Source organism: Phyllobates terribilis, unplaced genomic scaffold (assembly GCF_046119375.1).
Source record: "Phyllobates terribilis strain yellow unplaced genomic scaffold, ASM4611937v1 Scaffold_3__8_contigs__length_932513732, whole genome shotgun sequence".
NCBI lineage: Eukaryota > Metazoa > Chordata > Amphibia > Anura > Dendrobatidae > Phyllobates > Phyllobates terribilis.
This window is the reverse complement of record NW_027362763.1, coordinates 538,556,690-538,700,868: the sequence shown is the minus strand read 5'-3', so window position 1 is coordinate 538,700,868 and position 144,179 is coordinate 538,556,690.

Below are 144,179 nucleotides of genomic sequence, written 5' to 3'. Positions count from 1 at the left end.
TTCAGAGTGTCATTTATTATTCAACCCCTCAAACCACAAGAATTCTGTTTGGTCCCCCAAAAGTATTAAGAAGTAGTTCAGGCACCAAGAATAATGAGCTTCACATGTGTGGATTAAAGATCTCTTTTGCCAGCCTTTTCTGACTATTTAAGACCCTCCCCAAACTTGTGAACAGCACTCAGACATGGTCAACATGGGAAAGACAAAGGAGCATTCCAAGGCCATCAGAGACAAGATCGTGGAGGGTCACAAGGCTGGCAAGGGGTACAAAACCCTTTCCAAGGAGTTGGGCCTACCTGTCTCCACTGTTGGGAGCATCATCCGTAAGTGGAAGGCTTATGGAACTACTGTTAGCCTTCCACGGCCAGGACAGCCTTTGAAAGTGTCCTCCCGTGCCGAGGCCAGGCTTGTCCGAAGAGTCAAGGCTAACCCAAGGACAACAAGGAAGGAGCTCCGGGAAGATCTCATGGCAGTGGGGACATTGGTTTCAGTCAATACCATAAGTAACGTACTCCACCGCAATGGTCTCCGTTCCAGACGAGCCCGTAAGGTACCTTTACTTTCAAAGCGTCATGTCAAGGCTCGTCTACAGTTTGCTCATGATCACTTGGAGGACTCTGAGACAGACTGGTTCAAGGTTCTATGGTCTGATGAGACCAAGATCGAGATCTTTGGTGCCAACCACACACGTGACGTTTGGAGACTGGATGGCACTGCATACGACCCCAAGAATACCATCCCTACAGTAAAGCATGGTGGTGGCAGCATCATGCTGTGGGGCTGTTTCTCTGCCAAGGGGCCTGGCCATCTGGTCCGCATCCATGGGAAGATGGATAGCACAGCCTACCTGGAGATTTTGGCCAAGAACCTCCGCTCCTCCATCAAGGATCTTAAGATGGGTCGTAATTTCATCTTCCAACAAGACAACGACCCAAAGCACACAGCCAAGAAAACCAAGGCCTGGTTCAAGAGGGAAAAAGTCAAGGTGTTGGAGTGGCCTAGTTAGTCTCCTGACCTTAACCCAATTGAAAACTTGTGGAAGGAGCTCAAGAATAAAGTCCACATGAGACACCCAAACAACCTAGATAACTTGGAGAAGATCTGCATGGAGGAGTGGGCCAAGATAACTCCACAGACCTGTGCTGGCCTGATCAGGTCTTATAAAAGACGATTATTAGCTGTAATTGCAAACAAGGGTTATTCCACAAAATATTAAACATAGGGGTTGTATAATAATTGACCCACACTTTTATGTTTAAAATTTAATAAAATTCAACTGAGCAACATAACTTTTTGGTTTGTAAGATTTATGCTTCTGTTCATAAAACCTACTCTCGTTTGCAGTTTGAAGGCTCTAACTTATTTGCATCTTATCAAACCAGCTAAATCTGCAGGGGGTTGAATACTACTTGTAGGCACTGTATAAGCGTTTGATAAGTGTTTCAACTTTTATTGACAAATACATCAAGTTTACGCAGATGCAATATTTACACAGTTGTCCCTTATTTTTCAAGATTTATGCAATTTTTCCTGGCATTCAGGATATCAGCTTCTAGGTCAAAAACTAACTCATGGTAGCCTATTCTTCCTAATTAGAGCTTGAAGTTCATCACAATTTCTACGTTTTTGTGTTTCCAACCACTGTTTGAGGATCAACCACAGGTTTTCAATGGGAATGAGATCTGTGGAATTTCCTCACCATGTACCCAAAGTGTCAATGTTTTATTTATCGAGTCACTTAGTTATCACTTTTACTTCTTGACATGGTGCTCCATCATGCTGGAAAAAGCATTGTTCATCACCTAATTACTCCTGGATCATTGGGAGGAGAAGTTGAATTGCCATTCTTTATTCATGGCAGTGTTCTTAGGCAGAATTGTGAGTGAGCCCACTCTCTTGGATGAAAAGCAGCCCAACACATGAATGGCATCAAGAAGTTTTACTGTTGTCATGAAATAGAACTAATGGAATTAAAAGCTTTTGGAGGTGTCAAGAAGGGCAGCAAAATAGCCACGTCTATTAAAAAACCATCAAGGCTGACAGACTGACATTCTGCAGGAAGTACAAGGATTGGACTGTAGAGGACACGGGGTAAAGTTACTTTCTCTGATGAAGCCCCCTTCAGACTGTTTGGGACATTTGGAAGAATGGTTTTCCAGAGAAGAAAAGGGGAGCTCTACCGTGAGTCCTGTGTTATACCAACAGTTGAACATCCTGAGACCATTCATGTGTGGGATGGCTTCTCATCCAAGGGAGTTAGCTCACTCACAATTTTGCCCTAAGAACACTGCCATGAACATCGAATGGTATGTAAACATCTTTTCCCAACCAGCCAGGAGAAATTTGGTTATTAACAATTTTAACAATTTTTTTCCGGCATGATGGAGCACCATGTCACAAGTGATAAGCATCTCAGTGAACAAAATAATACATTTTTTGGTTCATGGCCAGGAATCTCCTCAGATCTCAATCACAATTACAACTTATGATCAAACCTTCTTAACAAGCGGGCGGAGAAACAAAAACACAGAAATCATGGTAAACTCCAAATACATCAGTCAGGATTTTGCCCAGTAGCTGATATACAGCTGCCAGTGTGGATGGAAGAAGTCTTGAAAAATAACAGTCAGCACTGTAAATATTGAGTCTTTTTATAAACTTGATGTATTTGTCAATAAAAGTTGAAACACTTATGAAATGCTTATAATTGTATTTCAGTATCCATAGAAACATCTGACTAAAAGATCTAAAAACAATCAAGCAGCAAGCTTTGTGACAACCAAAATAAACTCCTTTACCCCCGAGGGTGGTTCGCACGTTAATGACCAGGTACATTTTTACAAAAAATAGGGGCATATGATGAGAACATTGTTCTTCCTCTGTATAAAGCGCTGGTAAGGCCGCACTTAGAATATTGTGCACAGTTCTGGGCTCCGGTGCTCACGAAAGACATATTGGAGCTAGAGAGGGTACAAAGGAGGGCGACTAAGGTAATAAAGGGAATGGAGGGACTAAAATACCCAGAGAGGTTGTCAAAATTAGGCCTATTTACGTTGGAAAAGAGAAGGCTTAGGGGAGACCTCATAAACATGTATAAATACATCAGGGGGCAGTACAGAGATCTCTCCCATGACCTGTTTATACCAAGGATGGTGACAAAGACGAGGGGGCACACTATGCGTCTGGAGGAAAGGAGGTTCCTGCACCAGCATAGAAGGGGATTCTTTACGGTCAGAGCTGTGAGACTTTGGAACTCTCTGGGAGAGGAAGTGGTGATGTCCAACTCACTTAATGAGTTCAAGAGAGGCCTGGACGCATTTCTTGAGAACAATAAAATTACATCTTATGCTTAGTGATAGTTAATTAATCCAGGGATTTAATCTGACTGCCAGATTGGAGTCGGGAAGTGAATTTTTCCTCAATGATGTAAATTGGCCTATACCGCATGGGTTTTTTGCCTTCCCCTGGATCAACGCTGCGGAATAGCTGCAGTGCACAAGAAATAGGCTGAACTGGATGGACGCTTGTCTTTTTTCGGCCTTATAAACTATGTAACTATGTAATTCTGACCACTGTCATTTCATGAGGTAAGAACTCTGGAATTTTATTAGGAACACTAAACACACTCCAGTTAAAACATACTTAAAAACATGTAACAAATACCCGTGAAGGTATGTAATATATCAAAATATAAGTGTAATACATATAATAATATAGAGGCAATACAGATTATTCCCCAAAATCTGCCCACAAATATATTAATCTGATGAGCATCTGCAATTACAAATGCTACCTTATAGAACAACTGTATCAAAATATATGCAGTTGCATTAGAAAAATAAAAAGGTAAGATTACTCCCATTCAAACGGTGCATGTGTGGGCACATTGCTGTCTAAGCGCAGTATATATATTCAAATAGAAGGTACACAGCAAATACTATACCTACCACAAAGAAGGTGCACCAACAGGGAGACAGGCAGATAGTGGGAAAACAATACAGAGCCAGAGCCCCGCGCGTTATGCCACTGAATGGCTTCCTCAGGGATATAATGTTAGTGTCCACTAGGGGAACAATATATATAGAATGAGCCCACCTGTTGGCTAATAGGAAATTGGACAGAGGGAAAATCTGTACTGGAATGAGACAAGGATAAGTAGAAGCTTCATGCTCAATGGATCAAATATAACGATCCAGAGAAAGCAGTAAGTCCATATCATCCTCCCGCAGCTATGTGGATTGATCAAAGAAAAAAAAGTGATATAAAATAAAAAAATAAAAAATAAAAATTGAGAAAAAAAAATTATATAAGAAAGAGGGGGCGTGACGCAGCAGGCGGCGTGCGTGTCAAGCTGAGCCGCATCGCGCAGAGTAACCGCCCCACCGGAAGATACCAGCGGGGCCGCCCACAGCCGGAAATGCATGTTGCCATGACACGCAGTCAGAGAAGCGGCAATCATAGATGGAGGCCGCCCACATTCGGTATGCCAGTCACAATAACGTGAAAAGTAGTAACGGGCCGGGAACGACCGCCCACAACAGATATGCATAACACGCAACACCGGGAGCGACAAGGCATAAATCCAACAATAGATTAGGGCAAAATCAGAGATACCCAAGATAAGAAAGAAGGGGAAGGGGTGAAGGGGGGGAAGGGGAAAAGACATAGTCGCATCCTACAATAGACCATTGATATGGGAATAAGCTATACGTGTAATAGAATGTTCTGCAGAATAGTAATAATAATAGGTGCAGGTAAGTATACGCAATATTAGACTATAAATATGAAACATACGCGACAGCCGTATGAAAACCCAATAAGATGTAAATACATAAAGCCACAATTACTCAAAACAAAACCGCAGCAATATGGTATCAATGACGGGATGTGACATTCTTGCCCCCCTCCCCACCATTCGAAAAAATTCTTTGTGGTTCGGAAGTCAGCCAGACATCTACACCAAGAGAAACAATCAGAACTAATTGAAGATATTCCCATATACCAAACACAATGTACACCCACATAACCCTATCTTTTATAGAAACCAGTGAATAACAGATCCTCATTGATACCTCTGGGGGATACACAATTTAATTTATATATCCACCTAGATTCTAGACATAATAATGCTAATGACATGTCACCACCACGGATATTTGAGGGTATATAGTCCAAACAATAAATCAATGTCCCACGGGTCTTACAATGATGATGCTCGAAATAATGCATTGCCACGGTTGAAATTTGTTTTTGTGCCTTCAGATGTATATCCGCCAGAGCAATATTCAAAAGGTGTTGTTGGATTCTTTTACGAACCTCCTGTGGTGTCTGGCCAATGTATACCAAGGGGCATGGGCAGACCAGTGCATAGATAACGTTTTTGGTCCGACAGTTGATATAGTTTCTCAAAATAAATTCCTTCTGGTCCACTGGGTTCACAAAGACATACGTGGAAGGCATAAATGAACAAATAGAACAGTTTCCACATGCATGTGAGCCTTTGAGGGAAGTACCTCTATTTAACTTCGTTGTAGGTCGAATAAAATGGCTCCTTGTCAAATCGTCCTAAAGGTTTCTTGCCCTCCTTGCAGTCAAAAGTGGTTTTGCAGGTATGACATGTTGCAATTTTGGTTCAGTCAGCAAAATAGTCCAGTTCTTATGGAGTATGGCATGCAAATCCCTCCACTGATTGTTGTAATTAGTAATCAAACGGATTGAAGTATCCGCTTTTCTAGGTTTAGGTCATAACAAGTCCAACATTTCAAGATGTCTGACCCAGTTCAGTGCTGTATTAATCGTTTTTCCAGGGTAACCCCTGGCTTTCAGCCGAGAGGTTAATTCACAAGCCTGTAATGCAAAATCGACAGTGTTACTACAATTGCGTTTAGTTCTCAGTAATTGGTTGTAAGGGATACCTCTTTTGAGATGTAGTGGGTGGAAACTGCTATAATGTAGCAAGGAGTTTGTCGAGGTGGTCTTACGGTACAAATTAGACCGTATACTATTGTTTTCTAAGGTAAGATGCACATCAAGAAACTTCACTGAATGGGTTGAGATCTGATTATTGTACGTATTTTGATTTAGGAAGGAATTGAATTCCACACATAGATCCTCAGGGCCAGTCCACAACAAAAAAATGTCGTCGATGTACCTGAACCACTTGAAGTCATGCCCCTGGAAACAAGCCGACGGGTACACCTGCTCCCCCTCCCACCAACCAAGGAAAAGGTTGGTATAAGAGGGGGCACAGCGCGCACACATCGCAGTCCTGGAGACCTGCTACATAACAAAATAGTTATGTTTCAAAATAAAAGACATCAGTTCAATTGAAAGGCACTGTGTGCAGGGTCTCTGAACCCTGCAAAAAGGAGGCAATTGCTTGTAGAGACAATTGGTGCGGGATACTGGTATAGAGGGACTCCACATCCATGGACACTAGGAGGGTATCCTCCGGGACATGGAGCTCCTCCAACATATCAAGGAGGTGCATTGTGTTACGAACATATGATTTGAGTCCGAGGACGTGAGGCTGCAAATAGAAATCTACATATTCGCACGGCCTTTCACTAAGGCCACCAATGCCCGCAACAATGGGTCTGCCAGGGGGAGCTGACAATGACTTATGGACCTTCAGAAGAAGGTAAAATTTTGGGATAACTGTTTTCCTGGTGGTTAAAAAATCCCGTTCAGCCTTGTCAATAACTCCCTGTCTAAATGTCTCTTCCAAGAGAGAATCCAATTTATTTTTGAACAACTCAGAGGGATCTGAAGGGAGAGCCATATAATAGTTCCTATTACCCAACTGCCGTTTTGCCTCTGCAAGGTATAACTCAACTGGCCATAGTACTATATTACCCCCTTTATCTGCCTCCTTTATGACAAACAGGGTGTTCTGTTTTAGAGAGTTAATAGCATGTTTTTGAGCCAGAGATAAATTGCTATCATCATTGCCTCTAAGTTTAAGATTTTCTATGCATATACAACTGATCTGAAAAAGGTTTGAATGGTGGATACTACTCCTAGAGAAGGTGTTACCTTAGAAGGGAGGTGGGAATTAAACTTTCTCCTACCTAAAGGCTCCTCGCTTTCTTTCAAAAGGTCCATAAGATCACGGAGTCCTCTGACCCTCCACACAGTGCATTTTTGCTTGAACTGATGTCTTTTATTTTGAAACACAACTATTTTGTCTTCGATCGTACCTACCACAGGCAGGTCTCCAGGACTGCGATGGGTGCACGCTGTGCCCCCTCTTATGCCAACCTTCTCCTTGGTTGGTGGGAGGGGGAGCGCGTGTACCCGTCGGCTTGTTTCCGGGGGCATGTCTTCAAGTGGTTCAGGTACATCAACGACATTTTTTGTTGCGGACTGGCCCTGAGGATCTACAGTACAGACCAAAAGTTTGGACACACCTTCTCATTTAAAGATTTTTCTGTATTTTCATGACTATGAAAATTGTACATTCACACTGAAGGCATCAAAACTATGAATTAACACATGTGGAATTATATACTTAACTAAAAAGTGTGAAACAACTGAAAATATGTCTTATATTCTAGGTTCTTCAAAGTAGCCGCCTTTTGCTTTGATGACTGCTTTGCACACTCTTGGCATTCTCTTAATTCATAGTTTTGATGCCTTCAGTGTGAATGTACAATTTTCATAGTCATGAAAATACAGAAAAATCTTTAAATGAGAAGGTGTGTCCAAACTTTTGGTCTGTACTGTATGTGTGGAATTCATTTCCTTCCTAAATCAAAATACATACAATATACACCTTACCTATCAGATCTCAACCCGTTCAGTGAACTTTCTTGATGTGCATCTTACCTTAGAAAACAATAGTATACGGTCTAATTTGTACCGTAAGACCACCTCGACAAACTCCTTGCTACATTATAGCAGTTTCCACCCACTGCACCTCAAAAGAGGATCCCTTACAGTCAGTTACTGAGAACTAAACGCAATTGTAGTAACACTGTCGATTTTGCATTTCAGGCTTGTGAATTAACCTCTCGGCTGAAGGCCAGGGGTTACCCTGGAAAAACGATTAATACAGCACTGAACAGGGTTAGACATCTTGAGAGGTCGGACTTGTTATGACCTAAACCTAGAAAAGCGGATACTTCATTCCGTTTGATTACTAATTACAACAATCAGTGGAGGGATTTGCATGCCATACTCCATAAGAACTGGACTATTTTGCTGACTGAACCAAAACTGCAACATGTCATACCTGCAAAACCACTTTTGACTGCAAGGAGGGCAAGAAACCTTAAGGACGATTTGGCAAGGAGCCATTTTATTCGACCTACAGCGAAGTTGAATAGAGGTACTTCCCTCAAAGGCTCACATGCATGTGGAAACTGTTCTATTTGCTTGTTTATGCCTTCCACGTATGTCTTTGTGAACCCAGTGGACCAGAAGGAATTCATTTTGAGAAACTATATCAACTGTCGGACCAAAAACGTTATCTATGCACTGGTCTGCCCATGCCCCTTGGTATACATTGGCCAGACATCACAGGAGGTTCGTAAAAGAATCCAACTACACCTTTCGAATATTGCTCTGGCGGACATACATCTGTAGGCACAAAAACAAATTTCAACCGTGGCAATGCATTATTTGGGGTATCATCATTGTAAGACCCGTGGGACATTGATTTATTGTGTTTTGGTATGGCTGTCGCGTATGTTTCATATTTATAGTCTAATATTCCGTATGCTTACCTGCACCTATTATTATTACTATTCTGCAGAACATTCTATTACATGTATCACTTATTCCTATATCAATGGTCTATTGTAGGATGCAGCAATGTCTTTTCCCCTTTCCCCCCTTCACACCTTCCCCTTCTTTCTTATCTTGGGTATCTCTGATTTTGCCCTAATCTATTGTTGGATTTATGCCTTGCTGCTCCCGGTGTTGTGTGTTACGCATATCTGTTGTGGGCGGTCGTTCCCGGACCCTGTTACTACTTTTCACATTATTGTGACTGGCATACCAAATGTGGGCGGCCTCCATCAACGATTGCCGTTTCTCTGACTGCGTGTCATGGCAACATGCATTTCCGGATGTGGGCGGCCCCGTTGGTATATTCCGGTGGGGCTGTTACTCTGCGCGATGCGACTCAGCTTGACACGCACGCCGCCTGCTGCGTCACGCCCCCTCTTTCTTATATAATTATCAATTTTTTTTTTCTCAATTTTTTTTTACATTTTTTTATTTTATATAATTTTTTTATTCATTTATTTTTTCTTTGATCAATCCACATAGCTGCGGGAGGATGATATGGACTTACTGCTTTCTCTGGATCATTATATTTGATCCATTGAGCATGAGGCTTCTACTTATCCTTGTCTCATTCCAGTACAGATTTTCCCTCTGTCTAATTTCCTATTAACCAACAGGTGGGCTCATTCTATATATATTGTTCCCCTAGTGGACACTAATATTATACCCCTGAGGAAGCCATTCAGTGGTGTAACGCGTGGGGCTCTGGCTCTGTATTGTTTTCCCACTATCTGCCTGTCTCCCTGTTGATGCACCTTCTTTGTGGTAGGTATAGTATTTGCTGTATACCTTCTATTTGAATATATATACTGCGCTTAGACAGCAATGTGCCCACACATGCACCGTTTGAATGGGAGTAATCTTACCTTCTTATTTTTCCAATGCAACTGCATATATTTTGATACAGTTGTTCTATAAGGTAGCATTTGTAATTGCAGATACTCATCTGATTAATTTATTTGTGGGCAGATTTTGGGGAATAATCTGTATTGCCTTTATATTATTATATGTATTACACTTATATTTTGATATATTACATACCTTCACAGGTATTTGTTACATGTTTTTAAGTATGTTTTAACTGGAGTGTGTGTTAGTGTTCCTAATAAAATTTCTTTATAATTTTTCAATCCTTGCGGTTTGATTTGTATTGCTTATCAAGAATACTTGGTGCCTAGCATATGTACCCCTTGTTCTCTTCTAAGTTTCCAGTCTCTCTTTGGGAGGTTGCTGGCACAGTATTCCTTTATTAAATATGTGGTGCTAGAATTATTTTTTTCTGTTATCTGTAATTACTCTGGAACGCTTCAACCGATCCCCCTGATTCTGAGACTGTTTTTTCGTGACATATTGTACTTCATGATAGTGGTAACATTTCTTCGCTATCACTTGCGTTTATTTGTGAAAAAAAATTTCAGAATTTTCAAACTTTGAATTTTCATGTCCATAAATCAGAGAGATATGTCACACAAAATAGTTAATAAATAACATTTCCCACATGTCTACTTTATATCAGCACAATTTTGGAACCAACATTTTTTTGTTGTTATGGAACTATAAGAGTTAAAAGTTGACCAGCGATTTCTCATTTTTACAACAAATTTTACAAAACCATTTTTTTAGGGACCACATCACATTTGAGGTGCCTTTGAGGGGTCTATATGACAGAAAATACCCAAAAGTGACACCATTCTAAATACTGCACCCCTCAAGGTGCTCAAAACCACATTCAAGAAGCTTATTAACCCTTAACGTGCTTCACAGCAATTAATTGAATGTGAAAGGAAAAAATTAACATTTAACTTTTTTTCACTAAAATTTTTCTTTAGACCCCAATTTTTTTTATTTTCACAAGGGTACCAGGAGAAATTGGACCCCAAAAGTTGTTGTGCAATTTCTCCTAAGTACGCTGATACCTCATATGGGCTCAGAAGGGAAGGAGCGCCATTTGACGTTTTCAATGCAAAACTCGCTGGAATTGACAGCGGACCCCATGTCACATTTGGAGAGCCCCTGATGTGCCTAAACAGTGGAAACCTCCCACAAGAGAAATTGGACCACAAAAGTTGTTGTGCAATTTCTCCTGAGTATGCTGATTCCTCATATGTGGGGGAAAGCCATTGTTTGGACGCATGTCAGGGCTCGGAAGGGAAGGAGTGATGCTTTGGAATGCAGACTTTGATGGAATTGTCTGTGGGTGTCATGTCAAGTTTTTAGAGCCCCTGATGTGCCTAAACAATGGAAATGCCGAACAAGTGACCCATTTTTGGAAACTAGACCCCCAATGAATTTATCTAGATGTGTGGTGAGCACTTTGAACCTCCAAGTGCTTCATAAAAAATTATAACGTTGACTTGTGGAAATAAAGAAAACAAACATTTTTTCCACAAAAATGTTAAAAAAAATATTTTCACAAGGGTAACAGGAGAAAGTGGACCTCAAAATCTGTTGTCCAATTTCTCCTGAACACGCTGATACCCCATGTGTTGGAGAAAACTACTGTTTGGGCGCATGTCAGGGCTCGGAAGGGAAGGAGTGACGCTTTGGAATGCAGACTTTGATGGAATTGTCTGTGGGCGTCATCACGTTCTCAGAGCCCCTGATGTGCCTAAACAGTGGAAATGCCCAACAAGTGCCCCCTTTTTGGAACTGATACCTGATTTTTGAATTGTATAATGTAGTGTCATACGTCAGTTGTGTAGGACAACCTGACGAACACGACACAACTGACGTATCACAACCTGACTAACACTACATCAGTTGTGTAGTGTTCGTTAGGTTGTCATACGTCAGAAATTAATTTAGTAGTCCATGGAAATATGGTACCTTTTGAAGTATTCTTTCATGCACAGTGTAACGGGTCTGGGAGGCGGAACCTCTGAGCAACTTATACAAGGGGGCAGTCCTTGTAAGGAAACGGGTGGCGACCAGGGAAGACAGGCAGGCAGTCACAGCAGGTGACCGGGACAGTCTCTGGGCAAACGGGCAGGAGGTCACGGCAAGTGACCGGGACAGTCTCTGGGTAAACGGGCAGGAGGTCACAGCAAGTGACCGGGACAGTCTCTGGGTAAACGGGCAGGAGGTCACGGCAAGTGACCGGGGCAGTCTCTGGGTAAACAGGCAGGAGGTCACAGCAAGTTACCGGGGCAGTCTCTGGGAAACGGGCAGGAGGTCACGGCAAGTGACCGGGGCAGTCTCTGGGTAAACGGGCAGGTACGACCTGTGACGGCTGAGCCTCCAGGTAGGCTAGCAGGCAGATGGCAGATGAGTGCTCCCAGGTGAGCAGGCGAGAGTCTCAGGATAAGCAGGTGGTCACAGCATGTGACGGCGGAGCCTCCAGGTAGGCTAACAGGCAGGTAGCAGATGAGCGCTCCCAGGTGAGCGGGCAAGAGTCTCTGGACTGGCAGGTGGTCACGGCACGTGACGACGGAGCCTCCAGGTAGGCTAACAGGCAGGTAGCAGATGAGCGCTCTCAGGTGAGCAGGCAAGAGTCTCTGGACTGGCAGGTGGTCACAGCACGTGACGGCGGAGCCTCCAGGTAGGCTAACAGGCAGGTAGCAGATGAGCGCTCCCAGGTGAGCAGGCAAGAGTCTCTGGACTGGCAGGTGGTCACAGCACGTGACGGCGGAGCCTCCAGGTAGGCTAGCAGACAGGTAGCAGGTGAGCGCTCCCAGGTGAGCGGGTAAGCTGGTCCATAGACAGACTGACAGGTGTCAGAAGGCAGACCGTCGTACCTCAGGCTAGCAAGCAGGAAAGCAGATGACAGGCAGGAATCAGGCAGCAAACTGGCAGGCAACTGGCAGGCAACTGGCAGGTAACAGGCAGGTAACAGGCAACGGGACCTGAGGGCTGAAGCAGAGTAGTGAACAGTGCAACAACATTGCTCGGGCACCTCCATTTTGGAGGAGGTGCCTTATATATGGAGGGATCCTCCGGCCATTGGCCGGGGACTCCTTAGGGCGACGCGCGCGGCCCCTTTAAGAGAGGGGGAGCGTGCACGCGCGCGCCCTAAGCACAGTGACCGGGGGAGAGCGGGCGCTGCAAGCAGAGCGGGAGGAAGCCGCCGGGCACGGAGCAGAGAGGTGAGGGGAACAGCGTCCCTGCCTAGCAGGAGGCAGGGACGCCGACGCTACACACAGGCCTGGTTTGTCGGGGCAGGTGTCACATTAATAAATGGAGTCTTTGAGTATTCCCTTTTTATAACACACTCGGCACTTCTTTTGTGACTTACCTTTTTTTCCGCTGTGAGGGATCTGCCCCGGGAAATGCCTTGTACAATTTGAGGTCCTTCAGTTCAGGAAGTAATGGGGCCCGCTCCGTCACCACTGCCAAATATCATGGCCTTGATCACTACCTCCTGGAACTGAAGGTACGACATAGAAGTCTGGCCTGCACATTGTGACAGAAGGAAAGCGTTGTGCATTACCATCTGTACGATGTGCACGGCCAGCTTCTTATACCATACCTTTGCCTTTCTCAAAGCACTGTACGGCTGGAGGACTTGATCAGAGAGATCAACTCCCCCCATGTACTTGTTGTACCCCACTACACAGTCTGGTTTGACGACCTGTGTAGTGGAACCTCGTACAGTGCTGATGGTGCTGCCATCACCATGTATGGTGGTCAAGAGAAGGACATCCCTCTTGTCCTTGTACTTGACCACCAACAGTTGGTCACTACATTGGGCTCTGCTCTCACCCCTTCTGAGCAGCTGCCTAATTAGCGTCTTTGGGAGGCCTCTCTGATTTTTGCTGACAGTACCGCAGGCTGTGATACCTCGTGCAGAGAGGGACTTGAGAGGGACATTGGTGTAAAAGTTATCCACGTACAGGTGATAACCTTTATCCAGCAGTGGGTGCACCAAATCCCACACAATTTTCCCACTCACTCCCAGAAGAGGGGGGCATTCAGGGGGTTCAATCCGGGAGTCCTTCCCTTTGTAAACTCTAAACTTGTGAGTGTACCCTGAGGTACTCTCACAAAGTTTATACAGCTTGATCCCGCACCTGGCCCTCTTACTGGGCAGGTACTGCCGGAATCCAAGCCGCCCCTTAAAAGCGATTAAGGATTCATCCACACAGAAGTCCCTTGGGGGCACGTACACTTCAGCAAACTTGTTGTTGAAGTGCTCGATGACCAGCCGAACTTTGAAAAGACGATCAAAGTTCGGGTCATCACGTGCATGACACCTTGCATTATCGTTGTAATGCAAGAACTTGTGGATGGCCAAAAAACGTCTCCAGGTCATGACCATTTGGAACACTGGAGTGTTATACAAAACATCAACACTCCAGTATTGCCGAACTTCTGGCTTCTTCAGGATCCCCATATGAAGGACCCAAAACGTCATCATTTCTTCTGCGTCTACAGGAGACCAGTTAGAAAATGATGAAGAGGGGTTTTGTTCCAAATATTGATGAGCATATAAATTAGTTTGGCCCACCATCAGGTTTATAAAATCCTCAGAGAAAAAAACTTTGAAAAAGTCTATTTCTGTGAGGCCGGTGGTGTCAAACTTGATTCCTGATAACGCCACAAAATCAGGAATCAGTGGCTCATCATTTTCGGGGAGAGGGGGCGAGGTCGATATGGGGTCAGTAGTGAGGGGAGCTGGTTCATCTTCTCTTCTGGGGCGACTGCATGGCGGTCCAGCAGCACCTGAGGAGGAAGAGGAGGACGGCCAGGAATCAGAAAAATAAAGAAATGTTGGATCCTCGCCCTCGCTGTCAGTGGAGGAAGAAAGAAAAGCGTATGCCTCCTCCACTGAATAGCGAGTTTGGGATGAGCGGGACATTTTTTTTCTTATGTATGTGGTGCGTGTGTATCAATACTTTATTTAGAGTGTGTGTGTCAGTGTGTTTGGTGTGAACTTTTTTTTTCTGAAAAAAAAAAGAGAAAAAAAGGTACTACCGTAGGTGGTGCAAACAGCGAACACAAGTGCGGATCGGTGAGCTATGTCACCAATCAACTCTCAGCAGCTGCTGGGTGTGCGCGTGGATGTGGTGCAAAGGAGGGGGGAATGTAAAACAGAGAGCGCGAGTGCGGATCAGCGCTCAGCCACTGCAGAAAGCACGGGAAAAAAATGGACAAATGTAGAGCAATCAAGTACTGATCAAGTAATGATCGCCACTTGGTGGGAGAAAGAGGGATGGGAAGGGGAGAAGGAGGAGAGGAGAGAGAGGGGGATTGGGGTGGATGAGGAGGGATCAAAAAATCCTACTTACAGTTGTTGTCTGAAAGATGTCGTCTTTCAGATGTCTTCTGTAAGATGTCTTCTGGAGCAGGAGCGGTGATTGTGATGTCACAGGCTTCTGTGGCACCGCAAGGCCCAGCATGGCACACAATCGGACAACGCGACCACCCTCTTGACAAGACAAAAGGTTAGTTGAAAAAAAAAGGGTAAAGTAGCGAGTGCTGATTGGTGATTTGCGTCACCGATCAACTCTCAGCAGCTGCTGGATGCACGCACGGCACGAAGACGGTGCAAAGTGAGGTGGCGGGGGAGAATTGACAGGGACAAAAAAAAGTCATGAAAAGCAGCGAGCACGGAGGTTGATCAGTGACGTAGTCACTGGTCAGCGCTCGGTCACTGCAGGACGCACGAAAAAAAAACTGGGGGGAGGGAGATTGGGGTGGGAAGGGGGGTAAAAGGAGGGGGGGAGGGGGATTGGGGTGGATGAGGGGAGAACAGAGATGGACTTACCAAAGTCTTCTCTGTTCTTCTTTCAGCAGCAGGATCAGCAGCAGGTTCTGGAGGAAGCTCTGGAGCAGGAACCGCAGCAGCAGGACACGGAGCAGGAGACCCAGGAGACCGCAGCAGGATGCCGAAGCAGTAGCAGCAGTGACTGGAGCAGGTGAGAAGAAGGTCTTGTGGTCCACAGAAGATTCTGTGGCACTACAAGATCCAGCACAGTGCAGATCAGTGTGACCGTTCTGTAGAAATCCTCACCAAGTGTGAGGATCTGCAGGGCGGTCACAGTGGGGTTATAGGCTGGTGACAGCCAGGTCACAGGCTGGTCACCACCTGGTCACCTCTTGGTCAGGTACTCTGATTGGTGCGATTGATGATGACATCGATCGCACCAATCAGAGATGACTGGGGCCTGGGCACGCACCACAGGGGGTCAAAGGGTGGTGACAGGCAGATCACAAGCCGGTCACCGCCCTGTGACTGCCCTGTCACCTGTGTTCAGGTACACTGACTGGAGCGATCGACGTCATCATCGATCGCGCCAATCAGAGCTGGCTGGGGGCTCTGCTCACATCACAGGGGGTCATGGGTCGGTGACAGGCAGGTAACAAGCCGGTCACCGCCCCGTGACCGCCCTGTTACCGCGCGGTAGAGCTATGATCGGTGTGATCGATGTGATCGGCGATTGCACCGATCATAGCGGGTTGGGGTCAGGGCTGGGGTCTCCTAGCAACAGCCTAGGATCGGTGCTCTTAGGATCACCGACCCTAGGCTGCACATCACTGTTTCCAGCAATCTAATTGCCGGAAACAGTGAGAAATGCTGTGATTGGTTGTTCAGAACCCTGAGGTAAGATGGCGCCGGAGATTTAATGAGATCACCATGACCGAAGTCGCGGTGCCGCATTAAAGATAGGGCGTACTAATGCGTATCAGCCCCAAAAGGCCCAGGGCGCAGATACGTATTAGTACGCCCTGGGCCAGAAAGCGGTTAATGTCAGTCTCAAAACTTTTGGCCACGACTGTAAGACCACAGAAGATCTGCACTTACAGTAGTTCTACAAGATGTATGGAACAACCTCTCTGGCAAGTTCCTTAAAAACTGTATGGAAGTTTATCTAGAAGAGTTGATGCTGTTTTGAAGTTAAAAGGTGGTAACATCAAATATTGATTTCATTTAGATTTCTATTTTGTTCATTCACTTTGCATATTATTAATTGAGTAAAAAAAAGTATTAGCACTTCTTTTTTTTAAGCTTTCTTTACGGTATTTTATCCAAACCTGCTTTTGCACAGTACTTCAGGAAGAATTAGAGGTACACTACTGGTTAAGGGGATTTGTACACAAAAAAATCTACTTAGCCATCTCTATTGTCTCACACACTGTAAAGTAATGTACATCACAGCCTAAAAAGCATCCTTTCCCATCTATCCAATAAATAAGCACATACGGCATCCCTCACTATCAGGCTCTAGGCTTACTGCCTAGCCCCTCAGCATACACATTGTTTATACCAGCTATATATTATGTCTCCCACAGGCTGCCAAAGCCTGTCATCCCCATACTGGAAGCACTAAGTGTATAAGTCCCACATTTGACTGCGTTGATGGAGTGGAAGCATGCTCTTTATCTCTCCACTCCAGCCACCAGACCTTATGATCAGATTTCTCTCTTTTTGTCATCTGATCACACTCACTGGTTGCGTTAAATGTAGTTGTCTTAAAAATTCTATTAATTGTAAAATTTTGTAAAGTTTTTAATATTAGGAAAAGAGGTTTTCTTTTTCTCCTACCATTTTCTAATTTCAGGGCTGTGTTAAAGGGAATCTGTCCGTAGGACCAACCTAGCTAAGCCACATACATGCAGTGTATAAGGACACGCAGGATTTTAAAATGTAAATATATCAAAACCTTTATATCTCCTGTCTGTTGCTGCAGTCATGTGAAATTCAAGTGTTAATTCATATGCAAATGAGATTTTAAGTGTTCTGGGCATAACAGAGCAGGTAGGGAGTCACTGCCTCCTGATGTTGTTTTCTTGGCCAGCCCGACGAAAGTGTTTTCTGAATAATCACAGTAGGTTTGGAAGTTGATTTTGAGTCCACCTTCAACCCGAAAAGGTCCAACTAGCTCATCTTTAATAAACCATCCCATAGCAGTACCCCACCTGCACTTTGCTGGAGTATGAGTGTAAGTGAAGATCTGTGCCCGGTATTGATCCAGCCTATGACCAGTTCATCTGGATTGTAAAGAGTCACTCTCATCTCATCAGTGCATATATCTTTGGAAGATCTGTCTTCAGAAATTTCTTGGCCCAGTCTTCATGTTTCAACTTATGTGTCTTGTTCAGTGGTGGTCGGGTTTCAGCCTTCCTTACCTTGGCCATGTCTCTGAGCACTGAACACCTTGTGCTTCTGGCCTCTCCAAGGACTCCAGGGAGGTTGCAGTTATGGAATATGACAGCACTGGATGATAATGGGTTCCTGATCGCTTCAAGTTTGATTGTTCTCAAATCTTTGGCAGTTACTGTGCATTTTTTTTCTCAACACATTCTTTTCGACCCTGTTAACTATTTGCAACAAAACTTTTGATGGTTCTGTGATCACGCCCCAATATATTATAACAACTTTTTAGAGTAATTTAAATCTATTTTTTGGCCCATTTTGCCTGAAGAAAGCAAGCTGTCTAATAATTATTTAAGTTGATATGCTTAGGCCACACACTGCCTCATTATACAAATACTAATCACCTGATATGCTTCAATCCAAGGAGTTTGTAAATATGCATAAAAAATTATGATACGGTCAAAATGTGTGCTTGATTGACTTGGCCTTGTTTCGTTGAAGGTATGGTTTTTGGTCACAATGCTTCCATGAAGACCACTTCTGGACAGACTTATCTAAACTGTAGATGGGTATAGCTGGGTCCCACTACTTGCAGCCAGTTCTAAATTGAAGGCACTTTTGGACATCTTCTGATTTAAAGCTGAAGTAAGCATGATGTGGCTTTCATCTTCTGAACTGTTTCCTTGTCCGATGACTGCTTCTTTGGTCCTTAAAATTGCCCATTTCTTGTAGTCCTCAATTCTGAGAAATACAGGCAGATAATTATCCATCATGGAATACCATCAGGGAGTTGTTTGATTAACTCAAAATTTATTCTGCATCAGGAAAACCCACCCCCAACATACAGCCATTGTCATAAAGAACTATCTTCATAGTAAAGAACAACAATGAGTCCTGGAAGTGATGATATGGCCTCTGATCTCAACATCATTGAGTGTGTCTGTGATTACAGTGGGGAGAATAAGTATTTGATACACTGCCAATTTTGCAAGTTTTCCCACCTACAAAGAATGGAGAGGTCTGTAATTTTTATCATAGGTACACTTCAACTGTGAGAGACAGAATCTTAAAAAAAATCTAGAAAATCACATTGTATGATTTTTGCATAATTAATTTGCATTTTATTTGCATGAAATAAGTATTTAATACAATAGAAAAACAGAATTTAATATTTGGTACAGAAACCTTTGTTTTCAATTACAGAGGTCAGACATTTCCTGTAGTTCTTGACCAAGTTTGCACACACTGCAGCAGGGATTTTGGCCCACTCCTCCATACAGATCTTCTCCAGATCGTTCAGGTTTCGGAGCTGTCGCTGGGCAACATTGAGTTTCAGCTCTCTTCAAAGATTTTCTACTGGGTTCAGATCTTTAGACTGGCTAGGCCACTCCAGGACTTTGAAATGCTTCTTACGCAGCCACTCCTTAGTTTCCCTGGCTGTGTGTTTTGAGTCATTGTCCTCCTGAAAGACCGAGTCATTACCCACCTTCAATGCTCTTACTGAGGGAGAGAGGTTGTTGGCCAAAATCTCGCGATACATGACCCCATCCATCCTCCCTTCAATATGTTGCAGTCGTCTTGTCCCCTTTGCAGAAAAGCACCCTCAAAGAATTATGTTTCCCACACCATGCTTCACGGTTGGGAAAGTGTTGTTGGGGTTGTACTCATCCTTCTTCTTTCTCCAAACATCCAAACACGGCTAATGGAGTTGATAGTTTACCAAAAAGTTCTATTTTGCTCTCATTCGACCACATGACCTTCTCCTATGCCTTCTCTGGGTCATCCAGATGGTCATTGGCAAACTTCAAATGGGCCTGGACATGTGTTGGCGTGAGCAGGGGGACCTTGCGTGCCCTGCATAATTTTAATCCATGATGGCGTAGTGTGTTGCTAATGGTAATGTTTGAGTCTGTGCTCCTAGCTCTCTTCAGATCATTGATCAGGTCCTCCCATGAAGTTCTGATCTGATTCCTGACCTTTCTCAGAATTATCCTTAATCCACAAGGTGAGATGTTGCATGGAGCCCCAGACCGAGGAAGATTGACAGTCATCTTGTGTTTCTTCCATTTTCTAATAATTGTGCCCACAGTTGTTGCTTTCTCACCAAGCTGCTTGCCTGCTGTCCTACAGCCCATCTCAGCCTTGTACAGGTCTGCAATTTTGACTCTGGTGTCCTTAGACAGTTCTTTTGTCTTGGCCATGGTGGAGAGGTTGGAGTGTGATTGCTTGAGTGTGTGGACAGGTGTCTTTTATACAGGTAACAAGTTCAAACAGGTGAGCTTCTTAAAGAAAAACTAACAGATCTGTGAGAACCAGAATTCCTGCTGTTTGGTAGATGATCAAATACTCATTTCATGCAATAAAATGCAATTTAATTATTTAAAAATCATACAATGTGATTTTCTGGTTTTTATTTTTAGATTTTGTCTCTCACAGTTGAAGATTACCTACGATAAAAATTACAGACTTCTCCATTCTTTGTAGGTGGGAAAACTTACAAAATCAGCAGTGTATCAAATACTTATTTTCCGCACTGTACATAAAGAGAGAAGAATTTGCACAAGTCTGCGTTTAAAGAAAATCTTTGCTTAGCTCTAAAAGATGTTTGGAACAACCTCTCTACCAAGTTACTTCAACAATTGTGAGCACATGTATCTAGAACAGGGATTTCAAACTCAAACTCACAGAGGGCCAAAATGAAAAACGTGGACAAAGTCACGGGTGAACCAGTATACAGTATAATGGACCCCACATAGTCCTCCATACAGAATAATGGCCCCACATAGCTTTCCATACAATATAATGGGCCCCACATAGTCCTCAGTACAATATAATGGGCTCCACATAATCCTCCTTATAGTATTATGGGCCCCACACTGCCTTCTATACAGTATAATGGGTCCCGCAAAGTCCTCCATACAGAATAATGGCCCCACATAGGGGTGGTGGTTCTGGTGCCATGGGCTAAATATAATCATTAATGATGAGAGAACGTGCTCGCCACTGCTCGGTACTCACCCGAGCATCACTGTGCTCTACAAGCTCGGCGCTCGGCAATTATTTCTGGGTTGCTCAGGTGGGATCTCTGATCCCCTCCCTGCATGTTTGGCGCTCTTTAGAGAGCCAATGAACATGCAGGGATTGCCTGCCAGCACTGTAATGCCGTAGCCATGTTGGTTGTGGCATTACAGTGATTGGCTGGTCGCACAGCGTCACCAGCTCTATATAAGAACTGGCGCCGCTATGCTCATCACAGTCTACCCCGGAACCAGGTAGAGTAGGGAAAGGTGCTGCTGAGTCAGCGAGAGATTTGCTTGTTTATAGTTGGTATAGGTATTCCACAACATATATATATATCCATCTGAACAAACAGTCCTTCTGAGGACTAATCCAGCAACATATATTCAGTGGTGATAGCAGGAGTTAGGCAGGTAAGCAGGGTATGTGGCAAACTGCAGTGCATATAGTGCAAGAGGGTCCATTGAACGTCCTGTTAGTATAGGTATTCCACAACATATATATATATATCCATATGAACTAACAGTCCTTCTGAGGACTAATCCAGCTGCATATAATCAGTGCTAGGCAGGAATTAGGCAGGCGGTGTATGTGGCAGACTGCAGTGCATATAGTGTAAGAGGGTCCATTGAACGTCCTGTCTGCTGCTGTAATAATAACAGATATTTGTAGACATAGCCCCAGATATCAGGGGCCAGGGGAAATTTTTTTTATCTTAATCCTGGTTATTTGCTTAAAAGGCAATCCAGAGTACACCATTTTTCTGCTCCATTTGCTTGTTAGCACTGCAGAATACAGCCAGATCTGTTCCATATTTCAGAGATAAAAATCCAGAAATTTAAACTGAACGTGGAAAATATTGGCCCCCTTTTCCATTCCGTTGCAGTGTGTCAGTCAAATTATTCACACTAGGTCTCTGTGAAGAATAGTATCGGTAAATTTCAGGCCTGCTATTTAAAATTGTGGTTCTCAGTCAGACATATCAGTTAGAGCAGTGTTCCAAAATCAGCCATTTCTGCCTTCCATTTCGTTGCAGTGTTTTGGTCAAGCTATTCACACTAGGTCTCTGTGCAGAATAATATTAGTAAATTACAGGCCTGCTATGTAAAACTGTGCTTCTCTGTCAGACATATCACCTATAACAGTGTTCCAAAATCAGCCTTTTCTGCCTTCCATTTCGTTGCAGTGTGTTGGTCAAGCTATTCACACTAGGTCTTTGTGTAGAATAATATTAGTAAATTACAGGCCTGCTATTTAAAACTGTACTTCTCTGTCAGACATATCACCTATAACAGTGTTCCAAAATCAGCCATTTCTGCCTTCCATTTCGTTGCAGTTTGTTGGTCAAGCTATTCACACTAGGTCTCTGTGTAGAATAATATAAGTAAATGACAGGCCTGCTATTTAAAACCGTTGTTCTCTGTCAGACGTATCACATATATCTGCGTTCCAAAATCAGCCATTTCTCGTGAACGTGGAAAATATTGTCCTCCATTAAAAATGGGCAAGGTGCGTGGCAAGGGACGGGGAAGTGGACGTGATGGTGATGGTGCAGGCAGAGGCTGAGGACAAGCTGAAATTGTGCCACAACAAACATCCACATCTTGTTGCTCGACCTTCCTGTCCCAATTACTAGAGGACCGCAGTACACCACTATTGAACCCAGAGCAGTGTCAAAAGGTTGTTGGTTGGATAGCAGATAATGCTTCCAGTCGCTTTGCCACCACCACCACCCTGTCTTCCACATGGTCAAGTCTCAGTAGCTGTGAGTCTTGACCGCATATTCCTCACCCTAATCCTCCTCCCTCTCACTATGCCGAGTGCCAGGAGACAACTGATCCAACACCTGGACACTCAGAAGAGCTGTTCATGTTTCCATTTGTAGATTCGGGCCTCTCGTCCGGCCAGCTTCAAGCGAGTCAAGAGGAGAACACGTGTAGCGATGCCCAAATATTGGAACAGCCACGGTCACATGAAGGCAACGGGGGGAAAGTGCAATTACTGTCGCAAGAGGTGGATGATGATGATTAGACACAATTGGCAGAAAGTCAGTAGGAGAACCAGGGTGCGGAAGTGGAAGATGGTGTGGTGGATGATATAGTAACTGACTCAACCTGGCAGGGAGACATACAGAGCAAGGACAGCAGCACACAGGGGGAGGGAGGCATAGCACCACAACAGGAAGGAAGAAGCAGTGTGGTGGCCGAAAACACAAGGCGGGAAAGTGTTCCTCGTAACGCCAGCACGACGAAAGTTGCCAGTACAAATGTAAGGCCTTCCCGAGTCTGGTTGTTTTTTAAAGATTCTGCAGATAACCTCAAAAAGACCATTTGCACCACCTGCCAGGCTAGCATCAACAGGGGTAGCAAGACTAGCAGCCTGACCACCACCAGCATGATCAGGCACATGGCAGCAAAGCACCCGACTAAGTGGGCCGAACCTCAGGGTCCAGAAACAGTGTCTGCGGGTGACACCACTGCTTCTTCCGCTGTTGTGCATGCACGCCAATCCCCTGTCCATGGTGCATGCCAAGATGCCTCCCGCCCTGCACGTGTCATTGCACACTCTCAACTAGCACCATCAGCAAGCATATCCACGTCCTTGTCCCAGTGCAGCGTTCAATTGTCCCTACCCCAATTCTTCAAACGCAAGCACAAATACGCAGCCAAAGCCCCAGAGGCCACACTACCAAATTCACACATTTCGCAAATGCTTACGCTCGAAATGTTGCCTTTTAGGCTCGTGGAGATGGAAGCTTTCCACAACCTGATGGCAGCGGCTGTCATTTGGTACTCGGTCCCCCGCCGCCACTATTTCTCCCAGTTTGCCATCCCCGCATTACATGAGCACATGTCCCACAACATTAGCCATGCCCTCAACAACACAGTTACTGGGAAAGTTCACCTAACCACGAACACATGTACAAGTGCTTGTGGGCAGGGGCGGTATATCTCGTTGACGGCACACTGAGTTAATATAGTGGAAGCCGGGACCCAATCAGACCTTGGGATGGAACACGTCCTTCCAACGCCGACGATTACGGGCCCTGGGTCAATCAGGGTTGCCCCCACATTTTACAGCTCCTGCACTTCCTCCTCCTCCTCTTCAGCCTCCATCTCCAAAATGACCATTTGCACCACCTGCCAGGCTAGCATCAACAGAGGTAGCAAAACTAGCAGCCTGACCACCACCAGCATGATCAGGCACAAGGCAGCAAAGCACCTGAATAAGTGGGCCGAACCCCAGGGTCCAGAAACAGTGTCTGCGGGAGACACCACTGCTTCTTCCGCTGTTGTGCGTGCACGTCAATCCCCTGTCCATGGTGCATGCCAAGATGCCTCCCGCCCTGCACGTGTCATTGCACACTCTCAACTAGCACCATCAGCAAGCATGTCCACGTCCTTGTCCCAGTGCAGCGTTCAATTGTCCCTACCCCAATCCTTGGAACGCAAGCGCAAATACGCAGCCAAAGCCCCACAGGCCACAATACCAAATTCACACATTTCGCAAATGCTTACGCTCGACATGTTGCCTTTTAGGCTCGTGGAGACGGAAGCTTTCCACAACCTGATGGCAGCGGCTGTCATTTGGTACTCGGTCCCCCGCCGCCACTATTTCTCTCGGTTTGCCATCCCGGCATTACATGAGCACATGTCCCACAACATTAGCCATGCCCTCAACAAAACAGTTACTGGGAAAGTTCACCTAACCACTGACACGTGTTCAAGTGCTTGTGGGCAGGGGCGGTATATCTCGCTGATGGCACACTGAGTTAATATAGTGGAAGCCAGGACCCAGTCAGACCTTGGGATGGAACACGTCCTCCCAACGCCGACGATTGCGGGCCTTGGGTCAATCAGGGTTGCCCCCACATTTTACAGCTCCTGCACTTCCTCCTCCTCCTCTTCAGCCTCCATCTCCAAAATGACCACATCAGTCACAAGCTGGAAGCACTGCAGCACTGCCTCGGGCAAGCTGCATCAGGCTGTGCTGAAGCTAATATACTTAGGTGACAAACCACACAACACTGAAGAGTTGTGGACAGCTCTGAAAGAGCAGGCATATCTGTGGCTGACACCACTGATCCTACAGCCAGGCATGGTCGTGTGTGACAATGGTTGGAACCTGGTGGCGGTTCTGAAGCGAGGTGAGCTCACACATGCCTGGCCCATGTGCTTAACCTCATGGTTCAGCGGTTTCTCAAAACCTACCCAGATCTGCCGGATCTGCTTGTCAAAGTACGCCGCGTGTGTGCCCATTTTAGAAAGTCAGCTACAGCCTCCGCTGTCCTTGACGTGCTTCAGCAGCGTTTGCAGCTTCCAGCTCACCGACTGGTGTGCAAAGTCCACACACGTTGGAACACTACATTGCAGATGTTGGGAAGGATTTATGAGCAGAAGAGGGCAGTTGTTGACTACCATCATCAACAAGGCCATAGGTATTCAGGTCAGACTCCACACATAAGACCTCAAGAGTGGACATGGATTTCAGACATCTGTACCATTCTCCAAAACTTTGAGGACTCCACCAAGATGGTGAGCGGCGATGACACCATAATTAGCGTCACTATCCCGCTTCTCTGTCTTCTGAAATGCTCTCTGCTCACAATTAAAGAGGATGCATTGCAGGTGGAGCATGATGAGATGGAGCAAGGAACCATACAGGGTGATTACACACAGCCCAGGCTCATCTCATCCCAACGTGATTTGGGTGACAATGAGGAAGAGAAGGAGGAGGAAGAACAGGGGCTAGTTTCCTGCACTAAAGATGGTACTATCTGCACAACTGTCATACCGTCTGTTCAGCGTGGATGGCCTGAGGACAGGTAGGAGGAGGAAGAGGAGGAGGATGAAGAGGAGTGCATGGTCAGTCGTCCTCTTGGTGAGGACACTGAAGTCTTGCCTCTTTGCAGTCTGGCACACATGGCTGAGTTTATGTTACGCTGCCTTTCCCGTGACCCTTGCGTTGTCCAAATTTTGGGTGACAGTCATTACTGGTTGGTGACACTTCTAGACCCACGCTACAAGGAGAACTTTCTGTCTCTTATTCCCTTGCAGGACAGGCTTAATAAAATGGTGCAGTATAAGAAAGCTCTTGTTGCGGAATTATTAAAAAAATTCCCATCTGAAAACGCTGGCGGCAGAGGTCACAGTTCTTTGGACAACCAAGGAGTACAGGCGAGAGAGGCACAAATGCAATCCAGCAGAGGCAAGGGAACACTGTCAAAGTTCTGGGACAGTTTTCTCAGACCCTCCCATCGCACAGGCCCTGAGGAGTAGGGTACTCTCCCAAGGAGGGAAAAGTTTCGGAAGATGGTGAGGGAGTACCTTGCCAACCATACCAAAGTCCTCCGTGATTCCTCTGTGTCTTATAATTATTGGGTATCCAAGCTGGACACATGGCATGAACTGGCTCTCTACGCCTCAGAGGTACTGGCCTGCCCTGCCGCTAGCGTTTTGTCAGAGCGGGTTTTTAGTGCCGCCGGTAGATTTATAATCGATAGGCGCATCTGCCTTTCAACTGAAAATGCTGACAGGCTGACTCTTATAAAAATGAACAAGGGCTGGATTGGGCCAGACTTCTTAACACCACCGAATGATAGCATAAACTCAAATACAGTGTTTTTTTTGGGGAGGTGTAACTCTATTCCCATGCACCTCTGTCTTCACACCCAGACATGGGTATGCGCTTCCTGATTTTGTCTATTTGCTCTTGTCCTCCTCCTTCTCCTCATCCTCATCCTCCACATCCTCCTCCAAAACACCATCATATCTACCATATCACCATATCTACGTTTCTTGCAAGTGGCATTGGAGTTCCCCAAAATTTTTGGCAGCCATTGCATTCACTGCATAGGCAAACAGTATGGGAGACCCACTTTCTGATAATGAGAACATTGTTTTCAGGAGGCCCTCCAACCTCTACGTCTCTTGCAAGGGGCATTGGAGTGCCTCCAAATTTTTGGCAGCCGTTGCATTCACTGCATTGGCAAACAGTATGGGAGACCCATTTCCTAATAATGGGAACATTGTTTTCAGGAGGCCCTCTGACCTCTACGTCTCTTGCAAGGGACACTAGAGTTCCTCCACATTTTTGACAGCCGTTGCATTCACTCCATAGGCAAACAGTATGGGAGACCCACTCCTTTTTAATGGGAACATGTCATAATCATTACTGTAGCCCAGCTCCATGTGTCTTTAAATTGTTAGTAGGGTTTTTCCCAAATTTTGGCAGCCGTTGGACTCACTGCATATCCTATAACTGGATAGCAGACTCTCTCCTGTCTAATGGGAACATGTCGTTACTGTGGCCCAGCTCTATGGGTCTTTAAATTGTTAGTGGGGTTTTTCCTAAATTTTGGCAGCTGTAGGAGTCACTTCATACACTATAACTATATAGCAGACCCTCTCCTTTCTAATGGGAACATGTCATACTCGTTATTGTGGCCCAGCTCTGTGTCTTTAAATTGTTAGTGGTTTTTTTTCCAAATTTTAGCAGCCCTTGCAGTCACAGCATCGGCATTACCACTATAGGAGACCCACTCCTTTATAATGGGAACATTTTTTTTACTGAGACCCTCCTCTATGTCTCTTCAAAGGGTTATTGGGGTGCGTCCAAATTTTTGGCAGCCCTTGCAGACACTGCATACGCAATAACAGTATAGGAGACCCACTCTTTAATAATGGGAACAACAAAGCATAGCCGACTGCTGGCCCTTTAAGGATAGTAAGGCTGTAAAAATAGTGTTTGTGACTTTCACAATCCCTCCTTTATAAATTAAATAGGATGTGTCTGATGATGTTTCACACACCACATGGCCAGATAAGGTTGTAAAATGTAAAAATGACATTTCCCGGTGAATGCATTTGTCACGGTTGAAAGCAATACAAAAGTGCAAAAGCGCAACAAAAACGCTACGTGTGAACATAGCCCAAGGCATGGAGGAGCATTTTTATTTTTGGTTATTTATTTTGCCTTATAAACAAGTCATTACCCTGGAAAGGATGTTCTTTAACATTTTTCCCGGGAAAATCCATTTTGGTTTCGCTTTTGTAATCACATCAATTATTGATTTGATTCAGATTTCACCTTTGTTCAATCACTTTGCATTTTCTTAATTGATAAAAATAAATGAACACTTCTATTTTTGAAACCATTCTTACTTTGCAGCATTTTTTCCATACCTATCTAAAACATTTGCACAGTACTTCATTTCCTTTAGGTTGTGAGGTGTTGCCTCCAGGTTGTTTTTCATCACAACCCACCAATGTTTAATTAGCTTGAGATTTACTGGTCAAGTCCACACCTTGATTTCTTTTTCCAGTTTATTCAGAGTTTTGGACATTTTTTGCAGCATGGCAGGGCACTTTTTCCTGCTGAAAAAGGCCACTACCTTTTGGGAATACACTTGCATTGATGAAGGGTCCTTGGTCCTTAACAATGTCAAAGTAGCTTGTTACCTTTAGTATCCATATGAATGCTAGGACAGAAGGTTTCGTGGCAGAACATTGCTCAGAGCATCACAATTGTAATACTTTATGTAGATATGTTCAATATAATAAATAATAGTTTAGGTTTAAATATATCTAAATAAAGATTTATTATCTTTTGTTTTCATTTTATGTTTTTACTAGTGTTGAGCGAGCACTAAAATGCTCGGGTGCTCGAAGCTCGGGCCGAGCTCGCCGTGATACTCGGGTGCTCGACCCGAGCAGCGAGCCCAATGTTAGTCTATGGGAGACTCGAGCATTTTTGCGGTGGCACCCCCGGCAGTCTTTTAAAAGCCTAACAAGTGCCCAAAACGATAGTGACAGTGCTCAAATGACATGGGGACAGCATGGGGATTGCCCCAGGAAGCATTTCTGACCCCCTGGTCACTGCTGTCAACAACGTGGTCAGAGGTATTAAGCCACTTTTATGGGCTCACAATAAAACGTTCAAAAACGAAAGTGAAACTTTTTTCCTGTGAAATATGTTAAGGAACATCCTTTCCAGGGAAAAGACTTGTGTATAAGTTAAAATAAATGACCAAAAACAAAAATACTCCTCCACACCTTCGGCTATGTTCACAAGTAGCATTTTTTATGCGTTTTTGCACTTTTGTATTGCTTTCAACTATGACAAATGCATTCACCGGGAAATGTCATTTTAACATTTTACAACCTTATCTGGCCATGTGATGTGTGACACATGCATAAAGTGCTGAAAAGACATGGGAACAGCATGGGGAAGACCCCTGGAAGCATCTCTGACTCCCAGGTCACTGTCTAAAAGTGTGCCCATCATAAGTGATCCTTCCCCGCATCAGAAGATGCAGACTTGCAACTATCCCCATGCAAGTTCTAGTCCCAGGGCAGTGTTCAATTGTACCTCCCCCATTCCTTGCAATGCAAGCGCAAGTATGCAGCCTGCCACCCACCCACCCCCCAGGCTGCAATACCATACTGCTTGCTTGCTTGAACTTGAAATTGGGCCTTTTAGGCATGTGGAGGCGGAATCTGGCCACCACATCATGGCTGTGTTGGCGGCCTGGAATCCATACTCAGTCCCCAGCTGCCCGGCGGCTGGGTGTCCATACTCGGTCCCCAGCCGCCCCGCGGCCGGGTGTCCACACACGGTTCCCAGCCGCCTGGGGGCAGCCGGGTGTCCATAAATGGTCCCCAGCCGCCCCTATTTCTCCTTGGAACATCCCCCCACACACTTTTCTTAGCCCGGCCTGCTTTAGGCAGCATTGGACGAGGCCACCAGAGGACCAGACTCCTCCGGTGGGCCCTGACTTCTCCATCGGTGGAGTTGAGAGTGCCAAGGTGAGGAGCATGATGATGATGACAGAAGTTAGCATCTGCTATGTTTTCTTTTAATGCAAGTGTAAATGTGCAGCCTGCCACCCACCCACCCCAGACTGCAATTCCATACTGCTAGCTTGCACTTGAAATGGGGCCTTTTAGTTTGGAGGAGGCCGAAGCTGGCCACTACCTCATGGCTGCTTCGGCAGCGAGGTAACCATACTCAGTCCCCAGCCGCCCCTATTTGTCCTGGTGTGCCTTATACATAAGATTAAGCGCGTATACCAAAACATTACCTGTGCCCTCCCCAGTGCATTTAGTGGGAAGGAGAGCCTATTCTGCTGTAGTGTGTGCATGCCAAACCCCTGTTCATGGTACATGCGAAGATGCCTCCCACCTTGCACCTGTCGTTGCAGACTTGCAACTATCCCCATTCAAGTCCTTGTCCCAGGGCAGTGTTCAATTGTACCTTTCCCATTCCTTGCAATGCAAGTGCAAGTATGCAGCCTGCCACCCACCCACCCCCAGGCTGCAATACCATACTGCTTGCTTGCTTGCACTTTCAATTGGGCCCTTTAGGCATGTGGAGGCGGAATCTGGCCACCACGCCATGGCTGTGTCGGCGGCCTGGTATCCATACTCAGTCCCCAGCCGCTTGGTGGCCGGGTGTCCCCGCCTGCTCCCCAGCCTCCAGGGGGTGGCCGGGTGTCCATACTCGGTCCCCAGCCACCCCTATTTGTCCCGGTAACCTTTCCCACACTTTTCTTAGCCTGGCCTGCTTTAGGGCAGCATTGGCCGAGCCCACCGGACTATCAGACTCCTCCGGTGGGCCCTGGCTTCTCCATCAGGGGAGTTGAGAGTGCCAAGGTGAGGAGCATGATGAGGATGATAGAAGTTAGCATCTGCTTTGTTTTGTTGTAATGCAAGCGCATGTATGTAGTAGCGGCTAGGCCTGAGGTGGTCAGCGTTTTGGCGCATATCCTACCTCCTCCGAGGATTGCTGGATGTTTTCCTGCTACTATCCAAGTTCTATGACTCCCGTTAAAACAAAGCTACAGGTGATAAATGATGGATGAGGTAGTGGCAAAGGAGAAAGAGCAGGAGGAACAGGCACCATTCACATCAATATCAGGCCAGTCAACCAGATATGTCTTGTAGGATATGTTTCTGTAACAAAAGGAGTGGTTCGGCTACACAGTTATAGGGCATACAGTGAGTGCAATGCCTACCAAAAATTTCGAGGCACTCCAATGCCCCTTGGAAATGACATGGAGGTCAGAGGGCGTTAACTAAACCTTTTTTTCCATTTATAGCAACTGGGTCTCCTGTGCACTGTTGGCCTAAGCAGTGAATGGAAGGCTTTCCAAAAATTATGAGGAACTGCAATGCCCCTTACAAGAGCCATGTGTGGCACCCCAGGGGTCTGGTCACCACAGTAATAGAGATATTACGTCGGAGAGCAAGTGGGAGGTTTCCTGGTCAGGATCCCTTAAACATGCAACATCCTCCTGCCCCAGTCCTGGGAGGGGAGAATTCTGCCCTTATAAACTGGATCTGGGGCGGGGTTCAGTGAGTCAGAGAACAGAGAACAGTCAGAGTCAGAGTGAGAGCAAGGGAAAGTAACAGCAATGAGCTCTGTAGGAGCTAGGAGCTAAAGACCAGGGGCTGGAAGCTGAGCAGAGCTCGCCCTGGCAGAAGACAATAGGAACCAGACACAGGAGTCCGAGGCTGTGAGGACTTATATATCCAGCAGCAGAAACCAGCCGGCAGGGGATTTCAGGTCCTCTAGCCATAGAAGCCCGGAGGCTCAGTCACAAGCAAGGGACCAGCACCGCCGTCGTGGAGCGGAGGCTAACAGAAGGCCCCAAGTCACCAGCCATACGGGTGAGCACTACACGGTACACTCAGGGACGTGGGCTACTTCTACCCGCTTACAGCAAGGTAGCCAGGAAGAGTGCAGACAGACTGGGAGGCCTACAACTCCACCTGGCCAGGGGAACTCCTGCTTGCTCACAGACTGACCAGGCCTCTTATGCTAGCCAGTACTCCCGGGAGGGTCTACCTTATAATCATCAGTAAAGACCCTGAACTGCACTGCAAAGACTCTGAGTCGTTCCTGCTGCGCTCGTGCACCGTCACCCCCATCATCCACACTCACTGCCCTGAGGCTATACTCCTCCCGTGGGGAGTTATCCCATTCTCTGCTGCGCACACAACACCAGCCTCAGCGGTCTGCCTCGCAGCGGTGGTACTCCCTGACCGCAATCCACGGGTGGCGTAGTCGGACAATTAACCTCAAAACCTAAGAAAGACTGCCACTGATTTGACCAGCCTGAGCCACGGGACCGGGTCACCGCCACGGAGACTACAGACCCCAGAGACCCGGCACTGGGTATCCCACACACGTGTACACACGGCCCAGGGGGCGCGTCACATGCAGTACAGCATATTACAAACATAAGTCCCATTATGGGGGAGTGGGTGCCCCATAGTATTTGATTATGCCTTGCAAGCAAAAGCTGCCAAAAATTAGGACGGAGCAACTTGCAATGCCCCTTACAAGAGCCATGCAGTACAGCATATTACAAACATAAGTCCCATTATTGGGGAGTCGGTGTCCCATAGTATTTGCTTATGCGTTGCAAGCAAAAGCTGCCAAAAATTAGGACGGAGCAACTTGCAATGCCCCTTACAAGAGCCATGCAGTACAGCATATTACAAACATAAGTCCCATTATTGGGGAGTGGGTCTCCCATAGTATTTGCTTATGCTTTCCAAGCAAAAGCCGCCAAAAATAAGGACGGAGCAACTTGCAATGCCCCTTACAAGAGCCATGCAGTACAACATATTACAAACATAAGTCCCATTATTGGGGAGTGGGTGGCCCATAGTATTTGCTTATGCTTTCCAAGCAAAAGCTGCCAAAAATTAGGACGGAGCAACTTGCAATGCCCCTTACAAGAGCCATGCAGTACAGCATATTACAAACATAAGTCCCATTATTGGGGAGTGGGTCTCCCATAGTATTTGCTTATGCTTTCCAAGCAAAAGCTGCCAAAAATTAGGATGGAGCAACTTGCAATGCCCCTTACAAGAGCCATGCAGTACAGCATATTACAAACATAAGTCCCATTATTGGGGAGTGGGTGTCCCATGCTATTTGCTTATGCTTTCCAAGCAAAAGCTGCCAAAAATTAGGACGGAGCAACTTGCAATGCCCCTTACAAGAGCCATGCAGTACAGCATATTACAAACATAAGTCCCATTATTGGGGAGTGGGTGTCCCATAGTATTTGCTTATGCCTTGCAAGCAAAAGCTGCCAAAAATTAGGACGGAGCAACTTGCAATGCCCCTTACAAGAGCCATGCAGTACAGCATATTACAAACATAAGTCCCATTATTGGGGAGTGGGTGTCCCATAGTATTTGCTTATGCTTTCCGAGCAAAAGCTGCCAAAAATTAGGACGGAGCAACTTGCAATGCCCCTTACAAGAGCCATGCAGTACAGCATATTACAAACATAAGTCCCATTATTGGGGAGTGGGTGTCCCATAGTATTTGCCTATGCCTTGCAAGCAAAAGCTGCCAAAAATAAGGACAGAGGAACTTGCAATGCTGGCACCCTGGTGGTATAGTGGTGGTGGAGGCTGAGGATAAGGAGAAGAAGATAAAACAGCCGAAACGAGGAAGCATATACCCATGTGTGGGTGTGAAGCGGTGCATGTGAATACACCTCCCGAAATAACACAGTGGATTTGACTTTATGTTACTCTGCTGTCATTTGGTGGCGATGAGAAGTCTGGCCCAATCCAGCCCTTGTTCATTTTGATAAGGGTCAGCTTGTCAGCATTGTCAGTTGACAGGCGAGTGCGCTTATCAGTTATAATTCCCCCAGCGGCACTAAAAACACGCTCCGATAACACGATAGCGGCAGGGCAGGCCAGGACCTCCAAGGCGAACAGAGCGAGTTCATTCCAAGTGTCCAGCTTGGATGCCCAATAATTAAAAGGCACAGAGGAATCACGGAGGACGCTGGTACGGTTGTCAAGGTACTCCCTCACCATCTTTTGAAACTTTCCACTCCTTGTGAGAGTACCCCGCGCCTCAGGGCCTGTAAGCTGGGCGGGTGTGAGAAAACTGTCCCAGAACATTGACAGTGTTCCCGTGCCTCTGCTGGATTGGAGTTGCATCTCTCTCGCCTGTACGCCTTGGTTGGGCAACGAACTGTGACCTCTGCCGCTAGCGTGTTCAGATGGGAATTTTTTTAAGAGTTCTGCAGCAAGGGCCTTCTGGTACTGCCCCATTTTTGTAGACCTCTCCACCTCAGGAATAAGAGAGTGAAAGTTCTCCTTATAGCGGGGGTCTACAAGTGTCAACAACCAGTAATGACTGTCACCCAACATTTTGACAACACGAGGGTCACGGTTAAGGCAGCGTAACATAAAGTCAGCCATGCATGCCAGACTGGTAACGGGCAAGATTTCCGTGTACTCACCAAGATGACGACTGACCATGCTCTCCTCCTCCTCCTCTTCCTCCTCCCCCCTGTCCTCAGGCCACCCACGCTGAACCGACGGTATGACACTTGTACAGGTACTACCGTCTACAACGCATGATAGCAGCTCCTGTTCTTCCTCCTCCTCCTCTCCCTCATTGTCCCCCAATGCACGTTGGGATGAGATGAGGCTGGGCTGTGTGTAATCGCCTGCTACGGCTTCTTGATCCATCTCATCATACTCTGGCTGCAATGCCTCCTCTTTAATTCTCTGCAGAGAGCGTTGCAAAAGACAGACAAGTGGGATGCTGACACTAATGATGGCGTCATCGCCACTCACCATCTTGGTGGCCTCCTCAAAGTTTGTCAGGATGGTACATATGTCAGACATCCAGGTCCACTCCTGAGGTCTTATGTGTGGAGTCTGACCTGAATATCGACGGCCTTGTTGCAGCTGGTACTCCACAACTGCTCTCTTCTGCTCACAAATCCTTTGCAACATGTGGAGGGTAGAGTTCCAACGTGTGGGGACATCACACACCAGTCGGTGTGCCGGAAGCTGCAAACGCTGCTGCAACACAGCAAGGGCGGCGGAAGCTGTAGCCGACTTGCGAAAATGAGCTGACAGGCGGCGTACTTTCACGAGCAGATCTGGCAACTCGGGGTACGATTTAAGAAACCGCTGAACCACAAGGTTAAGCACATGAGCCAGGCATGGTACGTGTGTGATCTCACCTCGCCTCAGAGCCGCCACCAGGTTACGGCCATTGTCACACACGACCATGCCGGGATGTAGGTTCAGCGGTCTCAGCCACAGATCTGCTTGCTCTTTCACAGCTGTCCACAACTCACAAGCAGTGTGAGGTTTATCACCTAAGCTTATGAGTTTCAGCACAGCCTGTTAACGCTTGGCGGAGGCAGTACTGCAATGCTTCCAGCTTGTAACTGATGTGGTGATATCTGAGATGGAGGCTGAACATGAGGAGGAGGAGGAGGATGCGCAGGAGCTGTACACTGTGGGGGCAACTCTGACTGACATAGGGCCCGCAATCCTCGGTGTGGTGAGGATGTGTTCCGTCCCAAGGTCCGACTGGGTCCCGGCTTCCACTATGTTTACCCAGTGTGCCGTCAGAGAGCTGTACCGTCCCTGGCCACAAGCACTTGTCCACGTGTCCGTTGTCCGGTGGACTCTCCCAGTAACTGCGTTGTTGAGGGCACGGCAGATGCTTTGGGGCACGTGCTTGTGTATTGCGGGGATGGCACATCGGGGAAAATAGCGTCGGCTGGGGACCGAGTACCGAGGGACGGCCACCGCCATAAGTTTGCGGAAGGATTCCGTCTCCACCAGCCTAAAAGGCAGCATTTCCAACGCAAGCAGTTGTGAAATGTGCGAATATAGGACTGTGGCCTGTGGGGCGTTAGCTGCGAATTTCCGCTTTCGTTCAAAGGTCTGGGATATGGACAATTGAACACTGCGGTGGGACGTGGACGTGGACGTTGATGCTGTTTCTTGAGAAACTGCCATAACAAGTGAAGACTGAGAGGAGGGGGCATCTTTGCATGCAGTATGGACAGGGGATTGCCTTGCACACACAACAGGGGGTTCTATTGCATGCACAACAGTGGAAGAAGCAGTGGTGACACCCGCTGACACTGGTCGTGGACCCTGGGTTTCGCCTCACAAAGTCGGATGCTTTGCTGCAATGTGCCTGATCATGCTGGTGGTGGTCAGGCTGGTAGTTTTGTCACCCCTGCTGATGCTGGCATGGCAGGTGGAACATATGGCCTTTTTGGGGTTATCAGCAGAGTCTTTAAAAAAATACCAGACTCTGGAAGACCTACCGCTTGTACTGGCAACATCCGTCGTGTTGGTGTTTTGGGGAACGGTTGCCCGCCTTCTGTCTGCGGCCACCACACTGCTTCTTCCTGCATGTTGGGGTACCCTGCCTCCCTCCCCCTGTGTGCTGCTGGCCTCACTCTGCATGTCCTCCTGCCACATTGGGTCAGTTACTAGATCATCCACCACCTCCTCCTCTTCCACTTGCACACCACGATTCTCCTCCTTACTTCCTGGCAATTGTGTCTCGTCATCGTCCCCCTCTTGTGACAAATTGCCAGTGTCGACTTCCTGTTGCCGTGGCTGTTCAAATATTTGGGCATCGCTACATGGGATCTCCTCTTCCACCACTTCAAGCGTATCAGGCGAGGGGCACAAATATGGAAATGGACCAGTGAACAGCTCTACAGAGTGTCCAAGTGTGGGATCACTTGCTGTCTGACGACACTCGGCATGGTGGGAGGAAGGAGCATCAGGGTGAGAAGGAGTATGTGGAAGACAAACCGGAGGTGGTTGTGCCCAGGTAACTGGAAGTATTATCTGCTATCCAATTAATAACCTGTTCACACTGATCAGTTCTCAATACTGGTGTTGTTCTGTGCTTCCCTAGTAATTCGGTCAAGAAGTGGGAGCGAGAAGATGTGGCTGTTGGTTGTGGCACATTTTCACCTTGGCCACGGCCCCGTCCTCTGCACGAACCATCACCAGAATGTCCTCTTCCACGTCCCTTGCCATGCGCCTTGCCCATTGTAAATGAAGTAAAATAGCTTACACTTGCACTATCAATGGAAAAAGGGTAATAAAGAGTAGATTAGAACCGTGGAAGAGGAAAACCACAGTTATTGTTTACTGGGGTATACCACACTTTTTTAAATAGAGATATTTGCGGCTGAACAGTGAGCGACACACTCAAACTGCTTTTTTTTTAGATACCAAAGGCCCAAAACTGGATAGTACAGCGATTTGACCTGTGGAACTGCGAAACCACACTGGGATGTCGGGCCTACACAAGACTATTTTCAACAGATATATTTTTGTGTCACAACAGTCAGGAGACACTACTGTTTTTCTTTACGAAAAAAACTACCAAAAGCTAAATAATAGAGATTTTTTACCGTGGGATGGCAAAACCACAGTTATTGTTTACTGGGGTATACCACACTTTTTTAAATAGAGATATTTGCGGCTGAACAGTGAGCGACACACTCAAACTGCTTTTTTTTTAGATACCAAAGGCCCAAAACTGGATAGTACAGCGATTTGACCCGTGGAACTGCGAAACCACACTGGGATGTTGGGCCTACACAAGACTATTTTCAACAGATATATTTTTGTGTCACAACAGTCAGGAGACACTACTGTTTTTCTTTACAGAAAAAACTGCCAAAAGCTGAATAATAGAGATTTTTTACCGTGGGATGGCAAAACCACAGTTATTGTTTACTGGGGTATACCACACTTTTTTAAATAGAGATATTTGCGGCTGAACAGTGAGCGACACACTCAAACTGCTTTTTTTTTAGATACCAAAGGCCCAAAACTGGATAGTACAGCGATTTGACCCGTGGAACTGCGAAACCACACTGGGATGTCGGGCCTACACAAGACTATTTTCAACAGATATATTTGTGTGTCACAATAGTCAGGAGACACTACTGTTTTTCTTTACGGAAAAAACTACCAAAGCTGAATAATAGAGATTTTTTACCGTGGGATGGCAAAACCACAGTTATTGTTTACTGGGGTATGCCACACTTTTTTAAATAGAGATATTTGCGGCTGAACAGTGAGCGACACACTCAAACTGCTTTTTTTTTAGATACCAAAGGCCCAAAACTGGATAGTACAGCGATTTGAGACGTGGAACTGCGAAACCACACTGGGATGTCAGGCCTACACAAGACTATTTTCAACAGATATATTTTTGTGTCACAAGAGTCAGGAGACACTACTGTTTTTCTTTACAGAAAAAACTACCAAAAGCTGAATAATAGAGAATTTTTACCGTGGGATGGCAAAACCACAGTTATTGTTTACTGGGGTATACTACACTTTTTTAAATAGAGATATTTGCGGCTGAACAGTGAGTGACACACTCAAACTGCTTTTTTTTTAGATACCAAAGGCCCAAAACTGGATAGTACAGCGATTTGACCCGTGGAACTGCGAAACCACACTGGGATGTCGGGCCTACACAAGACTATTTTCAACAGATATATTTTTGTATCACAACAGTCAGGAGACACTACTGTTTTTCTTTACGGAAAAAACTACCAAAAGCTGAATAATAGAGATTTTTTACCGTGGGATGGCAAAACCACAGTTATTGTTTACTGGGGTTTACCACACTTTTTTAAATAGAGATATTTGCGGCTGAACAGTGAGCGACACACTCAAACTGCTTTTTTTTTTTAGATACCAAAGGCCCAAAACTGGATAGTACAGTGATTTGACCCGTGGAATTGCGAAACCACACTGGGATGTCGGGCCTACACAAGACTATTTTCAACAGATATATTTTTGTGTCACAACAGTCAGGAGACACTACTGTTTTTCTTTACGGAAAAAACTACCAAAAGCTGAATAATAGAGATTTTTTACCGTGGGATGGCAAAACCACAGTTATTGTTTACTGGGGTATACCACACTTTTTTAAATAGAGATATTTGTGGCTGAACAGTGAGCGACACACTCAAACTGCTTTTTTTTTAGATACCAAAGGCCCAAAACTGTATAGTACAGCGATTTGACCAGTGGAACTGCGAAACCACACTGGGATGTCAGGCCTACACAAGACTATTTTCAACAGATATATTTTTGTGTCACAACAGTCAGGAGACACTATTTTTTTTCTTTACGGAAAAAACTACCAAAAGCTGAATAATAGAGATTTTTTACCGTGGGATGGCAAAACCAAAGTTATTGTTTACTGGGGTATACCACACTTTTTTAAATAGAGATATTTGCGGCTGAACAGTGAGCGACACACTCAAACTGCTTTTTTTTTAGATACCAAAGGCCCAAAACTGGATAGTACAGCGTTTTGACCCATGGAACTGCGAAACCACACTGGGATGTCGGGCCTACACAAGACTATTTTCAACAGATATATTTTTGTGTCACAACAGTCAGGAGACACTACTGTTTTTCTTTACGGAAAAAACTACCAAAGCTGAATAATAGAGATTTTTTACCGTGGGATGGCAAAACCACAGTTATTGTTTACTGGGGTATGCCAGACTATTTTAAATAGAGATATTTGCGGCTGAACAGTGAGCGACACACTCAAACTGCTTTTTTTCTAGATACCAAAGGCCCAAAACTGGATAGTACAGCGATTTGACCCGTGGAACTGCGAAACCACACTGGGATGTCAGGCCTACACAAGACTGTTTTCAACAGATATATTTATGTGTCACAACAGTCAGGAGACACTATTGTTTTTCTTTACGGAAAAAACTACCAAAAGCTGAATAATAGAGATTTTTTACCGTGGGATGGCAAAACCACAGTTATTGTTTACTGGGGTATACCACACTTTTTTAATTAGAGATATTTGCGGCTGAACAGTGAGCGACACACTCAAACTGCTTTTTTTTTAGATACCAAAGGCCCAAAACTGGATAGTACAGCGATTTGACCAGTGGAACTGCGAAACCACACTGGGATGTCGGGCCTACACAAGACTATTTTCAACAGATATATTTTTGTGTCACAATAGTCAGGAGACACTACTGTTTTTCTTTACGGAAAAAACTACCAAAAGCTGAATAATAGAGATTTTTTACCGTGGGATGGCAAAACCACAGTTATTGTTTACTGGGGTATACCACACTTTTTTAAATAGAGATATATGCGGCTGAACAGTGAGTGACACACTCAAACTGCTTTTTCTTTAGATACCAAAGGCCCAAAAATGGATAGTACAGCGATTTGACCCGTGGAACTGCGAAACCACACTGGGATGTCGGACCTACACAAGACTATTTTCAACAGATATATTTTGTGTCACAACAGTCAGGAGACACTACTGTTTTTCTTTACGGAAAAAACTACCAAAAGCTGAATAATAGAGATTTTTTACCGTGGGATGGCAAAACCACAGTTATTGTTTACTGGGGTATACCACACTTTTTTAAATAGAGATATTTGCGGCTGATCAGTGAGTGACACACTCAAACTGCTTTTTTTTAGGTACCAAAGGCCCAAAACTGGATAGTACAGTGATTTGACCCGTGGAACTGCGAAACCACACTGGGATGTCGGGCCTACACAAGACTATTTTCAACAGATATATTTTGTGTCACAACAGTCAGGGGACACTACTCTTTTTCTTTACGGAAAAAACTACCAAAAGCTGAATAATAGAGATTTTTTACCGTGGGATGGCAAAACCACAGTTATTGTTTACTGGGGTATACCACACTTTTTTAAATAGAGATATTTGCGGCTGAACAGTGAGTGACACACTCAAACTGCTTTTTTTTTAGATACCAAAGGCCCAAAACTGGATAGTACAGCGATTTGACCAGTGGAACTGCGAAACCACACTGGGATGTCGGGCCTACACAAGACTATTTTCAACAGATATATTTTTGTATCACAACAGTCAGGAGACACTACTGTTTTTCTTTACGGAAAAAACTACCAAAAGCTGAATAATAGAGATTTTTTACCGTGGGATGGCAAAACCACAGTTATTGTTTACTGGGGAATACCACACTTTTTTAAATAGAGATATTTGCGGCTGATCAGTGAGCGACACACTCAAACTGCTTTTTTTTTTAGATACCAAAGGCCCAAAACAGGATAGTACAGCGATTTGACCCGTGGAACTGCGAAACCACACTGGGATGTCGGGCCTACACAAGACTATTTTCAACAGATATATTTTTGTGTCACAACAGTCAGGAGACACTACTGTTTTTCTGTACAGAAAAAACTACCAAAAGCTGAATAATAGAGATTTTTTACCATGGGATGGCAAAACCACAGTTATTGTTTACTGGGGTATACCACACTTTTTTAAATAGAGATATTTGCGGCTGAACAGTGAGCGACACACTCAAACTGCTTTTTTTTTAGATACCAAAGGCCCAAAACTGGATAGTACAGCGATTTGACCCGTGGAACTGCGAAACCACACTGGGATGTCGGGCCTACACAAGACTATTTTCAACAGATATATTTGTGTGTCACAATAGTCAGGAGACACTACTGTTTTTCTTTACGGAAAAAACTACCAAAGCTGAATAATAGAGATTTTTTACCGTGGGATGGCAAAACCACAGTTATTGTTTACTGGGGTATGCCACACTTTTTTAAATAGAGATATTTGCGGCTGAACAGTGAGCGACACACTCAAACTGCTTTTTTTTTAGATACCAAAGGCCCAAAACTGGATAGTACAGCGATTTGACACGTGGAACTGCGAAACCACACTGGGATGTCAGGCCTACACAAGACTATTTTCAACAGATATATTTTTGTGTCACAAGAGTCAGGAGACACTACTGTTTTTCTTTACGGAAAAAACTACCAAAAGCTGAATAATAGAGATTTTTTACCGTGGGATGGCAAAACCACAGTTATTGTTTACTGGGGTATACTACACTTTTTTAAATAGAGATATTTGAGGCTGAACAGTGAGTGACACACTCAAACTGCTTTTTTTTTAGATACCAAAGGCCCAAAACTGGATAGTACAGCGATTTGACCCGTGGAACTGCGAAACCACACTGGGATGTCGGGCCTACACAAGACTATTTTCAACAGATATATTTTTGTATCACAACAGTCAGGAGACACTACTGTTTTTCTTTACGGAAAAAACTACCAAAAGCTGAATAATAGAGATTTTTTACCGTGGGATGGCAAAACCACAGTTATTGTTTACTGGGGTTTACCACACTTTTTTAAATAGAGATATTTGCGGCTGAACAGTGAGCGACACACTCAAACTGCTTTTTTTTTTTAGATACCAAAGGCCCAAAACTGGATAGTACAGTGATTTGACCCGTGGAATTGCGAAACCACACTGGGATGTCGGGCCTACACAAGACTATTTTCAACAGATATATTTTTGTGTCACAACAGTCAGGAGACACTACTGTTTTTCTTTACGGAAAAAACTACCAAAAGCTGAATAATAGAGATTTTTTACCGTGGGATGGCAAAACCACAGTTATTGTTTACTGGGGTATACCACACTTTTTTAAATAGAGATATTTGTGGCTGAACAGTGAGCGACACACTCAAACTGCTTTTTTTTTAGATACCAAAGGCCCAAAACTGTATAGTACAGCGATTTGACCAGTGGAACTGCGAAACCACACTGGGATGTCAGGCCTACACAAGACTATTTTCAACAGATATATTTTTGTGTCACAGCAGTCAGGAGACACTATTTTTTTTCTTTACGGAAAAAACTACCAAAAGCTGAATAATAGAGATTTTTTACCGTGGGATGGCAAAACCAAAGTTATTGTTTACTGGGGTATACCACACTTTTTTAAATAGAGATATTTGCGGCTGAACAGTGAGCGACACACTCAAACTGCTTTTTTTTTAGATACCAAAGGCCCAAAACTGGATAGTACAGCGTTTTGACCCATGGAACTGCGAAACCACACTGGGATGTCGGGCCTACACAAGACTATTTTCAACAGATATATTTTTGTGTCACAACAGTCAGGAGACACTACTGTTTTTCTTTACGGAAAAAACTACCAAAGCTGAATAATAGAGATTTTTTACCGTGGGATGGCAAAACCACAGTTATTGTTTACTGGGGTATGCCAGACTATTTTAAATAGAGATATTTGCGGCTGAACAGTGAGCGACACACTCAAACTGCTTTTTTTCTAGATACCAAAGGCCCAAAACTGGATAGTACAGCGATTTGACCCGTGGAACTGCGAAACCACACTGGGATGTCAGGCCTACACAAGACTGTTTTCAACAGATATATTTATGTGTCACAACAGTCAGGAGACACTATTGTTTTTCTTTACGGAAAAAACTACCAAAAGCTGAATAATAGAGATTTTTTACCGTGGGATGGCAAAACCACAGTTATTGTTTACTGGGGTATACCACACTTTTTTAAATAGAGATATTTGCGGCTGAACAGTGAGTGACACACTCAAACTGCTTTTTTTTTAGATACCAAAGGCCCAAAACTGGATAGTACAGCGATTTGACCCGTGGAACTGCGAAACCACACTGGGATGTCGGGCCTACACAAGACTATTTTCAACAGATATATTTTTGTATCACAACAGTCAGGAGACACTACTGTTTTTCTTTACGGAAAAAACTACCAAAAGCTGAATAATAGAGATTTTTTACCGTGGGATGGCAAAACCACAGTTATTGTTTACTGGGGAATACCACACTTTTTTAAATAGAGATATTTGCGGCTGATCAGTGAGCGACACACTCAAACTGCTTTTTTTTTTAGATACCAAAGGCCCAAAACAGGATAGTACAGCGATTTGACCCGTGGAACTGCGAAACCACACTGGGATGTCGGGCCTACACAAGACTATTTTCAACAGATATATTTTTGTGTCACAACAGTCAGGAGACACTACTGTTTTTCTGTACAGAAAAAACTACCAAAAGCTGAATAATAGAGATTTTTTACCATGGGATGGCAAAACCACAGTTATTGTTTACTGGGGTATACCACACTTTTTTAAATAGAGATATTTGCGGCTGAACAGTGAGCGACACACTCAAACTGCTTTTTTTTTAGATACCAAAGGCCCAAAACTGGATAGTACAGCGATTTGACCCGTGGAACTGCGAAACCACACTGGGATGTCGGGCCTACACAAGACTATTTTCAACAGATATATTTGTGTGTCACAATAGTCAGGAGACACTACTGTTTTTCTTTACGGAAAAAACTACCAAAGCTGAATAATAGAGATTTTTTACCGTGGGATGGCAAAACCACAGTTATTGTTTACTGGGGTATGCCACACTTTTTTAAATAGAGATATTTGCGGCTGAACAGTGAGCGACACACTCAAACTGCTTTTTTTTTAGATACCAAAGGCCCAAAACTGGATAGTACAGCGATTTGACACGTGGAACTGCGAAACCACACTGGGATGTCAGGCCTACACAAGACTATTTTCAACAGATATATTTTTGTGTCACAAGAGTCAGGAGACACTACTGTTTTTCTTTACGGAAAAAACTACCAAAAGCTGAATAATAGAGATTTTTTACCGTGGGATGGCAAAACCACAGTTATTGTTTACTGGGGTATACTACACTTTTTTAAATAGAGATATTTGCGGCTGAACAGTGAGTGACACACTCAAACTGCTTTTTTTTTAGATACCAAAGGCCCAAAACTGGATAGTACAGCGATTTGACCCGTGGAACTGCGAAACCACACTGGGATGTCGGGCCTACACAAGACTATTTTCAACAGATATATTTTTGTATCACAACAGTCAGGAGACACTACTGTTTTTCTTTACGGAAAAAACTACCAAAAGCTGAATAATAGAGATTTTTTACCGTGGGATGGCAAAACCACAGTTATTGTTTACTGGGGTTTACCACACTTTTTTAAATAGAGATATTTGCGGCTGAACAGTGAGCGACACACTCAAACTGCTTTTTTTTTTTAGATACCAAAGGCCCAAAACTGGATAGTACAGTGATTTGACCCGTGGAATTGCGAAACCACACTGGGATGTCGGGCCTACACAAGACTATTTTCAACAGATATATTTTTGTGTCACAACAGTCAGGAGACACTACTGTTTTTCTTTACGGAAAAAACTACCAAAAGCTGAATAATAGAGATTTTTTACCGTGGGATGGCAAAACCACAGTTATTGTTTACTGGGGTATACCACACTTTTTTAAATAGAGATATTTGTGGCTGAACAGTGAGCGACACACTCAAACTGCTTTTTTTTTAGATACCAAAGGCCCAAAACTGTATAGTACAGCGATTTGACCAGTGGAACTGCGAAACCACACTGGGATGTCAGACCTACACAAGACTATTTTCAACAGATATATTTTTGTGTCACAACAGTCAGGAGACACTATTTTTTTTCTTTACGGAAAAAACTACCAAAAGCTGAATAATAGAGATTTTTTACCGTGGGATGGCAAAACCAAAGTTATTGTTTACTGGGGTATACCACACTTTTTTAAATAGAGATATTTGCGGCTGAACAGTGAGCGACACACTCAAACTGCTTTTTTTTTAGATACCAAAGGCCCAAAACTGGATAGTACAGCGTTTTGACCCATGGAACTGCGAAACCACACTGGGATGTCGGGCCTACACAAGACTATTTTCAACAGATATATTTTTGTGTCACAACAGTCAGGAGACACTACTGTTTTTCTTTACGGAAAAAACTACCAAAGCTGAATAATAGAGATTTTTTACCGTGGGATGGCAAAACCACAGTTATTGTTTACTGGGGTATGCCAGACTATTTTAAATAGAGATATTTGCGGCTGAACAGTGAGCGACACACTCAAACTGCTTTTTTTCTAGATACCAAAGGCCCAAAACTGGATAGTACAGCGATTTGACCCGTGGAACTGCGAAACCACACTGGGATGTCAGGCCTACACAAGACTGTTTTCAACAGATATATTTATGTGTCACAACAGTCAGGAGACACTATTGTTTTTCTTTACGGAAAAAACTACCAAAAGCTGAATAATAGAGATTTTTTACCGTGGGATGGCAAAACCACAGTTATTGTTTACTGGGGTATACCACACTTTTTTAATTAGAGATATTTGCGGCTGAACAGTGAGCGACACACTCAAACTGCTTTTTTTTTAGATACCAAAGGCCCAAAACTGGATAGTACAGCGATTTGACCAGTGGAACTGCGAAACCACACTGGGATGTCGGGCCTACACAAGACTATTTTCAACAGATATATTTTTGTGTCACAATAGTCAGGAGACACTACTGTTTTTCTTTACGGAAAAAACTACCAAAAGCTGAATAATAGAGATTTTTTACCGTGGGATGGCAAAACCACAGTTATTGTTTACTGGGGTATACCACACTTTTTTAAATAGAGATATATGCGGCTGAACAGTGAGTGACACACTCAAACTGCTTTTTCTTTAGATACCAAAGGCCCAAAAATGGATAGTACAGCGATTTGACCCGTGGAACTGCGAAACCACACTGGGATGTCGGACCTACACAAGACTATTTTCAACAGATATATTTTGTGTCACAACAGTCAGGAGACACTACTGTTTTTCTTTACGGAAAAAACTACCAAAAGCTGAATAATAGAGATTTTTTACCGTGGGATGGCAAAACCACAGTTATTGTTTACTGGGGTATACCACACTTTTTTAAATAGAGATATTTGCGGCTGATCAGTGAGTGACACACTCAAACTGCTTTTTTTTAGGTACCAAAGGCCCAAAACTGGATAGTACAGTGATTTGACCCGTGGAACTGCGAAACCACACTGGGATGTCGGGCCTACACAAGACTATTTTCAACAGATATATTTTGTGTCACAACAGTCAGGGGACACTACTGTTTTTCTTTACGGAAAAAACTACCAAAAGCTGAATAATAGAGATTTTTTACCGTGGGATGGCAAAACCACAGTTATTGTTTACTGGGGTATACCACACTTTTTTAAATAGAGATATTTGCGGCTGAACAGTGAGTGACACACTCAAACTGCTTTTTTTTTAGATCCCAAAGGCCCAAAACTGGATAGTACAGCGATTTGACCCGTGGAACTGCGAAACCACACTGGGATGTCGGGCCTACACAAGACTATTTTCAACAGATATATTTTTGTATCACAACAGTCAGGAGACACTACTGTTTTTCTTTACGGAAAAAACTACCAAAAGCTGAATAATAGAGATTTTTTACCGTGGGATGGCAAAACCACAGTTATTGTTTACTGGGGAATACCACACTTTTTTAAATAGAGATATTTGCGGCTGATCAGTGAGCGACACACTCAAACTGCTTTTTTTTTTAGATACCAAAGGCCCAAAACAGGATAGTACAGCGATTTGACCCGTGGAACTGCGAAACCACACTGGGATGTCGGGCCTACACAAGACTATTTTCAACAGATATATTTTTGTGTCACAACAGTCAGGAGACACTACTGTTTTTCTGTACAGAAAAAACTACCAAAAGCTGAATAATAGAGATTTTTTACCATGGGATGGCAAAACCACAGTTATTGTTTACTGGGGTATACCACTCTTTTTTAAATAGAGATATTTGCGGCTGAACAGTGAGCGACACACTCAAACTGCTTTTTTTTTAGATACCAAAGGCCCAAAACTGGATAGTACAGCGATTTGACCAGTGGAACTGCGAAACCACACTGGGATGTCAGGCCTACACAAGACTATTTTCAACAGATATATTTTTGTGCCACAACAGTCAGGAGACACTATTTTTTTTCTTTACGGAAAAAACTACCAAAGCTGAATAATAGAGATTTTTTACCGTGGGATGGCAAAACCACAGTTATTGTTTACTGGGGTATACCACACTTTTTTAAATAGAGATATTTGCGGCTGAACAGTGAGCGACACACTCAAACTGCTTTTTTTTTAGATCCCAAAGGTCCAAAACTGGATAGTACAGCGATTTGACCCGTGGAACTGCGAAACCACACTGGGATGTCGGGCCTACACAAGACTATTTTCAACAGATATATTTTTGTGTCACAACAGTCAGGAGACACTACTGTTTTTCTTTACGGAAAAAACTACCAAAAGCTGAATAATAGAGATTTTTTTACCGTGGGATGGCAAAACCTCAGTTACTGTTTACTGGGGTATACCACACTTTTTTAAATAGAGATATTTGCGGCTGAACAGTGAGCGACACACTCAAACTGCTTTTTTTTTATATACCAAAGGCCCAAAACTGGATAGTACAGCGTTTTGACCCATGGAACTGCGAAACCACACTGGGATGTCGGGCCTACACAAGACTATTTTCAACAGATATATTTTTGTGTCACAACAGTCAGGAGACACTACTGTTTTACTTTACGGAAAAAACTACCAAAGCTGAATAATAGAGATTTTTTACCGTGGGATGGCAAAACCACAGTTATTGTTTACTGGGGTATGCTAGACTATTTTAAATAGAGATATTTGCGGCTGAACAGTGAGCGACACACTCAAACTGCTTTTTTTCTAGATACCAAAGGCCCAAAACTGGATAGTACAGCGATTTGACCCGTGGAACTGCGAAACCACACTGGGATGTCAGGCCTACACAAGACTGTTTTCAACAGATATATTTATGTGTCACAACAGTCAGGAGACACTATTGTTATTCTTTACGGAAAAAACTACCAAAAGCTGAATAATAGAGATTTTTTACCGTGGGATGGCAAAACCACAGTTATTGTTTACTGGGGTATACCACACTTTTTTAATTAGAGATATTTGCGGCTGAACAGTGAGCGACACACTCAAACTGCTTTTTTTTTAGATACCAAAGGCCCAAAACTGGATAGTACAGCGATTTGACCCGTGGAACTGCGAAACCACACTGGGATGTCGGGCCTACACAAGACTATTTTCAACAGATATATTTTTGTATCACAACAGTCTGGAGACACTACTGTTTTTCTTTACGGAAAAAACTACCAAAAGCTGAATAATAGAGATTTTTTACCGTGGGATGGCAAAACCACAGTTATTGTTTACTGGGGTTTACCACACTTTTTTAAATAGAGATATTTGCGGCTGAACAGTGAGCGACACACTCAAACTGCTTTTTTTTTAGATACCAAAGGCCCAAAACTGGATAGTACAGTGATTTGACCCGTGGAATTGCGAAACCACACTAGGATGTCGGGCCTACACAAGACTATTTTCAACAGATATATTTTTGTGTCACAACAGTCAGGAGACACTACTGTTTTTTTTTTTACGGAAAAAACTACCAAAAGCTGAATAATAGAGATTTTTTACCGTGGGATGGCAAAACCACAGTTATTGTTTACTGGGGTATACCACACTTTTTTAAATAGAGATATTTGCGGCTGAACAGTGAGCGACACACTCAAACTGCTTTTTTTTTAGATACCAAAGGCCCAAAACTGGATAGTACAGCGATTTGACCCGTGGAGCTGCGAAACCACACTGGGATGTCGGGCCTACACAAGACTATTTTCAACAGATATATTTTTGTGTCACAAAAGTCAGGAGACACTACTGTTTTTCTTTACGGAAAAAACTACCAAAAGCTGAATAATAGAGATTTTTTAGCGTGGGATGGCAAAACCACAGTTATTGTTTACTGGGGTATACCACACTTTTTTAAATAGAGATATTTGCGGCTGAACAGTGAGCGACACACTCAAACTGCTTTTTTTTTAGATACCAAAGGCCCAAAACAGGATAGTACAGCGATTTGACCTGTGGAACTGCGAAACCACACTGGGATGTCGGGCCTACACAAGACTATTTTCAACAGATATATTTTTGTGTCACAACAGTCAGGAGACACTACTGTTTTTCTTTACGGAAAAAACTACCAAAAGCTGAATAATAGAGATTTTTTAACCGTGGGATGGCAAAACCTCAGTTACTGTTTACTGGGGTATACCACACTTTTTTAAATAGAGATATTTGCGGCTGAACAGTGAGCGACACACTCAAACTGCTTTTTTTTTAGATACCAAAGTCCCAAAACTGGATAGTACAGCGTTTTGACCCATGGAACTGCGAAACCACACTGGGATGTCGGGCCTACACAAGACTATTTTCAACAGATATATTTTTGTGTCACAACAGTCAGGAGACACTACTGTTTTACTTTATCGAAAAAACTACCAAAGCTGAATAATAGAGATTTTTTACCGTGGGATGGCAAAACCACAGTTATTGTTTACTGGGGTATGCCAGACTATTTTAAATAGAGATATTTGCGGCTGAACAGTGAGCGACACACTCAAACTGCTTTTTTTCTAGATACCAAAGGCCCAAAACTGGATAGTACAGCGATTTGACCCGTGGAACTGCGAAACCACACTGGGATGTCAGGCCTGCACAAGACTGTTTTCAACAGATATATTTATGTGTCACAACAGTCAGGAGACACTATTGTTTTTCTTTATGGAAAAAACTACCAAAAGCTGAATAATAGAGATTTTTTACCGTGGGATGGCAAAACCACAGTTATTGTTTACTGGGGTATACCACACTTTTTTAATTAGAGATATTTGCGGCTGAACAGTGAGCGACACACTCAAACTGCTTTTTTTTTAGATACCAAAGGCCCAAAACTGGATAGTACAGCGATTTGACCCGTGGAACTGCGAAACCACACTGGGATGTCGGGCCTACACAAGACTATTTTCAACAGATATATTTTGTGTCACAACAGTCAGGAGACACTACTGTTTTTCTTTACGGAAAAAACTACCAAAAGCTGAATAATAGAGATTTTTTACCGTGGGATGGCAAAACCACAGTTATTGTTTACTGGGGTATACCACACTTTTTTAAATAGAGATATTTGCGGCTGATCAGTGAGTGACACACTCAAACTGCTTTTTTTTAGATACCAAAGGCCCAAAACTGGATAGTACAGTGATTTGACCCGTGGAACTGCGAAACCACACTGGGATGTCGGGCCTACACAAGACTATTTTCAACAGATATATTTTGTGTCACAACAGTCAGGGGACACTACTGTTTTTCTTTACGGAAAAAACTACCAAAAGCTGAATAATAGAGATTTTTTACCGTGGGATGGAAAAACCACAGTTATTGTTTACTGGGGTATACCACACTTTTTTAAATAGAGATATTTGCGGCTGAACAGTGAGCGACACACTCAAACTGCTTTTTTTTTAGATACCAAAGGCCCAAAACTGGATAGTACAGCGATTTGACCCGTGGAACTGCGAAACCACACTGGGATGTCGGGCCTACACAAGACTATTTTCAACAGATTTATTTTTGTGTCACAACAGTCAGGAGACACTACTGTTTTTCTTTACGGAAAAAACTACCAAAAGCTGAATAATAGAGATTTTTTACCGTGGGATGGAAAAACCAGTTATTGTTTACTGGGGTATCCCACACTTTTTTAAATAGAGATATTTGCGGCTGAACAGTGATCGACACACTCAAACTGCTTTTTTTTAGATACCAAAGGCCCAAAACTGGATAGTACAGCGATTTGACCCGTGAAACTGCGAAACCACACTGGGATGTCGGGCCTACACAAGACTATTTTCAACAGATATATTTTGTGTCACAACAGTCAGGAGACACTACTGTTTTTCTTTACGGAAAAAACTACCAAAAGCTGAATAATAGAGATTTTTTACCGTGGGATGGCAAAACCACAGTTATTGTTTACTGGGTGTTATGCACACGCCCGGGCTAAGCGGCGTGTGCGTGTGATTGGTAGTGATTCCACTGGACCGTGCCGGAGAGTGAATGCCTGGAGGGGCGTGACTAAGTATTCACCCGATCCGACCAGGGTCGCACGACGGCATACGACGCCAGTGCACCAAGGAGGAACCGAGCAGAGGGACCAGGTGCTACTCCAGGACAGACCCCGGACACAGCTGTTGACCCACACAGGGGAATACAGGAACAGGCTGGTAGGCTGGCACACAGACTGGTGGGTATAGGCAGGCACGGCAGGTATGCAGATGGGTGGATACAGGCGAGTATGCAGGCAGGGAGGTACTGGCCGAAAGGACGGGCTGGAGCACAGAAAGGTTAAGACCCAGTACAGACTGGGTCACAGAACCGCAGATGCGGTAGACAACCACAGCAGAGAGGGAACGCCCGAAGCGGTGGGCAAGAACAGAGCAGGACGGGGCTGCAGGAGCAGCGAGCACAAGCAGGGCAGGACAGGACTGCCGGAGCAGCGGGCAGAAGCAGGGCAGGACAGGACTGCCGGAGCAGCGGGCAGAAGCAGGGCAGGACAGGACTGCCGGAGCAGCGGGCAGAAGCAGGGCAGGACAGGACTGCCGGAGCAGCGGGCAGAAGCAGGGCAGGACAGGACTGCCGGAGCAGCGGGCAGAAGCAGGGCAGGACAGGACTGCCGGAGCAGTGAGCAAAAGGGTCAGAGCGGAGCAAGGCTGCCGGAGCAGTGAACAAAAGGGTCAGAGCGGAGCAAGGCTGCGGAGCAGTGAGCAAGGAGTCAGAGCAGGCTAGAACCGCCGGAGAGGTAAGCAAAGGAGTCAGAGCAGACTAGAACCGCCGGAGCGGTGAGCAAAGGAGTCAGAGCAGACTAGAACCGCCGGAGCGGTGAGCAAAGGAGTCAGAGCAGGCTAGAACCGCCGGAGCGGTGAGCAAAGGAGTCAGAGCAGGCTAGGCTGAGTAGGGGGGACAGGGCTCTGTTCACACGGAACAGACAGGAAGGGAAAGGCAGAGCCAGACACCCACAGGGTACTAGCAGAGAAGTAGCGAGTGGACCACAAACTCACAAACGGGAGTACAGAGACAACAAGCAGGAGTTAGGTACGAGTTCAGACTCTGCAGAAAAAGGAAGGGAACGGACATAGAGGCAAAACAGGTAAAGGATAGGAGAGAGTTCAGACTGGAACTGAGTGTACGGAGGAGACCGACACTGCAGCGGAATACAGGAGCGGGTCTGGGAATACGGCCCCCAGAGAGGCAGGACGAACAGGCAAGGAGCGTGTTCAGACAGGACAGACAAGATACAGGAGCGGGTCTAGGTAATCAGCCCCTAGAAGGCGGGAGGAACAGGCTAGGAGCGTGTTCAGACAGGTCAGACAAGATACAGGAACGGGTCTAGGTAATCGGCCCCTAGAAGGCAGGAGGAACAGGCTAGGAGCGTGTTCAGACAGGCCTGGAAATACAGCCTCCAGGATAGGCAGACAAGAGAACACAGAACGGGACCTGGCACCTTCAGAGTGCAAGCACACACTGAATGAAACACTATGCTCAGGCAGGGATAGAAGGGAGCTGCTGAGCTATATACCAAGTGACAGACAGCAATAGGCTGAGGACGCACAAGGGGTGTGACCCACAGCAGGTACAAAAGGCAGGAAGTGATCGGGCGCCGCCCTTAAGCAGCAGAAACAGACACAAACAGACAGCATGGAGGGAAGCCAGAGAGACATTCTGGACAGGAGATCAAGTGCGCCCTCTTGCACAGTGGGAGATGGACCACCATGCAAGGACGCCGCCAGGTATGTTACACTGGGGTATACCACACTTTTTTAAATAGAGATATTTGTGGCTGAACAGTGAGCGACACACTCAAACTGCTTTTTTTTTAGATACCAAAGGCCCAAAACTAGATAGTACAGCGATTTGACCCGTGGAACTGCGAAACCACACTGGGATGTGGGGCCTACACAAGACTATTTTCAACAGATATATTTTTGTGTCACAACAGTCAGGAGACACTACTGTTTTTTTTTACGGAAAAAACTACCAAAAGCTGAATAATAGAGATTTTTTACCGTGGGATGGCAAAACCACAGTTATTGTTTACTGGGGAATACCACACTTTTTTAAATAGAGATATTTGCGGCTGAACAGTGAGCGACACACTCAAACTGCTTTTTTTTTAGATCCCAAAGGCCCAAAACTGGATAGTACAGCGATTTGACCCGTGGAACTGCGAAACCACACTGGGATGTCGGGCCTACACAAGACTATTTTCAACAGATATATTTTTGTGTCACAACAGTCAGGAGACACTACTGTTTTTCTTTACGGAAAAAACTACCAAAAGCTGAATAATAGAGATTTTTTTACCGTGGGATGGCAAAACCTCAGTTACTGTTTACTGGGGTATACCACACTTTTTTAAATAGAGATATTTGCGGCTGAACAGTGAGCGACACACTCAAACTGCTTTTTTTTATATACCAAAGGCCCAAAACTGGATAGTACAGCGTTTTGACCCATGGAACTGCGAAACCACACTGGGATGTCGGGCCTACACAAGACTATTTTCAACAGATATATTTTTGTGTCACAACAGTCAGGAGACACTACTGTTTTACTTTACGGAAAAAACTACCAAAGCTGAATAATAGAGATTTTTTACCGTGGGATGGCAAAACCACAGTTATTGTTTACTGGGGTATGCCAGACTATTTTAAATAGAGATATTTGCGACTGAACAGTGAGCGACACACTCAAACTGCTTTTTTTCTAGATACCATAAGCCCAAAACTGGATAGTACAGCGATTTGACCCGTGGAACTGCGAAACCACACTGGGATGTCAGGCCTACACAAGACTGTTTTCAACAGATATATTTATGTGTCACAACAGTCAGGAGACACTATTGTTATTCTTTACGGAAAAAACTACCAAAAGCTGAATAATAGAGATTTTTTACCGTGGGATGGCAAAACCACAGTTATTGTTTACTGGGGTATACCACACTTTTTTAATTAGAGATATTTGCGGCTGAACAGTGAGCGACACACTCAAACTGCTTTTTTTTTAGATACCAAAGGCCCAAAACTGGATAGTACAGCGATTTGACCCGTGGAACTGCGAAACCACACTGGGATGTCGGGCCTACACAAGACTATTTTCAACAGATATATTTTTGTATCACAACAGTCTGGAGACACTACTGTTTTTCTTTACGGAAAAAACTACCAAAAGCTGAATAATAGAGATTTTTTACCGTGGGATGGCAAAACCACAGTTATTGTTTACTGGGGTTTACCACACTTTTTTAAATAGAGATATTTGCGGCTGAACAGTGAGCGACACACTCAAACTGCTTTTTTTTTAGATACCAAAGGCCCAAAACTGGATAGTACAGTGATTTGACCCGTGGAATTGCGAAACCACACTGGGATGTCGGGCCTACACAAGACTATTTTCAACAGATATATTTTTGTGTCACAACAGTCAGGAGACACTACTGTTTTTTTTTACGGAAAAAACTACCAAAAGCTGAATAATAGAGATTTTTTACCGTGGGATGGCAAAACCACAGTTATTGTTTACTGGGGAATACCACACTTTTTTAAATAGAGATATTTGCGGCTGAACAGTGAGCGACACACTCAAACTGCTTTTTTTTTAGATACCAAAGGCCCAAAACTGGATAGTACAGCGATTTGACCCGTGGAGCTGCGAAACCACACTGGGATGTCGGGCCTACACAAGACTATTTTCAACAGATATATTTTTGTGTCACAAAAGTCAGGAGACACTACTGTTTTTCTTTACGGAAAAAACTACCAAAAGCTGAATAATAGAGATTTTTTAGCGTGGGATGGCAAAACCACAGTTATTGTTTACTGGGGTATACCACACTTTTTTAAATAGAGATATTTGCGGCTGAACAGTGAGCGACACACTCAAACTGCTTTTTTTTTTTAGATACCAAAGGCCCAAAACAGGATAGTACAGCGATTTGACCCGTGGAACTGCGAAACCACACTGGGATGTCGGGCCTACACAAGACTATTTTCAACAGATATATTTTTGTGTCACAACAGTCAGGAGACACTACTGTTTTTCTTTACGGAAAAAACTACCAAAAGCTGAATAATAGAGATTTTTTACCATGGGATGGCAAAACCACAGTTATTGTTTACTGGGGTATACCACACTTTTTTAAATAGAGATATTTGCGGCTGAACAGTGAGCGACACACTCAAACTGCTTTTTTTTTAGATACCAAAGGCCCAAAACTGGATAGTACAGCGATTTGACCAGTGGAACTGCGAAACCACACTGGGATGTCAGGCCTACACAAGACTATTTTCAACAGATATATTTTTGTGTCACAACAGTCAGGAGACACTATTTTTTTTCTTTACGGAAAAAACTACCAAAGCTGAATAATAGAGATTTTTTACCGTGGGATGGCAAAACCACAGTTATTGTTTACTGGGGTATTCCACACTTTTTTAAATAGAGATATTTGCGGCTGAACAGTGAGCTACACACTCAAACTGCTTTTTTTTTAGATCCCAAAGGCCCAAAACTGGATAGTACAGCGATTTGACCCGTGGAACTGCGAAACCACCATGGGATGTCGGGCCTACACAAGACTATTTTCAACAGATATATTTTTGTGTCACAACAGTCAGGAGACACTACTGTTTTTCTTTACGGAAAAAACTACCAAAAGCTGAATAATAGAGATTTTTTTACCGTGGGATGGCAAAACCTCAGTTACTGTTTACTGGGGTATACCACACTTTTTTAAATAGAGATATTTGCGGCTGAACAGTGAGCGACACACTCAAACTGCTTTTTTTTTAGATACCAAAGTCCCAAAACTGGATAGTACAGCGTTTTGACCCATGGAACTGCGAAACCACACTGGGATGTCGGGCCTACACAAGACTATTTTCAACAGATATATTTTTGTGTCACAAAAGTCAGGAGACACTACTGTTTTTCTTTACGGAAAAAACTACCAAAAGCTGAATAATAGAGATTTTTTACCATGGGATGGCAAAACCACAGTTATTGTTTACTGGGGTATACCACACTTTTTTAAATAGAGATATTTGCGGCTGAACAGTGAGTGACACACTCAAACTGCTTTTTTTTTAGATACCAAAGGCCCAAAACTGGATAGTACAGCGATTTGACCAGTGGAACTGCGAAACCACACTGGGATGTCAGGCCTACACAAGACTATTTTCAACAGATATATTTTTGTGTCACAACAGTCAGGAGACACTATTTTTTTTCTTTACGGAAAAAACTACCAAAGCTGAATAATAGAGATTTTTTACCGTGGGATGGCAAAACCACAGTTATTGTTTACTGGGGTATTCCACACTTTTTTAAATAGAGATATTTGCGGCTGAACAGTGAGCTACACACTCAAACTGCTTTTTTTTTAGATCCCAAAGGCCCAAAACTGGATAGTACAGCGATTTGACCCGTGGAACTGCGAAACCACCATGGGATGTCGGGCCTACACAAGACTATTTTCAACAGATATATTTTTGTGTCACAACAGTCAGGAGACACTACTGTTTTTCTTTACGGAAAAAACTACAAAAGCTGAATAATAGAGATTTTTTACCGTGGGATGGAAAAACCACAGTTATTGTTTACTGGGGTATACCACACTTTTTTAAATAGAGATATTTGCGGCTGAACAGTGAGCGACACACTCAAACTGCTTTTTTTTTAGATACCAAAGGCCCAAAACTGGATAGTACAGCGATTTGACCCGTGGAACTGCGAAACCACACTGGGATGTCGGGCCTACACAAGACTATTTTCAACAGATTTATTTTTGTGTCACAACAGTCAGGAGACACTACTGTTTTTCTTTACGGAAAAAACTACCAAAAGCTGAATAATAGAGATTTTTTACCGTGGGATGGAAAAACCAGTTATTGTTTACTGGGGTATCCCACACTTTTTTAAATAGAGATATTTGCGGCTGAACAGTGATCGACACACTCAAACTGCTTTTTTTTAGATACCAAAGGCCCAAAACTGGATAGTACAGCGATTTGACCCGTGAAACTGCGAAACCACACTGGGATGTCGGGCCTACACAAGACTATTTTCAACAGATATATTTTGTGTCACAACAGTCAGGAGACACTACTGTTTTTCTTTACGGAAAAAACTACCAAAAGCTGAATAATAGAGATTTTTTACCGTGGGATGGCAAAACCACAGTTATTGTTTACTGGGTGTTATGCACACGCCCGGGCTAAGCGGCGTGTGCGTGTGATTGGTAGTGATTCCACTGGACCGTGCCGGAGAGTGAATGCCTGGAGGGGCGTGACTAAGTATTCACCCGATCCGACCAGGGTCGCACGACGGCATACGACGCCAGTGCACCAAGGAGGAACCGAGCAGAGGGACCAGGTGCTACTCCAGGACAGACCCCGGACACAGCTGTTGACCCACACAGGGGAATACAGGAACAGGCTGGTAGGCTGGCACACAGACTGGTGGGTATAGGCAGGCACGGCAGGTATGCAGATGGGTGGATACAGGCGAGTATGCAGGCAGGGAGGTACTGGCCGAAAGGACGGGCTGGAGCACAGAAAGGTTAAGACCCAGTACAGACTGGGTCACAGAACCGCAGATGCGGTAGACAACCACAGCAGAGAGGGAACGCCCGAAGCGGTGGGCAAGAACAGAGCAGGACGGGGCTGCAGGAGCAGCGAGCACAAGCAGGGCAGGACAGGACTGCCGGAGCAGCGGGCAGAAGCAGGGCAGGACAGGACTGCCGGAGCAGCGGGCAGAAGCAGGGCAGGACAGGACTGCCGGAGCAGCGGGCAGAAGCAGGGCAGGACAGGACTGCCGGAGCAGCGGGCAGAAGCAGGGCAGGACAGGACTGCCGGAGCAGCGGGCAGAAGCAGGGCAGGACAGGACTGCCGGAGCAGTGAGCAAAAGGGTCAGAGCGGAGCAAGGCTGCCGGAGCAGTGAACAAAAGGGTCAGAGCGGAGCAAGGCTGCGGAGCAGTGAGCAAGGAGTCAGAGCAGGCTAGAACCGCCGGAGAGGTAAGCAAAGGAGTCAGAGCAGACTAGAACCGCCGGAGCGGTGAGCAAAGGAGTCAGAGCAGACTAGAACCGCCGGAGCGGTGAGCAAAGGAGTCAGAGCAGGCTAGAACCGCCGGAGCGGTGAGCAAAGGAGTCAGAGCAGGCTAGGCTGAGTAGGGGGGACAGGGCTCTGTTCACACGGAACAGACAGGAAGGGAAAGGCAGAGCCAGACACCCACAGGGTACTAGCAGAGAAGTAGCGAGTGGACCACAAACTCACAAACGGGAGTACAGAGACAACAAGCAGGAGTTAGGTACGAGTTCAGACTCTGCAGAAAAAGGAAGGGAACGGACATAGAGGCAAAACAGGTAAAGGATAGGAGAGAGTTCAGACTGGAACTGAGTGTACGGAGGAGACCGACACTGCAGCGGAATACAGGAGCGGGTCTGGGAATACGGCCCCCAGAGAGGCAGGACGAACAGGCAAGGAGCGTGTTCAGACAGGACAGACAAGATACAGGAGCGGGTCTAGGTAATCAGCCCCTAGAAGGCGGGAGGAACAGGCTAGGAGCGTGTTCAGACAGGTCAGACAAGATACAGGAACGGGTCTAGGTAATCGGCCCCTAGAAGGCAGGAGGAACAGGCTAGGAGCGTGTTCAGACAGGCCTGGAAATACAGCCTCCAGGATAGGCAGACAAGAGAACACAGAACGGGACCTGGCACCTTCAGAGTGCAAGCACACACTGAATGAAACACTATGCTCAGGCAGGGATAGAAGGGAGCTGCTGAGCTATATACCAAGTGACAGACAGCAATAGGCTGAGGACGCACAAGGGGTGTGACCCACAGCAGGTACAAAAGGCAGGAAGTGATCGGGCGCCGCCCTTAAGCAGCAGAAACAGACACAAACAGACAGCATGGAGGGAAGCCAGAGAGACATTCTGGACAGGAGATCAAGTGCGCCCTCTTGCACAGTGGGAGATGGACCACCATGCAAGGACGCCGCCAGGTATGTTACACTGGGGTATACCACACTTTTTTAAATAGAGATATTTGTGGCTGAACAGTGAGCGACACACTCAAACTGCTTTTTTTTTAGATACCAAAGGCCCAAAACTAGATAGTACAGCGATTTGACCCGTGGAACTGCGAAACCACACTGGGATGTGGGGCCTACACAAGACTATTTTCAACAGATATATTTTTGTGTCACAACAGTCAGGAGACACTACTGTTTTTTTTTACGGAAAAAACTACCAAAAGCTGAATAATAGAGATTTTTTACCGTGGGATGGCAAAACCACAGTTATTGTTTACTGGGGAATACCACACTTTTTTAAATAGAGATATTTGCGGCTGAACAGTGAGCGACACACTCAAACTGCTTTTTTTTTAGATCCCAAAGGCCCAAAACTGGATAGTACAGCGATTTGACCCGTGGAACTGCGAAACCACACTGGGATGTCGGGCCTACACAAGACTATTTTCAACAGATATATTTTTGTGTCACAACAGTCAGGAGACACTACTGTTTTTCTTTACGGAAAAAACTACCAAAAGCTGAATAATAGAGATTTTTTTACCGTGGGATGGCAAAACCTCAGTTACTGTTTACTGGGGTATACCACACTTTTTTAAATAGAGATATTTGCGGCTGAACAGTGAGCGACACACTCAAACTGCTTTTTTTTATATACCAAAGGCCCAAAACTGGATAGTACAGCGTTTTGACCCATGGAACTGCGAAACCACACTGGGATGTCGGGCCTACACAAGACTATTTTCAACAGATATATTTTTGTGTCACAACAGTCAGGAGACACTACTGTTTTACTTTACGGAAAAAACTACCAAAGCTGAATAATAGAGATTTTTTACCGTGGGATGGCAAAACCACAGTTATTGTTTACTGGGGTATGCCAGACTATTTTAAATAGAGATATTTGCGACTGAACAGTGAGCGACACACTCAAACTGCTTTTTTTCTAGATACCATAAGCCCAAAACTGGATAGTACAGCGATTTGACCCGTGGAACTGCGAAACCACACTGGGATGTCAGGCCTACACAAGACTGTTTTCAACAGATATATTTATGTGTCACAACAGTCAGGAGACACTATTGTTATTCTTTACGGAAAAAACTACCAAAAGCTGAATAATAGAGATTTTTTACCGTGGGATGGCAAAACCACAGTTATTGTTTACTGGGGTATACCACACTTTTTTAATTAGAGATATTTGCGGCTGAACAGTGAGCGACACACTCAAACTGCTTTTTTTTTAGATACCAAAGGCCCAAAACTGGATAGTACAGCGATTTGACCCGTGGAACTGCGAAACCACACTGGGATGTCGGGCCTACACAAGACTATTTTCAACAGATATATTTTTGTATCACAACAGTCTGGAGACACTACTGTTTTTCTTTACGGAAAAAACTACCAAAAGCTGAATAATAGAGATTTTTTACCGTGGGATGGCAAAACCACAGTTATTGTTTACTGGGGTTTACCACACTTTTTTAAATAGAGATATTTGCGGCTGAACAGTGAGCGACACACTCAAACTGCTTTTTTTTTAGATACCAAAGGCCCAAAACTGGATAGTACAGTGATTTGACCCGTGGAATTGCGAAACCACACTGGGATGTCGGGCCTACACAAGACTATTTTCAACAGATATATTTTTGTGTCACAACAGTCAGGAGACACTACTGTTTTTTTTTACGGAAAAAACTACCAAAAGCTGAATAATAGAGATTTTTTACCGTGGGATGGCAAAACCACAGTTATTGTTTACTGGGGAATACCACACTTTTTTAAATAGAGATATTTGCGGCTGAACAGTGAGCGACACACTCAAACTGCTTTTTTTTTAGATACCAAAGGCCCAAAACTGGATAGTACAGCGATTTGACCCGTGGAGCTGCGAAACCACACTGGGATGTCGGGCCTACACAAGACTATTTTCAACAGATATATTTTTGTGTCACAAAAGTCAGGAGACACTACTGTTTTTCTTTACGGAAAAAACTACCAAAAGCTGAATAATAGAGATTTTTTAGCGTGGGATGGCAAAACCACAGTTATTGTTTACTGGGGTATACCACACTTTTTTAAATAGAGATATTTGCGGCTGAACAGTGAGCGACACACTCAAACTGCTTTTTTTTTTTAGATACCAAAGGCCCAAAACAGGATAGTACAGCGATTTGACCCGTGGAACTGCGAAACCACACTGGGATGTCGGGCCTACACAAGACTATTTTCAACAGATATATTTTTGTGTCACAACAGTCAGGAGACACTACTGTTTTTCTTTACGGAAAAAACTACCAAAAGCTGAATAATAGAGATTTTTTACCATGGGATGGCAAAACCACAGTTATTGTTTACTGGGGTATACCACACTTTTTTAAATAGAGATATTTGCGGCTGAACAGTGAGCGACACACTCAAACTGCTTTTTTTTTAGATACCAAAGGCCCAAAACTGGATAGTACAGCGATTTGACCAGTGGAACTGCGAAACCACACTGGGATGTCAGGCCTACACAAGACTATTTTCAACAGATATATTTTTGTGTCACAACAGTCAGGAGACACTATTTTTTTTCTTTACGGAAAAAACTACCAAAGCTGAATAATAGAGATTTTTTACCGTGGGATGGCAAAACCACAGTTATTGTTTACTGGGGTATTCCACACTTTTTTAAATAGAGATATTTGCGGCTGAACAGTGAGCTACACACTCAAACTGCTTTTTTTTTAGATCCCAAAGGCCCAAAACTGGATAGTACAGCGATTTGACCCGTGGAACTGCGAAACCACCATGGGATGTCGGGCCTACACAAGACTATTTTCAACAGATATATTTTTGTGTCACAACAGTCAGGAGACACTAGTCAGGAGACACTACTGTTTTTCTTTACGGAAAAAACTACCAAAAGCTGAATAATAGAGATTTTTTTACCGTGGGATGGCAAAACCTCAGTTACTGTTTACTGGGGTATACCACACTTTTTTAAATAGAGATATTTGCGGCTGAACAGTGAGCGACACACTCAAACTGCTTTTTTTTTAGATACCAAAGTCCCAAAACTGGATAGTACAGCGTTTTGACCCATGGAACTGCGAAACCACACTGGGATGTCGGGCCTACACAAGACTATTTTCAACAGATATATTTTTGTGTCACAAAAGTCAGGAGACACTACTGTTTTTCTTTACGGAAAAAACTACCAAAAGCTGAATAATAGAGATTTTTTACCATGGGATGGCAAAACCACAGTTATTGTTTACTGGGGTATACCACACTTTTTTAAATAGAGATATTTGCGGCTGAACAGTGAGTGACACACTCAAACTGCTTTTTTTTTAGATACCAAAGGCCCAAAACTGGATAGTACAGCGATTTGACCAGTGGAACTGCGAAACCACACTGGGATGTCAGGCCTACACAAGACTATTTTCAACAGATATATTTTTGTGTCACAACAGTCAGGAGACACTATTTTTTTTCTTTACGGAAAAAACTACCAAAGCTGAATAATAGAGATTTTTTACCGTGGGATGGCAAAACCACAGTTATTGTTTACTGGGGTATTCCACACTTTTTTAAATAGAGATATTTGCGGCTGAACAGTGAGCTACACACTCAAACTGCTTTTTTTTTAGATCCCAAAGGCCCAAAACTGGATAGTACAGCGATTTGACCCGTGGAACTGCGAAACCACCATGGGATGTCGGGCCTACACAAGACTATTTTCAACAGATATATTTTTGTGTCACAACAGTCAGGAGACACTACTGTTTTTCTTTACGGAAAAAACTACCAAAAGCTGAATAATAGAGATTTTTTTACCGTGGGATGGCAAAACCTCAGTTACTGTTTACTGGGGTATACCACACTTTTTTAAATAGAGATATTTGCGGCTGAACAGTGAGCGACACACTCAAACTGCTTTTTTTTTAGATACCAAAGTCCCAAAACTGGATAGTACAGCGTTTTGACCCATGGAACTGCGAAACCACACTGGGATGTCGGGCCTACACAAGACTATTTTCAACAGATATATTTTTGTGTCACAACAGTCAGGAGACACTACTGTTTTTCTTTACGGAAAAAACTACCAAAAGCTGAATAATAGAGATTTTTTACCGTGGGATGGCAAAACCACAGTTATTGTTTACTGGGGTATACCACACTTTTTTAAATAGAGATATTTGTGGCTGAACAGTGAGCGACACACTCAAACTGCTTTTTTTTTAGATACCAAAGGCCCAAAACTAGATAGTACAGCGATTTGACCCGTGGAACTGCGAAATCACACTGGGATGTCGGGCCTACACAAGACTATTTTCAACAGATATATTTTTGTGTCACAACAGTCAGGAGACACTACTGTTTTTTTTTACGGAAAAAACTACCAAAAGCTGAATAATAGAGATTTTTTACCGTGGGATGGCAAAACCACAGTTATTGTTTACTGGGGAATACCACACTTTTTTAAATAGAGATATTTGCGGCTGAACAGTGAGCGACACACTCAAACTGCTTTTTTTTTAGATCCCAAAGGCCCAAAACTGGATAGTACAGCGATTTGACCCGTGGAACTGCGAAACCACACTGGGATGTCGGGCCTACACAAGACTATTTTCAACAGATATATTTTTGTGTCACAACAGTCAGGAGACACTACTGTTTTTCTTTACGGAAAAAACTACCAAAAGCTGAATAATAGAGATTTTTTTACCGTGGGATGGCAAAACCTCAGTTACTGTTTACTGGGGTATACCACACTTTTTTAAATAGAGATATTTGCGGCTGAACAGTGAGCGACACACTCAAACTGCTTTTTTTTTATATACCAAAGGCCCAAAACTGGATAGTACAGCGTTTTGACCCATGGAACTGCGAAACCACACTGGGATGTCGGGCCTACACAAGACTATTTTCAACAGATATATTTTTGTGTCACAACAGTCAGGAGACACTACTGTTTTACTTTACGGAAAAAACTACCAAAAGCTGAATAATAGAGATTTTTTACCGTGGGATGGCAAAACCACAGTTATTGTTTACTGGGGTATACCACACTTTTTTAATTAGAGATATTTGCGGCTGAACAGTGAGCGACACACTCAAACTGCTTTTTTTTAGATACCAAAGGCCCAAAACTGGATAGTACAGCGATTTGACCCGTGGAACTGCGAAACCACACTGGGATGTCGGGCCTACACAAGACTATTTTCAACAGATATATTTTTGTATCACAACAGTCTGGAGACACTACTGTTTTTCTTTACGGAAAAAACTACCAAAAGCTGAATAATAGAGATTTTTTACCGTGGGATGGCAAAACCACAGTTATTGTTTACTGGGGTTTACCACACTTTTTTAAATAGAGATATTTGCGGCTGAACAGTGAGCGACACACTCAAACTGCTTTTTTTTTAGATACCAAAGGCCCAAAACTGGATAGTACAGTGATTTGACCCGTGGAATTGCGAAACCACACTGGGATGTCGGGCCTACACAAGACTATTTTCAACAGATATATTTTTGTGTCACAACAGTCAGGAGACACTACTGTTTTTTTTTACGGAAAAAACTACCAAAAGCTGAATAATAGAGATTTTTTACCGTGGGATGGCAAAACCACAGTTATTGTTTACTGGGGAATACCACACTTTTTTAAATAGAGATATTTGCGGCTGAACAGTGAGCGACACACTCAAACTGCTTTTTTTTTTAGATACCAAAGGCCCAAAACAGGATAGTACAGCGATTTGACCCGTGGAACTGCGAAACCACACTGGGATGTCGGGCCTACACAAGACTATTTTCAACAGATATATTTTTGTGTCACAACAGTCAGGAGACACTACTGTTTTTCTTTACGAAAAAAACTACCAAAAGCTGAATAATAGAGATTTTTTACCATGGGATGGCAAAACCACAGTTATTGTTTACTGGGGTATACCACACTTTTTTAAATAGAGATATTTGCGGCTGAACAGTGAGCGACACACTCAAACTGCTTTTTTTTTAGATACCAAAGGCCCAAAACTGGATAGTACAGCGATTTGACCAGTGGAACTGCGAAACCACACTGGGATGTCAGGCCTACACAAGATTATTTTCAACAGATATATTTTTGTGTCACAACAGTCAGGAGACACTACTGTTTTTCTTTACGGAAAAAACTACCAAAAGCTGAATAATAGAGATTTTTTACCGTGGGATGGCAAAACCACAGTTATTGTTTACTGGGGTATACCACACTTTTTTAAATAGAGATATTTGTGGCTGAACAGTGAGCGACACACTCAAACTGCTTTTTTTTTAGATACCAAAGGCCCAAAACTAGATAGTACAGCGATTTGACCCGTGGAACTGCGAAACCACACTGGGATGTCGGGCCTACACAAGACTATTTTCAACAGATATATTTTTGTGTCACAACAGTCAGGAGACACTACTGTTTTTTTTTACGGAAAAAACTACCAAAAGCTGAATAATAGAGATTTTTTACCGTGGGATGGCAAAACCACAGTTATTATTTACTGGGGAATACCACACTTTTTTAAATAGAGATATTTGCGGCTGAACAGTGAGCGACACACTCAAACTGCTTTTTTTTTAGATCCCAAAGGCCCAAAACTGGATAGTACAGCGATTTGACCCGTGGAACTGCGAAACCACACTGGGATGTCGGGCCTACACAAGACTATTTTCAACAGATATATTTTTGTGTCACAACAGTCAGGAGACACTACTGTTTTTCTTTACGGAAAAAACTACCAAAAGCTGAATAATAGAGATTTTTTTACCGTGGGATGGCAAAACCTCAGTTACTGTTTACTGGGGTATACCACACTTTTTTAAATAGAGATATTTGCGGCTGAACAGTGAGCGACACACTCAAACTGCTTTTTTTTTATATACCAAAGGCCCAAAACTGGATGGTACAGCGTTTTGACCCATGAAACTGCGAAACCACACTGGGATGTCGGGCCTACACAAGACTATTTTCAACAGATATATTTTTGTGTCACAACAGTCAGGAGACACTACTGTTTTACTTTACGGAAAAAACTACCAAAGCTGAATAATAGAGATTTTTTACCGTGGGATGGCAAAACCACAGTTATTGTTTACTGGGGTATACCACACTTTTTTAATTAGAGATATTTGCGGCTGAACAGTGAGCGACACACTCAAACTGCTTTTTTTTTAGATACCAAAGGCCCAAAACTGGATAGTACAGCGATTTGACCCGTGGAACTGCGAAACCACACTGGGATGTCGGGCCTACACAAGACTATTTTCAACAGATATATTTTTGTATCACAACAGTCTGGAGACACTACTGTTTTTCTTTACGGAAAAAACTACCAAAAGCTGAATAATAGAGATTTTTTACCGTGGGATGGCAAAACCACAGTTATTGTTTACTGGGGTTTACCACACTTTTTTAAATAGAGATATTTGCGGCTGAACAGTGAGCGACACACTCAAACTGCTTTTTTTTTAGATACCAAAGGCCCAAAACTGGATAGTACAGTGATTTGACCCTTGGAATTGCGAAACCACACTGGGATGTCGGGCCTACACAAGACTATTTTCAACAGATATATTTTTGTGTCACAACAGTCAGGAGACACTACTGTTTTTTTTTACGGAAAAAACTACCAAAAGCTGAATAATAGAGATTTTTTACCGTGGGATGGCAAAACCACAGTTATTGTTTACTGGGGAATACCACACTTTTTTAAATAGAGATATTTGCGGCTGAACAGTGAGCGACACACTCAAACTGCTTTTTTTTTAGATACCAAAGGCCCAAAACTGCATAGTACAGCGATTTGACCCGTGGAGCTGCGAAACCACACTGGGATGTCGGGCCTACACAAGACTATTTTCAACAGATATATTTTTGTGTCACAAAAGTCAGGAGACACTACTGTTTTTCTTTACGGAAAAAACTACCAAAAGCTGAATAATAGAGATTTTTTTACCGTGGGATGGCAAAACCTCAGTTACTGTTTACTGGGGTATACCACACTTTTTTAAATAGAGATATTTGCGGCTGAACAGTGAGCGACACACTCAAACTGCTTTTTTTTTATATACCAAAGGCCCAAAACTGGATAGTACAGCGTTTTGACCCATGGAACTGCGAAACCACACTGGGATGTCGGGCCTACACAAGACTATTTTCAACAGATATATTTTTGTGTCACAACAGTCAGGAGACACTACTGTTTTACTTTACGGAAAAAACTACCAAAGCTGAATAATAGAGATTTTTTACCGTGGGATGGCAAAACCACAGTTATTGTTTACTGGGGTATACCACACTTTTTTAATTAGAGATATTTGCGGCTGAACAGTGAGCGACACACTCAAACTGCTTTTTTTTTAGATACCAAAGGCCCAAAACTGGATAGTACAGCGATTTGACCCGTGGAACTGCGAAACCACACTGGGATGTCGGGCCTACACAAGACTATTTTCAACAGATATATTTTTGTATCACAACAGTCTGGAGACACTACTGTTTTTCTTTACGGAAAAAACTACCAAAAGCTGAATAATAGAGATTTTTTACCGTGGGATGGCAAAACCACAGTTATTGTTTACTGGGGAATACCACACTTTTTTAAATACAGATATTTGCGGCTGAACAGTGAGCGACACACTCAAACTGCTTTTTTTTTAGATACCAAAGGCCCAAAACTGGATAGTACAGCGATTTGACCCGTGGAGCTGCGAAACCACACTGGGATGTCGGGCCTACACAAGACTATTTTCAACAGATATATTTTTGTGTCACAAAAGTCAGGAGACACTACTGTTTTTCTTTACGGAAAAAACTACCAAAAGCTGAATAATAGAGATTTTTTAGCGTGGGATGGCAAAACCACAGTTATTGTTTACTGGGGTATACCACACTTTTTTAAATAGAGATATTTGCGGCTGAACAGTGAGCGACACACTCAAACTGCTTTTTTTTTTAGATACCAAAGGCCCAAAACAGGATAGTACAGCGATTTGACCCGTGGAACTGCGAAACCACACTGGGATGTCGGGCCTACACAAGACTATTTTCAACAGATATATTTTTGTGTCACAACAGTCAGGAGACACTACTGTTTTTCTTTACGGAAAAAACTACCAAAAGCTGAATAATAGAGATTTTTTACCATGGGATGGCAAAACCACAGTTATTGTTTACTGGGGTATACCACACTTTTTTAAATAGAGATATTTGCGGCTGAACAGTGAGTGACACACTCAAACTGCTTTTTTTTTAGATACCAAAGGCCCAAAACTGGATAGTACAGCGATTTGACCCGTGGAGCTGCGAAACCACACTGGGATGTCAGGCCTACACAAGACTATTTTCAACAGATATATTTTTGTGTCACAACAGTCAGGAGACACTATTTTTTTTCTTTACGGAAAAAACTACCAAAGCTGAATAATAGAGATTTTTTACCGTGGGATGGCAAAACCACAGTTATTGTTTACTGGGGTATTCCACACTTTTTTAAATAGAGATATTTGCGGCTGAACAGTGAGCTACACACTCAAACTGCTTTTTTTTTAGATCCCAAAGGCCCAAAACTGGATAGTACAGCGATTTGACCCGTGGAACTGCGAAACCACCATGGGATGTCGGGCCTACACAAGACTATTTTCAACAGATATATTTTTGTGTCACAACAGTCAGGAGACACTACTGTTTTTCTTTACGGAAAAAACTACCAAAAGCTGAATAATAGAGATTTTTTTACCGTGGGATGGCAAAACCTCAGTTACTGTTTACTGGGGTATACCACACTTTTTTAAATAGAGATATTTGCGGCTGAACAGTGAGCGACACACTCAAACTGCTTTTTTTTTAGATACCAAAGTCCCAAAACTGGATAGTACAGCGTTTTGACCCATGGAACTGCGAAACCACACTGGGATGTCGGGCCTACACAAGACTATTTTCAACAGATATATTTTTGTGTCACAACAGTCAGGAGACACTACTGTTTTACTTTATCGAAAAAACTACCAAAGCTGAATAATAGAGATTTTTTACCGTGGGATGGCAAAACCACAGTTATTGTTTACTTTGGTATGCCAGACTATTTTAAATAGAGATATTTGCGGCTGAACAGTGAGCGACACACTCAAACTGCTTTTTTTCTAGATACCAAAGGCCCAAAACTGGATAGTACAGCGATTTGACCCGTGGAACTGCGAAACCACACTGGGATGTCAGGCCTACACAAGACTGTTTTCAACAGATATATTTATGTGTCACAACAGTCAGGAGACACTATTGTTTTTCTTTATGAAAAAAACTACCAAAAGCTGAATAATAGAGATTTTTTACCGTGGGATGGCAAAACCACAGTTATTGTTTACTGGGGTATGCCAGACTATTTTAAATAGAGATATTTGCGGCTGAACAGTGAGCGACACACTCAAACTGCTTTTTTTCTAGATACCAAAGGCCCAAAACTGGATAGTACAGCGATTTGACCCGTGGAACTGCAAAACCACACTGGGATGTCAGGCCTACACAAGACTGTTTTCAACAGATATATTTATGTGTCACAACAGTCAGGAGACACTATTGTTTTTCTTTACGGAAAAAACTACCAAAAGCTGAATAATAGAGATTTTTTACCGTGGGATGGCAAAACCACAGTTATTGTTTACTGGGGTATACCACACTTTTTTAATTAGAGATATTTGCGGCTGAACAGTGAGCGACACACTCAAACTGCTTTTTTTTTAGATACCAAAGGCCCAAAACTGGATAGTACAGCGATTTGACCCGTGGAACTGCGAAACCACACTGGGATGTCGGGCCTACACAAGACTATTTTCAACAGATATATTTTGTGTCACAACAGTCAGGAGACACTACTGTTTTTCTTTACGGAAAAAAACTACCAAAAGCTGAATAATAGAGATTTTTTACCGTGGGATGGCAAAACCACAGTTATTGTTTACTGGGGTATACCACACTTTTTTAAATAGAGATATTTGCGGCTGATCAGTGAGTGACACACTCAAACTGCTTTTTTTTAGATACCAAAGGCCCAAAACTGGATAGTACAGTGATTTGACCCGTGGAACTGCGAAACCACACTGGGATGTCGGGCCTACACAAGACTATTTTCAACAGATATATTTTTGTGTCACAACAGTCAGGAGACACTACTGTTTTTCTTTACGGAAAAAACTACCAAAAGCTGAATAATAGAGATTTTTTTACCGTGGGATGGCAAAACCTCAGTTACTGTTTACTGGGGTATACCACACTTTTTTAAATAGAGATATTTGCGGCTGAACAGTGAGCGACACACTCAAACTGCTTTTTTTTTATATACCAAAGGCCCAAAACTGGATGGTACAGCGTTTTGACCCATGAAACTGCGAAACCACACTGGGATGTCGGGCCTACACAAGACTATTTTCAACAGATATATTTTTGTGTCACAACAGTCAGGAGACACTACTGTTTTACTTTACGGAAAAAACTACCAAAGCTGAATAATAGAGATTTTTTACCGTGGGATGGCAAAACCACAGTTATTGTTTACTGGGGTATACCACACTTTTTTAATTAGAGATATTTGCGGCTGAACAGTGAGCGACACACTCAAACTGCTTTTTTTTTAGATACCAAAGGCCCAAAACTGGATAGTACAGCGATTTGACCCGTGGAACTGCGAAACCACACTGGGATGTCGGGCCTACACAAGACTATTTTCAACAGATATATTTTTGTATCACAACAGTCTGGAGACACTACTGTTTTTCTTTACGGAAAAAACTACCAAAAGCTGAATAATAGAGATTTTTTACCATGGGATGGCAAAACCACAGTTATTGTTTACTGGGGTTTACCACACTTTTTTAAATAGAGATATTTGCGGCTGAACAGTGAGCGACACACTCAAACTGCTTTTTTTTTAGATACCAAAGGCCCAAAACTGGATAGTACAGTGATTTGACCCTTGGAATTGCGAAACCACACTGGGATGTCGGGCCTACACAAGACTATTTTCAACAGATATATTTTTGTGTCACAACAGTCAGGAGACACTACTGTTTTTTTTTACGGAAAAAACTACCAAAAGCTGAATAATAGAGATTTTTTACCGTGGGATGGCAAAACCACAGTTATTGTTTACTGGGGAATACCACACTTTTTTAAATAGAGATATTTGCGGCTGAACAGTGAGCGACACACTCAAACTGCTTTTTTTTTAGATACCAAAGGCCCAAAACTGCATAGTACAGCGATTTGACCCGTGGAGCTGCGAAACCACACTGGGATGTCGGGCCTACACAAGACTATTTTCAACAGATATATTTTTGTGTCACAAAAGTCAGGAGACACTACTGTTTTTCTTTACGGAAAAAACTACCAAAAGCTGAATAATAGAGATTTTTTTACCGTGGGATGGCAAAACCTCAGTTACTGTTTACTGGGGTATACCACACTTTTTTAAATAGAGATATTTGCGGCTGAACAGTGAGCGACACACTCAAACTGCTTTTTTTTTATATACCAAAGGCCCAAAACTGGATAGTACAGCGTTTTGACCCATGGAACTGCGAAACCACACTGGGATGTCGGGCCTACACAAGACTATTTTCAACAGATATATTTTTGTGTCACAACAGTCAGGAGACACTACTGTTTTACTTTACGGAAAAAACTACCAAAGCTGAATAATAGAGATTTTTTACCGTGGGATGGCAAAACCACAGTTATTGTTTACTGGGGTATACCACACTTTTTTAATTAGAGATATTTGCGGCTGAACAGTGAGCGACACACTCAAACTGCTTTTTTTTTAGATACCAAAGGCCCAAAACTGGATAGTACAGCGATTTGACCCGTGGAACTGCGAAACCACACTGGGATGTCGGGCCTACACAAGACTATTTTCAACAGATATATTTTTGTATCACAACAGTCTGGAGACACTACTGTTTTTCTTTACGGAAAAAACTACCAAAAGCTGAATAATAGAGATTTTTTACCGTGGGATGGCAAAACCACAGTTATTGTTTACTGGGGAATACCACACTTTTTTAAATACAGATATTTGCGGCTGAACAGTGAGCGACACACTCAAACTGCTTTTTTTTTAGATACCAAAGGCCCAAAACTGGATAGTACAGCGATTTGACCCGTGGAGCTGCGAAACCACACTGGGATGTCGGGCCTACACAAGACTATTTTCAACAGATATATTTTTGTGTCACAAAAGTCAGGAGACACTACTGTTTTTCTTTACGGAAAAAACTACCAAAAGCTGAATAATAGAGATTTTTTAGCGTGGGATGGCAAAACCACAGTTATTGTTTACTGGGGTATACCACACTTTTTTAAATAGAGATATTTGCGGCTGAACAGTGAGCGACACACTCAAACTGCTTTTTTTTTTAGATACCAAAGGCCCAAAACAGGATAGTACAGCGATTTGACCCGTGGAACTGCGAAACCACACTGGGATGTCGGGCCTACACAAGACTATTTTCAACAGATATATTTTTGTGTCACAACAGTCAGGAGACACTACTGTTTTTCTTTACGGAAAAAACTACCAAAAGCTGAATAATAGAGATTTTTTACCATGGGATGGCAAAACCACAGTTATTGTTTACTGGGGTATACCACACTTTTTTAAATAGAGATATTTGCGGCTGAACAGTGAGTGACACACTCAAACTGCTTTTTTTTTAGATACCAAAGGCCCAAAACTGGATAGTACAGCGATTTGACCCGTGGAGCTGCGAAACCACACTGGGATGTCAGGCCTACACAAGACTATTTTCAACAGATATATTTTTGTGTCACAACAGTCAGGAGACACTATTTTTTTTCTTTACGGAAAAAACTACCAAAGCTGAATAATAGAGATTTTTTACCGTGGGATGGCAAAACCACAGTTATTGTTTACTGGGGTATTCCACACTTTTTTAAATAGAGATATTTGCGGCTGAACAGTGAGCTACACACTCAAACTGCTTTTTTTTTAGATCCAAAGGCCCAAAACTGGATAGTACAGCGATTTGACCCGTGGAACTGCGAAACCACCATGGGATGTCGGGCCTACACAAGACTATTTTCAACAGATATATTTTTGTGTCACAACAGTCAGGAGACACTACTGTTTTTCTTTACGGAAAAAACTACCAAAAGCTGAATAATAGAGATTTTTTTACCGTGGGATGGCAAAACCTCAGTTACTGTTTACTGGGGTATACCACACTTTTTTAAATAGAGATATTTGCGGCTGAACAGTGAGCGACACACTCAAACTGCTTTTTTTTTAGATACCAAAGTCCCAAAACTGGATAGTACAGCGTTTTGACCCATGGAACTGCGAAACCACACTGGGATGTCGGGCCTACACAAGACTATTTTCAACAGATATATTTTTGTGTCACAACAGTCAGGAGACACTACTGTTTTACTTTATCGAAAAAACTACCAAAGCTGAATAATAGAGATTTTTTACCGTGGGATGGCAAAACCACAGTTATTGTTTACTTTGGTATGCCAGACTATTTTAAATAGAGATATTTGCGGCTGAACAGTGAGCGACACACTCAAACTGCTTTTTTTCTAGATACCAAAGGCCCAAAACTGGATAGTACAGCGATTTGACCCGTGGAACTGCGAAACCACACTGGGATGTCAGGCCTACACAAGACTGTTTTCAACAGATATATTTATGTGTCACAACAGTCAGGAGACACTATTGTTTTTCTTTATGAAAAAAACTACCAAAAGCTGAATAATAGAGATTTTTTACCGTGGGATGGCAAAACCACAGTTATTGTTTACTGGGGTATGCCAGACTATTTTAAATAGAGATATTTGCGGCTGAACAGTGAGCGACACACTCAAACTGCTTTTTTTCTAGATACCAAAGGCCCAAAACTGGATAGTACAGCGATTTGACCCGTGGAACTGCAAAACCACACTGGGATGTCAGGCCTACACAAGACTGTTTTCAACAGATATATTTATGTGTCACAACAGTCAGGAGACACTATTGTTTTTCTTTACGGAAAAAACTACCAAAAGCTGAATAATAGAGATTTTTTACCGTGGGATGGCAAAACCACAGTTATTGTTTACTGGGGTATACCACACTTTTTTAATTAGAGATATTTGCGGCTGAACAGTGAGCGACACACTCAAACTGCTTTTTTTTTAGATACCAAAGGCCCAAAACTGGATAGTACAGCGATTTGACCCGTGGAACTGCGAAACCACACTGGGATGTCGGGCCTACACAAGACTATTTTCAACAGATATATTTTGTGTCACAACAGTCAGGAGACACTACTGTTTTTCTTTACGGAAAAAAACTACCAAAAGCTGAATAATAGAGATTTTTTACCGTGGGATGGCAAAACCACAGTTATTGTTTACTGGGGTATACCACACTTTTTTAAATAGAGATATTTGCGGCTGATCAGTGAGTGACACACTCAAACTGCTTTTTTTTAGATACCAAAGGCCCAAAACTGGATAGTACAGTGATTTGACCCGTGGAACTGCGAAACCACACTGGGATGTCGGGCCTACACAAGACTATTTTCAACAGATATATTTTGTGTCACAACAGTCAGGGGACACTACTGTTTTTCTTTACGGAAAAAACTACCAAAAGCTGAATAATAGAGATTTTTTACCGTGGGATGGCAAAACCACAGTTATTGTTTACTGGGGTATACCACACTTTTTTAAATAGAGATATTTGCGGCTGAACAGTGAGTGACACACTCAAACTGCTTTTTTTTTAGATACCAAAGGCCCAAAACTGGATAGTACAGCGATTTGACCCGTGGAACTGCGAAACCACACTGGGATGTCGGGCCTACACAAGACTATTTTCAACAGATATATTTTTGTATCACAACAGTCAGGAGACACTACTGTTTTTCTTTACGGAAAAAACTACCAAAAGCTGAATAATAGAGATTTTTTACCGTGGGATGGCAAAACCACAGTTATTGTTTACTGGGGTTTACCACACTTTTTTAAATAGAGATATTTGCGGCTGAACAGTGAGCGACACACTCAAACTGCTTTTTTTTTAGATACCAAAGGCCCAAAACTGGATAGTACAGTGATTTGACCCGTGGAATTGCGAAACCACACTGGGATGTCGGGCCTACACAAGACTATTTTCAACAGATATATTTTTGTGTCACAACAGTCAGGAGACACTACTGTTTTTTTTTACGGAAAAAACTACCAAAAGCTGAATAATAGAGATTTTTTACCGTGGGATGGCAAAACCACAGTTATTGTTTACTGGGGAATACCACACTTTTTTAAATAGAGATATTTGCGGCTGAACAGTGAGCGACACACTCAAACTGCTTTTTTTTTAGATACCAAAGGCCCAAAACTGGATAGTACAGCGATTTGACCCGTGGAGCTGCGAAACCACACTGGGATGTCGGGCCTACACAAGACTATTTTCAACAGATATATTTTTGTGTCACAAAAGTCAGGAGACACTACTGTTTTTCTTTACGGAAAAAACTACCAAAAGCTGAATAATAGAGATTTTTTAGCGTGGGATGGCAAAACCACAGTTATTGTTTACTGGGGTATACCACACTTTTTTAAATAGAGATATTTGCGGCTGAACAGTGAGCGACACACTCAAACTGCTTTTTTTTTTAGATACCAAAGGCCCAAAACAGGATAGTACAGCGATTTGACCCGTGGAACTGCGAAACCACACTGGGATGTCGGGCCTACACAAGACTATTTTCAACAGATATATTTTTGTGTCACAACAGTCAGGAGACACTACTGTTTTTCTTTACGGAAAAAACTACCAAAAGCTGATTAATAGAGATTTTTTACCATGGGATGGCAAAACCACAGTTATTGTTTACTGGGGTATACCACACTTTTTTAAATAGAGATATTTGCGGCTGAACAGTGAGCGACACACTCAAACTGCTTTTTTTTTAGATACCAAAGGCCCAAAACTGGATAGTACAGCGATTTGACCAGTGGAACTGCGAAACCACACTGGGATGTCAGGCCTACACAAGACTATTTTCAACAGATATATTTTTGTGTCACAACAGTCAGGAGACACTATTTTTTTTCTTTACGGAAAAAACTACCAAAGCTGAATAATAGAGATTTCTTACCATGGGATGGCAAAACCACAGTTATTGTTTACTGGGGTATACCACACTTTTTTAAATAGAGATATTTGCGGCTGAACAGTGAGCGACACACTCAAACTGCTTTTTTTTTAGATCCCAAAGGCCCAAAACTGGATAGTACAGCGATTTGACCCGTGGAACTGCGAAACCACACTGGGATGTCGGGCCTACACAAGACTATTTTCAACAGATATATTTTTGTGTCACAACAGTCAGGAGACACTACTGTTTTTCTTTACGGAAAAAACTACCAAAAGCTGAATAATAGAGATTTTTTTACCGTGGGATGGCAAAACCTCAGTTACTGTTTATTGGGGTATACCACACTTTTTTAAATAGAGATATTTGCGGCTGAACAGTGAGCGACACACTCAAACTGCTTTTTTTTTAGATACCAAAGGCCCAAAACTGGATAGTACAGCGTTTTGACCCATGGAACTGCGAAACCACACTGGGATGTCGGGCCTACACAAGACTATTTTCAACAGATATATTTTTGTGTCACAACAGTCAGGAGACACTACTGTTTTACTTTACGGAAAAAACTACCAAAGCTGAATAATAGAGATTTTTTACCGTGGGATGGCAAAACCACAGTTATTGTTTACTGGGGTATGCCAGACTATTTTAAATAGAGATATTTGCGGCTGAACAGTGAGCGACACACTCAAACTGCTTTTTTTCTAGATACCAAAGGCCCAAAACTGGATAGTACAGCGATTTGACCCGTGGAACTGCGAAACCACACTGGGATGTCAGGCCTACACAAGACTGTTTTCAACAGATATATTTATGTGTCACAACAATCAGGAGACACTATTGTTTTTCTTTACGGAAAAAACTACCAAAAGCTGAATAATAGAGATTTTTTACCGTGGGATGGCAAAACCACAGTTATTGTTTACTGGGGTATACCACACTTTTTTAATTAGAGATATTTGCGGCTGAACAGTGAGCGACAGACTGAAACTGTTTTTTTTTAGATACCAAAGGCCCAAAACTGGATAGTACAGCGATTTGACCCGTGGAACTGCGAAACCACACTGGGATGTCGGGCCTACACAAGACTATTTTCAACAGATATATTTTTGTATCACAACAGTCAGGAGACACTACTGTTTTTCTTTACGGAAAAAACTACCAAAATCTGAATAATAGAGATTTTTTACCGTGGGATGGCAAAACCACAGTTATTGTTTACTGGGGTTTACCACACTTTTTTAAATAGAGATATTTGCGGCTGAACAGTGAGCGACACACTGAAACTGCTTTTTTTTTAGATACCAAAGGCCTAAAACTGGATAGTACAGTGATTTGACCCGTGGAATTGCGAAACCACACTGGGATGTCGGGCCTACACAAGACTATTTTCAACAGATATATTTTTGTGTCACAACAGTCAGGAGACACTACTGTTTTTTTTTACGGAAAAAACTACCAAAAGCTGAATAATAGAGATTTTTTACCGTGGGATGGCAAAACCACAGTTATTGTTTGCTGGGGAATACCACACTTTTTTAAATAGAGATATTTGCGGCTGAACAGTGAGCGACACACTCAAACTGCTTTTTTTTTAGATACCAAAGGCCCAAAACTGGATAGTACAGCGATTTGACCCGTGGAGCTGCGAAACCACACTGGGATGTCGGGCCTACACAAGACTGTTTTCAACAGATATATTTTTGTGTCACAAAAGTCAGGAGACACTACTGTTTTTCTTTACGGAAAAAACTACCAAAAGCTGAATAATAGAGATTTTTTAGCGTGGGATGGCAAAACCACAGTTATTGTTTACTGGGGTATACCACACTTTTTTAAATAGAGATATTTGCGGCTGAACAGTGAGCGACACACTCAAACTGCTTTTTTTTTTAGATACCAAAGGCCCAAAACAGGATAGTACATCGATTTGACCCGTGGAACTGCGAAACCACACTGGGATGTCGGGCCTACACAAGACTATTTTCAACAGATATATTTTTGTGTCACAACAGTCAGGAGACACTACTGTTTTTCTTTACGGAAAAAACTACCAAAAGCTGAATAATAGAGATTGTTTACCATGGGATGGCAAAACCACAGTTATTGTTTACTGGGGTATACCACACTTTTTTAAATAGAGATATTTGCGGCTGAACAGTGAGCGACACACTCAAACTGCTTTTTTTTTAGATACCAAAGGCCCAAAACTGGATAGTACAGCGATTTCACCAGTGGAACTGCGAAACCACACTGGGATGTCAGGCCTACACAAGACTATTTTCAACAGATATATTTTTGTGTCACAACAGTCAGGAGACACTATTTTTTTTCTTTACGGAAAAAACTACCAAAGCTGAATAATAGAGATTTTTTACCGTGGGATGGCAAAACCACAGTTATTGTTTACTGGGGTATACCACACTTTTTTAAATAGAGATATTTGCAGCTGAACAGTGAGCTACACACTCAAACTGCTTTTTTTTTAGATCCCAAAGGCCGAAAACTGGATAGTACAGCGATTTGACCCGTGGAACTGCGAAACCACCATGGGATGTCGGGCCTACACAAGACTATTTTCAACAGATATATTTTTGTGTCACAACAGTCAGGAGACACTACTGTTTTTCTTTACGGAAAAAACTACCAAAAGCTGAATAATAGAGATTTTTTTACCGTGGGATGGCAAAACCTCAGTTACTGTTTACTGGGGTATACCACACTGTTTTAAATAGAGATATTTGCGGCTGAACAGTGAGCGACACACTCAAACTGCTTTTTTTTTAGATACCAAAGGCCCAAAACTGGATAGTACAGCGTTTTGACCCATGGAACTGCGAAACCACACTGGGATGTCGGGCCTACACAAGACTATTTTCAACAGATATATTTTTGTGTCACAACAGTCAGGAGACACTACTGTTTTACTTTACGGAAAAAACTACCAAAGTTGAATAATAGAGATTTTTTACCGTGGGATGGCAAAACCACAGTTATTGTTTACTGGGGTATGCCAGACTATTTTAAATAGAGATATTTGCGGCTGAACAGTGAGCGACACACTCAAACTGCTTTTTTTCTAGATACCAAAGGCCCAAAACTGGATAGTACAGCGATTTGACCCGTGGAACTGCGAAACCACACTGGGATGTCAGGCCTACACAAGACTGTTTTCAACAGATATATTTATGTGTCACAACAGTCAGGAGACACTATTGTTTTTCTTTACGGAAAAAACTACCAAAAGCTGAATAATAGAGATTTTTTACCGTGGGATGGCAAAACCACAGATATTGTTTACTGGGGTATACCACACTTTTTTAATTAGAGATATTTGCGGCTGAACAGTGAGCGACACACTCAAACTGCTTTTTTTTTAGATACCAAAGGCCCAAAACTGGATAGTACAGCGATTTGACCAGTGGAACTGCGAAACCACACTGGGATGTCGGGCCTACACAAGACTATTTTCAACAGATATATTTTTGTGTCACAATAGTCAGGAGACACTACTGTTTTTCTTTACGGAAAAAACTACCAAAAGCTGAATAATAGAGATTTTTTACAGTGGGATGGCAAAACCACAGTTATTGTTTACTGGGGTATACCACACTTTTTTAAATAGAGATATTTGCGGCTGATCAGTGAGTGACACACTCAAACTGCTTTTTTTTAGATACCAAAGGCCCAAAACTGGATAGTACAGTGATTTGACCCGTGGAACTGCGAAACCACACTGGGATGTCGGGCCTGCACAAGACTATTTTCAACAGATATATTTTGTGTCACAACAGTCAGGGGACACTACTGTTTTTCTTTACGGAAAAAACTACCAAAAGCTGAATAACAGAGATTTTTTACCGTGGGATGGGAAAACCACAGTTATTGTTTACTGGGGTATACCACACTTTTTTAAATAGAGATATTTGCGGCTGATCAGTGAGTGACACACTCAAACTGCTTTTTTTTAGATACCAAAGGCCCAAAACTGGATAGTACAGTGATTTGACCCGTGGAACTGCGAAACCACACTGGGATGTCGGGCCTACACAAGACTATTTTCAACAGATATATTTTGTGTCACAACAGTCAGGGGACACTACTGTTTTTCTTTACAGAAAAAACTACCAAAAGCTGAATAATAGAGATTTTTTACCGTGGGATGGAAAAACCACAGTTATTGTTTACTGGGGTATACCACACTTTTTTAAATAGAGATATTTGCGGCTGAACAGTGAGCGACACACTCAAACTGCTTTTTTTTTAGATACCAAAGGCCCAAAACTGGATAGTACAGCGATTTGACCCGTGGAACTGCGAAACCACACTGGGATGTCGGGCCTACACAAGACTATTTTCAACAGATTTATTTTTGTGTCACAACAGTCAGGAGACACTACTGTTTTTCTTTACGGAAAAAACTACCAAAACCTGAATAATAGAGATTTTTTACCGTGGGATGGCAAAACCAGTTATTGTTTACTGGGGTATCCCACACTTTTTTAAATAGAGATATTTGCGGCTGAACAGTGATCGACACACTCAAACTGCTTTTTTTTAGATACCAAAGGCCCAAAACTGGATAGTACAGCGATTTGACCCGTGAAGCTGCGAAACCACACTGGGATGTCGGGCCTACACAAGACTATTTTCAACAGATATATTTTGTGTCACAACAGTCAGGAGACACTACTGTTTTTCTTTACGGAAAAAACTACCAAAAGCTGAATAATAGAGATTTTTTACCGTGGGATGGCAAAACCACAGTTATTGTTTACTGGGGTATACCACACTTTTTTAAATAGAGATATTTGCGGCTGAACAGTGAGCGACACACTCAAACTGCTTTTTTTTAGATACCAAAGGCCCAAAACAGGATAGTACAGCGATTTGACCCGTGGAACTGCGAAACCACACTGGGATGTCGGGCCTACACAAGACTATTTTCAACAGATTTATTTTTGTGTCACAACAGTCAGGAGACACTACTGTTTTTCTTTACGGAAAAAACTACCAAAAGCTGAATAATAGAGATTTTTTACCGTGGGATGGCAAAACCACAGTTATTGTTTACTGGGGTATCCCACACTTTTTTAAATAGAGATATTTGCGGCTGAACAGTGAGCGACACACTCAAACTGCTATTTTTTTAGATACCAAAGGCCCAAAATGGATAGTACAGCAATTTGACCCATGGTACTGCGAAACCACACTGGGATGTTGGGCCTACACAAGACTATTTTCAACAGATATATTTTTGTGTCACAACAGTCAGGACACACTACTGTTTTTCTTTACGGAAAAAACTACCAAAGCTGAATAATAGAGATTTTTTACCGTGGGATGGCAAAACCACAGTTATTGTTTACTGGGGTATGCCACACTTTTTTAAATAGAGATATTTGCGGCTGAACAGTGAGCGACACACTCAAACTGCTTTTTTTTTAGATACCAAAGGCCCAAAACTGGATAGTACAGCGATTTGACCCGTGGAACTGCGAAACCACACTGGGATGTCAGGCCTAAACCAGACTATTTTCAACAGATATATTTTTGTGTCACAACAGTCAGGAGACACTACTGTTTTTCTTTACGGAAAAAACTACCAAAAGCTGAATAATAGAGATTTTTTACCGTGGGATGGCAAAACCACAGTTATTGTTTACTGGGGTATACCACACTTTTTTAAATAGAGATATTTGCGGCTGAACAGTGAGCGACACACTCAAACTGCTTTTTTTTTAGATCCCAAAGGCCCAAAACTGGATAGTACAGCGATTTGACCCGTGGAACTGTGAAACCACACTGGGATGTCGGGCCTACACAAGACTATTTTCAACAGATATATTTTTGTGTCACAACAGTCAGGAGACACTACTGTTTTTCTTTACAGAAAAAACTACCAAAAGCTGAATAATAGAGATTTTTTTACCGTGGGATGGCAAAACCTCAGTTACTGTTTACTGGGGTATACCACACTTTTTTAAATAGAGATATTTGCGGCTGAACAGTGAGCGACACACTCAAACTGCTTTTTTTTTAGATACCAAAGGCCCAAAACTGGATAGTACAGCGTTTTGACCCATGGAACTGCGAAACCACACTGGGATGTCGGGCCTACACAAGACTATTTTCAACAGATATATTTTTGTGTCACAACAGTCAGGAGACACTACTGTTTTTCTTTATGGAAAAAACTACCAAAAGCTGAATAATAGAGATTTTTTACTATGGGATGGCAAAACCACAGTTATTGTTTACTGGGGTATACCACACTTTTTTAAATAGAGATATTTGCGGCTGAACAGTGAGCGACACACTCAAACTGCTTTTTTTTTAGATACCAAAGGCCCAAAACTGGATAGTACAGCGATTTGACCAGTGGAACTGCGAAACCACACTGGGATGTCAGGCCTACACAAGACTATTTTCAACAGATATATTTTTGTGTCACAACAGTCAGGAGACACTACTGTTTTTCTTTACGGAAAAAACTACCAAAAGCTGAATAATAGAGATTTTTTACCGTGGGATGGCAAAACCACAGTTATTGTTTACTGGGGTATACCACACTTTTTTAAATAGAGATATTTGCGGCTGAACAGTGAGCGACACACTCAAACTGCTTTTTTTTTAGATCCCAAAGGCCCAAAACTGGATAGTACAGCGATTTGACCCGTGGAACTGCGAAACCACACTGGGATATCGGGCCTACACAAGACTATTTTCAACAGATATATTTTTGTGTCACAACAGTCAGGAGACACTACTGTTTTTCTTTACGGAAAAAACTACCAAAAGCTGAATAATAGAGATTTTTTTACCGTGGGATGGCAAAACCTCAGTTACTGTTTACTGGGGTATACCACACTTTTTTAAATAGAGATATTTGCGGCTGAACAGTGAGCGACACACTCAAACTGCTATTTTTTTAGATACCAAAGGCCCAAAACTGGATAGTACAGCGTTTTGACCCATGGAACTGCGAAACCACACTGGGATGTCGGGCCTACACAAGAGTATTTTCAACAGATATATTTTTGTGTCACAACAGTCAGGAGACACTACTGTTTTTCTTTACGGAAAAAACTACCAAAGCTGAATAATAGAGATTTTTTACCGTGGGATGGCAAAACCACAGTTATTGTTTACTGGGGTATGCCAGACTATTTTAAATAGAGATATTTGCGGCTGAACAGTGAGCGACACACTCAAACTGCTTTTTTTCTAGATACCAAAGGCCCAAAACTGGATAGTACAGCGATTTGACCCGTGGAACTGCGAAACCACACTGGGATGTCAGGCCTACACAAGACTGTTTTCAACAGATATATTTATGTGTCACAACAGTCAGGAGACACTATTGTTTTTCTTTACGGAAAAAACTACCAAAAGCTGAATAATAGAGATTTTTTACCGTGGGATGGCAAAACCACAGTTATTGTTTACTGGGGTATACCACACTTTTTTAATTAGAGATATTTGCGGCTGAACAGTGAGCGACACACTCAAACTGCTTTTTTTTAGATACCAAAGGCCCAAAACTGGATAGTACAGCGATTTGACCAGTGGAACTGCGAAACCACACTGGGATGTCGGGCCTACACAAGACTATTTTCAACAGATATATTTTTGTGTCACAATAGTCAGGAGACACTACTGTTTTTCTTTACGGAAAAAACTACCAAAAGCTGAATAATAGAGATTTTTTACCGTGGGATGGCAAAACCACAGTTATTGTTTACTGGGGTATACCACACTTTTTTAAATAGAGATATTTGCGGCTGAACAGTGAGTGACACACTCAAACTGCTTTTTCTTTAGATACCAAAGGCCCAAAAATGGATAGTACAGCGATTTGACCCGTGGAACTGCGAAACCACACTGGGATGTCGGGCCTACACAAGACTATTTTCAACAGATATATTTTGTGTCACAACAGTCAGGAGACACTACTGTTTTTCTTTACGGAAAAAACTACCAAAAGCTGAATAATAGAGATTTTTTACCGTGGGATGGCAAAACCACAGTTATTGTTTACTGGGGTATACCACACTTTTTTAAATAGAGATATTTGCGGCTGAACAGTGAGTGACACACTCAAACTGCTTTTTTTTAGATACCAAAGGCCCAAAACTGGATAGTACAGTGATTTGACCCGTGGAACTGCGAAACCACACTGGGATGTCGGGCCTACACAAGACTATTTTCAACAGATATATTTTGTGTCACAACAGTCAGGGGACACTACTGTTTTTCTTTACGGAAAAAACTACCAAAAGCTGAATAATAGAGATTTTTTACCGTGGGATGGAAAAACCACAGTTATTGTTTACTGGGGTATACCACACTTTTTTAAATAGAGATATTTGCGGCTGAACAGTGAGCGACACACTCAAACTGCTTTTTTTTTAGATACCAAAGGCCCAAAACTGGATAGTACAGCGATTTGACCCGTGGAACTGCGAAACCACACTGGGATGTCGGGCCTACACAAGACTATTTTCAACAGATTTATTTTTGTGTCACAACAGTCAGGAGACACTACTGTTTTTCTTTACGGAAAAAACTACCAAAAGCTGAATAATAGAGATTTTTTACCGTGGGATGGCAAAACCAGTTATTGTTTACTGGGGTATCCCACACTTTTTTAAATAGAGATATTTGCGGCTGAACAGTGATCGACACACTCAAACTGCTTTTTTTTAGATACCAAAGGCCCAAAACTGGATAGTACAGCGATTTGACCCGTGAAACTGCGAAACCACACTGGGATGTCGGGCCTACACAAGACTATTTTCAACAGATATATTTTGTGTCACAACAGTCAGGAGACACTACTGTTTTTCTTTACGGAAAAAACTACCAAAAGCTGAATAATAGAGATTTTTTACCGTGGGATGGCAAAACCACAGTTATTGTTTACTGGGGTATACCACACTTTTTTAAATAGAGATATTTGCGGCTGAACAGTGAGCGACACACTCAAACTGCTTTTTTTTTAGATACCAAAGGCCCAAAACTAGATAGTACAGCGATTTGACCCGTGGAACTGCGAAACCACACTGGGATGTCGGGCCTACACAAGACTATTTTCAACAGATTTATTTTTGTGTCACAACAGTAAGGAGACACTACTGTTTTTCTTTACGGAAAAAACTACCAAAAGCTGAATAATAGAGATTTTTTACCGTGGGATGGCAAAACCACAGTTATTGTTTACTGGGGTATCCCACACTTTTTTAAATAGAGATATTTGCGGCTGAACAGTGAGCGACACACTCAAACTGCTATTTTTTTAGATACCAAAGGCCCAAAATGGATAGTACAGCAATTTGACCCATGGTACTGCGAAACCACACTGGGATGTTGGGCCTACACAAGACTATTTTCAACAGATATATTTTTGTGTCACAACAGTCAGGACACACTACTGTTTTTCTTTACGGAAAAAACTACCAAAGCTGAATAATAGAGATTTTTTACCGTGGGATGGCAAAACCACAGTTATTGTTTACTGGGGTATGCCACACTTTTTTAAATAGAGATATTTGCGGCTGAACAGTGAGCGACACACTCAAACTGCTTTTTTTTTAGATACCAAAGGCCCAAAACTGGATAGTACAGCGATTTGACCCGTGGAACTGCGAAACCACACTGGGATGTCAGGCCTAAACCAGACTATTTTCAACAGATATATTTTTGTGTCACAACAGTCAGGAGACACTACTGTTTTTCTTTACGGAAAAAACTACCAAAAGCTGAATAATAGAGATTTTTTACCGTGGGATGGCAAAACCACAGTTATTGTTTACTGGGGTATACCACACTTTTTTAAATAGAGATATTTGCGGCTGAACAGTGAGCGACACACTCAAACTGCTTTTTTTTTAGATCCCAAAGGCCCAAAACTGGATAGTACAGCGATTTGACCCGTGGAACTGTGAAACCACACTGGGATGTCGGGCCTACACAAGACTATTTTCAACAGATATATTTTTGTGTCACAACAGTCAGGAGACACTACTGTTTTTCTTTACAGAAAAAACTACCAAAAGCTGAATAATAGAGATTTTTTTACCGTGGGATGGCAAAACCTCAGTTACTGTTTACTGGGGTATACCACACTTTTTTAAATAGAGATATTTGCGGCTGAACAGTGAGCGACACACTCAAACTGCTTTTTTTTTAGATACCAAAGGCCCAAAACTGGATAGTACAGCGTTTTGACCCATGGAACTGCGAAACCACACTGGGATGTCGGGCCTACACAAGACTATTTTCAACAGATATATTTTTGTGTCACAACAGTCAGGAGACACTACTGTTTTTCTTTATGGAAAAAACTACCAAAAGCTGAATAATAGAGATTTTTTACTATGGGATGGCAAAACCACAGTTATTGTTTACTGGGGTATACCACACTTTTTTAAATAGAGATATTTGCGGCTGAACAGTGAGCGACACACTCAAACTGCTTTTTTTTTAGATACCAAAGGCCCAAAACTGGATAGTACAGCGATTTGACCAGTGGAACTGCGAAACCACACTGGGATGTCAGGCCTACACAAGACTATTTTCAACAGATATATTTTTGTGTCACAACAGTCAGGAGACACTACTGTTTTTCTTTACGGAAAAAACTACCAAAAGCTGAATAATAGAGATTTTTTACCGTGGGATGGCAAAACCACAGTTATTGTTTACTGGGGTATACCACACTTTTTTAAATAGAGATATTTGCGGCTGAACAGTGAGCGACACACTCAAACTGCTTTTTTTTTTAGATCCCAAAGGCCCAAAACTGGATAGTACAGCGATTTGACCCGTGGAACTGCGAAACCACACTGGGATATCGGGCCTACACAAGACTATTTTCAACAGATATATTTTTGTGTCACAACAGTCAGGAGACACTACTGTTTTTCTTTACGGAAAAAACTACCAAAAGCTGAATAATAGAGATTTTTTTACCGTGGGATGGCAAAACCTCAGTTACTGTTTAATGGGGTATACCACACTTTTTTAAATAGAGATATTTGCGGCTGAACAGTGAGCGACACACTCAAACTGCTATTTTTTTAGATACCAAAGGCCCAAAACTGGATAGTACAGCGTTTTGACCCATGGAACTGCGAAACCACACTGGGATGTCGGGCCTACACAAGAGTATTTTCAACAGATATATTTTTGTGTCACAACAGTCAGGAGACACTACTGTTTTTCTTTACGGAAAAAACTACCAAAGCTGAATAATAGAGATTTTTTACCGTGGGATGGCAAAACCACAGTTATTGTTTACTGGGGTATGCCAGACTATTTTAAATAGAGATATTTGCGGCTGAACAGTGAGCGACACACTCAAACTGCTTTTTTTCTAGATACCAAAGGCCCAAAACTGGATAGTACAGCGATTTGACCCGTGGAACTGCGAAACCACACTGGGATGTCAGGCCTACACAAGACTGTTTTCAACAGATATATTTATGTGTCACAACAGTCAGGAGACACTATTGTTTTTCTTTACGGAAAAAACTACCAAAAGCTGAATAATAGAGATTTTTTACCGTGGGATGGCAAAACCACAGTTATTGTTTACTGGGGTATACCACACTTTTTTAATTAGAGATATTTGCGGCTGAACAGTGAGCGACACACTCAAACTGCTTTTTTTTAGATACCAAAGGCCCAAAACTGGATAGTACAGCGATTTGACCAGTGGAACTGCGAAACCACACTGGGATGTCGGGCCTACACAAGACTATTTTCAACAGATATATTTTTGTGTCACAATAGTCAGGAGACACTACTGTTTTTCTTTACGGAAAAAACTACCAAAAGCTGAATAATAGAGATTTTTTACCGTGGGACGGCAAAACCACAGTTATTGTTTACTGGGGTATACCACACTTTTTTAAATAGAGATATTTGCGGCTGAACAGTGAGTGACACACTCAAACTGCTTTTTCTTTAGATACCAAAGGCCCAAAAATGGATAGTACAGCGATTTGACCCGTGGAACTGCGAAACCACACTGGGATGTCGGGCCTACACAAGACTATTTTCAACAGATATATTTTGTGTCACAACAGTCAGGAGACACTACTGTTTTTCTTTACGGAAAAAACTACCAAAAGCTGAATAATAGAGATTTTTTACCGTGGGATGGCAAAACCACAGTTATTGTTTACTGGGGTATACCACACTTTTTTAAATAGAGATATTTGCGGCTGAACAGTGAGTGACACACTCAAACTGCTTTTTTTTAGATACCAAAGGCCCAAAACTGGATAGTACAGTGATTTGACCCGTGGAACTGCGAAACCACACTGGGATGTCGGGCCTACACAAGACTATTTTCAACAGATATATTTTGTGTCACAACAGTCAGGGGACACTACTGTTTTTCTTTACGGAAAAAACTACCAAAAGCTGAATAATAGAGATTTTTTACCGTGGGATGGAAAAACCACAGTTATTGTTTACTGGGGTATACCACACTTTTTTAAATAGAGATATTTGCAGCTGAACAGTGAGCGACACACTCAAACTGCTTTTTTTTTAGATACCAAAGGCCCAAAACTGGATAGTACAGCGATTTGACCCGTGGAACTGCGAAACCACACTGGGATGTCGGGCCTACACAAGACTATTTTCAACAGATTTATTTTTGTGTCACAACAGTCAGGAGACACTACTGTTTTTCTTTACGGAAAAAACTACCAAAAGCTGAATAATAGAGATTTTTTACCGTGGGATGGCAAAACCAGTTATTGTTTACTGGGGTATCCCACACTTTTTTAAATAGAGATATTTGCGGCTGAACAGTGATCGACACACTCAAACTGCTTTTTTTTAGATACCAAAGGCCCAAAACTGGATAGTACAGCGATTTGACCCGTGAAACTGCGAAACCACACTGGGATGTCGGGCCTACACAAGACTATTTTCAACAGATATATTTTGTGTCACAACAGTCAGGAGACACTACTGTTTTTCTTTACGGAAAAAACTACCAAAAGCTGAATAATAGAGATTTTTTACCGTGGGATGGCAAAACCACAGTTATTGTTTACTGGGGTATACCACACTTTTTTAAATAGAGATATTTGCGGCTGAACAGTGAGCGACACACTCAAACTGCTTTTTTTTTAGATACCAAAGGCCCAAAACTAGATAGTACAGCGATTTGACCCGTGGAACTGCGAAACCACACTGGGATGTCGGGCCTACACAAGACTATTTTCAACAGATATATTTTTGTGTCACAACAGTCAGGAGACACTACTGTTTTTCTTTACGGAAAAAACTACCAAAAGCTGAATAATAGAGATTTTTTACCGTGGGATGGCAAAACCACAGTTATTGTTTACTGGGGTATACCACACTTTTTTAAATAGAGATATTTGCGGCTGAACAGTGAGTGACACACTCAAACTGCTTTTTTTTAGATACCAAAGGCCCAAAACTGGATAGTACAGCGATTTGACCAGTGGAACTGCGAAACCACACTGGGATGTCGGGCCTACACAAGACTATTTTCAACAGATATATTTTGTGTTACAACAGTCAGGAGACACTACTGTTTTTCTTTACGGAAAAAACTACCAAAAGCTGAATAATAGAGATTTTTTACCGTGGGATGGCAAAACCACAGTTATTGTTTACTGGGGTATACCACACTTTTTTAAATAGAGATATTTGCGGCTGAACAGTGAGCGACACACTCAAACTGCTTTTTTTTTAGATCCCAAAGGCCCAAAACTGGATAGTACAGCGATTTGACCCGTGGAACTGTGAAACCACACTGGGATGTCGGGCCTACACAAGACTATTTTCAACAGATATATTTTTGTGTCACAACAGTCAGGAGACACTACTGTTTTTCTTTACAGAAAAAACTACCAAAAGCTGAATAATAGAGATTTTTTTACCGTGGGATGGCAAAACCTCAGTTACTGTTTACTGGGGTATACCACACTTTTTTAAATAGAGATATTTGCGGCTGAACAGTGAGCGACACACTCAAACTGCTTTTTTTTTAGATACCAAATTCCCAAAACTGGATAGTACAGCGTTTTGACCCATGGATCTGCGAAACCACACTGGGATGTCGGGCCTACACAAGACTATTTTCAACAGATATATTTTTGTGTCACAACAGTCAGGAGACACTACTGTTTTTCTTTATGGAAAAAACTACCAAAAGCTGAATAATAGAGATTTATTACCATGGGATGGCAAAACCACAGTTATTGTTTACTGGGGTATACCACACTTTTTTAAATAGAGATATTTGCGGCTGAACAGTGAGCGACACACTCAAACTGCTTTTTTTTTAGATACCAAAGGCCCAAAACTGGATAGTACAGCGATTTGACCAGTGGAACTGCGAAACCACACTGGGATGTCAGGCCTACACAAGACTATTTTCAACAGATATATTTTTGTGTCACAACAGTCAGGAGACACTACTGTTTTTCTTTACGGAAAAAACTACCAAAAGCTGAATAATAGAGATTTTTTACCGTGGGATGGCAAAACCACAGTTATTGTTTACTGGGGTATACCACACTTTTTTAAATAGAGATATTTGCGGCTGAACAGTGAGCGACACACTCAAACTGCTTTTTTTTTAGATCCCAAAGGCCCAAAACTGGATAGTACAGCGATTTGACCCGTGGAACTGCGAAACCACACTGGGATATCGGGCCTACACAAGACTATTTTCAACAGATATATTTTTGTGTCACAACAGTCAGGAGACACTACTGTTTTTCTTTACGGAAAAAACTACCAAAAGCTGAATAATAGAGATTTTTTTACCGTGGGATGGCAAAACCTCAGTTACTGTTTACTGGGGTATACCACACTTTTTTAAATAGAGATATTTGCGGCTGAACAGTGAGCGACACACTCAAACTGCTATTTTTTTAGATACCAAAGGCCCAAAACTGGATAGTACAGCGTTTTGACCCATGGAACTGCGAAACCACACTGGGATGTCGGGCCTACACAAGAGTATTTTCAACAGATATATTTTTGTGTCACAACAGTCAGGAGACACTACTGTTTTTCTTTACGGAAAAAACTACCAAAGCTGAATAATAGAGATTTTTTACCGTGGGATGGCAAAACCACAGTTATTGTTTACTGGGGTATGCCAGACTATTTTAAATAGAGATATTTGCGGCTGAACAGTGAGCGACACACTCAAACTGCTTTTTTTCTAGATACCAAAGGCCCAAAACTGGATAGTACAGCGATTTGACCCGTGGAACTGCGAAACCACACTGGGATGTCAGGCCTACACAAGACTGTTTTCAACAGATATATTTATGTGTCACAACAGTCAGGAGACACTATTGTTTTTCTTTACGGAAAAAACTACCAAAAGCTGAATAATAGAGATTTTTTACCGTGGGATGGCAAAACCACAGTTATTGTTTACTGGGGTATACCACACTTTTTTAATTAGAGATATTTGTGGCTGAACAGAGAGCGACACACTCAAACTGCTTTTTTTTAGATACCAAAGGCCCAAAACTGGATAGTACAGCGATTTGACCAGTGGAACTGCGAAACCACACTGGGATGTCGGGCCTACACAAGACTATTTTCAACAGATATATTTTTGTGTCACAATAGTCAGGAGACACTACTGTTTTTCTTTACGGAAAAAACTACCAAAAGCTGAATAATAGAGATTTTTTACCGTGGGATGGCAAAACCACAGTTATTGTTTACTGGGGTATACCACACTTTTTTAAATAGAGATATTTGCGGCTGAACAGTGAGTGACACACTCAAACTGCTTTTTCTTTAGATACCAAAGGCCCAAAAATGGATAGTACAGCGATTTGACCCGTGGAACTGCGAAACCACACTGGGATGTCGGGCCTACACAAGACTATTTTCAACAGATATATTTTGTGTCACAACAGTCAGGAGACACTACTGTTTTTCTTTACGGAAAAAACTACCAAAAGCTGAATAATAGAGATTTTTTACCGTGGGATGGCAAAACCACAGTTATTGTTTACTGGGGTATACCACACTTTTTTAAATAGAGATATTTGCGGCTGAACAGTGAGTGACACACTCAAACTGCTTTTTTTTAGATACCAAAGGCCCAAAACTGGATAGTACAGTGATTTGACCCGTGGAACTGCGAAACCACACTGGGATGTCGGGCCTACACAAGACTATTTTCAACAGATATATTTTGTGTCACAACAGTCAGGGGACACTACTGTTTTTCTTTACGGAAAAAACTACCAAAAGCTGAATAATAGAGATTTTTTACCGTGGGATGGAAAAACCACAGTTATTGTTTACTGGGGTATACCACACTTTTTTAAATAGAGATATTTGCGGCTGAACAGTGAGCGACACACTCAAACTGCTTTTTTTTTAGATACCAAAGGCCCAAAACTGGATAGTACAGCGATTTGACCCGTGGAACTGCGAAACCACACTGGGATGTCGGGCCTACACAAGACTATTTTCAACAGATTTATTTTTGTGTCACAACAGTCAGGAGACACTACTGTTTTTCTTTACGGAAAAAACTACCAAAAGCTGAATAATAGAGATTTTTTACCGTGGGATGGCAAAACCAGTTATTGTTTACTGGGGTATCCCACACTTTTTTAAATAGAGATATTTGCGGCTGAACAGTGATCGACACACTCAAACTGCTTTTTTTTAGATACCAAAGGCCCAAAACTGGATAGTACAGCGATTTGACCCGTGAAACTGCGAAACCACACTGGGATGTCGGGCCTACACAAGACTATTTTCAACAGATATATTTTGTGTCACAACAGTCAGGAGACACTACTGTTTTTCTTTACGGAAAAAACTACCAAAAGCTGAATAATAGAGATTTTTTACCGTGGGATGGCAAAACCACAGTTATTGTTTACTGGGGTATACCACACTTTTTTAAATAGAGATATTTGCGGCTGAACAGTGAGCGACACACTCAAACTGCTTTTTTTTTAGATCCCAAAGGCCCAAAACTGGATAGTACAGCGATTTGACCCGTGGAACTGTGAAACCACACTGGGATGTCGGGCCTACACAAGACTATTTTCAACAGATATATTTTTGTGTCACAACAGTCAGGAGACACTACTGTTTTTCTTTACAGAAAAAACTACCAAAAGCTGAATAATAGAGATTTTTTTACCGTGGGATGGCAAAACCTCAGTTACTGTTTACTGGGGTATACCACACTTTTTTAAATAGAGATATTTGCGGCTGAACAGTGAGCGACACACTCAAACTGCTTTTTTTTTAGATACCAAATTCCCAAAACTGGATAGTACAGCGTTTTGACCCATGGATCTGCGAAACCACACTGGGATGTCGGGCCTACACAAGACTATTTTCAACAGATATATTTTTGTGTCACAACAGTCAGGAGACACTACTGTTTTTCTTTATGGAAAAAACTACCAAAAGCTGAATAATAGAGATTTATTACCATGGGATGGCAAAACCACAGTTATTGTTTACTGGGGTATACCACACTTTTTTAAATAGAGATATTTGCGGCTGAACAGTGAGCGACACACTCAAACTGCTTTTTTTTTAGATACCAAAGGCCCAAAACTGGATAGTGCAGCGATTTGACCAGTGGAACTGCGAAACCACACTGGGATGTCAGGCCTACACAAGACTATTTTCAACAGATATATTTTTGTGTCACAACAGTCAGGAGACACTACTGTTTTTCTTTACGGAAAAAACTACCAAAAGCTGAATAATAGAGATTTTTTACCGTGGGATGGCAAAACCACAGTTATTGTTTACTGGGGTATACCACACTTTTTTAAATAGAGATATTTGCGGCTGAACAGTGAGCGACACACTCAAACTGCTTTTTTTTTAGATCCCAAAGGCCCAAAACTGGATAGTACAGCGATTTGACCCGTGGAACTGCGAAACCACACTGGGATATCGGGCCTACACAAGACTATTTTCAACAGATATATTTTTGTGTCACAACAGTCAGGAGACACTACTGTTTTTCTTTACGGAAAAAACTACCAAAAGCTGAATAATAGAGATTTTTTTACCGTGGGATGGCAAAACCTCAGTTACTGTTTACTGGGGTATACCACACTTTTTTAAATAGAGATATTTGCGGCTGAACAGTGAGCGACACACTCAAACTGCTATTTTTTTAGATACCAAAGGCCCAAAACTGGATAGTACAGCGTTTTGACCCATGGAACTGCGAAACCACACTGGGATGTCGGGCCTACACAAGAGTATTTTCAACAGATATATTTTTGTGTCACAACAGTCAGGAGACACTACTGTTTTTCTTTACGGAAAAAACTACCAAAGCTGAATAATAGAGATTTTTTACCGTGGGATGGCAAAACCACAGTTATTGTTTACTGGGGTATGCCAGACTATTTTAAATAGAGATATTTGCGGCTGAACAGTGAGCGACACACTCAAACTGCTTTTTTTCTAGATACCAAAGGCCCAAAACTGGATAGTACAGCGATTTGACCCGTGGAACTGCGAAACCACACTGGGATGTCAGGCCTACACAAGACTGTTTTCAACAGATATATTTATGTGTCACAACAGTCAGGAGACACTATTGTTTTTCTTTACGGAAAAAACTACCAAAAGCTGAATAATAGAGATTTTTTACCGTGGGATGGCAAAACCACAGTTATTGTTTACTGGGGTATACCACACTTTTTTAATTAGAGATATTTGTGGCTGAACAGAGAGCGACACACTCAAACTGCTTTTTTTTAGATACCAAAGGCCCAAAACTGGATAGTACAGCGATTTGACCAGTGGAACTGCGAAACCACACTGGGATGTCGGGCCTACACAAGACTATTTTCAACAGATATATTTTTGTGTCACAATAGTCAGGAGACACTACTGTTTTTCTTTACGGAAAAAACTACCAAAAGCTGAATAATAGAGATTTTTTACCGTGGGATGGCAAAACCACAGTTATTGTTTACTGGGGTATACCACACTTTTTTAAATAGAGATATTTGCGGCTGAACAGTGAGTGACACACTCAAACTGCTTTTTCTTTAGATACCAAAGGCCCAAAAATGGATAGTACAGCGATTTGACCCGTGGAACTGCGAAACCACACTGGGATGTCGGGCCTACACAAGACTATTTTCAACAGATATATTTTGTGTCACAACAGTCAGGAGACACTACTGTTTTTCTTTACGGAAAAAACTACCAAAAGCTGAATAATAGAGATTTTTTACCGTGGGATGGCAAAACCACAGTTATTGTTTACTGGGGTATACCACACTTTTTTAAATAGAGATATTTGCGGCTGAACAGTGAGTGACACACTCAAACTGCTTTTTTTTAGATACCAAAGGCCCAAAACTGGATAGTACAGTGATTTGACCCGTGGAACTGCGAAACCACACTGGGATGTCGGGCCTACACAAGACTATTTTCAACAGATATATTTTGTGTCACAACAGTCAGGGGACACTACTGTTTTTCTTTACGGAAAAAACTACCAAAAGCTGAATAATAGAGATTTTTTACCGTGGGATGGAAAAACCACAGTTATTGTTTACTGGGGTATACCACACTTTTTTAAATAGAGATATTTGCGGCTGAACAGTGAGCGACACACTCAAACTGCTTTTTTTTTAGATACCAAAGGCCCAAAACTGGATAGTACAGCGATTTGACCCGTGGAACTGCGAAACCACACTGGGATGTCGGGCCTACACAAGACTATTTTCAACAGATTTATTTTTGTGTCACAACAGTCAGGAGACACTACTGTTTTTCTTTACGGAAAAAACTACCAAAAGCTGAATAATAGAGATTTTTTACCGTGGGATGGCAAAACCAGTTATTGTTTACTGGGGTATCCCACACTTTTTTAAATAGAGATATTTGCGGCTGAACAGTGATCGACACACTCAAACTGCTTTTTTTTAGATACCAAAGGCCCAAAACTGGATAGTACAGCGATTTGACCCGTGAAACTGCGAAACCACACTGGGATGTCGGGCCTACACAAGACTATTTTCAACAGATATATTTTGTGTCACAACAGTCAGGAGACACTACTGTTTTTCTTTACGGAAAAAACTACCAAAAGCTGAATAATAGAGATTTTTTACCGTGGGATGGCAAAACCACAGTTATTGTTTACTGGGGTATACCACACTTTTTTAAATAGAGATATTTGCGGCTGAACAGTGAGCGACACACTCAAACTGCTTTTTTTTTAGATACCAAAGGCCCAAAACTAGATAGTACAGCGATTTGACCCGTGGAACTGCGAAACCACACTGGGATGTCGGGCCTACACAAGACTATTTTCAACAGATATATTTTTGTGTCACAACAGTCAGGAGACACTACTGTTTTTCTTTACGGAAAAAACTACCAAAAGCTGAATAATAGAGATTTTTTACCGTGGGATGGCAAAACCACAGTTATTGTTTACTGGGGTATACCACACTTTTTTAAATAGAGATATTTGCGGCTGAACAGTGAGTGACACACTCAAACTGCTTTTTTTTAGATACCAAAGGCCCAAAACTGGATAGTACAGCGATTTGACCAGTGGAACTGCGAAACCACACTGAGATGTCGGGCCTACACAAGACTATTTTCAACAGATATATTTTGTGTTACAACAGTCAGGAGACACTACTGTTTTTCTTCACGGAAAAAACTACCAAAAGCTGAATAATAGAGATTTTTTACCGTGGGATGGCAAAACCACAGTTATTGTTTACTGGGGTATACCACACTTTTTTAAATAGAGATATTTGCGGCTGAACAGTGAGCGACACACTCAAACTGCTTTTTTTTTAGATCCCAAAGGCCCAAAACTGGATAGTACAGCGATTTGACCCGTGGAACTGTGAAACCACACTGGGATGTCGGGCCTACACAAGACTATTTTCAACAGATATATTTTTGTGTCACAACAGTCAGGAGACACTACTGTTTTTCTTTACAGAAAAAACTACCAAAAGCTGAATAATAGAGATTTTTTTACCGTGGGATGGCAAAACCTCAGTTACTGTTTACTGGGGTATACCACACTTTTTTAAATAGAGATATTTGCGGCTGAACAGTGAGCGACACACTCAAACTGCTTTTTTTTTAGATACCAAAGGCCCAAAACTGGATAGTACAGCGTTTTGACCCATGGAACTGCGAAACCACACTGGGATGTCGGGCCTACACAAGACTATTTTCAACAGATATATTTTTGTGTCACAACAGTCAGGAGACACTACTGTTTTTCTTTATGGAAAAAACTACCAAAAGCTGAATAATAGAGATTTTTTACCATGGGATGGCAAAACCACAGTTATTGTTTACTGGGGTATACCACACTTTTTTAAATAGAGATATTTGCGGCTGAACAGTGAGCGACACACTCAAACTGCTTTTTTTTTAGATACCAAAGGCCCAAAACTGGATAGTACAGCGATTTGACCAGTGGAACTGCGAAACCACACTGGGATGTCAGGCCTACACAAGACTATTTTCAACAGATATATTTTTGTGTCACAACAGTCAGGAGACACTACTGTTTTTCTTTACGGAAAAAACTACCAAAAGCTGAATAATAGAGATTTTTTACCGTGGGATGGCAAAACCACAGTTATTGTTTACTGGGGTATGCCAGACTATTTTAAATAGAGATATTTGCGGCTGAACAGTGAGCGACACACTCAAACTGCTTTTTTTCTAGATACCAAAGGCCCAAAACTGGATAGTACAGCGATTTGACCCGTGGAACTGCGAAACCACACTGGGATGTGAGGCCTACACAAGACTGTTTTCAACAGATATATTTATGTGTCACAACAGTCAGGAGACACTATTGTTTTTCTTTACGGAAAAAACTACCAAAAGCTGAATAATAGAGATTTTTTACCGTGGGATGGCAAAACCACAGTTATTGTTTACTGGGGTATACCACACTTTTTTAATTAGAGATATTTGCGGCTGAACAGTGAGCGACACACTCAAACTGCTTTTTTTTTAGATACCAAAGGCCCAAAACTGGATAGTACAGCGATTTGACCAGTGGAACTGCGAAACCACACTGGGATGTCGGGCCTACACAAGACTATTTTCAACAGATATATTTTTGTGTCACAATAGTCAGGAGACACTACTGTTTTTCTTTACGGAAAAAACTACCAAAAGCTGAATAATAGAGATTTTTTACCGTGGGATGGCAAAACCACAGTTATTGTTTACTGGGGTATACCACACTTTTTTAAATAGAGATATTTGCGGCTGAACAGTGAGTGACACACTCAAACTGCTTTTTCTTTAGATACCAAAGGCCCAAAAATGGATAGTACAGCGATTTGACCCGTGGAACTGCGAAACCACACTGGGATGTCGGGCCTACACAAGACTATTTTCAACAGATATATTTTGTGTCACAACAGTCAGGAGACACTACTGTTTTTCTTTACGGAAAAAACTACCAAAAGCTGAATAATAGAGATTTTTTACCGTGGGATGGCAAAACCACAGTTATTGTTTACTGGGGTATACCACAGTTTTTAAATAGAGATATTTGCGGCTGAACAGTGAGTGACACACTCAAACTGCTTTTTCTTTAGATACCAAAGGCCCAAAAATGGATAGTACAGCGATTTGACCCGTGGAACTGCGAAACCACACTGGGATGTCGGGCCTACACAAGACTATTTTCAACAGATATATTTTGTGTCACAACAGTCAGGAGACACTACTGTTTTTCTTTACGGAAAAAACTACCAAAAGCTGAATAATAGAGATTTTTTACCGTGGGATGGCAAAACCACAGTTATTGTTTACTGGGGTATACCACACTTTTTTAAATAGAGATATTTGCGGCTGAACAGTGAGTGACACACTCAAACTGCTTTTTTTTAGATACCAAAGGCCCAAAACTGGATAGTACAGTGATTTGACCCGTGGAACTGCGAAACCACACTGGGATGTTGGGCCTACACAAGACTATTTTCAACAGATTTATTTTTGTGTCACAACAGTCAGGAGACACTACTGTTTTTCTTTACGGTGAAAACTACCAAAAGCTGAATAATAGAGATTTTTTACCGTGGGATGGCAAAACCACAGTTATTGTTTACTGGGGTATCCCACACCTTTTTAAATAGAGATATTTGCGGCTGAACAGTGAGCGACACACTCAAACTGCTATTTTTTTAGATACCAAAGGCCCAAAATGGATAGTACAGCGATTTGACCCGTGGAACTGCGAAACCACACTGGGATGTTGGGCCTACACAAGACTATTTTCAACAGATATATTTTTGTGTCACAACAGTCAGAACACACTACTGTTTTTCTTTACGGAAAAAACTACCAAAGCTGAATAATAGAGATTTTTTACCGTGGGATGGCAAAACCACAGTTATTGTTTACTGGGGTATGCCACACTTTTTTAAATAGAGATATTTGCGGCTGAACAGTGAGCGACACACTCAAACTGCTTTTTTTTTAGATACCAAAGGCCCAAAACTGGATAGTACAGCGATTTGACCCGTGGAACTGCGAAACCACACTGGGATGTCAGGCCTACACAAGACTATTTTCAACAGATATATTTTTGTGTCACAACAGTCAGGAGACACTACTGTTTTTCTTTACGGAAAAAACTACCAAAAGCTGAATAATAGAGATTTTTTACCGTGGGATGGCAAAACCACAGTTATTGTTTACTGGGGTATACCACACTTTTTTAAATAGAGATATTTGTGGCTGAACAGTGAGCGACACACTCAAACTGCTTTTTTTTTAGATCCCAAAGGCCCAAAACTGGATAGTACAGCGATTTGACCCGTGGAACTGCGAAACCACACTGGGATGTCGGGCCTACACAAGACTATTTTCAACAGATATATTTTTGTGTCACAACAGTCAGGAGACACGACTGTTTTTCTTTACGGAAAAAACTACCAAAAGCTGAATAATAGAGATTTTTTACCGTGGGATGGCAAAACCACAGTTATTGTTTACTGGGGTATACCACACTTTTTTAAATAGAGATATTTGCGGCTGAACAGTGAGTGACACACTCAAACTGCTTTTTTTTAGATACCAAAGGCCCAAAACTGGATAGTACAGCGATTTGACCAGTGGAACTGCGAAACCACACTGGGATGTCGGGCCTACACAAGACTATTTTCAACAGATATATTTTGTGTCACAACAGTCAGGGGACACTACTGTTTTTCTTTACGGAAAAAACTACCAAAAGCTGAATAATAGAGATTTTTTACCGTGGGATGGAAAAACCACAGTTATTGTTTACTGGGGTATACCACACTTTTTTAAATAGAGATATTTGCGGCTGAACAGTGAGCGACACACTCAAACTGCTTTTTTTTTAGATACCAAAGGCCCAAAACTGGATAGTACAGCGATTTGACCCGTGGAACTGCGAAACCACACTGGGATGTCGGGCCTACACAAGACTATTTTCAACAGATTTATTTTTGTGTCACAACAGTCAGGAGACACTACTGTTTTTCTTTACGGAAAAAACTACCAAAAGCTGAATAATAGAGATTTTTTACCGTGGGATGGCAAAACCAGTTATTGTTTACTGGGGTATCCCACACTTTTTTAAATAGAGATATTTGCGGCTGAACAGTGATCGACACACTCAAACTGCTTTTTTTTAGATACCAAAGGCCCAAAACTGGATAGTACAGCGATTTGACCCGTGAAACTGCGAAACCACACTGGGATGTCGGGCCTACACAAGACTATTTTCAACAGATATATTTTGTGTCACAACAGTCAGGAGACACTACTGTTTTTCTTTACGGAAAAAACTACCAAAAGCTGAATAATAGAGATTTTTTACCGTGGGATGGCAAAACCACAGTTATTGTTTACTGGGGTATACCACACTTTTTTAAATAGAGATATTTGCGGCTGAACAGTGAGCGACACACTCAAACTGCTTTTTTTTTAGATACCAAAGGCCCAAAACTGGAAAGTACAGCGATTTGACCCGTGGAACTGCGAAACCACACTGGGATGTCGGGCCTACACAAGACTATTTTCAACAGATTTATTTTTGTGTCACAACAGTCAGGAGACACTACTGTTTTTCTTTACGGTGAAAACTACCAAAAGCTGAATAATAGAGATTTTTTACCGTGGGATGGCAAAACCACAGTTATTGTTTACTGGGGTATACCACACTTTTTTAAATAGAGATATTTGCGGCTGAACAGTGAGCGACACACTCAAACTGCTATTTTTTTAGATACCAAAGGCCCAAAATGGATAGTACAGCGATTTGACCCGTGGAACTGCGAAACCACACTGGGATGTTGGGCCTACACAAGACTATTTTCAACAGATATATTTTTGTGTCACAACAGTCAGGACACACTACTGTTTTTCTTTACGGAAAAAACTACCAAAGCTGAATAATAGAGATTTTTTACCGTGGGATGGCAAAACCACAGTTATTGTTTACTGGGGTATGCCACACTTTTTTAAATAGAGATATTTGCGGATGAACAGTGAGCAACACACTCAAACTGCTTTTTTTTTAGATACCAAAGGCCCAAAACTGGATAGTACAGCGATTTGACCCGTGGAACTGCGAAACCACACTGGGATGTCAGGCCTACACAAGACTATTTTCAACAGATATATTTTTGTGTCACAACAGTCAGGAGACACTACTGTTTTTCTTTACGGAAAAAACTACCAAAAGCTGAATAATAGAGATTTTTTACCATGGGATGGCAAAACCACAGTTATTGTTTACTGGGGTATACCACACTTTTTTAAATAGAGATATTTGTGGCTGAACAGTGAGCGACACACTCAAACTGCTTTTGTTTTAGATCCCAAAGGCCCAAAACTGGATAGTACAGCGATTTGACCCGTGGAACTGCGAAACCACACTGGGATGTCGGGCCTACACAAGACTATTTTCAACAGATATATTTTTGTGTCACAACAGTCAGGAGACACGACTGTTTTTCTTTTCGGAAAAAACTACCAAAAGCTGAATAATAGAGATTTTTTACCGTGGGATGGCAAAACCACAGTTATTGTTTACTGGGGTATACCACACTTTTTTAAATAGAGATATTTGCGGCTGAACAGTGAGTGACACACTCAAACTGCTTTTTTTTAGATACCAAAGGCCCAAAACTGGATAGTACAGCGATTTGACCAGTGGAACTGCGAAACCACACTGGGATGTCGGGCCTACACAAGACTATTTTCAACAGATATATTTTGTGTCACAACAGTCAGGGGACACTACTATTTTTCTTTACGGAAAAAACTACCAAAAGCTGAATAATAGAGATTTTTTACCGTGGGATGGCAAAACCACAGTTATTGTTTACTGGGGTATACCACACTTTTTTAAATAGAGATATTTGCGGCTGAACAGTGAGCGACACACTCAAACTGCTTTTTTTTTAGATACCAAAGGCCCAAAACTGGATAGTACAGCGATTTGACCCGTGGAACTGCGAAACCACACTGGGATGTCGGGCCTACACAAGACTATTTTCAACAGATTTATTTTTGTGTCACAACAGTCAGGAGACACTATTGTTTTTCTTTACGGTGAAAACTACCAAAAGCTGAATAATAGAGATTTTTTACCGTGGGATGGCAAAACCACAGTTATTGTTTACTGGGGTATGCCACACTTTTTTAAATAGAGATATTTGCGGCTGAACAGTGAGCGACACACTCAAACTGCTTTTTTTTTAGATACCAAAGGCCCAAAACTGGATAGTACAGCGATTTGACCCGTGGAACTGCGAAACCACACTGGGATGTCAGGCCTACACAAGACTATTTTCAACAGATATATTTTTGTGTCACAACAGTCAGGAGACAATACTGTTTTTCTTTACGGAAAAAACTAACAAAAGCTGAATAATAGAGATTTTTTACCGTGGGATGGCAAAACCACAGTTATTGTTTACTGGGGTATACCACACTTTTTTAAATAGAGATATTTGTGGCTGAACAGTGAGCGACACACTCAAACTGCTTTTTTTTTAGATCCCAAAGGCCCAAAACTGGATAGTACAGCGATTTGACCCGTGGAACTGCGAAACCACACTGGGATGTCGGGCCTACACAAGACTATTTTCAACAGATATATTTTTGTGTCACAACAGTCAGGAGACACGACTGTTTTTCTTTACGGAAAAAACTACCAAAAGCTGAATAATAGAGATTTTTTTACCGTGGGATGGCAAAACCTCAGTTACTGTTTACTGGGGTATACCACACTTTTTTAAATAGAGATATTTGCGGCTGAACAGTGAGCGACACACTCAAACTGCTTTTTTTTTAGATACCAAAGGCCCAAAACTGGATAGTACAGCGTTTTGACCCATAGAACTGCGAAACCACACTGGGATGTCGGGCCTACACAAGACTATTTTCAACAGATATATTTTTGTGTCACAACAGTCAGGAGACACTACTGTTTTTCTTTACGGAAAAAACTACCAAAGCTGAATAATAGAGATTTTTTACCATGGGATGGCAAAACCACAGTTATTGTTTACTGGGGTATGCCAGACTATTTTAAATAGAGATATTTGCGGCTGAACAGTGAGCGACACACTCAAACTGCTTTTTTTCTAGATACCAAAGGCCCAAAACTGGATAGTACAGCGATTTGACCCGTGGAACTGCGAAACCAAACTGGGATGTCAGGCCTACACAAGACTGTTTTCAACAGATATATTTATGTGTCACAACAGTCAGGAGACACTATTGTTTTTCTTTACGGAAAAAACTACCAAAAGCTGAATAATAGAGATTTTCTACCGTGGGATGGCAAAACCACAGTTATTGTTTACTGGGGTACACCACACTTTTTTAATTAGAGATATTTGCGGCTGAACAGTGAGCGACACACTCAAACTGCTTTTTTTTTAGATACCAAAGGCCCAAAACTGGACAGTACAGCGATTTGACCAGTGGAACTGCGAAACCACACTGGGATGTCGGGTCTACGCAAGACTATTTTCAACAGATATATTTTTGTGTCACAATAGTCAGGAGACCCTACTGTTTTTCTTTACGGAAAAAACTACCAAAAGCTGAATAATAGAGATTTTTTACCGTGGGATGGAAAAACCACAGTTATTGTTTACTGGGGTATACCACACTTTTTTAAATAGAGATATTTGTGGCTGAACAGTGAGCGACACACTCAAACTGCTTTTTTTTTAGATACCAAAGGCCCAAAACTGGATAGTACAGCGATTTGACCCGTAGAACTGCGAAACCACACTGGGATGTCGGGCATACACAAGACTATTTTCAACAGATTTATTTTTGTGTCACAACAGTCAGGAGACACTACTGTTTTTCTTTACGGAAAAAACTACCAAAAGCTGAATAATAGAGATTTTTTACCGTGGGATGGCAAAACCACAGTTATTGTTTACTGGGGTATACCACACTTTTTTAAATAGAGATATTTGCGGCTGAACAGTGAGTGACACACTCAAACTGCTTTTTTTTAGATACCAAAGGCCCAAAACTGGATAGTACAGTGATTTGACCCGTGGAACTGCGAAACCACAATGGGATGTCGGGCCTACACAAGACTATTTTCAACAGATATATTTTGTGTCACAACAGTCAGGGGACACTACTGTTTTTCTTTACGGAAAAAAATACCAAAAGCTGAATAATAGAGATTTTTTACCGTGGGATGGAAAAACCACAGTTATTGTTTACTGGGGTATACCACACTTTTTTAAATAGAGATATTTGCGGCTGAACAGTGAGCGACACACTCAAACTGCTTTTTTTTTTAGATTCCAAAGGCCCAAAACTGGATAGTACAGCGATTTGACCCGTGGAACTGCGAAACCACACTGGGATGTCGGGCCTACACAAGACTATTTTCAACAGATTTATTTTGTGTCACAACAGTCAGGAGACACTACTATTTTTCTTAACGGAAAAAACTACCAAAAGCTGAATAATAGAGATTTTTTACCGTGGGATGGCAAAACCAGTTATTGTTTACTGGGGTATCCCACACTTTTTTAAATAGAGATATTTGCGGCTGAACAATGATCGACACACTCAAACTGCTTTTTTTTAGATACCAAAGGCCCAAAACTGGATAGTACAGCGATTTGACCCGTGAAACTGCGAAACCACACTGGGATGTCGGGCCTACACAAGACTATTTTCAACAGATATATTTTGTGTCACAACAGTCAGGAGACACTACTGTTTTTCTTTACGGAAAAAACTACCAAAGCTGAATAATAGAGATTTTTTACCATGGGATGGCAAAACCACAGTTATTGTTTACTGGGGTATGCCAGACTATTTTAAATAGAGATATTTGCGGCTGAACAGTGAGCGACACACTCAAACTGCTTTTTTTTAGATACCAAAGGCCCAAAACTGGATAGTACAGCGATTTGACCAGTGGAACTGCGAAACCACACTGGGATGTCAGGCCTACACAAGACTGTTTTCAACAGATATATTTATGTGTCACAACAGTCAGGAGACACTATTGTTTTTCTTTACGGAAAAAACTACCAAAAGCTGAATAATAGAGATTTTTTACCGTGGGATGGCAAAACCACAGTTATTGTTTACTGGGGTATACCACACATTTTTAATTAGAGATATTTGTGGCTGAACAGTGAGCGACACACTCAAACTGCTTTTTTTTAGATACCAAAGGCCCAAAACTGGATAGTACAGCGATTTGACCAGTGGAACTGCGAAACCACACTGGGATGTCGGGCCTACACAAGACTATTTTCAACAGATATATTTTTGTGTCACAATAGTCAGGAGACACTACTGTTTTTCTTTACGGAAAAAACTACCAAAAGCTGAATAATAGAGATTTTTTACCGTGGGATGGAAAAACCACAGTTATTGTTTACTGGGGTATACCACACTTTTTTAAATAGAGATATTTGTGGCTGAACAGTGAGCGACACACTCAAACTGCTTTTTTTTAAGATACCAAAGGCCCAAAACTGGATAGTACAGCAATTTGACCCGTGGAACTGCGAAACCACACTGGGATGTCGGGCCTACACAAGACTATTTTCAACAGATTTATTTTTGTGTCACAACAGTCAGGAGACACTACTGTTTTTCTTTACGGAAAAAACTACCAAAAGCTGAATAATAGAGATTTTTTTACCGTGGGATGGCAAAACCTCAGTTACTGTTTACTGGGGTATACCACACTTTTTTAAATAGAGATATTTGCGGCTGAACAGTGAGCGACACACTCAAACTGCTTTTTTTTTATATACCAAAGGCCCAAAACTGGATAGTACAGCGTTTTGACCCATAGAACTGCGAAACCACACTGGGATGTCGGGCCTACACAAGACTATTTTCAACAGATATATTTTTGTGTCACAACAGTCAGGAGACACTACTGTTTTTCTTTACGGAAAAAACTACCAAAGCTGAATAATAGAGATTTTTTACCATGGGATGGCAAAACCACAGTTATTGTTTACTGGGGTATGCCAGACTATTTTAAATAGAGATATTTGCGGCTGAACAGTGAGCGACACACTCAAACTGCTTTTTTTCTAGATACCAAAGGCCCAAAACTGGATAGTACAGCGATTTGACCCGTGGAACTGCGAAACCAAACTGGGATGTCAGGCCTACACAAGACTGTTTTCAACAGATATATTTATGTGTCACAACAGTCAGGAGACACTATTGTTTTTCTTTACGGAAAAAACTACCAAAAGCTGAATAATAGAGATTTTCTACCGTGGGATGGCAAAACCACAGTTATTGTTTACTGGGGTATACCACACTTTTTTAATTAGAGATATTTGCGGCTGAACAGTGAGCGACACACTCAAACTGCTTTTTTTTTAGATACCAAAGGCCCAAAACTGGATAGTACAGCGATTTGACCCGTGGAACTGCGAAACCACACTGGGATGTCGGGCCTACACAAGACTATTTTCAACAGATTTATTTTTGTGTCGCAACAGTCAGGAGACACTACTGTTTTTCTTTACGGAAAAAACTACCAAAAGCTGAATAATAGAGATTTTTTACCGTGGGATGGCAAAACCACAGTTATTGTTTACTGGGGTATACCACACTTTTTTAAATAGAGATATTTGCGGCTGAACAGTGAGTGACACACTCAAACTGCTTTTTTTTAGATACCAAAGGCCCAAAACTGGATAGTACAGTGATTTGAACCGTGGAACTGCGAAACCACAATGGGATGTCGGGCCTACACAAGACTATTTTCAACAGATATATTTTGTGTCACAACAGTCAGGGGACACTACTGTTTTTCTTTACGGAAAAAACTACCAAAAGCTGAATAATAGAGATTTTTTACCGTGGGATGGAAAAACCACAGTTATTGTTTACTGGGGTATACCACACTTTTTTAAATAGAGATATTTGCGGCTGAACAGTGAGCGACACACTCAAACTGCTTTTTTTTTTAGATTCCAAAGGCCCAAAACTGGATAGTACAGCGATTTGACCCGTGGAACTGCGAAACCACACTGGGATGTCGGGCCTACACAAGACTATTTTCAACAGATTTATTTTTGTGTCACAACAGTCAGGAGACACTACTATTTTTCTTAACGGAAAAAACTACCAAAAGCTGAATAATAGAGATTTTTTACCGTGGGATGGCAAAACCAGTTATTGTTTACTGGGGTATCCCACACTTTTTTAAATAGAGATATTTGCGGCTGAACAATGATCGACACACTCAAACTGCTTTTTTTAAGATACCAAAGGCCCAAAACTGGATAGTACAGCGATTTGACCCGTGAAACTGCGAAACCACACTGGGATGTCGGGCCTACACAAGACTATTTTCAACAGATATATTTTGTGTCACAACAGTCAGGAGACACTACTGTTTTTCTTTATGGAAAAAACTACCAAAGCTGAATAATAGAGATTTTTTACCATGGGATGGCAAAACCACAGTTATTGTTTACTGGGGTATGCCAGACTATTTTAAATAGAGATATTTGCGGCTGAACAGTGAGCGACACACTCAAACTGCTTTTTTTTAGATACCAAAGGCCCAAAACTGGATAGTACAGCGATTTGACCAGTGGAACTGCGAAACCACACTGGGATGTCAGGCCTACACAAGACTGTTTTCAACAGATATATTTATGTGTCACAACAGTCAGGAGACACTATTGTTTTTCTTTACGGAAAAAACTACCAAAAGCTGAATAATAGAGATTTTTTACCGTGGGATGGCAAAACCACAGTTATTGTTTACTGGGGTATACCACACATTTTTAATTAGAGATATTTGTGGCTGAACAGTGAGCGACACACTCAAACTGCTTTTTTTTAGATACCAAAGGCCCAAAACTGGATAATACAGCGATTTGACCAGTGGAACTGCGAAACCACACTGGGATGTCGGGCCTACACAAGACTATTTTCAACAGATATATTTTTGTGTCACAATAGTCAGGAGACACTACTGTTTTTCTTTACGGAAAAAACTACCAAAAGCTGAATAATAGAGATTTTTTACCGTGGGATGGAAAAACCACAGTTATTGTTTACTGGGGTATACCACACTTTTTTAAATAGAGATATTTGTGGCTGAACAGTGAGCGACACACTCAAACTGCTTTTTTTTAAGATACCAAAGGCCCAAAACTGGATAGTACAGCAATTTGACCCGTGGAACTGCGAAACCACACTGGGATGTCGGGCCTACACAAGACTATTTTCAACAGATTTATTTTTGTGTCACAACAGTCAGGAGACACTACTGTTTTTCTTTACGGAAAAAACTACCAAAAGCTGAATAATAGAGATTTTTTACCGTGGGATGGCAAAACCAGTTATAGTTTACTGGGGTATCCCACACTTTTTTAAATAGAGATATTTGCGGCTGAACAGTGATCGACACACTCAAACTGCTTTTTTTTAGATACCAAAGGCCCAAAACTGGATAGTACAGCGATTTGACCCGTGAAACTGCGAAACCACACTGGGATGTTGGGCCTACACAAGACTATTTTCAACAGATATATTTTGTGTCACAACAGTCAGGAGACACGACTGTTTTTCTTTACGGAAAAAACTACCAAAAGCTGAATAATAGAGATTTTTTACCGTGGGATGGCAAAACCACAGTTATTGTTTACTGGGGTATACCACACTTTTTTAAATAGAGATATTTGCGGCTGAACAGTGAGCGACAAACTCAAACTGCTCTTTTTTTAGATACCAAAGGCCCAAAACTAGATAATACAGCGATTTGACCTGTGGAACTGCAAACCCACACTGGGATGTCGGGCCTACACAAGACTATTTTCAACAGATATATTTTTGTGTCACAACAGTCAGGAGACACTACTGTTTTTCTTTACGGAAAAAACTACCAAAAGCTGAATAATAGAGATTTTTTACCGTGGGATGGCAAAACCACAGTTATTGTTTACTGGGGTATACCACACTTTTTTAAATAGAGATATTTGCGGCTGAACAGTGAGTGACACACTCAAACTGCTTTTTTTTAAAATACCAAAGGCCCAAAACTGGATAGTACAGTGATTTGACCAGTGGAACTGCGAAACCACACTGGGATGTCGGGCCTACACAAGACTATTTTCAACAGATATATTTTGTGTCACAACAGTCAGGGGACACTACTGTTTTTCTTTACGGAAAAAACTACCAAAAGCTGAATAATAGAGATTTTTTACCGTGGGATGGCAAAACCTCAGTTACTGTTTACTGGGGTATACCACACTTTTTTAAATAGAGATATTTGCGGCTGAACAGTGAGCGACACACTCAAACTGCTTTTTTTTTTAGATACCAAAGGCCCAAAACTGGATAGTACAGCGTTTTGACCCATAGAACTGCGAAACCACACTGGGATGTCGGGCCTACACAAGACTATTTTCAACAGATATATTTTTGTGTCACAACAGTCAGGAGACACTACTGTTTTTCTTTATGGAAAAAACTACCAAAGCTGAATAATAGAGATTTTTTACCATGGGATGGCAAAACCACAGTTATTGTTTACTGGGGTATGCCAGACTATTTTAAATAGAGATATTTGCGGCTGAACAGTGAGCGACACACTCAAACTGCTTTTTTTCTAGATACCAAAGGCCCAAAACTGGATAGTACAGCGATTTGACCCGTGGAACTGCGAAACCAAACTGGGATGTCAGGCCTACACAAGACTGTTTTCAACAGATATATTTATGTGTCACAACAGTCAGGAGACACTATTGTTTTTCTTTACGGAAAAAACTACCAAAAGCTGAATAATAGAGATTTTCTACCGTGGGATGGCAAAACCACAGTTATTGTTTACTGGGGTATACCACACTTTTTTAATTAGAGATATTTGCGGCTGAACAGTGAGCGACACACTCAAACTGCTTTTTTTTTAGATACCAAAGGCCCAAAACTGGATAGTACAGCGATTTGACCAGTGGAACTGCGAAACCACACTGGGATGTCGGGTCTACACAAGACTATTTTCAACAGATATATTTTTGTGTCACAATAGTCAGGAGACCCTACTGTTTTTCTTTACGGAAAAAACTACCAAAAGCTGAATAATAGAGATTTTTTACCGTGGGATGGAAAAACCACAGTTATTGTTTACTGGGGTATACCACACTTTTTTAAATAGAGATATTTGTGGCTGAACAGTGAGCGACACACTCAAACTGCTTTTTTTTTAGATACCAAAGGCCCAAAACTGGATAGTACAGCGATTTGACCCGTGGAACTGCGAAACCACACTGGGATGTCGGGCCTACACAAGACTATTTTCAACAGATTTATTTTTGTGTCACAACAGTCAGGAGACACTACTGTTTTTCTTTACGGAAAAAACTACCAAAAGCTGAATAATAGAGATTTTTTACCGTGGGATGGCAAAACCACAGTTATTGTTTACTGGGGTATACCACACTTTTTTAAATAGAGATATTTGCGGCTGAACAGTGAGTGACACACTCAAACTGCTTTTTTTTAGATACCAAAGGCCCAAAACTGGACAGTAGAGTGATTTGACCCGTGGAACTGCGAAACCACAATGGGATGTCGGGCCTACACAAGACTATTTTCAACAGATATATTTTGTGTCACAACAGTCAGGGGACACTACTGTTTTTCTTTACGGAAAAAACTACCAAAAGCTGAATAATAGAGATTTTTTACCGTGGGATGGAAAAACCACAGTTATTGTTTACTGGGGTATACCACACTTTTTTAAATAGAGATATTTGCGGCTGAACAGTGAGCGACACACTCAAACTGCTTTTTTTTTTAGATTCCAAAGGCCCAAAACTGGATAGTACAGCGATTTGACCCGTGGAACTGCGAAACCACACTGGGATGTCGGGCCTACACAAGACTATTTTCAACAGATTTATTTTTGTGTCACAACAGTCAGGAGACACTACTATTTTTCTTAACGGAAAAAACTACCAAAAGCTGAATAATAGAGATTTTTTACCGTGGGATGGCAAAACCAGTTATTGTTTACTGGGGTATCCCACACTTTTTTAAATAGAGATATTTGCGGCTGAACAATGATCGACACACTCAAACTGCTTTTTTTTAGATACCAAAGGCCCAAAACTGGATAGTACAGCGATTTGACCCGTGAAACTGCAAAACCACACTGGGATGTCGGGCCTACACAAGACTATTTTCAACAGATATATTTTGTGTCACAACAGTCAGGAGACACTACTGTTTTTCTTTACGGAAAAAACTACCAAATCTGAATAATAGAGATTTTTTACCATGGGATGGCAAAACCACAGTTATTGTTTACTGGGGTATGCCAGACTATTTTAAATAGAGATATTTGCGGCTGAACAGTGAGCGACACACTCAAACTGCTTTTTTTTAGATACCAAAGGCCCAAAACTGGATAGTACAGCGATTTGACCCGTGGAACTGCGAAACCACACTGGGATGTCAGGCCTACACAAGACTGTTTTCAACAGATATATTTATGTGTCACTACAGTCAGGAGACACTATTGTTTTTCTTTACGGAAAAAACTACCAAAAGCTGAATAATAGAGATTTTTTACCGTGGGATGGCAAAACCACAGTTATTGTTTACTGGGGTATACCACACATTTTTAATTAGAGATATTTGTGGCTGAACAGTGAGCGACACACTCAAACTGCTTTTTTTTAGATACCAAAGGCCCAAAACTGGATAGTACAGCGATTTGACCCGTGGAACTGCGAAACCACACTGGGATGTCAGGCCTACACAAGACTGTTTTCAACAGATATATTTATGTGTCACAACAGTCAGGAGACACTATTGTTTTTCTTTACGGAAAAAACTACCAAAAGCTGAATAATAGAGATTTTTTACCGTGGGATGGCAAAACCACAGTTATTGTTTACTGGGGTATACCACACATTTTTAATTAGAGATATTTGTGGCTGAACAGTGAGCGACACACTCAAACTGCTTTTTTTTAGATACCAAAGGCCCAAAACTGGATAGTACAGCGATTTGACCAGTGGAACTGTGAAACCACACTGGGATGTCGGGCCTACACAAGACTATTTTCAACAGATATATTTTTGTGTCACAATAGTCAGGAGACACTACTGTTTTTCTTTACGGAAAAAACTACCAAAAGCTGAATAATAGAGATTTTTTACCGTGGGATGGAAAAACCACAGTTATTGTTTACTGGGGTATACCACACTTTTTTAAATAGAGATATTTGTGGCTGAACAGTGAGCGACACACTCAAACTGCTTTTTTTTAAGATACCATAGGCCCAAAACTGGATAGTACAGCGATTTGACCCGTGAAACTGCGAAACCACACTGGGATGTCGGGCCTACACAAGACTATTTTCAACAGATATATTTTGTGTCACAACAGTCAGGAGACACTACTGTTTTTCTTTACGGAAAAAACTACCAAAAGCTGAATATTAGAGATTTTTTACCGTGGGATGGCAAAACCACAGTTATTGTTTACTGGGGTATACCACACTTTTTTAAATAGAGATATTTGTGGCTGAACAGTGAGTGACACACTCAAACTGCTTTTTTTTAAAATACCAAAGGCCCAAAACTGGATAGTACAGTGATTTGACCCGTGAAACTGCGAAACCACACTGGGATGTCGGGCCTACACAAGACTATTTTCAACAGATATATTTTTGTGTCACAACAGTCAGGAGACACTACTGTTTTTCTTTATGGAAAAAACTACCAAAAGCTGAATAATAGAGATTTTTTACCGTGGGATGGCAAAACCACAGTTATTGTTTACTGGGGTATACCACACTTTTTTAAATAGAGATATTTGCGGCTGAACAGTGAGTGACACACTCAAACTGCTTTTTTTTAAAATACCAAAGGCCCAAAACTGGATAGTACAGTGATTTGACCAGTGGAACTGCGAAACCACACTGGGATGTCGGGCCTACACAAGACTATTTTCAACAGATATATTTTGTGTCACAACAGTCAGGGGACACTACTGTTTTTCTTTACGGAAAAAACTACCAAAAGCTGAATAATAGAGATTTTTTACCGTGGGATGGCAAAACCACAGTTATTGTTTACTGGGGTATACCACACTTTTTTAAATAGAGATATTTGCGGCTGAACAGTGAGCGACACACTCAAACTGCTTTTTTTTTAGATACCAAAGCCCCAAAACTGGATAGTACAGCGATTTGACCCGTGGAACTGCGAAACCACACTGGGATGTCGGGCCTACACAAGACTATTTTCATCAGACTTATTTTTGTGTCACAACAGTCAGGAGACACTACTGTTTTTCTTTACGGAAAAAACTACCAAAAGCTGAATAATAGAGATTTTTTACCGTGGGATGGCAAAACCACAGTTATTGTTTACTGGGGTATCCCACACTTTTTTAAATAGAGATATTTGCGGCTGAACAGTGAGCGACACACTCAAACTCCTTTTTTTCTAGATACCAAAGGCCCAAAACTGGATAGTACAGCGATTTGACCCGTGGAACTGCGAAACCACACTGGGATGTCAGGCCTACACAAGACTGTTTTCAACAGATATATTTATGTGTCACAACAGTCAGGAGACACTATTGTTTTTCTTTACGGAAAAAACTACCAAAAGCTGAATAATAGAGATTTTTTACCGTGGGATGGCAAAACCACAGTTATTGTTTACTGGGGTATACCACACTTTTTTAATTAGAGATATTTGCGGCTGAACAGTGAGCAACACACTCAAACTGCTTTTTTTTTAGATACCAAAGGCCCAAAACTGGATACTACAGCGATTTGACCAGTGGAACTGCGAAACCACACTGGGATGTCGGGCCTACACAAGACTATTTTCAACAGATATATTTTTGTGTCACAATAGTCAGGAGACACTACTGTTTTTCTTTACGGAAAAAACTACCAAAAGCTGAATAATAGAGATTTTTTACCGTGGGATGGCAAAACCACAGTTATTGTTTACTGGGGTATACCACACTTTTTTAAATAGAGATATTTGCGGCTGAACAGTGAGTGACACACTCAAACTGCTTTTTTTTAGATACCAAAGGCCCAAAACTGGATAGTACAGTGATTTGACACGTGGAACTGCGAAACCACACTGGGATGTCGGGCCTACACAAGACTATTTTCAACAGATATATTTTGTGTCACAACAGTCAGGGGACACTACTGTTTTTCTTTACGGAAAAAACTACCAAAAGCTGAATAATAGAGATTTTTTACCGTGGGATGGAAAAACCACAGTTATTGTTTACTGGGGTATACCACACTTTTTTAAATAGAGATATTTGTGGCTGAACAGTGAGCGACTCACTCAAACTGCTTTTTTTTTAGATACCAAAGGCCCAAAACTGGATAGTACAGCGATTTGACCCGTGGAACTGCGAAACCACACTGGGATGTCGGGCCTACACAAGACTATTTTCAACAGATTTATTTTTGTGTCACAACAGTCAGGAGACACTACTGTTTTTCTTTACGGAAAAAACTACCAAAAGCTGAATAATAGAGATTTTTTACCGTGGGATGGCCATACCTGTTATAGTTTACTGGGGTATCCCACACTTTTTTAAATAGAGATATTTGCGGCTGAACAGTGATCGACACACTCAAACTGCTTTTTTTTAGATACCAAAGGCCCAAAGCTGGATAGTACAGCGATTTGACCCGTGAAACTGCGAAACCACACTGGGATGTCGGGCCTACACAAGACTATTTTCAACAGATATATTTTGTGTCACAACAGTCAGGAGACACTACTGTTTTTCTTTCCGGAAAAAACTACCAAAAGCTGAATAATAGAGATTTTTTACCGTGGGATGGCAAAACCACAGTTATTGTTTACTGGGGTATACCACACTTTTTTAAATAGAGATATTTGCGGCTGAACAGTGAGCGACACACTCAAACTGCTTTTTTTTTAGATACCAAAGGCCCAAAACTGGATAGTACAGCGTTTTGACCCATAGAACTGCGAAACCACACTGGGATGTCGGGCCTACACAAGACTATTTTCAACAGATATATTTTTGTGTCACAACAGTCAGGAGACACTACTGTTTTTCTTTACGGAAAAAACTACCAAAGCTGAATAATAGAGATTTTTTACCATGGGATGGCAAAACCACAGTTATTGTTTACTGGGGTATGCCAGACTATTTTAAATAGAGATATTTGCGGCTGAACAGTGAGCGACACACTCAAACTGCTTTTTTTCTAGATACCAAAGGCCCAAAACTGGATAGTACAGCGATTTGACCCGTGGAACTGCGAAACCAAACTGGGATGTCAGGCCTACACAAGACTGTTTTCAACAGATATATTTATGTGTCACAACAGTCAGGAGACACTATTGTTTTTCTTTACGGAAAAAACTACCAAAAGCTGAATAATAGAGATTTTCTACCGTGGGATGGCAAAACCACAGTTATTGTTTACTGGGGTATACCACACTTTTTTAATTAGAGATATTTGCGGCTGAACAGTGAGCGACACACTCAAACTGCTTTTTTTTTAGATACCAAAGGCCCAAAACTGGATAGTACAGTGATTTGACCCGTGGAACTGCGAAACCACAATGGGATGTCGGGCCTACACAAGACTATTTTCAACAGATATATTTTGTGTCACAACAGTCAGGGGACACTACTGTTTTTCTTTACGGAAAAAACTACCAAAAGCTGAATAATAGAGATTTTTTACCGTGGGATGGAAAAACCACAGTTATTGTTTACTGGGGTATACCACACTTTTTTAAATAGAGATATTTGCGGCTGAACAGTGAGCGACACACTCAAACTGCTTTTTTTTTTAGATTCCAAAGGCCCAAAACTGGATAGTACAGCGATTTGACCCGTGGAACTGCGAAACCACACTGGGATGTCGGGCCTACACAAGACTATTTTCAACAGATTTATTTTTGTGTCACAACAGTCAGGAGACACTACTATTTTTCTTAACGGAAAAAACTACCAAAAGCTGAATAATAGAGATTTTTTACCGTGGGATGGCAAAACCAGTTATTGTTTACTGGGGTATCCCACACTTTTTTAAATAGAGATTTTTGCGGCTGAACAATGATCGACACACTCAAACTGCTTTTTTTTAGATACCAAAGGCCCAAAACTGGATAGTACAGCGATTTGACCCGTGAAACTGCAAAACCACACTGGGATGTCGGGCGTACACAAGACTATTTTCAACAGATATATTTTGTGTCACAACAGTCAGGAGACACTACTGTTTTTCTTTACGGAAAAAACTACCAAAGCTGAATAATAGAGATTTTTTACCATGGGATGGCAAAACCACAGTTATTGTTTACTGGGGTATGCCAGACTATTTTAAATAGAGATATTTGCGGCTGAACAGTGAGCGACACACTCAAACTGCTTTTTTTTAGATACCAAAGGCCCAAAACTGGATAGTACAGCGATTTGACCCGTGGAACTGCGAAACCACACTGGGATGTCAGGCCTACACAAGACTGTTTTCAACAGATATATTTATGTGTCACAACAGTCAGGAGACACTATTGTTTTTCTTTACGGAAAAAACTACCAAAAGCTGAATAATAGAGATTTTTTACCGTGGGATGGCAAAACCACAGTTATTGTTTACTGGGGTATACCACACATTTTTAATTAGAGATATTTGTGGCTGAACAGTGAGCGACACACTCAAACTGCTTTTTTTTAGATACCAAAGGCCCAAAACTGGATAGTACAGCGATTTGACCCGTGGAACTGCGAAACCACACTGGGATGTCAGGCCTACACAAGACTGTTTTCAACAGATATATTTATGTGTCACAACAGTCAGGAGACACTATTGTTTTTCTTTACGGAAAAAACTACCAAAAGCTGAATAATAGAGATTTTTTACCGTGGGATGGCAAAACCACAGTTATTGTTTACTGGGGTATACCACACTTTTTTAAATAGAGATATTTGCGGCTGAACAGTGATCGACACACTCAAACTGCTTTTTTTTAGATACCAAAGGCCCAAAGCTGGATAGTACAGCGATTTGACCCGTGAAACTGCGAAACCACACTGGGATGTCGGGCCTACACAAGACTATTTTCAACAGATATATTTTGTGTCACAACAGTCAGGAGACACTACTGTTTTTCTTTCCGGAAAAAACTACCAAAAGCTGAATAATAGAGATTTTTTACCGTGGGATGGCAAAACCACAGTTATTGTTTACTGGGGTATACCACACTTTTTTAAATAGAGATATTTGCGGCTGAACAGTGAGCGACACACTCAAACTGCTTTTTTTTTAGATACCAAAGGCCCAAAACTGGATAGTACAGCGTTTTGACCCATAGAACTGCGAAACCACACTGGGATGTCGGGCCTACACAAGACTATTTTCAACAGATATATTTTTGTGTCACAACAGTCAGGAGACACTACTGTTTTTCTTTACGGAAAAAACTACCAAAGCTGAATAATAGAGATTTTTTACCATGGGATGGCAAAACCACAGTTATTGTTTACTGGGGTATGCCAGACTATTTTAAATAGAGATATTTGCGGCTGAACAGTGAGCGACACACTCAAACTGCTTTTTTTCTAGATACCAAAGGCCCAAAACTGGATAGTACAGCGATTTGACCCGTGGAACTGCGAAACCAAACTGGGATGTCAGGCCTACACAAGACTGTTTTCAACAGATATATTTATGTGTCACAACAGTCAGGAGACACTATTGTTTTTCTTTACGGAAAAAACTACCAAAAGCTGAATAATAGAGATTTTCTACCGTGGGATGGCAAAACCACAGTTATTGTTTACTGGGGTATACCACACTTTTTTAATTAGAGATATTTGCGGCTGAACAGTGAGCGACACACTCAAACTGCTTTTTTTTTAGATACCAAAGGCCCAAAACTGGATAGTACAGTGATTTGACCCGTGGAACTGCGAAACCACAATGGGATGTCGGGCCTACACAAGACTATTTTCAACAGATATATTTTGTGTCACAACAGTCAGGGGACACTACTGTTTTTCTTTACGGAAAAAACTACCAAAAGCTGAATAATAGAGATTTTTTACCGTGGGATGGAAAAACCACAGTTATTGTTTACTGGGGTATACCACACTTTTTTAAATAGAGATATTTGCGGCTGAACAGTGAGCGACACACTCAAACTGCTTTTTTTTTTAGATTCCAAAGGCCCAAAACTGGATAGTACAGCGATTTGACCCGTGGAACTGCGAAACCACACTGGGATGTCGGGCCTACACAAGACTATTTTCAACAGATTTATTTTTGTGTCACAACAGTCAGGAGACACTACTATTTTTCTTAACGGAAAAAACTACCAAAAGCTGAATAATAGAGATTTTTTACCGTGGGATGGCAAAACCAGTTATTGTTTACTGGGGTATCCCACACTTTTTTAAATAGAGATTTTTGCGGCTGAACAATGATCGACACACTCAAACTGCTTTTTTTTAGATACCAAAGGCCCAAAACTGGATAGTACAGCGATTTGACCCGTGAAACTGCAAAACCACACTGGGATGTCGGGCGTACACAAGACTATTTTCAACAGATATATTTTGTGTCACAACAGTCAGGAGACACTACTGTTTTTCTTTACGGAAAAAACTACCAAAGCTGAATAATAGAGATTTTTTACCATGGGATGGCAAAACCACAGTTATTGTTTACTGGGGTATGCCAGACTATTTTAAATAGAGATATTTGCGGCTGAACAGTGAGCGACACACTCAAACTGCTTTTTTTTAGATACCAAAGGCCCAAAACTGGATAGTACAGCGATTTGACCCGTGGAACTGCGAAACCACACTGGGATGTCAGGCCTACACAAGACTGTTTTCAACAGATATATTTATGTGTCACAACAGTCAGGAGACACTATTGTTTTTCTTTACGGAAAAAACTACCAAAAGCTGAATAATAGAGATTTTTTACCGTGGGATGGCAAAACCACAGTTATTATTTACTGGGGTATACCACACATTTTTAATTAGAGATATTTGTGGCTGAACAGTGAGCGACACACTCAAACTGCTTTTTTTTAGATACCAAAGGCCCAAAACTGGATAGTACAGCGATTTGACCCGTGGAACTGCGAAACCACACTGGGATGTCAGGCCTACACAAGACTGTTTTCAACAGATATATTTATGTGTCACAACAGTCAGGAGACACTATTGTTTTTCTTTACGGAAAAAACTACCAAAAGCTGAATAATAGAGATTTTTTACCGTGGGATGGCAAAACCACAGTTATTGTTTACTGGGGTATACCACACTTTTTTAAATAGAGATATTTGCGGCTGAACAGTGATCGACACACTCAAACTGCTTTTTTTTAGATACCAAAGGCCCAAAGCTGGATAGTACAGCGATTTGACCCGTGAAACTGCGAAACCACACTGGGATGTCGGGCCTACACAAGACTATTTTCAACAGATATATTTTGTGTCACAACAGTCAGGAGACACTACTGTTTTTCTTTCCGGAAAAAACTACCAAAAGCTGAATAATAGAGATTTTTTACCGTGGGATGGCAAAACCACAGTTATTGTTTACTGGGGTATACCACACTTTTTTAAATAGAGATATTTGCGGCTGAACAGTGAGCGACACACTCAAACTGCTTTTTTTTTAGATACCAAAGGCCCAAAACTGGATAGTACAGCGTTTTGACCCATAGAACTGCGAAACCACACTGGGATGTCGGGCCTACACAAGACTATTTTCAACAGATATATTTTTGTGTCACAACAGTCAGGAGACACTACTGTTTTTCTTTACGGAAAAAACTACCAAAGCTGAATAATAGAGATTTTTTACCATGGGATGGCAAAACCACAGTTATTGTTTACTGGGGTATGCCAGACTATTTTAAATAGAGATATTTGCGGCTGAACAGTGAGCGACACACTCAAACTGCTTTTTTTCTAGATACCAAAGGCCCAAAACTGGATAGTACAGCGATTTGACCCGTGGAACTGCGAAACCAAACTGGGATGTCAGGCCTACACAAGACTGTTTTCAACAGATATATTTATGTGTCACAACAGTCAGGAGACACTATTGTTTTTCTTTACGGAAAAAACTACCAAAAGCTGAATAATAGAGATTTTCTACCGTGGGATGGCAAAACCACAGTTATTGTTTACTGGGGTATACCACACTTTTTTAATTAGAGATATTTGCGGCTGAACAGTGAGCGACACACTCAAACTGCTTTTTTTTTAGATACCAAAGGCCCAAAACTGGATAGTACAGTGATTTGACCCGTGGAACTGCGAAACCACAATGGGATGTCGGGCCTACACAAGACTATTTTCAACAGATATATTTTGTGTCACAACAGTCAGGGGACACTACTGTTTTTCTTTACGGAAAAAACTACCAAAAGCTGAATAATAGAGATTTTTTACCGTGGGATGGAAAAACCACAGTTATTGTTTACTGGGGTATACCACACTTTTTTAAATAGAGATATTTGCGGCTGAACAGTGAGCGACACACTCAAACTGCTTTTTTTTTTAGATTCCAAAGGCCCAAAACTGGATAGTACAGCGATTTGACCCGTGGAACTGCGAAACCACACTGGGATGTCGGGCCTACACAAGACTATTTTCAACAGATTTATTTTTGTGTCACAACAGTCAGGAGACACTACTATTTTTCTTAACGGAAAAAACTACCAAAAGCTGAATAATAGAGATTTTTTTACCGTGGGATGGCAAAACCAGTTATTGTTTACTGGGGTATCCCACACTTTTTTAAATAGAGATTTTTGCGGCTGAACAATGATCGACACACTCAAACTGCTTTTTTTTAGATACCAAAGGCCCAAAACTGGATAGTACAGCGATTTGACCCGTGAAACTGCAAAACCACACTGGGATGTCGGGCGTACACAAGACTATTTTCAACAGATATATTTTGTGTCACAACAGTCAGGAGACACTACTGTTTTTCTTTACGGAAAAAACTACCAAAGCTGAATAATAGAGATTTTTTACCATGGGATGGCAAAACCACAGTTATTGTTTACTGGGGTATGCCAGACTATTTTAAATAGAGATATTTGCGGCTGAACAGTGAGCGACACACTCAAACTGCTTTTTTTTAGATACCAAAGGCCCAAAACTGGATAGTACAGCGATTTGACCCGTGGAACTGCGAAACCACACTGGGATGTCAGGCCTACACAAGACTGTTTTCAACAGATATATTTATGTGTCACAACAGTCAGGAGACACTATTGTTTTTCTTTACGGAAAAAACTACCAAAAGCTGAATAATAGAGATTTTTTACCGTGGGATGGCAAAACCACAGTTATTGTTTACTGGGGTATACCACACATTTTTAATTAGAGATATTTGTGGCTGAACAGTGAGCGACACACTTAAACTGCTTTTTTTTAGATACCAAAGGCCCAAAACTGGATAGTACAGCGATTTGACCCGTGGAACTGCGAAACCACACTGGGATGTCAGGCCTACACAAGACTGTTTTCAACAGATATATTTATGTGTCACAACAGTCAGGAGACACTATTGTTTTTCTTTACGGAAAAAACTACCAAAAGCTGAATAATAGAGATTTTTTACCGTGGGATGGCAAAACCACAGTTATTGTTTACTGGGGTATACCACACATTTTTAATTAGAGATATTTGTGGCTGAACAGTGAGCGACACACTCAAACTGCTTTTTTTTAGATACCAAAGGCCCAAAACTGGATAGTACAGCGATTTGACCAGTGGAACTGCGAAACCACACTGGGATGTCGGGCCTACACAAGACTATTTTCAACAGATATATTTTTGTGTCACAATAGTCAGGAGACACTACTGTTTTTCTTTACGGAAAAAACTACCAAAAGCTGAATAATAGAGATTTTTTACCGTGGGATGGAAAAACCACAGTTATTGTATACTGGGGTATACCACACTTTTTTAAATAGAGATATTTGTGGCTGAACAGTGAGCGGCACACTCAAACTGCTTTTTTTTAAGATACCATAGGCCCAAAACTGGATAGTACAGCGATTTGACCCGTGAAACTGCGAAACCACACTGGGATGTCGGGCCTACACAAGACTATTTTCAACAGATATATTTTGTGTCACAACAGTCAGGAGACACTACTGTTTTTCTTTACGGAAAAAACTACCAAAAGCTGAATAATAGAGATTTTTTACCGTGGGATGGCAAAAGCACAGTTATTGTTTACTGGGGTATACCACACTTTTTTAAATAGAGATATTTGCGGCTGAACAGTGAGTGACACACTCAAACTGCTTTTTTTTAAAATACCAAAGGCCCAAAACTGGATAGTACAGTGATTTGACCAGTGGAACTGCGAAACCACACTGGGATGTCGGGCCTACATAAGACTATTTTCAACAGATATATTTTGTGTCACAACAGTCAGGGGACACTACTGTTTTTCTTTACGGAAAAAACTACCAAAAGCTGAATAATAGAGATTTTTTACCGTGGGATGGCAAAACCACAATTATTGTTTACTGGGGTATACCACACTTTTTTAAATAGAGATATTTGCGGCTGAACAGTGAGCGACACACTCAAACTGCTTTTTTTTTAGATACCAAAGGCCCAAAACTGGATAGTACAGCGATTTGACCCGTGGAACTGCGAAACCACACTGGGATGTCGGGCCTACACAAGACTATTTTCATCAGATTTATTTTTGTGTCACAACAGTCAGGAGACACTACTGTTTTTCTTTACGGAAAAAACTACCAAAAGCTGAATAATAGAGATTTTTTACCGTGGGATGGCAAAACCACAGTTATTGTTTACTGGGGTATCCCACACTTTTTTAAATAGAGATATTTGCGGCTGAACAGTGAGCGACACACTCAAACTGCTATTTTTTTAGATACCAAAGGCCCAAAATGGATAGTACAGCGATTTGACCCGTGGAACTGCGAAACCACACTGGGATGTTGGGCCTACACAAGACTATTTTCAACAGATATATTTTTGTGTCACAACAGTCAGGACACACTACTGTTTTTCTTTACGGAAAAAACTACCAAAGCTGAATAATAGAGATTTTTTACCGTGGGATGGCAAAACCACAGTTATTGTTTACTGGGGTATGCCACACTTTTTTAAATAGAGATATTTGCGGCTGAACAGTGAGCGACACACTCAAACTGCTTTTTTTTTAGATACCAAAGGCCCAAAACTGGATAGTACAGCGTTTTGACCCATGGAACTGCGAAACCACACTGGGATGTCGGGCCTACACAAGACTATTTTCAACAGATATATTTTTGTGTCACAACAGTCAGGAGACACTACTGTTTTTCTTTACGGAAAAAACTACCAAAGCTGAATAATAGAGATTTTTTACCATGGGATGGCAAAACCACAGTTATTGTTTACTGGGGTATGCCAGACTATTTTAAATAGAGATATTTGCGGCTGAACAGTGAGCGACACACTCAAACTCCTTTTTTTCTAGATACCAAAGGCCCAAAACTGGATAGTACAGCGATTTGACCCGTGGAACTGCGAAACCACACTGGGATGTCAGGCCTACACAAGACTGTTTTCAACAGATATATTTATGTGTCACAACAGTCAGGAGACACTATTGTTTTTCTTTACGGAAAAAACTACCAAAAGCTGAATAATAGAGATTTTTTACCGTGGGATGGCAAAACCACAGTTATTGTTTACTGGGGTATACCACACTTTTTTAATTAGAGATATTTGCGGCTGAACAGTGAGCAACACACTCAAACTGCTTTTTTTTTAGATACCAAAGGCCCAAAACTGGATACTACAGCGATTTGACCAGTGGAACTGCGAAACCACACTGGGATGTCGGGCCTACACAAGACTATTTTCAACAGATATATTTTTGTGTCACAATAGTCAGGAGACACTACTGTTTTTCTTTACGGAAAAAACTACCAAAAGCTGAATAATAGAGATTTTTTACCGTGGGATGGCAAAACCACAGTTATTGTTTACTGGGGTATACCACACTTTTTTAAATAGAGATATTTGCGGCTGAACAGTGAGTGACACACTCAAACTGCTTTTTTTTAGATACCAAAGGCCCAAAACTGGATAGTACAGTGATTTGACACGTGGAACTGCGAAACCACACTGGGATGTCGGGCCTACACAAGACTATTTTCAACAGATATATTTTGTGTCACAACAGTCAGGGGACACTACTGTTTTTCTTTACGGAAAAAACTACCAAAAGCTGAATAATAGAGATTTTTTACCGTGGGATGGAAAAACCACAGTTATTGTTTACTGGGGTATACCACACTTTTTTAAATAGAGATATTTGTGGCTGAACAGTGAGCGACACACTCAAACTGCTTTTTTTTTAGATACCAAAGGCCCAAAACTGGATAGTACAGCGATTTGACCCGTGGAACTGCGAAACCACACTGGGATGTCGGGCCTACACAAGATTATTTTCAACAGATTTATTTTTGTGTCACAACAGTCAGGAGACACTACTGTTTTTCTTTACGGAAAAAACTACCAAAAGCTGAATAATAGAGATTTTTTACCGTGGGATGGCAATACCTGTTATAGTTTACTGGGGTATCCCACACTTTTTTAAATAGAGATATTTGCGGCTGAACAGTGATCGACACACTCAAACTGCTTTTTTTTTAGATACCAAAGGCCCAAAGCTGGATAGTACAGCGATTTGACCCATGGAAATGCGAAACCACACTGGGATGTCGGGCCTACACAAGACTATTTTCAACAGATATATTTTTGTGTCACAACAGTCAGGAGACACTACTGTTTTTCTTTACAGAAAAAACTACCAAAGCTGAATAATAGAGATTTTTTACCGTGGGATGGCAAAACCACAGTTATTGTTTACTGGGGTATGCCACACTTTTTTAAATAGAGATATTTGCGGCTGAACAGTGAGCGACACACTCAAACTGCTTTTTTTTAGATACCAAAGGCCCAAAACTGGATAGTACAGCGATTTGACCCGTGGAACTGCGAAACCACACTGGGATGTCAGGCCTACACAAGACTATTTTCAACAGATATATTTTTGTGTCACAAGAGTCAGGAGACACTACTGTTTTTCTTTACGGAAAAAACTACCAAAAGCTGAATAATAGAGATTTTTTACCGTGGGATGGCAAAACCACAGTTATTGTTTACTGGGGTATGCCACACTTTTTTAAATAGAGATATTTGCGGCTGAACAGTGAGCGACACACTCAAACTGCTTTTTTTTAGATACCAAAGGCCCAAAACTGGATAGTACAGCGATTTGACCCGTGGAACTGCGAAACCACACTGGGATGTCAGGCCTACACAAGACTATTTTCAACAGATATATTTTTGTGTCACAAGAGTCAGGAGACACTACTGTTTTTCTTTACGGAAAAAACTACCAAAAGCTGAATAATAGAGATTTTTTACCGTGGGATGGCAAAACCACAGTTATTGTTTACTGGGGTATGCCACACTTTTTTAAATAGAGATATTTGCGGCTGAACAGTGAGCGACACACTCAAACTGCTTTTTTTTAGATACCAAAGGCCCAAAACTGGATAGTACAGCGATTTGACCCGTGGAACTGCGAAACCACACTGGGATGTCAGGCCTACACAAGACTATTTTCAACAGATATATTTTTGTGTCACAAGAGTCAGGAGACACTACTGTTTTTCTTTACGGAAAAAACTACCAAAAGCTGAATAATAGAGATTTTTTACCGTGGGATGGCAAAACCACAGTTATTGTTTTCTGGGGTATACCACACTTTTTTAAATAGAGATATTTGCGGCTGAACAGTGAGCGACACACTCAAACTGCTCTTTTTTTAGATACCAAAGGCCCAAAACTGGATAGTACAGCGATTTGACCCGTGGAACTGCGAAACCACACTGGGATGTCGGGCCTACACAAGACTATTTTCAACAGATATATTTTTGTGTCACAATAGTCAGGAGACAATACTGTTTTTCTTTACGGAAAAAACTACCAAAGCTGAATAATAGAGATTTTTTACCATGGGATGGCAAAACCACAGTTATTGTTTACTGGGGTATGCCACACTTTTTTAAATAGAGATATTTGCGGCTGAACAGTGAGCGACACACTCAAACTGCTTTTTTTTTAGATACCAAAGGCCCAAAACTGGATAGTACAGCGATTTGACCCGTGGAACTGCGAAACCACACTGGGATGTCAGGCCTACAAAAGATTATTTTCAACAGATATATTTTTGTGTCACAAGAGTCAGGAGACACTACTGTTTTTCTTTACGGAAAAAACTACCAAAAGCTGAATAATAGAGATTTTTTACCGTGGGATGGCAAAACCACAGTTATTGTTTACTGGGGTATACCACACTTTTTTAAATAGAGATATTTGCGGCTGAACAGTGAGTGACACACTCAAACTGCTTTTTTTTTAGATACCAAAGGCCCAAAACTGGATAGTACAGCGATTTGACCCGTGGAACTGCGAAACCACACTGGGATGTCGGGCCTACACAAGACTATTTTCAACAGATATATTTTTGGATCACAGCAGTCAGGAGACACTACTGTTTTTCTTTACGGAAAAAACTACCAAAAGCTGAATAATAGAGATTTTTTACCGTGGGATGGCAAAACCACAGTTATTGTTTACTGGGGTATACCACACTTTTTTAAATAGAGATATTTGCGGCTGAACAGTGAGCGACACACTCAAACTGCTTTTGTTTTTAGATACCAAAGGCCCAAAACTGGATAGTACAGCGATTTGACCAGTGGAACTGCGAAACCTCACTGGGATGTCAGGCCTACACAAGACTGTTTTCAACAGATATATTTTTGTGTCACAACAGTCAGGAGACACTACTGTTTTTCTTTACGGAAAAAACTACCAAAAGCTGAATAATAGAGATTTTTTACCATGGGATGGCAAAACCACAGTTATTGTTTACTGGGGTATACCACACTTTTTTAAATGGAGATATTTGCGGCTGAACAGTGAGCGACACACTTAAAACTGCTTTTTTTTTAGATACCAAAGGCCCAAAACTAGATAGTACAGCGATTTGACCCGTGGAACTGCGAAACCACACTGAGATGTCGGGCCTACACAAGACTATTTTCAACAGATATATTTTTGTGTCACAACAGTCAGGAGACACTACTGTTTTTCTTTACGGAAAAAACTACCAAAAGCTGAATAATAGAGATTTTTTACCGTGGGATGGCAAAACCACAGTTATTGTTTACTGGGGTATACCACACTTTTTCAAATAGAGATATTTGCGGCTGAACAGTGAGCGACACACTCAAAACTGCTTTTTTTTTAGATACCAAAGGCCCAAAACTAGATAGTACAGCGATTTGACCCGTGGAACTGCGAAACCACACTGGGATGTCGGGCCTACACAAGACTATTTTCAACAGATATATTTTTGTGTCACAACAGTCAGGAGACACTACTGTTTTTCTTTACGGAAAAAACTACCAAAAGCTGAATAATAGAGATTTTTTACCGTGGGATGGCAAAACCACAGTTATTGTTTACTGGGGTATACCACACTTTTTTAAATAGAGATATTTGCGGCTGAACAGTGAGCGACACACTCAAACTGCTTTTTTTTTAGATACCAAAGGCCCAAAACTGGATAGTACAGTGATTTGACCCGTGGAACTGCGAAACCACACTGGGATGTCAGGCCTACACAAGACTATTTTCAACACATATATTTTTGTGTCACAACAGTCAGGAGACACTACTGTTTTTCTTTACGGCAAAAACTTCCAAAAGCTGAATAATAGAGATTTTTTACCGTGGGATGGCAAAACCACAGTTATTGTTTACTCGGGTATACCACACTTTTTTAAATAGAGATATTTGCGGCTGAACAGTGAGCGACACACTCAAACTGCTTTTTTTTTAGATACCAAAGGCCCAAAACTGGATAGTACAGCGATTTGACCCGTGGAACTGCGAAACCACACTGGGATGTCGGGCCTACACAAGACTATTTTCAACAGATTTATTTTTGTGTCACAACAGTCAGGAGACACTACTGTTTTTCTTTACAGAAAAAACTACCAAAAGCTGAATAATAGAGATTTTTTACCGTGGGATGGCAAAACCACAGTTATTGTTTACTGGGGTATCCCACACTTTTTTAAATAGAGATATTTGCGGCTGAACAGTGAGCGACACACTCAAACTGCTTTTTTTTTAGATACCAAAGGCCCAAAACTGGATAGTACAGCGATTTGACCCGTGGAACTGCGAAACCACACTGGGATGTCGGGCCTACACAAGACTATTTTCAACAGATATATTTTGTGTCACAACAGTCAGGAGACACTACTGTTTTTCTTTACGGAAAAAACTACCAAAAGCTGAATAATAGAGATTTTTTACCGTGGGATGGAAAAACCACAGTTATTGTTTACTGGGGTATACCACACTTTTTTAAATAGAGATATTTGCGGCTGAACAGTGAGCGACACACTCAAACTGCTTTTTTTTTAGATACCAAAGGCCCAAAACTAGATAGTACAGCGATTTGACCCGTGGAACTGCGAAACCACACTGGGATGTCGGGCCTACACAAGACTATTTTCAACAGATATATTTTTGTGTCACAACAGTCAGGAGACACTACTGTTTTTCTTTACAGAAAAAACTACCAAAAGCTGAATAATAGAGATTTTTTACCATGGGATGGCAAAACCACAGTTATTGTTTACTGGGGTATCCCACACTTTTTTAAATAGAGATATTTGCGGCTGAACAGTGAGCGACACACTCAAACTGCTTTTTTTTTAGATACCAAAGGCCCAAAACTGGATAGTACAGCGATTTGACCCGTGGAACTGCGAAACCACACTGGGATGTCGGGCCTACACAAGACTATTTTCAACAGATATATTTTGTGTCACAACAGTCAGGAGACACTACTGTTTTTCTTTACGGAAAAAACTACCAAAAGCTGAATAATAGAGATTTTTTACCGTGGGATGGAAAAACCACAGTTATTGTTTACTGGGGTATACCACACTTTTTTAAATAGAGATATTTGCGGCTGAACAGTGAGCGACACACTCAAACTGCTTTTTTTTTAGATACCAAAGGCCCAAAACTAGATAATACAGCGATTTGACCCGTGGAACTGCGAAACCACACTGGGATGTCGGGCCTACACAAGACTATTTTCAACAGATATATTTTTGTGTAACAACAGTCAGGAGACACTACTGTTATTCTTTACGGAAAAAACTACCAAAAGCTGAATAATAGAGATTTTTTACCATGGGATGGCAAAACCACAGTTATTGTTTACTGGGGTATACCACACTTTTTTAAATAGAGATATTTGCGGCTGAACAGTGAGTGATACACTCAAACTGCTTTTTTTTAGATACCAAAGGCCCAAAACTGGATAGTACAGTGATTTGACCAGTGGAACTGCGAAACCACACTGGGATGTCAGGCTTACACAAGACTATTTTCAACAGATATATTTTGTGTCACAACAGTCAGGGGACACTACTGTTTTTCTTTACGGAAAAAACTACCAAAAGCTGAATAATAGAGATTTTTTACCGTGGGATGGCAAAACCACAGTTATTGTTTACTGGGGTATACCACACTTTTTTAAATAGAGATATTTGCGGCTGAACAGTGAGCGAAACACTCAAACTGCTTTTTTTTTAGATACCAAAGGCCCAAAACTGGATAGTACAGCGATTTGACCCGTGGAACTGCGAAACCACACTGGGATGTCAGGCCTACACAAGACTATTTTCAACAGATATATTTTTGTGTCACAACAGTCAGGAGACACTACTGTTTTTCTTTATGGAAAAAACTACCAAAGCTGAATAATAGAGATTTTTTACCGTGGGATGGCAAAACCACAGTTATTGTTTACTGGGGTATGCCACACTTTTTTAAATAGAGATATTTGCGGCTGAACAGTGAGCGACACACTCAAACTGCTTTTTTTTTAGATACCAAAGGCCCAAAACTGGATAGTACAGCGATTTGACCCGTGGAACTGCGAAACCACACTGGGATGTCGGGCCTACACAAGACTATTTTCAACAGATATATTTTTGTGTCACAACAGTCAGGAGACACTACTGTTTTTCTTTATGGAAAAAACTACCAAAGCTGAATAATAGAGATTTTTTACCATGGGATGGCAAAACCACAGTTATTGTTTACTGGGGTATGCCACACTTTTTTAAATAGAGATATTTGCGGCTGAACAGTGAGCGACACACTCAAACTGCTTTTTTTTTAGATACCAAAGGCCCAAAACTGGATAGTACAGCGATTTGACCCGTGGAACTGCGAAACCACACTGGGATGTCAGGCCTACACAAGACTATTTTCAACAGATATATTTTTGTGTCACAAGAGTCAGGAGACACTACTGTTTTTCTTTACGGAAAAAACTACCAAAAGCTGAATAATAGAGATTTTTTACCGTGGGATGGCAAAACCACAGTTATTGTTTTCTGGGGTATACCACACTTTTTTAAATAGAGATATTTGCGGCTGAACAGTGAGTGATACACTCAAACTGCTTTTTTTTAGATACCAAAGGCCCAAAACTGGATAGTACAGTGATTTGACCAGTGGAACTGCGAAACCACACTGGGATGTCAGGCTTACACAAGACTATTTTCAACAGATATATTTTGTGTCACAACAGTCAGGGGACACTACTGTTTTTCTTTACGGAAAAAACTACCAAAAGCTGAATAATAGAGATTTTTTACCGTGGGATGGCAAAACCACAGTTATTGTTTTCTGGGGTATACCACACTTTTTTAAATAGAGATATTTGCGGCTGAACAGTGAGCGACACACTCAAACTGCTTTTTTTTTAGATACCAAAGGCCCAAAACTGTATAGTACAGCGATTTGACCCGTGGAACTGCGAAACCACACTGGGATGTCAGGCCTACAAAAGATTATTTTCAACAGATATATTTTTGTGTCACAACAGTCAGGAGACACTACTGTTTTTCTTTACGGAAAAAACTACCAAAAGCTGAGTAATAGAGATTTTTTACCGTGGGATGGTAAAACCACAGTTATTGTTTACTGGGGTATACCACACTTTTTTAAATAGAGATATTTGCGGCTGAACAGTGAGCGACACACTCAAACTGCTTTTTTTTTAGATACCAAAGGCCCAAAACTGGATAGTACAGCGATTTGACCCGTGGAACTGCGAAACCACACTGGGATGTCGGGCCTACACAAGACTATTTTCAACAGATATATTTTTGTGTCACAACAGTCAGGAGACACTACTGTTTTTCTTTACGGAAAAAACTACCAAAAGCTGAATAATAGAGATTTTTTACCGTGGGATGGCAAAACCACAGTTATTGTTTACTGGGGTATACCACACTTTTTTAAATACAGATATTTGCGGCTGAACAGTGAGCGACACACTCAAACTGCTTTTTTTTTTAGATACCAAAGGCCCAAAACTGGATAGTACAGCGATTTGACCCGTGGAACTGCGAAACCACACTGGGATGTCGGGCCAACACAAGACTATTTTCAACAGATATATTTTTGTGTCACAACAGTCAGGAGACACTACTGTTTTTCTTTACGGAAAAAACTACCAAAAGCTGAATAATAGAGATTTTTTACCGTGGGATGGCAAAACCACAGTTATTGTTTACTGGGGTATACCACACTTTTTAAATAGAGATATTTGCGGCTGAACAGTGAGCGACACACTCAAACTGCTTTTTTTTAGATACCAAAGGCCCAAAACTGGATAGTACAGCGATTTGACCCGTGGAACTGCGAAACCACACTGGGATGTCAGGCCTACACAAGACTATTTTCAACAGATATATTTTTGTGTCACAAGAGTCAGGAGACACTACTGTTTTTCTTCACGGAAAAAACTACCAAAAGCTGAATAATAGAGATTTTTTACCGTGGGATGGCAAAACCACAGTTATTGTTTACTGGGGTATACCACACTTTTTTAAATAGGGATATTTGCGGCTGAACAGTGAGCGACCCACTCAAACTGCTTTTTTTTTAGATACCAAAGGCCCAAAACTGGATAGTACAGCGATTTGACCCGTGGAACTGAGAAACCACACTGGGATGTCGGGCCTACACAAGACTATTTTCAACAGATATATTTTTGTGTCACAACAGTCAGGAGACACTACTGTTTTTCTTTACGGAAAAAACTACCAAAAGCTGAATAATAGAGATTTTTTACCGTGGGATGGCAAAACCACAGTTATTGTTTACTGGGGTATCCCACACTTTTTTAAATACAGATATTTGCGGCTGAACAGTGAGCGACACACTCAAACTGCTTTTTTTTTAGATACCAAAGGCCCAAAACTGGATAGTACAGCGATTTGACCCGTGGAACTGCGAAACCACACTGGGATGTCGGGCCTACACAAGACTATTTTCAACAGATATATTTTTGTATCACAGCAGTCAGGAGACACTACTGTTTTCCTTTACGGAAAAAACTACCAAAAGCTGAATAATAGAGATTTTTTACCGTGGGATGGCAAAACCACAGTTATTGTTTACTGGGGTATACCACCCCTTTTTAAATAGAGATATTTGCAGCTGAACAGTGAGCGACACACTCAAACTGCTTTTTTTTTTAGATACCAAAGGCCCAAAACTGGATAGTACAGCGATTTGACCCTTGGAACTGCGAAACCACACTGGGATGTCGGGCCAACCCAAGACTATTTTCAACAGATATATTTTTGTGTCACAACAGTCAGGAGACACTACTGTTTTTCTTTACGGAAAAAACTACCAAAAGCTGAATAATAGAGATTTTTTACCGTGGGATGGCAAAACCACAGTTATTGTTTACTGGGGTATACCACACTTTTTAAAATAGAGATATTTGCGGCTGAACAGTGAGCGACACACTCAAACTGCTTTTTTTTTAGATACCAAAGGCCCAAAACTGGATAGTACAGCGATTTGACCCGTGGAGCTGCGAAACCACACTGGGATGTCGGGCCTACACAAGACTATTTTCAACAGATATATTTTTGTGTCACAACAGTCAGGAGACACTACTGTTTTTCTTTACGGAAAAAACTACCAAAAGCTGAATAATAGAGATTTTTTACCGTGGGATGGCAAAACCACAGTTATTGTTTACTGGGGTATACCACACTTTTTTAAATAGAGATATTTGCGGCTGAACAGTGAGTGACACACTCAAACTGCTTTTTTTTTAGATACCAAAGGCCCAAAACTGGATAGTACAGCGATTTGACCCGTGGAACTGCGAAACCACACTGGGATGTCGGGCCTACACAAGACTATTTTCAACAGATATATTTTTGTATCACAGCAGTCAGGAGACACTACTGTTTTTCTTTACGGAAAAAACTACCAAAAGCTGAATAATAGAGATTTTTTACCGTGGGATGGCAAAACCACAGTTATTGTTTACTGGGGTATACCACCCTTTTTTAAATAGAGATATTTGCGGCTGAACAGTGAGCGACACACTCAAACTGCTTTTTTTTTTAGATACCAAAGGCCCAAAACTGGATAGTACAGCGATTTGACCCGTGGAACTGCGAAACCACACTGGGATGTCGGGCCAACACAAGACTATTTTCAACAGATATATTTTTGTGTCACAACAGTCAGGAGACACTACTGTTTTTCTTTACGGAAAAAACTACCAAAAGCTGAATAATAGAGATTTTTTACCGTGGGATGGCAAAACCACAGTTATTGTTTACTGCGGTATACCACACTTTTTTAAATAGAGATATTTGCGGCTGAACAGTGAGCGACACACTCAAACTGCTTTTTTTTTAGATACCAAAGGCCCAAAACTGGATAGTACAGCGATTTGACCCGTGGAGCTGCGAAACCACACTGGGATGTCGGGCCTACACAAGACTATTTTCAACAGATATATTTTTGTGTCACAACAGTCAGGAGACACTACTGTTTTTCTTTACGGAAAAAACTACCAAAAGCTGAATAATAGAGATTTTTTACCGTGGGATGGCAAAACCACAGTTATTGTTTACTGGGGTATACCACACTTTTTTAAATAGAGATATTTGCGGCTGAACAGTGAGTGACACACTCAAACTGCTTTTTTTTTAGATACCAAAGGCCCAAAACTGGATAGTACAGCGATTTGACCCGTGGAACTGCGAAACCACACTGGGATGTCGGGCCTACACAAGACTATTTTCAACAGATATATTTTTGTATCACAGCAGTCAGGAGACACTACTGTTTTTCTTTACGGAAAAAACTACCAAAAGCTGAATAATAGAGATTTTTTACCGTGGGATGGCAAAACCACAGTTATTGTTTACTGGGGTATACCACCCTTTTTTAAATAGAGATATTTGCGGCTGAACAGTGAGCGACACACTCAAACTGCTTTTTTTTTTAGATACCAAAGGCCCAAAACTGGATAGTACAGCGATTTGACCCGTGGAACTGCGAAACCACACTGGGATGTCGGGCCTACACAAGACTATTTTCAACAGATATATTTTTGTGTCACAACAGTCAGGAGACACTACTGTTTTTCTTTACGGAAAAAACTACCAAAAGCTAAATAATAGAGATTTTTTACCGTGGGATGGCAAAACCACAGTTATTGTTTACTGGGGTATACCACACTTTTTTAAATAGAGATATTTGCGGCTGAACAGTGAGCGACACACTCAAACTGCTTTTGTTTTTATATACCAAAGGCCCAAAACTGGATAGTACAGAGATTTGACCCGTGGAACTGCAAAACCACACTGGGATGTCGGGCCTACAGAAGACTATTTTCAACAGATATATTTTTGTGTCACAACAGTCAGGAGACACTACTGTTTTTCTTTACGGAAAAAACTACCAAAAGCTGAATAATAGCGATTTTTTACCATGGGATGGCAAAACCACAGTTATTGTTTACTGGGGTATACCACACTTTTTTAAATAGAGATATTTGCGGCTGAACAGTGAGCGACACACTCAAACTGCTTTTTTGTAGATACCAAAGGCCCAAAACTGGATAGTACAGCGATTTCACCAGTGGAACTGCGAAACCACACTGGGATGTCAGGCCTACACAAGACTATTTTCAACAGATATATTTTTGTATCACAGCAGTCAGGAGACACTACTGTTTTTCTTTACGGAAAAAACTACCAAAAGCTGAATAATAGAGATTTTTTACCGTGGGATGGCAAAACCACAGTTATTGTTTACTGGGGTATACCACCCTTTTTTAAATAGAGATATTTGCGGCTGAACAGTGAGCGACACACTCAAACTGCTTTTTTTTTTAGATACCAAAGGCCCAAAACTGGATAGTACAGCGATTTGACCCGTGGAACTGCGAAACCACACTGGGATGTCGGGCCTACACAAGACTATTTTCAACAGATATATTTTTGTGTCACAACAGTCAGGAGACACTACTGTTTTTCTTTACGGAAAAAACTACCAAAAGCTGAATAATAGAGATTTTTTACCGTGGGATGGCAAAACCACAGTTATTGTTTACTGGGGTATACCACCCTTTTTTAAATAGAGATATTTGCGGCTGAACAGTGAGCGACACACTCAAACTGCTTTTTTTTTTAGATACCAAAGGCCCAAAACTGGATAGTACAGCGATTTGACCCGTGGAACTGCGAAACCACACTGGGATGTCGGGCCAACACAAGACTATTTTCAACAGATATATTTTTGTGTCACAACAGTCAGGAGACACTACTGTTTTTCTTTACGGAAAAAACTACCAAAAGCTGAATAATAGAGATTTTTTACCGTGGGATGGCAAAACCACAGTTATTGTTTACTGGGGTATACCACACTTTTTTAAATAGAGATATTTGCGGCTGAACAGTGAGCGACACACTCAAACTGCTTTTTTTTTAGATACCAAAGGCCCAAAACTGGATAGTACAGCGATTTGACCCGTGGAGCTGCGAAACCACACTGGGATGTCGGGCCTACACAAGACTATTTTCAACAGATATATTTTTGTGTCACAACAGTCAGGAGACACTACTGTTTTTCTTTACGGAAAAAACTACCAAAAGCTGAATAATAGAGATTTTTTACCGTGGGATGGCAAAACCACAGTTATTGTTTACTGGGGTATACCACACTTTTTTAAATAGAGATATTTGCGGCTGAACAGTGAGTGACACACTCAAACTGCTTTTTTTTTAGATACCAAAGGCCCAAAACTGGATAGTACAGCAATTTGACCCGTGGAACTGCGAAACCACACTGGGATGTCGGGCCTACACAAGACTATTTTCAACAGATATATTTTTGTATCACAGCAGTCAGGAGACACTACTGTTTTTCTTTACGGAAAAAACTACCAAAAGCTGAATAATAGAGATTTTTTACCGTGGGATGGCAAAACCACAGTTATTGTTTACTGGGGTATTCCACCCTTTTTTAAATAGAGATATTTGCGGCTGAACAGTGAGCGACACACTCAAACTGCTTTTGTTTTTATATACCAAAGGCCCAAAACTGGATAGTACAGAGATTTGACCCGTGGAACTGCAAAACCACACTGGGATGTCGGGCCTACAGAAGACTATTTTCAACAGATATATTTTTGTGTCACAACAGTCAGGAGACACTACTGTTTTTCTTTACGGAAAAAACTACCAAAAGCTGAATAATAGCGATTTTTTACCATGGGATGGCAAAACCACAGTTATTGTTTACTGGGGTATACCACACTTTTTTAAATAGAGATATTTGCGGCTGAACAGTGAGCGACACACTCAAACTGCTTTTTTTTAGATACCAAAGGCCCAAAACTGGATAGTACAGCGATTTGACCAGTGGAACTGCGAAACCACACTGGGATGTCAGGCCTACACAAGACTATTTTCAACAGATATATTTTTGTGTCACAAAAGTCAGGAGACACTACTGTTTTTCTTTACGGAAAAAACTACCAAAAGCTGAATAATAGAGATTTTTTACCGTGGTATGGCAAAACCACAGTTATTGTTTACTGGGGTATACCACACTTTTTTAAATAGAGATATTTGCGGCTGAACAGTGAGCGACACACTAAAACTGCTTTTTTTTTAGATACCAAAGGCCATAAACTGGATACTACAACGATTTGACCCGTGGAACTGCGAAACCACACTGGGATGTCGGGCCTACACAAGACTATTTTCAACAGATATATTTTTGTGTCACAACAGTCAGGAGACACTACTGTTTTTCTTTACGGAAAAAACTACCAAAAGCTGAATAATAGAGATTTTTTACCGTGGGATGGCAAAACCACAGTTATTGTTTTCTGGGGTATACCACACTTTTTTAAATAGAGATATTTGCGGCTGAACAGTGAGCGACACACTCAAACTGCTTTTTTTTTAGATACCAAAGGCCCAAAACTGGATAGTACAGCGATTTGACCCGTGGAACTGCGAAACCACACTGGGATGTCAGGCCTACACAAGACTATTTTCAACAGATATATTTTTGTGTCACAACAGTCAGGAGACATTACTGTTTTTCTTTACGGAAAAAACTACCAAAGCTGAATAATAGAGATTTTTTACCATGGGATGGCAAAACCACAGTTATTGTTTACTGGGGTATACCACACTTTTTTAAATAGAGATATTTGCGGCTGAACAGTGAGCGACACACTCAAACTGCTTTTTTTTTAGATACCAAAGGCCCAAAACTGGATAGTACAGTGATTTGACCCGTGGAACTGCGAAACCACACTGGGATGTCGGGCCTACACAAGACTATTTTCAACAGATATAATTTTGTGTCACAACAGTCAGGAGACACTACTGTTTTTCTTTACGGAAAAAACTACCGAAAGCTGAATAATAGAGATTTTTTACCGTGGGATGGCAAAACCACAGTTATTGTTTACTGGGGTATACCACCCTTTTTTAAATAGAGATATTTGCGGCTGAACAGTGAGCGACACACTCAAACTGCTTTTTTTTTTAGATACCAAAGGCCCAAAACTGGATAGTACAGCGATTTGACCCGTGGAACTGCGAAACCACACTGGGATGTCGGGCCAACACAAGACTATTTTCAACAGATATATTTTTGTGTCACAACAGTCAGGAGACACTACTGTTTTTCTTTACGGAAAAAACTACCAAAAGCTGAATAATAGAGATTTTTTACCGTGGGATGGCAAAACCACAGTTATTGTTTACTGGGGTATACCACACTTTTTTAAATAGAGATATTTGCGGCTGAACAGTGAGCGACACACTCAAACTGCTTTTTTTTTAGATACCAAAGGCCCAAAACTGGATAGTACAGCGATTTGACCCGTGGAGCTGCGAAACCACACTGGGATGTCGGGCCTACACAAGACTATTTTCAACAGATATATTTTTGTGTCACAACAGTCAGGAGACACTACTGTTTTTCTTTACGGAAAAAACTACCAAAAGCTGAATAATAGAGATTTTTTACCGTGGGATGGCAAAACCACAGTTATTGTTTACTGGGGTATACCACACTTTTTTAAATAGAGATATTTGCGGCTGAACAGTGAGTGACACACTCAAACTGCTTTTTTTTTAGATACCAAAGGCCCAAAACTGGATAGTACAGCAATTTGACCCGTGGAACTGCGAAACCACACTGGGATGTCGGGCCTACACAAGACTATTTTCAACAGATATATTTTTGTATCACAGCAGTCAGGAGACACTACTGTTTTTCTTTACGGAAAAAACTACCAAAAGCTGAATAATAGAGATTTTTTACCGTGGGATGGCAAAACCACAGTTATTGTTTACTGGGGTATACCACCCTTTTTTAAATAGAGATATTTGCGGCTGAACAGTGAGCGACACACTCAAACTGCTTTTGTTTTTATATACCAAAGGCCCAAAACTGGATAGTACAGAGATTTGACCCGTGGAACTGCAAAACCACACTGGGATGTCGGGCCTACAGAAGACTATTTTCAACAGATATATTTTTGTGTCACAACAGTCAGGAGACACTACTGTTTTTCTTTACGGAAAAAACTACCAAAAGCTGAATAATAGCGATTTTTTACCATGGGATGGCAAAACCACAGTTATTGTTTACTGGGGTATACCACACTTTTTTAAATAGAGATATTTGCGGCTGAACAGTGAGCGACACACTCAAACTGCTTTTTTTAGATACCAAAGGCCCAAAACTGGATAGTACAGCGATTTGACCAGTGGAACTGCGAAACCACACTGGGATGTCAGGCCTACACAAGACTATTTTCAACAGATATATTTTTGTGTCACAAAAGTCAGGAGACACTACTGTTTTTCTTTACGGAAAAAACTACCAAAAGCTGAATAATAGAGATTTTTTACCGTGGTATGGCAAAACCACAGTTATTGTTTACTGGGGTATACCACACTTTTTTAAATAGAGATATTTGCGGCTGAACAGTGAGCGACACACTAAAACTGCTTTTTTTTTAGATACCAAAGGCCATAAACTGGATACTACAACGATTTGACCCGTGGAACTGCGAAACCACACTGGGATGTCGGGCCTACACAAGACTATTTTCAACAGATATATTTTTGTGTCACAACAGTCAGGAGACACTACTGTTTTTCTTTACGGAAAAAACTACCAAAAGCTGAATAATAGAGATTTTTTACCGTGGGATGGCAAAACCACAGTTATTGTTTTCTGGGGTATACCACACTTTTTTAAATAGAGATATTTGCGGCTGAACAGTGAGCGACACACTCAAACTGCTTTTTTTTTAGATACCAAAGGCCCAAAACTGGATAGTACAGCAATTTGACCCGTGGAACTGCGAAACCACACTGGGATGTCAGGCCTACACAAGACTATTTTCAACAGATATATTTTTGTGTCACAACAGTCAGGAGACATTACTGTTTTTCTTTACGGAAAAAACTACCAAAGCTGAATAATAGAGATTTTTTACCATGGGATGGCAAAACCACAGTTATTGTTTACTGGGGTATACCACACTTTTTTAAATAGAGATATTTGCGGCTGAACAGTGAGCGACACACTCAAACTGCTTTTTTTTTAGATACCAAAGGCCCAAAACTGGATAGTACAGCGATTTGACCCGTGGAACTGCGAAACCACACTGGGATGTCGGGCCTACACAAGACTATTTTCAACAGATATATTTTTGTGTCACAACAGTCAGGAGACACTACTGTTTTTCTTTACGGAAAAAACTACCGAAAGCTGAATAATAGAGATTTTTTACCGTGGGATGGCAAAACCACAGTTATTGTTTACTGGGGTATACCACACTTTTTTAAATAGAGATATTTGCGGCTGAACAGTGAGCGACACACTCAAACTGCTTTTTTTTTAGATACCAAAGGCCCAAAACTGGATAGTACAGCGATTTGACCCGTGGAACTGCGAAACCACACTGGGATGTCGGGCCTACACAAGACTATTTTCAACAGATATATTTTTGTGTCACAAGAGTCAGGAGACACTACTGTTTTTCTTTACGGAAAAAACTACCAAAAGCTGAATAATAGAGATTTTTTACCGTGGGATGGCAAAACCACAGTTATTGTTTACTGGGGTATACCACACTTTTTTAAATAGAGATATTTGCGGCTGAACAGTGAGCGACACACTCAAACTGCTTTTTTTTTAGATACCAAAGGCCCAAAACTGGATAGTACAGCGATTTGACCCGTGGAACTGCGAAAACACACTGGGATGTCGGGCCTACACAAGACTATTTTCAACAGATATATTTTTGTGTCACAACAGTCAGGAGACACTACTGTTTTTCTTTACGGAAAAAACTACCAAAAGCTGAATAATAGAGATTTTTTACCGTGGGATGGCAAAACCACAGTTATTGTTTACTGGGGTATACCACACTTTTTTAAATAGAGATATTTGCGGCTGAACAGTGAGCGACACACTCAAACTGTATTTTCTTAGATACCAAAGGCCCAAAACTGGATAGTACAGCGTTTTGACCCGTGGAACTGCGAAACCACACTGGGATGTCGGGCCTACACAAGACTATTTTCAACAGATATATTTTTGTGTCACAACAGTCAGGAGACACTGCTGTTTTTCTTTACGGAAAAAACTACCAAAGCTGAATAATAGAGCTTTTTTACCGTGGGATGGCAAAACCACAGTTATTGTTTACTGGGGTATGCCACACTATTTTAAATAGAGATATTTGCGGCTGAACAGTGAGCGACACACTCAAACTGCTTTTTTTCTAGATACCAAAGGCCCAAAACTGGATAGTACAGCGATTTGACCCGTGGAACTGCGAAACCACACTGGGATGTCAGGCCTACACAAGACTATTTTCAACAGATATGTTTTTGTGTCACAACAGTCAGGAGACACTACTGTTTTTCTTTACGGAAAAAAATACCAAAAGCTGAATAATAGAGATTTTTTACCGTGGGATGGCAAAACCACAGTTATTGTTTACTGGGGTATACCACACTTTTTTAAATAGAGATATTTGCGGCTGAACAGTGAGCGACACACTCAAACTGCTTTTTTTTTAGATACCAAAGGCCCAAAACTGGATAGTACAGCGATTTGACCCGTGGAACTGCGAAACCACACTCGGATGTCAGGCCTACACAAGACTATTTTCAACAGATATATTTTTGTGTCACAACAGTCAGGAGACACTACTGTTTTTCTTTACGGAAAAAACTACCAAAAGCTGAATAATAGAGATTTTTTACCGTGGTATGGCAAAACCACAGTTATTGTTTACTGGGGTATACCACACTTTTTTAAATAGAGATATTTGCGGCTGAACAGTGAGCGACACAACTAAAACTGCTTTTTTTTTAGATACCAAAGGCCCAAAACTGGATGGTACAACGATTTGACCCGTGGAACTGCGAAACCACACTGGGATGTCGGGCCTACACAAGACTATTTTCAACAGATATATTTTTGTGTCACAACAGTCAGGAGACACTACTGTTTTTCTTTACGGAAAAAACTACCAAAAGCTGAATAATAGAGATTTTTTACCGTGGGATGGCAAAACCACAGTTATTGTTTTCTGGGGTATACCACACTTTTTTAAATAGAGATATTTGCGGCTGAACAGTGAGCGACACACTCAAACTGCTTTTTTTTTAGATACCAAAGGCCCAAAACTGGATAGTACAGCGATTTGACCCGTGGAACTGCGAAACCACACTGGGATGTCAGGCCTACACAAGACTATTTTCAACAGATATATTTTTGTGTCACAACAGTCAGGAGACATTACTGTTTTTCTTTACGGAAAAAACTACCAAAGCTGAATAATAGAGATTTTTTACCATGGGATGGCAAAACCACAGTTATTGTTTACTGGGGTATACCACACTTTTTTAAATAGAGATATTTGCGGCTGAACAGTGAGCGACACACTCAAACTGCTTTTTTTTAGATACCAAAGGCCCAAAACTGGATAGTACAGCGATTTGACCAGTGGAACTGCGAAACCACACTGGGATGTCAGGCCTACACAAGACTATTTTCAACAGATATATTTTTGTGTCACAAAAGTCAGGAGACACTACTGTTTTTCTTTACGGAAAAAACTACCAAAAGCTGAATAATAGAGATTTTTTACCGTGGTATGGCAAAACCACAGTTATTGTTTACTGGGGTATACCACACTTTTTTAAATAGAGATATTTGCGGCTGAACAGTGAGCGACACACTAAAACTGCTTTTTTTTTAGATACCAAAGGCCATAAACTGGATACTACAACGATTTGACCCGTGGAACTGCGAAACCACACTGGGATGTCGGGCCTACACAAGACTATTTTCAACAGATATATTTTTGTGTCACAACAGTCAGGAGACACTACTGTTTTTCTT